The sequence below is a fragment of the Phocoena phocoena genome, chromosome 17 (genome assembly GCF_963924675.1).
Source record: "Phocoena phocoena chromosome 17, mPhoPho1.1, whole genome shotgun sequence".
In the NCBI taxonomy this organism is placed as follows: Eukaryota; Metazoa; Chordata; class Mammalia; order Artiodactyla; family Phocoenidae; genus Phocoena; species Phocoena phocoena.
Window position 1 is genome coordinate 4,207,800 of NC_089235.1, and position 144,179 is coordinate 4,351,978.

Genomic DNA, 144,179 nt, shown 5'->3' on the forward strand with positions numbered 1-144,179 from the left:
CAGACATCCGTATAGTTTTTTGTCGCTGATGAGGCCCCTAAAATCTGACAATCATAGTATGAATTACTACCATTAAATAATGGCTGTACTATGCCTGGTCATTAAAAATGAAACACAGACAACTTGAACTTTGAAATCCTAAATACAGATAGCGCTCGTGAGCATATACTATGAAATTGGACTCATTATTCAGCTAGGTTGGAGACATCCTTTTTTGAGCAGGACACCGACACAGCTTGCTTCTAAATAAAAGGCAGAAAAACAGCTAATGCTTTCTTCACTTATATGTTTACTTCTTTCATTCTCACATTTCAGTAGAGTCACATGAAGTACTGTTTGAATGACGTGTTCGTCAGTTTTCCCTTTTGCTGAAAGCAATGTACATTATCAAAGGAATTCCAATTTAGAACCTATAAGAAAAACATCTTGAATAAGTCATCTGATTCATACTGTGGCGTTAAATCATTGCTTGGATTTACAAAGCAGTGAATAGATTTAATAGGAATGCCACGCATGTTCAACCTGCTGCTATAAAAAATCATTTTCTGGTCACTACGTAATACAGAGTAAAGAGATTTGACTATGCATTGAGGTGGAAACAATAGCAAAACTTAAACTTGCAGAGCTGAACGTATGGTGAGTTTTCTGAGAAGAAACAAGTGGTTTTGAGAGGGTAGAATCTTTGAAAATCTTAATTTCAGTTGGCAGAGAAAACCCAGCGGGTATGTCTGCAACACCCAGCGGAGAGGAGGAAAAGATCCTTGAGTTGATAAACCAGCAAGAAATGCCACCAGAACCTGAGGCCAGAGGAGCTTTTCTTTCTTCAACTGCAAGTGAGAAACAGCTGTTTTTCTTCTTTTTGTTTGTCTGTCTGCACTGCTTTTTTTGTGGCCACCTCAGGGAGAACACCGAATTACTTTTATAATAACATAGGTGACATTATACCACATGAACTTGCTTTTAAGATGTTACCTTGCTTTTTCATGCTTTGGTTTTATATTGCAAAGAATATGTATATTTTAAAATGTGCTTATTTCTTTCTCTTGAATTCAGTGTTCACTCTAGAGCAATACTTGAAAGGAAGGTAGTATTAAATTGTAACATCATATGGGACTATCACTTAAAAATATTTTATGAATATGTTTTATGAATAACAGCAAATTCTCACCAAAGTCTAAGCCACAACAAAAATAACCTCCTCCATTTCCCTGATACAGAAACTGAGGCATGAAGAAAGTACTCTAGGCCACAGAGGTCTGAATTTTTAGTCTGTCTCTTAGTATGTTTGATTATTTTTCTTGCTCTTAAATGTATTAAATTCCATCTGACTGAGAAGTAAAATGAATGCTATCTGACAGATTCTGTGCATCAGAGTCTAGGCATCTTTGGGCAAAATGAAATGTGACCACTGTCTCTGAACCATTTTTTTTTTTTAAACCTATCTTGAGAGACAGATACAATGTCATCTTTAAAAAAAGTGTTTTTTGAAAATCAGTTACTGGTGTGCTCTCTTTTCTCTCAGATAGTAACAGAAAATAGATGTCTCTTGCTGACAACCCAGGGTTACGGTCACATCAACCAGAGGGAAGGGAAGTTAGCCTTTTGATTTTTGTTGCATTGGACTAGGCCCAGTTTTATTTACTTATTTATTTTTGGCTGCGTTGGGTCTTCATAGCTGCACGAGGGCTTTCTCTAGCTGTGGTGAGCGGGGGCTACTCTTTGTTGCAGTGCGTGGGCTTCTCATTGCGGTGGCTTGTCTTGTTGCGGATCACGGGCTCTAGGCGCGTGGGCTTTGTAGTTGTGACACGCAGGCTCAGTAGTTGTGGCTCACGGGCTCTAGAGCACAGGCTCAGTAGTTGTGGCACATGGGCTTAGTTGCTCCGTGGCATGTGGGATCTTCCCGGACCAGGGCTCGAACCCGTGTCCCCTGCATTGGCAGGCGGATTCTTAACCACTGCGCCACCAGGGAAGTCCCAAGGCCCAGTTTTATATTTCTATATTGTGGCATGAATCCATGGAGCAATGTGACAAATCACACTGCATAAGAAACATGTACTTAGTTAAATTTTTCACAGAAGGAGAATTTAATCTTGTGTCAGGAAGTAAGGGCAACTGAATCTGGGAAAACCACCTTAAGTAAAATTTTCCTTGGTTGAAAATAGCATGCTAACTGAAATTTCTAGGAATATTTTTTTTATGAGTAGCAAAATGCTTAACAGAAAATCTTTTATATATTTTATGCAGATTTTTTCTGGCAGAAACATTTAAAAATGTTACCATTGTTAAATTTTTTTTTAAGTTTAAGGTGTACAACATGTTGATTTGATACATTTATATATTGCAATATGATTGCCATTGTAGCATTAGCTAACACCTCTACAGTGTCGTTTATTTACTTCTTCTCTGTGATGGGAATAATTAAGATCTAGTCTATCAGTAAATTTGATGTTTATAATAAAATGTCATTGTCTATAATCACAATAATGTACACGAGATCTCCAGGTCTTATTTGCATGTTTGTACCTTAAGTATTCCTCTTATTATCCCCCTCCTCCCAACCCCTGTCCTTGGTGACCACCATTTTACTTCCTGATTTCACGGGTTCAGCTTTTTTAGCTTCCACATGTAAGTGCCATCATATCTGTCTCTGTCTGACTTACCTTACTCAGCGTAGTGTCCTCAAGGTCCATCGTGTTGCTGCAGATTTCCTTTTTTCTCGTGGCTGAGTAATATTTTATATACATTATTATTTATGTATTGTATATGTTTTTGCTCTCTGTTCATCTGTTTAAGGGCACTTAGATTGTTTCCACATCTTGGTTATTTTGAATAATGCTGCAGTAAACATGTGAGTACATATATCTCTTTAACATCCTGTTTTCATTTCCATTGGGTAAAAAACCAGAAGGGGAATTGCTGGATTGTATGGCAGTTCTATTTTTAACTTCTTGAGAAACCTCCATAGTGTTTTCTATAGTTACTGCACCAATTTACATTCCCACCAACAGTGCACAAGTGTTCCCTTTTCTTTTTTTTTTAACATCTTTATTGGAGTATAATTGCTTTACAATAGTGTAAAGCTTCTGCTGTATAAAAAAGTGAATCAGCTATACATATACATATATAACCATATCCCCTCCCTCTTGCGTCTCCCTCCCACCTTCCCTATCCCACCCCACAAAGCACCAAGCTGATCTCCCTGTGCTATGCGGCTGCTTCCCACTAGCTATGTATTTTACATTTGGTAGTGTATATATGTCCATTACACTCTCTCACTTCGTCCCAGCTTACCCTTCGTCCTCCCCATGTCCTCAAGTCCATTCTCTACATCTGCATCTTTATTCCTTTCCTGCCCCTAGGTTCTTCAGAACCATTTTTTTTTTTTTTTTAGATTCCATATATATGTGTTAGCATACGGTATTTGTTTTGCTCTTTCTGACTTACTTCACTCTGTATGACAGACTCCAGGTCCATCCACCTCACTACAAACAACTCAATTTCGTTTCTTTTTATGGCTGAGAAATATTCCATTGTATATATGAGCCATATCTTCTTTATCCATTCATCTGTCAGTGGACACTTAGGTTGCTTCCATGTCCCGGTTATTGTAAATAGAGCTGCAGTGAACATTGTGGTACATGACTCTGTCTGAATTATGGTTTTCTCAGGGTATATGCCCAGTAGTGGGATTGCTGGGTCATATGGTAGTTCTATTTTTAGTTTTTTAAGGAACCTCCATACTGTTCTCCATAGTGGCTCTATCAATTTACATTCCCACCAACAGTGCAAGAGGGTTTCCTTTTCTCCACACCCTCTCCGGCATTTATTGTTTGTAGATTTTTTGATGATGGCCATTCTGACTGGTGTGAGGAGATACCTCATTATAGTTTTGATTTGTATTTCTCTAATGATTAGTGATGTTGAGCATCATTTCATGTGTTTGTTGGCAATCTGCGTATCTTCTTTGGAGAAATGTCTATTTAGGTCATCTGCCCATTTTTGGATTGGGTTGTTTGTTTTTTTGATATTGAGCTGCATGAGTTGCTTGTATATTGTGGAGATTAATACTCTGTCAGTTGTTCCATTTGCAAATATGTTCTCCCATTCTGAGGGTTGTCTTTTGGTCTTGTTTATGGTTTCCTTTGCTGTGCAAAAGCTTTGAAGTTTCATTAGGTCCCATTTGTTTATTTTTGTTTTTATTTCCATTTCTCTAGGAGGTGGGTCAAAAAGGATCTTGCTGTGTTTATGTCATAGACTGTTCTGCCTATGTTTTTCTCTAAGAGTTTTATAGTGTCTGGCATTATATTTAGGTCTTTAATCAATTTTGAGTTTATTTTTGTGTATGGTGTTAAGGCGTATTCTAATTTCATTCTTTTACATGTAGCTGTCCAGTTTTCCCAGCACCACTTATTGAAGAGGCTGTTTTTTCTCCATTGTCTATTCTTGCCTCCTTTATCAAAGATAAGGTGACCATATGTGCATGGGTTTACCTCTGGGCTTTCTATCCTGTTTCATTGATCTATATTTCTGTTTTTGTGCCAGTACCATACTGTCTTGATGACTGTAGCTTTGTAGTATAATCTGAAGTCCGGGAGCCTGATTCCTCCAGCTCTGTTTTTCTTTCTCAAGATTGCTTTAGCTATTTGGGGTCTTTTGTGTTTCCACACAAATTGTGCAATTTTTGGTTCTAGTTCTGTGAAAAATGCCATTGGTAGTTTGATAGGGATTGCATTGAATCTGTAGATTCCTTTGGGTAGTCTAGTCATTTTCACAATGTTGATTCTTCCAATCCAGGAACATGGTATATCTCTCCATCTGTTTGTATCATCTTTAATTTATTTCATCAGAGTCTTATAGTTTTCTGCATACAGGTCTTTTGTCTCCTTAGGTAGGTTTATTCCTTAGGTAAGTATTTTATTCTTTTTGTTGCAGTGGTAAATGGGAGTGTTTCCTTAATTTCTCTTTCAGACTTTTCATCATTAGTGTATAGGAATGCAAGAGATTTCTGTGCATTAACTTTGTATCCTTCTACTTTTCCAAATTCATTGATTAGCTCTAGTAGTTTTCTGGCAGAATCATGTATAGTATCATGTCATCTATAAACAGTGACAGTTTTACTTCTTCTTTTCTGATTTGGATTCCTTTTATTTCTTTTTCTTCTCTGATTGCTGTGACTAAAACTTCCAAAAATATGTTGAATAATAGTGGTGAGACTGGGCAACCTTGTCTTGTTCCTGATCTTAGTGGAAATGGTTTCAGTTTTTCACCATTGAGAATGATGTTTGCTGTGGGTTTGTCATATATGGCCTTTATTATGTTGAGGTAGGTTCACTCTATGCCCACTTTCTGGAGGATTTTTTATCATAAAAGTGTGTTGAATTTTGTCAAAAGCTTTCTCTGCATCTATTGAGATGATCATATGTTTCTTCTCCTTCAGTTGGTTAATATGGTGTATCATATTGATTGATTTGCGTATATTGAAAAATCCTTGCATTCCTGGGATAAACCCCACTTGATCATCGTGTATGATCCTTTTCATATGCTGTTGGATTCTGTGTGCTAGTATTTTGTTGAGGATTTTTGCATCTATGCTCATCAGTGATATTGTCCAGTAGTGTTCTTTTTTCATGACATCTGTATCTGGTTTTGGTATCAGGGTGATGGTGACCTTGTGAAATGAGTTGGGAGTGTTCCCCCTCTAATGTATTTTGGAAGAGTTTGAGAAGGATAGGTGTTAGCTCTTCTCTAAATGCTTGAATTCACCTGTGAATCCATCTGGTCCTGGGCTTTTGTTTGTCGGAAGGTTTTTTTTTTTTTTTTTTTTTTTGCAGTACATGGGCCTCTCCCTGTTGTGGCCTCTCCCGTTGCAGAGCACAGGCTCCTGAAGCACAGGCTCAGCGGCCATGGCTCACGGGCCTAGCCGCTCTGCGGCATGTGGGATCTTCCCAGACCGGGGCACAAACCTGTGTCCCCTGCATCGGCAGGCGGACTCTCAACCACTGCGCCACCAGGGAAGCCCTGTTGGAAGGTTTTTAATCACAGCTTCAATTTCACTGCTTCTAATTGGTCTGTTTATATTTTCTGTTTCTTCCTGGTTCAGTCTCAGAAGGTTGCACTTTTCTAAGAATTTGTCCATTTCTTCCAGGTTGTCCATTTTAGTGGCATATAGTTGCTGGTAGCAATCTCTCATGATCCTTGTATTTCTGCAGTGTCAGTTGTTACTTCTTTTCCATTTCTAAATTTATTGATTTGCGTCTCCTCCCTTTTTTTCTTGATGAGTCTGGCTAATGGTTTATCAATTTTGTTTATTTTCTCAAAGAACCAGCTTTTAGTTTTATTGATCTTTGCTGTTGTTTCCTTCATTTCTTTTTCATTTATTTCTGATCTGATCTTTATGATTTCTTTCCTTCTGCTAACTTTGGGGTATGTTTTGTTCTTCTTTCTCTAATTGCTTTAGGTGTAAGGTTAGGTTGTTTATTTGTAATGTTTCTTGTTTCTAGAGGTAGGATTGTATTCCTATAAACTTCCCTCTTAGAACTGCTTTTGTTGCATCCCATAGGTTTTGGGTCGTTGTGTTTTCATTATCATTTGTTTCTAGTTACTTTTTGATTTCCTTTTTGATTTCTTCAGTGATCTCTTGGTTATTTAGTAGTGTATTGTTTAGCCTCCCTGTGTCTGTATTTTTTACAGGTTTTTTTTCCTGTAATTGATATCTAGTCTCGTAGCATTGTTGTCAGAAAAGATACTTGATACGATTTCAATTTTCTTAAATTTACCAAGGCTTGATTGGTGACCCAGGATATGATCTATCCTGGAGAATGTTCCATGAGCACTTGAGAAGAAAGTGTATTCTGTTGTTTTTGGATGGAATGTCCTATAAATATCAATTAAGTCCATTTGTTTAATGTATGCTTTAAAGCTTGTGTTTCCTTATTTATTTTCATTTTGGATGAGCTGTCCATTGGTGAAAGTCGGGTGTTAAAGTTCCCTTCTATTATTGTGTTACTGTCGTATTCCCCTCTTATGGCTGTTAGCATTTGCCTTATGTATTGAGGTGTTCCTATGTTGGTGCATAAAAATTTACAATTGTTATATCTTCTTCTTGGATAGATCCGTTGATCATTATGTAGTGTCCTTCTTTGTCTCTTGTAATGTCTATTTTAAAGTCTATTTTGTTTGATATGAGAATTGCTACTCAGCCTTTCTTTTGATTTCCATTTACATGGAGTATCTTTTTCCATCCCCTGACTTTCAGTCTGTATGTGTCCCTAGGTCTGAAGTGGGTCTCTTGTACACAGCATATATACGTGTCTTGTTTTTGTATACATTCAGCCAGTCTGTGTCTTTTGGTTGGAACATTTAATCCATTTACATTTAAGGTAGTTATTGATATGTATGTTCCTATTACCATTTTCTTAATTGTTTTGGGTTTGTTATTGGAAGTCTTTTCATTCTCTTGTGTTTCCTGCCTAGAGAATGTTCCTTTACCCTTTGTTTTAGAGCCAGTTTGGTGGTGCTGAATTCTCTTAACTTTTGCTTGTCTGTAAAGGTTTTAATTTCTCCATTGACTCTTGCTGGGTAGAGTAATCTTGGTTGTAGATTTTCCCCTTTCATCACTTTAAATATGTCCTGCCAGTTCCTTCTGGCTTGCAGAGTTTCTGCTGAATGATCAGCTGTTAACCTTATGGGGATTCCCTTGTATGTTATTTGTTGCTTTTGCCTTACTGCTTTTAATATTTTTCTTTGTATTTATTTTTTGATATTTTATTTATTATGTGTGTTGTCATGTTTCTCCTTGGATTGATCCTGTATAGGACTCTCTGTCCTTCCTCGACTTGATTGACGATTTCCTTTCCCACATTAGGGAAGTTTTCAACTATAATCGCTTCAAATATTTTCTCAGTCCCTTACTTTTTCTCTTCTTCATCTAGGACCTCTATAATTCGAATGTTGGTTCATTTAGTGTTGTCCCAGAGGTCTCTGAGACTGTCCTCAACTCTTTTCATTCTTTTTTCTTTATTCTGCTCTGTGGTAATCATTTCCACTATTTATCTTCCAGGTCACTTATCCGTTCTTCGGCCTCAGTTATTCTGCTATTGATTCCTTCTAGAGAAATTTTAATTTCATTTTTTGTGTTGTTCATCATTGTTTGTTTGCTCTTTAGTTCTTCTAGGTCCTTGTTAAACGTTTCTTGTATTTTCTCCATTCTATTTCCAAGATTTTGGATCATCTTTACTATCATTACTCTGAATTCCTTTTCAGGTCGACTGCCTATTTCCTCTTCATTTGTTTGGTCTGGTAGGTTTTTACCTTGCTCCTTTTTCTGCTGTGTGTTTCTCTGTCTTCTCATTTTGGTTAACTTACTGTGTTTGGGGTCTCCTTTTTGCAGGCTGCAGGTTCGTAGTTCCTGTTGATTTTGGTGTCTGCCCCCAGTGGGTGACGTTGGTTCAGTGGCTTGTGTAGGCTTCCTGGTGGAGAGGACTGGTGCCTGTGTTCTGGTGGGTGGGACTGGATCATGTCTTTCTGGTGGGCAGGGCTGTGTCCGGTGGTGTGTTTTCGGGTGTCTGTGACTTAGTATGATTTAGGCAGCCTCTCTGCTAATGGGTGGGGTTGTGTTCCTCTCTTGCTAGTTGTTTGGCATGGAGCACTAGAGATTGCTGGCCATTGGGTGGGGCTGGGTCTTAGCGCTGAGACGGAGATCTTTGGGAGGGCTCTCACCAATTGATATTATGTGGGGCTGGGAGGTCTGTGGTGATCCAATATCCTGAACTTGGCTCTCCCACCTCAGAGGCTCAGGCCTGACACCCAGCCAGAGCACCAAGACCCTGTCAGCCACACGGCTCAGAAGGAAAGAGAGAAAAAAAAAGAAAGAAAGAAAAAATAAATAAATAAAATAAAAATAAAGTTATTAAAATAGAAAAAAATTATTTAAAATAAAAAATTAATTAAAAAAAGAGAGAAAGAAGAGAGCAACCAAACCAAATCCACCAATGATAACAAGCACTAAAAACTATACTAAAAAACAGAAAAACAAATAAAACAGACAGTGTGAACCCTAGGAGAAATGGCAAAAGCAAAGCTATACAGACAAAATCACACAAAGAAGCCTACACAGACACACTCACAAAAAGAGAAAAAGGGGAACAAAATATATATGTAAAAAAAAAAGGGGGGGCTTCCCTGGTGGTGTAGTGGTTGAGAGTCCATCTGCCGATGCAGGGGACACGGGTTTGTGCCCTGGTCTGGGAAGATCCCACATGCCGCGGAGCAGCTGGGCCCGTGAGCCATGGCTGCTGAGCCTGCACGTCCGGAGCCTGTGCTCCGCAATGGGAGAGGCCACGACAGTGAGAGGCCCACGTACTGCAAAAAAAAAAAAAAAAGGAAGAGAGGCACCAAATCAATAAACAAATCTACCAATGATAATAAGCTCTAAATACTAACATAAGGTAAACATAAAACCAGAAACAAATTAGATGCAGAAAGCAAACCCAAGTCTACAGTTATTCCCAAAGTTCACTGCCTCAATTTTGGGATGATTTGTTGTCTATTCAGGTATTCCACAGATGCAGGTACATCAAGTTGACTGTGGAGATTTAATCTGGTGCTCCTGAGGCTGCTGGGAGAGATTTCCCTTTCTCTTCTTTGTTCGCACAGCTCCTGGGGTTCAGCTTTGGGTTTGGCCCCACCTCTGCCTGTAGGTTGCTGAGGGCATCTGTTCTTCACTCAGACAGGACAGGGTTAAAGGAGCAGCTGATTCGGGGCTCTGGCTCACTCAGGCCAGGGGGAGGGAGGGGTACGGAATGTGGGGCGAGCCTGCAGTGGCAGAGGCCGGCGTGACATTGCACCAGCCTGAGGCGCACCCTGCATTCTCCCAGGGAAGTTGTCCCCGGATCACAGGACCCTGGCAGTGGCGGGCTGCACAGGCTCCTGGGAGGGGAGGTGTGGACAGTGACCTGTGCTTGCACACAGGGTTCTTGGTGGCTGCAGCAGCAGCCTTAGCATTTCATGCCCGTGTCTGTCATCTGCGCTGACAGCTGTGGCTCGCGCCTGTCTGTGGAACTCGTTTATGCAGTGCTCTGAATCCCCTCTCCTCACGTACCCCAAAACAATGGTCTCTTGCCTCTTTGGCAGGTCCAGACCTTTTCCCGGACTCCCTCCTGGCTAGCTGTGGCGCACTAGCCCCCTTCAGGCTGTGGTCACACAGCCAGCCCCAGTTCTCTCCCTGGGATCTGACCTCCGAAGCCTGAGCCTCAGCTCCCAGCCCCCACCTGTCCTGGCAGGTGAGCAGTCAAGCTTCTCAGGCTGGTGAGTGCCGGTCGGCACTGCTCCTCTGTGTGGGAATCTCCCCGCTTTGCCCTCTGCACCCCTGTGGCTGTGCTCTCCTTCATGGCTCCGAAGCCTCCCCCCGCCCAACCCCCATCTTCGCCAGTGAAGGGGCATCCTAATGTGTGGAAACCTTTCCCCCTTCACAGCTCCTTTCCCGAGGGGCAGGTCCCATCCCTATTTTTGTCTCTGTTTTTTCTTTTGCCCTACCCAGGTACGCAAGGAGTTTCTTGCCTTTTGGGAGGTTTGAGGTCTTCTGCCAGTGTTCAGTAGGTGTTCTGTAGGAGTTGTTCCACATGTAGATGTATCTCTGATGTATTTGTGGGGAGGAAGGTGATCTCCACGTCTTACTTCTCTGCCATCTTGAAAGTCCCTCCTCAGGTGTTCCCTTTCTGCTACATCCTCACCAGCGCTTGTTGTCTCTTGTCTCTTTGATAACACCATTCTAACAGGGGTGAGCTGACATCCACCATTCTAACAGGGGTGGGCTGACATCCACCATTCTAACAGGGGTGGGCTGACATCCACCATTCTAACAGGGGTGATCTGACATCCACCATTCTAACAGGGGTGGGCTGACATCCACCATTCTAACAGGGGTGATCTGACATCCACCATTCTAACAGGGGTGGGCTGACACCTCACTGTGGTTTTGTTCTGCAGTCTGCTGCTCATCAGTGATGTTGAGCATCTTTTCAAGTGCCTGTGGGCCTTTTGGTTATCTTCTTTGGAAAATGTCACTTTAGTTCCTGTCCTTTTAAAAATTGAATTATTTGTTTTTTGTTATTGAGTTGTTCTTTATATATTTTGGATAACATTCCCTTATGTGATACCATTGTTAAATTTGCAAGTATTGGAAAGTGTAAGATTTATACTGAGGCAAGGCAGACCAAATCATTTTCAAAAATGATAAAATTAGGCTTCATGATAAATATAGACCTGTGAAAATCATTCTTTCATTTAATAAATCATCAATATGCGTTGCATGCCTACTAAATGTCAGATATAAGGAAATATAGTGATGGGTACAACATCTGACCTCTAGAAGTTCAGTCTAGTGATCCAGATAAGCACTGAACCTTTACACAGAAATATACAGTTAAAAATAGATAAATGAGATGAAGAAAAATATCTAAGGCAAGCTAGACACAAAATAAAATTTGTCATTAATTCATTGTGCAAAGACATAAGTTCTGTATTATAGTTGATGGCAATACAGTAGAAATGAAGAGTGAGCGTAATTTATGAAGCTATTTTTTTTTTTTTTTTTTGGCTGAGTTGGGTCTTAGTTGCTGTGCGTGGACTTTCTCTAGTTGCAGCGAGCAGGGGCTACTCTTTGTTGCGGTGTGCAGGCTTCTCATTGCGGGGGCTTCTCTTGTTGCGTAGCACAGGCTCTAGGCATGCGGGCTTCAGTAGTTGTGGCACACGGGCTCAGTAGTTGTGGTTCACGGGCTCTAGAACGCAGGCTCAGTAGTTGTGGTGCATGGGCTTAGTTGCTTCTAGGCTTGTGAGCTCTTCCCGGACCAGGGCTCTAACTGGCGTCCTCTGCATTGGCAGGCAGATTCTTAACCACTGCACCACCAGGGAAGCCCCTATGAAGCTATTCTAAATGCTGACATGGCACAGACTTTGGATTTGGACATGAAATCCTGAAAATCCAGATGATAAAGCTCTCCTAATACAAATGCCATCTACGAAATGCCCATGACTTGTTTAAACTTTGCCTTCTCTGGTTGCAGTAGAAATGATTTTTATAAGCATCCATGACTTAAGTGGAGAAAACATCTCTTCCCATGTGAACATTACCTAGAAGACTCTCATTCATTGCTGATTAATTAGATCATGACTCTCTTCAGTTGTCTTATTTCTACCTCTACCAAACCATAGTTAAAATTTGTTTCTCAAAAGAATACCTTCCTCTTGCGTTTGCAATTTAGCTGTCGTGCTAGATAGATTTGGGTTACATCAGCCATTCATGTTAAAGTCATGTTAGTTGAAAAATACTTCAGAAGACGTATTTCATACTTTCAAAGACATCAGAGACAGCTGTCACCTCCTGCAGAATGAGATTATGTTTGTCAGTGTACTTTCAGGGTAGGGCAAGGTGTTCATTCATTGTTCAGGGAATTAGGTATTGTAGATAAAATAAACCTGTCCTCTGTATTCAAAATGCTCATTTAGAAAGAAATAAAAATGGGACTGTTCTCATCTACATCAAAGGGAGACAAAGATTTAGAACTTATAGTACCACATATACAGTAAACGGTGCTTTTATAGCGGTAAATAGAGGTGCAGTGCTTGAATTTGCAGTGCTCTCCTGAGGGCTATAGGTTGGGTTATGTTGCTGGTTCTGTTAGGGAAAGTAGAGCTCAAGGAAGAAATCTTGTTCTTTAAAAGAAATTTTTAATTATGGAAAATTTCAAACATAAATAAAAGTAGAGAGAACGGAATAATGAATCCTCAGGTATCCATGGCTCAGTTTCAAAAATTACCAATATCTGCCTAATCTTGTTTGTTTAGGACTATAGATTTTATTCAGAAACACCCTGAAGGGGTCTGTCAGTTCATCCAGAGTCCCCATCAAATATTCTTCCAGCTTAGAATATTTTAAATCTCCAGTCGACAAAATCAAGTGCTTTTTTGTTTCTCAAATGGATAAATTTATGGTCTGAGACTAATGGACTTTGGTTCATTTCCAAAAGATCAGGGCATTGAATTGAATTCATATTTAATTGACAACAGCACAGACTTTGATACATTGTTCTGTATTACAGGTTATACCACGTTCAGTCGTCAATTTTTGTAAGGTGAGTGCACTCTGAAGATGTGCTATGTTCGTGAAAATGCTTTATGTTTGTGAAAATGCTAGAACGGGAAGAAGAGGCTTTGGAGACTAACAACTTGTTTGCAGGTTAAATCACACAAACAAGCTGAACTCAGACACACACGCACACACACACATGCAGACACACACACTTGTGTGTGCACACCTGGAAAGCTAAACCCAAGTAACCACGGTCTGTGGACCCTACCCCAGCGTTTGTTCATCTGTTCGCGGTTCCCGGTCCATCGTTCGTTCGCTGGCCTTCCTGCCCGGGTCTCTCCCTGCTCCATACAGCTTACCCGTTTCAGGCCGATGTTTCTAATACTCTGATCACCTCACCACCAGACTTTAGCAGATGGTGCCCGCACAACTGTGTCCCGACTCCCTCCCCACCTGCCCGCGCCGTCTACCGCCTCACTGTCTCTCCTCTTCTCACGTGACATCTGTGTGATGTCATGGTCAACACATGTCACCACGTGTGGTCCTCCCATCGTGCCTGCTGCTTCAGGCCTTTGTACATGCGGGCCTGCTGTTCCCGCCACCTGGAATGCCCTTCCCCTTCTTCTTTCTGCGAAATTCTGATTCATCGTCATACATCCAGCACGTGATTCCCTCAGGGATGCCCCTCCTGCCTGCCCCTCCACAGTAAATCACTTCGTGCTCTCTGCTACATCTCAGCTTCATAGCATTTCTTTTGTTTTCTATGAGTGCGTCTGCTTGTTGGAAATCAAATACCTATATATCTGCCTTTCCCACTAGGCAATGTGTATCTCCAGGTTGAGATTTTCATTATTTTTCAAAATGTTAATCTCTGTCATTAATATTTAGAGAGCCATGAACCACACACAGTGCCCAGCAAAATAATAGGAACTACATAAAGTTTTCTTGAATGCAGTAAAAATAATCCTTTTTGATGACTAAGATGCTGATTAAATGATTAGCCTCCTACAGCATCTCTTACTGACCTGGACCACTGGTTGCTCTCTGGGACTCACGAACGTGCTGTGGAGTTTTCCTCACTAGAGATCTGACCGCACTCTTGTCTTGGGTCTGGAGAAGTTCCAGGTGGGTTTGCAAGGTTCCTGATGGTGCTTGACTAGAAATAGCGAGCAGAGCAGTCATGTGTGCCCAGCCAGCATTAGGGTGTTGACGGTTAGATTGTGTCAGCAAGTTTCGTTGGACCGATTTTTTGTGATCTTTCCCAGGGCAGCTACCTTTGATACCTCATCCAGTATGGCATGGGGCTCATGCTTGTCTGCCTAGGGTTCACGTTGAGTTCTTTGTTGCTGCCTGTGTAGCTCTGGGCAGACGATTCAACCTCTGAGTTCTGACCTGTCCACCTGTTTAATAGGGCTCCGTGCCTCTTAGGATAGTGTGAGGGATGAGCAAGGTTGACGTGACACTGCACGTTCAGTGTGTAGGACAGTGCTCGGCACGGGGGGGAAAGGCCTCGTGTCCCGGGGAGCCCGTGTCTAGTGGAGCAGACAGCACCCATCTGGCTTGTTTAAGCACTGAGGCTTCGGAGTGTGACACCCCATCGTTTCCTTATTGCATGACTTGGGCGTGTTAGTTAACCTCTGCCTCTTTTTCTCATCTTAAAATGGACATCAGAATTTGACTTACTTCATGGGGTGAGAAATGAGTATGAAGTATTCATCACAGACCCTACTATATAGTAGGAGCTTGATAAATGGTGATTATTATAATTGAAGGGAAAAAAATGCCGGCTGTTATAATGACAGAAATTACCCAGTATAGTAAAGGAGGAGCAACTATTACAAATGAATGCCAGTTCTTTCTTAGGGCTTACAGTTTTTGTGTGTGTGTAGTTTTTATTTTAACATTTCTTCATCAGAGCAGAAAATAGCTAGTTATTTGCTGGGTTTGTTGTCATCCTTGTTGGTGCTGTACTGGTGAGACCCTAGGTGCTACCTAGGGTTGCCTGTAGTTTCAAGGAAGAGTCTTGGCTTCCTTTTAGCCATTTGGCCTGAGGAAATCTGTCTCATTTCCTAAGTCTGCAATATTTCTACCTGAAAGTATCAGTGAAGAGCTGACGTGAGGTTCTTGGGTCAATGCAGACACCAGTGCAGTGTAGCTTGGTACCCAGGATCTCCTTAGATGCGGGTACAGGCTAAAGCGAGTGCAAAGAGGGCAGCAGTTGTAATTCAGGTGTAACTGGGGCCTCGCTTCCTAAGCATCTCCTGCGGATGAGGAGTGGCTGTTTGGTGACTGCCGGCAGCTGCGGCCGCGGCGGGGTGTGCCTATTGTGGAAGCATTTTTTCCCCTACATATCTTATATTAGCCAAGTTGTAGAAGAAAATTGCTTTCTTTAAAAACAGCTCATGTTAAGCCATTGGTTTGAAACTCTCCCCATAAACTGTCAGCCTCAACTCAAATTTTAGCCAGATTATTAGCCATTTAGAGATTGTTCTGATGATGAAAACCCTTCTTTTATATGCTTGCATATACTCTTAGATGTTGCTCTGCTGACCTGTGTGGGTGTGAAATCATTTTCTTGACATCTTCAGAGGCTATTTTTTGAGGTTCTGCCAATGCTTATTTGAATATCTCTCTCCTTAGCATCAGAGAACACTGAGCTGCATTGTTTTGAGAATTTTGAGAATCGCTGGTTGCTTCCTCCAGTTCCTCAGGGCTTTGGACAATTACATTCCACTTTGCTAATTCACCACACTCCCACAGGGTGAAAGCTAAACGGGTCTTTGGTGCATTGTTCAAGGGCAGTTTTTCTCCCTGGGGAATGTTCCTTTGTGTCCTAAGACTAGACAGAGAATAGGGAATGATTGGGGCCAACTCAAGTCACCAGGAAGCCAAGGCTGCTTAGGCTGTAGTACATGGCCATCACTAATACTTACGTAGTTTATAGATTTTCAGACCTGAGCCTGGCATTCTTCTTTTGCAACCATTAGGTTTTCAGTCAAGACTGCAGTCATGAAGGAGCACTTTGGACCAGTTTACAGGCAGTCATACCTTATACAACACGTGCATTTCAAAAGATTATTTGAAGATGATTGTTTAGAATTCAATATGCATGCGTTACGGCTAGATCCCTGGGCAACCCACAAAAGTCTATTACGGAGAGTATACTTCGTGGTGTATGTATTTAATGTGTCAGTAAATCCTGTCAGGGTTTTCCTGGGAAGGTTTACCCAGGGTCCTATCTTGGAGTGGATGGCGTGGATTCTCAGTCTGGATCGCACATTGGAATCATCTGGGGAGCTTTAGAAACCACCGAAGCCTCCTTGTTTTACTTCCAGACGTTCCAATTCTGGGGTGCAGCCTGGGCGCTGAGGTGTTTAGAAGCTTCCCAAATGATTGTAAAGAGCAGCCAAGGTTGAGAATCCCAGTTGTAGCATTCGACTGCAAATCAGGTGAGCTGGATCAGAGCCCTAGCTTTCTATGTATTCACTGTGTGACCTTGAATGTGTCCCTTATTTTCTCCAGGCCAGGATTATGTTTACATATAGAATGGAGGAAATGGTATCTGTTTTTTCCCTGAATTCCAAGGTAGTCTGATGACAAAAAGGGACAATGTATATACATTTAAAAAATCCTATGACATATAGAGAATGTAGTAAATTGGTTAAGAACAGAGGTCTTGGAGGTATAGAGACCAGTTTCGAATCCAGATGGGACACTCATTAGTTCTGTGTGACCTTGAGCACATTGCTTATTCTCACTAATCTTGGATTTCCTTCCTAGTAAAGAGGGGGAGGTGGGTAATAATTCTACTTATTTAAAAGGCTCGTGAGGTTTAAAGACTGTCTGGGAATGTGTGTGATGGGCAGTGCCCCTGGGAGGTGGGTGTCAATTACAGTTGCCGAGGACTCTCTCCTGGCCAGCGGCCCCAGCATATGTTCCTATTGGCTGTGAAGTGAGAGCAGGACTTACCCAGCTCTAAGCTACTACCTCAACTGCAGAGGTTAAGGATGGGTACAAAAGTCCCCAGGAGTTTAGGGCCTTGTGGACCCTTGGCCAGGAACATGGGTATCACCTGGGAGCTCGTGAGACATCCAGGCTCTTGGGTCCCACACCAGACAGACTGAATCAAAATCTGCATTTTAACAGGATCCCCAGGTAATCTGTGTAGACACTAATGGTTTTCTGCATCCCTTACTTTCTTTTAATATTTTTTATTGAAGTATAGTTGATTTACAATATTGTGTTAGTTTCAGGTGTACAGCATAGTAATTCAGTATTTTTGCAGATTATACTCCATTATAGGTCATTATAAGATGATGGGTATAATTCCCTGTTCTATGCAACATATCCTTGTTGATTATCTACTTTCTATATGGTAGTATGTATCTGTTAATCCCTTACCACTAATCTGTCCCTCCTCCTTCCCTCTCCCTTTGGTAACCACTGCTTTGTTTTCTGTCTGTGAGTCGGCTCCTGTCTTGCATATATATTCATTTGTATTATGTTTTAGATTCCACGTATAAGTGATATTGTATGGTATTTGTCTTTCTCTGTATGACTTATTTCACTCATTTAAGTTATTAAGTAATAAGGTGGTGTATTGCCCTTTTGAATCCTCACAGTCCAATGGCCTAGACATATCTTATTATAGTGAAAATGTCTGCTTATAAATCTACCTCCCTCACTAGACTAGAAATTTCTCTGAGTTAGGAACTATGCCATCACCTTCATCTTTGTATACCTGTGGCCTTGCACATTTCCTACATTATATGTTAAATAAACATTAACTTAGTTGAACTGAAAATTGTATGCAACAGACATTATGTCCATTCAACCCATAAAGAAACTGAGCACCAGAGATGTAAAACAAGCTATTTTACCCAGATCACAACGTCCAAGATACCAGCGGAGCCCAAAGTGATTCCAAAGCCAGTTCTCCACCGTGCCAGCTGGATCACAGATAGTCTTGGATCATGTCAGACACTAAGCAGGTGCACATGCTGTGTGTGCAAGTTTGTTTCTCTTCCTTGAACTTTAAGCATCTATGTCTTAGCCTATGAGTCTAACCGAGAGGATTTTCAGAGTAGAAGGAAGTTCTAGACTCACTGGTACTTTTTCTTAAGCTTGTAGAAATAGCTATATTTAACTTTGATGAAAATTGGGTTTTTTTTCTTCTTAAAATAAGAGCCATCTTTCTGTCATTGGAACTGAGCTCAGAAGACGTTGGCTTCCATGAGACTGCGGTAGTCAGAGGACTGAGCATATGCATGCCCGTATCCTGTTCTTTCAGCTGACTCCTGCTGCATATTTTTTTTGTCAAGCCTCATGATATTTCTGTCTCGTATTCTGTGTCTGTGGTGCCCACTGATAGCTTCTCGAGAGGGCTTAATCTGTAGACTCTGAAAGGGTCCCTGAGAGCTATTCAACTACGAGGAACAAAGAATGCATTTCGTTAAGAAGAGAAAGAATTTTTTAACAGGCTTAACTTAAAACAGTCTTCTCATTTTTTCTTTGCATTTCATTCAGGTTGAAATAAGAAGCGTTGGTCAGATATATACGGATAGGACATGATGGAACCGAGTGGAGCTTACAGAGGGTAATGTTTTTTATTTTGTGCTTCCTAGTTATTCCTTTATGAAAAGAAATAAGCAGGATTATTAAAGCAATGAGAAAGATAACATATTTCTCTAGCTGTTGTGCAAAATGTGAACAAAATTTTTTAGATATTACACTTCAAATACATATGGTTCATCTTCGAGAGTTTTTTAAAAGTAGCATTTTAATTGTATTTGCAAAGGCAATGTGCGTTCATGGGAGATCTGAAGGATACAGTGAAGTATAAGAATGAAAGTAAGCAGTTATTCATTGATCATCAGGTGACCACTGGAGTGGTTCTTTTTCTTCAAATCCTTTTTCTATGAGTCTCTCTCACGAACTCTGTCTCCCTAAACACACAGACACACATACACACACACACACACACACACACACACACACACCCCTAAACGTGTAAATGTTACATGTATGGAAGAATATATATTGTCTATGTACACTTACACATATCTTGCCCTTTTATGAATTGAATCATGCTATGTGTGCACTTTGGAATCCTACCTCAACAGTAACAATAATAGCAAAATACCAATAATCATAAGTGTTGGCTGAGTGCTTAGCGTATACCAGCTGCCTTACAAATACTACCATATTTCTGTGGCCTAACAGCTACTCTTTGATCTAGGTGCCATTGATATTCCTATTTTATAGATAAGAAAACTGAGGCTCAATAAAGTTAAATAATTTGAAATAAAGTAGTTTTAACCAAAGTCACTTAAAAATGGTTTTACTGTATTTTGGGCTCTGGGGACTGAGCTCTTAAGCACCATCATGGGCCTCAAGTCTGTTTTCAGAAATAGAGAGCAGTTAAATTCTTAGAAGCCATGAGATTTCTGTATGGAAGCAGTAATTATTGTAGGGTCAGATAACATGGTTTGAATCATAGAACATCTCTGCTTTCTAGCTTTAAATGCCGAGTCTGTCACTGGTCCCTTTACAGGAATGTTATGATACGTTATTTAAAATTTTTTAAGGTTTAAAACTTTGAAAACCACTGACAGAATCTAGAAAATTTATCATTTTTCCATTTAAAAGTTTCTTGGCCTTATCTGTGATTTTTAACCTTGTGTGTTTGGTCATATAATGAAAGTAAATGAGAAAATGTTAAATTTGCTGAAAGTTTATTGTAGCATTTCTTAGCACATAACTAATACTATAATGAAAACTGGCATTCTTACCATATAGGAGCAGGTAAATATGTTCCAGTGAGTTAGGCAAGAAGTATTTTCCGAGCACCTAATATATGACTTGCGTTGTGCTAAATGCTGGTGAGAACGGGAGAAAACCATATGGAGGCTTTAAAGTTTTTCTAGTCAGAAGCTTTGAATGGTTTCAAAGCAGAGACAAAAAGTGACCTTTTAAGAAGAAGATGAGAAACCCATAGAACCTGCAAAATTTAGCAAAATTACCAATTCTGTACTTGTGAATTATTGGGAAAGACAAGTCAGAACATCTCAGAAAAGACCTGCCCGTTTGTCAAGTTGGCCTGTAGTTACTAGCATGACTTGTGCTTTCTCTGGGGCCCTGGAATGAGAAGGGTGTTCAGGGTTACAGCGATATCACTGCGCAATGATCCTCCAGCTGGAGGGGAAAGCATCCCTGGGCAGGGGGCAGGGGCGCTGAGGGGAGGCAGGACTCCAACCCTGGCCAGGCCTCTGCACGCACAAGGTGCTCCCACTAAATAGTTGCATGGTGAAACACTGAGTTTTCATTCCTCTCTTGGAGATCTGCAATGCATGTTGATATGGCTAAGGCTCTGAGAAGCCCTGGGGTAAAAACAATCTCACAGCATTTCCAAACTAAATTCACCATCAGACCATATGTTGCAGGTAGAATCTATTAACATCCCTTGAAATGAATATAGAGTATCATGCATTACTATAGAGGTTTGAGGTATTTGGGGGCCAATCGAGGGAAAACACATGACCACAAGAACAGCAGCAGTAGCACACCCGAGCTTATTGTGTGAGGCCTCGCCAGGTTTGCACATGGGTGTGTCCCTCATAGCAGGAGTCTGTTCCTCAGAAAGGGCAGAGGGCGCAGGAGCTCCCGGGGAGAGGAAGATCTGGGGAGGGGGGTTTATACGTCTAGATGATGTCTCTCAGCAGCACAGTGGGGCGTCTCTGTGTCCCCGAGCTCCAAAGGACAGCAGATTGGGGCCTTATAACTGCAAGGCCCTATTTTCTCAAGGTAAGAGCTGTTGGGTGAGGTTTTTGTGGGGTATGCAAAGCAGGCAGACTGTAAATTGCTACAGATTTGCTTGTTGGAGCTTTTTTTTTTTTTTTTTTATTGTGGAGAAAATCATTTGGGCTGTTTTTTTTTTTTTTTTTTTTTTTTTTTTTTTTTTTTTTTTTTTCTGTACGCGGGCCTCTCACTGTTGTGGCCTCTCCCATTGCGGAGCACAGGCTCCGGACGCGCAGGCTCAGCGGCCATGGCTCACGGGCCCAGCCGCTCTGCGGCATGTGGGATCTTCCCAGACCGGGGCACGAACCCGTGTCCCCTGCATCAGCAGGCGGACTCTCAACCACTGCGCCACCAGGGAAGCCCTGGGCTGTTTTAAAGTTATAAAATTTGAGTTTGCTGCCAGTGGGTTTTTGAGCTAATGGGTCTCTGTCTGCAGTGAAGAAATAATCAACCTATGGGCCAGTATACAGAGGTTACCTTTGACTCATTTATATAACAATTCCACACTGGGAAATGTGACGAGTTTATATGAATCCAATCATAGTTAATAATATGTAGGGGTTTATAATTTATATGATTTGGAAAACGACTAGCTAATGTCTAATCCACTCTTTTGAGCTCTCCAGGCCTATGGAGAGCTCTAGGAGAGGTGATCAAAATGATCCCAAGGGACCATCTTTAACCTGGAAACAGCGCGGTGAATTATTGGGTTGCGGTGGTGTATCCAAGAGAAAATGATGGACTCACCACAGGTCTGGCTTAGCCATTGCAGTGATACAAAATTAGAGTCAACCATGGTTTCTGCTTTCAGCCTGCATGGAGAAAGAAGATCCAGTAGCAAACATGTGCAGAGTAGGGGGCAGTTAGATGCTGAATCGCACGTTCAGGCCCTAGTCGCAGTAGGTTTCCATTAAGAGGTACCCGTGTGCCCTAGAGGAACTGGGAAGGTTTGTGGACAAGGAGGTGTGAACAAGGGCAGAGGAGGGAGACGCCGGGAGAGGAAGGCTGCTCGGAGATGGCCTGCTTCAGTTATCAGTGCTGTACATACGTTATCATGAAATATTATATAATTACGTGCGTAAAATGACTTGTCCCCCCACGAGGGAAAGTGAAGCTGAAGTAGTTTCCTCGTGTCTGAACGGTACTTTAATAGCCTAGAGTTCGTCAGACACAATTTGCTTGAGCTTGTTTAGGTACAGTGGATAAATGCATTGACTTAAGGACCTTCCATCACCACGTCTTGCATTCCTAGAAATGAATCTGTGTCTGTGACCAACATCTTCTGTTGACAATTACCCTCCAGCCATTATATCCTTTCTCAGTATTTCACAGCTACACGGGAAGTTCATGTCTGTGCAATAACAAGCTTTAGTCATCTCTGTGCCTTGCCCAGAGGAGCAATGCAGTGATGTTTACATCTTCTACATATTTTTCTTAATCAATATTTCCCTTTTCTTCCAGGACACCCCCCCGCACCGCGGCTTTTTTTTTTTTTTTTAACTAGGACTAGCATAGTCCTACTTAAATTAGCTCTACATTTTAGGACAGAGCAGGACCAAGATAATTTCCCTTTTATATTTCAATATGCCTGGGTGGGAGGAAGAGAGCAACAGATCTCTCCGTTCTGGACTTCGTTGCTCAAGTTAATGGTAGCGCAGCCGCATAAAGTTGTGTATAATTGCACTCACACTCCAAGTACTCCAACAGGTTGTGCTGGAGCCCCCGTGATGTAGAAGGGGTTCTGCCAGGAGTTCGAGCGTGCTGGCATGACTAAGACACAGCTCTTGTCTTCGATGAGTTCGTCCCACAGTTAATCCGACTATAAGCCAGGTCGTGGTTTAGTTCTCCTCAGAGTTTTAGTTTTCGTAGTCATATATCCAAGGCAATGCCTGTCTCACTACATCTTTCTTCCAAAAGATTTATTGAAGGAGCTAATTGATTTCTGCCATTCTCTCAAGTTCTGAGCAGAAATGGTGGGTAACCTGACTGAGGTGTTATAACCTCCGTGTTGAATTCTGATGTGTTAACTCAGGCCTTGTAAGTAGTACTTTGTGGCTGTTCCAGTGAGCTATTTGGGGACATGTATGTACTCGGTTGAACTTTCTTAAAGTAGTCCAGGAATTTGAGGTTTCTAAGAAAGCAGGAGTGAGTTTTTATGGTAATATTTTCTTGTAAAACAACTAATTTTTGCTGCTGTAAATCAGTAGGGGGAGCCCAGCTGATGAACTTTAGTTTCTACTGAAGCCATTCCTAAAATTCTTTCTATTCATTCAGAAAATTAAAACAAATGCTGAAGATTTCATATGATAAAGACACTGCTGTTCCTTAAGCGTTTTATTTAGTTGTTTGTTTTAAACGGGAAATGAATGTATGTTTCCATGAAAAAATATTTTTGGAAACTCACCCTTTTATTCCTCACACCTATCCCAACAGAAGATGGCTTTGAACCTTAATATCTCTGTATTTTTTTTTCTCAGCCATACTGACTTTTTGTAGTACTCACATCTGGCAACTTTGTCTCAGAGCTAAAGCAACAGTCAGGGCTTCTGGTTTTTTCAGTAGAGAAGTATACTGAGGATGCTCTGGTCTGAGAGCCAAAAGAAAATACTGTTTCCAAAAAAAGAACGGTGGGTTCTATATAGATCAAAGGCTACCTTTTGTGGACTGAGAAAATCTGTAAAGTCTGCCATTATTGGGGTATGTGCTGTGAGGGTTTTTCCCCCACTGATAACGATGAACTGTTTACAGCCAACAGTTTCTTGCGATGAGCAACGAGAACACTTACCGGACATCACCGTCTGGGGGAACCAGTGCTTCCGACACGTGTTTGTTGGAATTATTCCTAGTATCCCAAGCTGAAATGGGTGAAAACATGCTCCTTTGCTTAGCATTTAGATTTTCAGGAGGGAACACCTGCCCCATTTCGTGACGCTCTGGCAGTGTGGGATCTAGTGGTAGATTTTTATGTCATTCAGAGTTTGAGAGTTTTCCTTGATCATACTTTAGGTACCGCTTTGGAGGTCTGACTTGCTATTTCAATCACAGTAATAACACATTGATACAATTGTGCTAGCTAGCTTCCAAAATACTGATATAAATTATTAATCCAAGGCACTGAATTGATTCCAGGTAACCGATAGCTTGGAGCCCAAATAAAATGGCTCTAACTGAACACTGTCATATAGTAATTAACTTTGAATATTGAACAAAGGAGGGGGGCAGTCCAAGATGGGGCACAGGAAGATCCTAGACTCACCTCCTCTCACAGACACACCACATCTCCAGCTGCCTTTCAGAGGAACAATTCCCTCTGAAAGAACCCTGAAAACTAGCTGAACTGCTCCTCCACAGCAAAGGATAAAAGGGCACATCAGGCCGGGTAGGAGAGGCAGAGATGCAGGTAGCCAACAACCCTACCCCCAGCGTGGCATCCCTCGATAGGGATGGACTCACCAGTCCGGAGCTTCTCCCAGAGGAGCTTCTCCTAGACCTGCATGGGAGAGATGAGTCCCCAAGACATCTGGCTTAGGAAACAAACAGGACTGGTTCTCCTTTCAAAGGGCTTACATGTGATCTCTTTTGCCCGGGACCCAGCACAAAAGCAGCAGTTTGAAAAGCACCTAGGCTATATGTGAGGGGGATTCATTTGCTAATCTTAAAGCATCTACTGGAGGGGCAGGGGACGACTGGGACTCTCCAGGGACAGTGGTGCTGATGGACACGGTTTTTGAACTCTCCCTCTACCCTGCTGGCATAGGCAGGAGTGTGCAGACATGGCACCTTCCTGATCCCCTGCTGAGGCCTGCAGGGACAAGTGGTCATGGCACTATCCTGCCGCCTCGAAGAAGCAGGCAAACACGGGGGGTTGTGTCACTCTTCCCACTCGCGGTTGGGGCTGGTGAACACACACACACACACACACACACACATCACAGCATCCTCCTGATTCTTTGCTAAAGTGGATGGGCACCCACAGACTAGGTATTTTCCTGCTGCCTTGCTGAAGCCGGGAGTGTATCCCTCCCCCTGTGCTCTCCAGCTGTCTTGCTGGAGCTGGCAGGTACATGCATTCCACAAGGAGGACAGCCCTTGATTACCTGGCCCTGGCGGCCAAGGGTGTTGCATTCCTGCACTCCACAGGATTGTAACAACTGGAAAGACAGTTCTTGGGAGGCTCCACTCCCAGGGCACTGCCCGGACAGCAGACTGAAACAGCCCCCCAGGTCTTCCTGTGAAAGAGGTCTGTTTACTGGTTCAGGAGCTTCAGCCCGAGGGACAGGCTTCAGGTCTGTGCACATCCAGAGGCTGCAGACGTGCTCTCAGGGAGCATAAGCAGGGAGACACCATCCTTGCTAAGTCCTTTGGCCTCACTACACTGTGACAATACCTCCCAGAAAGGAGCTTGTACACTCAGCCAGGGGATACTTCATGCTCTCCTGGTCTGGAGGCCAGCAGGAGTTATGATCGGGACCCAGTAGGACTAAATATATTTGCATACTTTAAAAGCTGCTGCCTCAGGGTTTGGCTTCCGGTCACCTAAAACTAGGTGCTAAATGAGATCACTCCACCTGGAACACTGACACGTCTTGGCATACCCTCAACAACAGGGACCATGAATAAACCAGGCTACTTAGACAATCACACAGGATTGAGAGACAACCAAGAGCTAGGGCAAGCTTGAACAATAAGGTCGATCACCTACACAAGGCCACTCCTTCAAGACTGGAAAGGTAGCTCTTTCACCTAATACATAGACAAAAACACAGAGAATCAAGCAAAATGAGGAAACAGGAATATGTTCTAAATGAAAGGACAAGATAAAAAGAAGAAGACCTTAATGAAATGGAGATCAGTAACCTACCTAATAAAAAATTCAAAGTAATGGTCAAAAACATGCTCACTGAGCTTGGAAAAAGAATTGATGAACACGGTGAGAGCTTCAATAAAGAGACAGAAAACATAAGAAAGTATCGAACAGAAGTCACAGCGCTTAAGGATACAATAATTGAACTAAAAAATGCATTAAAGGGGTTCAACAGCAGGTTGGATGAGGTAAAAAAATGAATCAGTGAGTTGGCAGACAAAGCAATGAAACTCACTCAAACAGAGAGGCAAAAAGAAAAAAGAATTTTAAGACGTGAAGATAGCTGGATGTATGGGACAACATCAAGCAGGATAGCATTAACATTATAGGGGTCCCAGAAGAAGAGGGAAAAAGGGATAGAATACTTATTTGAAGAAATAGTGGTTGAAAACTACTCTAACTTGGGGAAGGAAACAGACATTCAGGTCCGGGAAGACCGAGAGTTCCAAATAAGATGAACCCAAAGAGATCCACACCAAGATACACTATAATTAAAATGTCAAAAGTTAAAGATAGTGAGAAAATCTTAAAAGCAATGAGAGAAAAACAACTTGTTATGCACAAGGGAAATCCCATAAGGCTCTCAACAGATATTTCAGCAGAAACTTTTTGGGCCAGAAGGGAGTGACATGATATATTCAAAGTGCTGAAAGGAAAAAAACCTTCCAACCAAGAATACTCTATCTGGCAAAGTTATTCAGAATAGAAAGAGAGAGAGAGTTTTCCAGACACAAGAACTAAAGGAGTTCATCACCACTAAACTGGCTTTATAAGAAATGTTAAAGGGATATCTTTAAGCTGAAAACAAATGACACTAGTTAATAACAAGAAAACATATGAAAGTAAAATCTCACTGGTAAAAGTAAATATATAATAAAGACAGTGGGTTAATCACTGATAAAGCTAGTATGAATGTTGAAAGACATAAGTTGTAAAATTAACGAAAACTACAATAATTAAGGGGTATATAAAATTAAAATGTCACATAAAATGTAGAGTGGGGGAGTAAAAATGTAGAGTTTTGAAGTGAGTTCAAATTTCAGTTGCGAACTAGCTTAAAATAGACTATTATATACATAGGATGTTATATGTGAACATCACAGTAACCACAAAGCAAAAACCTATAGGGGAAACACAAAAGAAAATGAGAAAGGAATCTAAATATAATACTAAAGAAAGTCATCCAACCATAAGGAAAGACAAAAAAGAGAGAAAGGAACAAAGAGGAACTACAAAAATAGCCAGAAAACAATTAACAAAATGGCAATAAGTACATACCTATCAATAATTACTTTAAATGTAAATGGACTAAATTCTCTAATCAGAAGACATAGAATGGCTGAAAAGGTAAAAAACCAAGACTCACTTATATGTTGCGTACAAGAGATTCATTTCAGATATTAGGACACACACAGACTGAAAGTGAAGGGATGGAAAAAGACAGTCCACGCAAAAGAGATGAAAAGAAAGCTGAGGTACCTGTATTCATAACAGACAAAACAGACTTTAAAACAAAGATTGTAAGAAAAGACAAGGAAGCGCATTATATAATAATAAAGTGTTCAATTCACCGAGAAGATATAACGCTTGTAAATATATGTCTACCCAAAATAGGAGCACCGAAATATATAAAGCAAATATTAAGACCTGAAGGGAGAAACTGACAGCAGTGCAGTAATAGTAGGGACTTTAACACTCCACGTACACCAGTGGGTAAATCATCCAGGCAGAAAATCAAGAAGGAAAAGTCGGCCTTAAGTGACACATTAGTTCAGATAGACTTTATAAATGTGCACAGAACATTCTACCCAAAATCAGCAGCATACACATTCCTCTCAAGTGCACATGGGACATTCTCTAGGGTAGATCACACGTTAGTCCACAAAACAAGTCTCAATAAATTTAAGAATGAAATCATATCAAGCATTTTTTTCCAACCACAATGGTATGAAGCAAGAAATCTGATAAAGAGACAAAGCCTGGAGAGTTTTGGAGGCTTGGCTGAGTCATGCAGAGTTAGTAGCCTTCAAGGCCAGAGCCCCTCCTCCTGACCCTTGGCCCGGTACTCTCTCCAAGTGTCTGGGCTGTCTCTGTAGCGTGTGCTACATGTGACTTGGATAAATTGGCTCACTTGGCATAGGAAATCTCTGGAAACTTCTTGATTCTTCTGAGCCTTTGAATTGAAATGAGATGTAGGTTTTCGTGTATTTGTTATTATTTTAAAATTAGTACTACTTGATGTGAGCTCAGTCTTGAGATTAGCTAAACTAGGTAAGAGATTGCTTTATTTATTTATTTTTTGAAGTTTTAAGGCATCTTGTAAATATTTCCAGGTCCTTTTCATTTTCAGTTACTTCTTCACTTCAGGATTCTAGAAAGAACCACAAAAGAGAAAGAGCAAATTCTGAAATGCAGTAAGAAAAATGCTTGTTTCTGAGGATTTTCTAGTTCAATGAATAGCAGGCAGCACCACCTTCCTCTTCTCACAAAATCTCCAGTCAAATGTTTAATCTCAAAAGACTCCAGAAGTTTATAGAAACGTTCTAAAAGTTGTGCCAGTTCATTTGAACCAAAGATAAATTCATGCATTTAATAGTTCCTCAGTCAATTGCAATTACCATACTTGATCCTCTTTGTATAGTCCTTGTAACAAATAGAGTATTGGCATAAGGAACAGACCAGAAATAAGGAGACTTAGAAGCAGGCTTTGACTTCGTATCTGATTTGCAACAATGCTTGGAGTGTTCTCTGAGAACATGTTTAAGCCTTACTCTCTTTTCATTTTTCCAACTCCAGAAAGAAAGCACCAATACTGGTATTAGTACTTGCACCTCCGTCCCTATTACCAGATCTTGTAGAACACCATAAACACTTTAAGTGCCCAACAAATGTGTTGGTGACTAGTTGCCTTTATTATTCATATTTTTTAAGAATCATTGGACAAATTGAATACATGATAAGAGTAGAAGTACTTTTTTGTTTTATATTTACAGCAAAGGTTTGTGATATTTCAGAGTAGGATTCCTCAAAGTATTTTCCTCAACTTTTCTCATCCTAATACATTCTGTATTTTATATCCAGCGTCCAGCAGACAGCTAGCCTCAAGAACGTGTTTGTTGACTTTGACTATGTATCGTTTCTCTTCCAAGAAGAGATAAGATTGAATTTAGGATTACATAATACACGCGAAGAGTGTTTCATAAAACAAAGTAGAATAGAAATATAGGTGGTGGTAATTGGTGTTGGTTAGTAACTGCATTTAGTCTGAGTCCTCACAGGCAGGAAATGAAGATGTGAGCCTGGGCCAGGGAGGAGGCCTTTACATCGTTTTAAACTTTAAGCATCACATACAGTAATAACGTCACCCTTGCCAATAAAATACTAATCATGAAATATCCTCCTATGTCATACATAAAAGAAGAACTTTTTTTTTTTTTTTAAAGCTTTCATTTGTCTTTTTGAAAAAGCTATTTGCTTTTTCGGAGCATTTGCTCATGGTGTAAAAATGCCCATTTATAATTAAAATTAATGATTGAAAGATCAAAAATCTCTCCATAGATCCAGCAAGTCCAGATTAGAGGAATTCTCATACAATGATTTTTTATTGTAGCGTGGCCCATGGATCTGGGTTCCGTCTGTATGAACTCCCAGGTGATTAATTTCCTTGTTTCTCTCCCCTTTGCTTTGTCAGTAGTGAGATACCTTGCTGACGTCCGTACTGGGCAACTGAAGCAAGCAGAAACGGAGGCCGAAGCATCCCTGTGTCTCTGTGGGACACTGTGTCTCAGAGGTAAGACTCTGGTCTAAGACTGCTATACAAATCCAGCATGCCAGTAAAACTTCAAAGAGGACAGGTGTGTCTGCACAGATAACCTTCCCATGTTCTTAGCAATCTCTCCAAAGGTGGCCATATGTGATTGAAAGTTGACAAGGGCTTGACACCCTTCAAGTTTTTGTTTTAGAACATCTTCAGCACAAGTTTTCCTGACCCGACTTCCTAATGTGCTTTGTTTTAGAAGTTTTTCTTGAAAGAAAAATGGGACACACTATACTAGCAATGAATAATAGAACAAAGAAAAAGACATTAAAAATTAGTGAGGGTGTAAGTAAAAGAAAAAAATGAGATTATATCAGGGAAAAATGTATGTGAACATACCCTGTCAGGACTGGGAAGTACAAAGCCTTATTCTAAAAGGTCAAGTCATAGAAGGGCCATTATAGGATATTTCTCAGAATAATGCAACACCCTTTCTTTAAGACATCTTGAACGGAGCCAAATACATTATTCTCACACCTTAAAGCCCTTCATATTCCCTTTTGTCCTTTATATACACATATGAGTCTTTCTCTATAGTTGATGTTTGAGGAGTTGCAGTGATGTATATAATCAACCCAGTTAATTTTTTTTTTTTTTTTTTTTTTGCGGTATGCGGGCCTCTCACTGCCGTGGCCTCTCCCGTTGCGGAGCACAGGCTCCGGACACGCAGACTCAGCGGCCATGGCTCACGGGCCCAGCCGCTCCGCGGCATGTGGGATCCTCCCAGACCGGGGCACGAACCCGGGTCCCCTGCATCGGCAGGCGGACTCTCAACCACCGCGCCACCAGGGAAGCCCAACCCAGTTAATTTTTAATGTTATTTTGTTGTGTATAGAAAAAAACAGTACAATTTGGGGTCTGAGATTAAGAATAGGGATTATCTAAAGCATGAGTACATTTTTAAGAGAGAAGACTCCCGAACTAGTTTGAGAGTGCTGTTTTTCAAACTGTTTTGTACTTGTAGTTTATGGAATATTTTGAAACATCCGAGCTCTTAAAGCTCACCTAAAGCTTCTATTTGTCACTGCTCGTAACACAGCTTTCATCACGATGAGGGAAAACAGCAAAATTATGCCTCGTTTTTGCTGCTACAAGTGAATTATTAATTTTGAGCAGAAACAAAGTTTTAGATGCCATGATATTATTATTATATTACACCAAGTGATCAGTGAAGCTGTCCTGGCTTTCATTCCCAGACGCTTTGACCCTCCCACTTGGTGGTGCTTGGTGAAGGCGCTGTCTCTCCTGGCCGCCTGCTGGTGGCTCGGCCCGCGCGGCATGGTGTGGGATTACCAACTAAGGTTTTGCAAGTGAAACGTCTGCATGGTGAATCGTCTTCAGTTCATCATTGTGTACAGCACCTCCCAGAGAGCGGGAAGGGTGTATTATAGATTGAAAACAGTCTATCTCTCTATATATATATATATACTGGACACGAAGTATAATTGCGACCAGTGTATAAAAAGAGTAAACAGTGCAGGTTTAGTGGCATGTTCTGTAGTTTAGAGTCAGAGATGTAACTGCTTTTCTTCCCTAGTTCATTTTAGAGTTCTCTGTTATCTTCCTCAGTGGATGGAAGGTAATGGAAATGCCACATGGTTTCAAGAGTCTTGCTGCAAGAAACTGTGGCAAGGATCTTGTAGTTAATTGCCAGGATGATTCCACACGAACCGCAGCTCACATCCTTAGCCACATCCTTCCCATTCTGATCATTTGTGACGTCAGGCAGGAACACATAAGGAAAAGGCTATTCATTTTTCTAAACCGAAGGGCCGGCACTGTCCTAATGTCTCTCCATGGGTTTACCTCTTCTGCTCATGTCCTCCCTATTTGCCCCTCAGAGGTGACCCTGTAGCCCTTTCTGTCCATGTCCTTAGGGCCTTGGGCTGGTTGTTGTCGTTTTCTCTACAAAGTGTACAGCTGTGTAATCAACAGGCAGCCGCACACATAATAGACCTAGTTTAATTCTGTCTTCAAAACTAAAGATACTTTAAGAAAAAAGAGGAAACAGGAGAGCTGGTTCAGGCAGTCTTTCTTGACCTTGAGGTATCCCCATTCAGATTTGCTTCGAAGCAGAACGTGAAGACCAGGGTAGTTGATCTGGGAGGGGATCCCAGTGTGACCTGAAGAGAATGGAGAAAAGCCCGAGAAGAGACAGTACTGAGCTGTGGCTGCTGGGACTCCTTGCTAGAGAATTTCAGAGAAACCCTGTGGACACCCCTCAACACTGCCCCACCGGCGAAACCCTCAGGAGAAGAAGCAGTGAGGTGTAGGGGTGTGAGATGGAGAGCTGTCAGCATGCCTGCACTATGGACCCACAAATGGCCCCAAGGACAAGGCTGGGGCCCAGTCGTATCTACCACCACAGGTGACGTGTATCAGGAAATGTCCCTTTTGAAGCACACTGGGGGTGCAGGAGAGTGACAGCGAGACTGTGCAGTGACACCAGGAACACACACAGTCACAATTTGGTGACCAAAATATCCCAGGACTAGTGATGGTTTTGGTTTGGCCTAAACGAGAAGATTTCCATCAACAACGCGGAACCAACAGCGGATGCCAGGTAGAGTGTCTTCAAATATGAAATTGAAATGTACTCTCGTACCCTGCAGGCAGCTGTTTAGACAGCCTGTGCCACAAGAAAATACAAGTGATACTGGGTTTGCACTTTTACCGCAAAGTAGTGAAACCGTAGTTAATATTCAGCTGTCACTTCTGGGAACGTCTCAGACTTAATTCAATTCCTGACCCTTTCCTCAGATGATCTTCAGGTGGTCTGTTCTCGGCAGGAGTCTGTGAGGAAGTGACGCGTGAGTTCTTTCTCTTCCAACCAGCGTAGCACCTACGTTAGGTCCTGCGTCTCTGGAAACCTCAGTGAGTTTTTGACATGATAAAATGAAGGTTCCAAGGTGCTCTTTCACAACAAACCCGACGATGTGCTTCACATTATTTACAGAAGAAGGTGTTCGAGAAGGTTTATTGGGGAGAGAAAGGAGGGAGAGAAGGAAGGAAGGAAGGAAAGAGGGGAGGCAGGGAGAGAAAGGAATTTGTTCCTCTGTGCCTCAAGGAGAATCAGCATTCGTGGAAAGTAAATATGCTGTCAGGCCCCGCGGTCCAGCCTGACCATCTAGCAGACTGCGTCCCGGGGGCAGGAATCTAAGCAAGAGAAGAGTGCCAAACTGGAGGCCTTTGTGTTAGGGTTTGTTTCTTTGTTACACTGGACACGACCACAGTGGAGGAAATAAAACTCCAGGAGAGAAAAAAGCATAGCCAGAAATACATCTTTAGTAGATAAAAAAGTGGTTTGCTTATCTTTCTTTCCTTACCATCCCGTCGGATGCTAACTGTGGTAGCATCTCTGCCGAAGTATTGTGCTGCTCTCGGCACCCCTCGGGCTGTTATTATTGCTCCCATTCGTCTTGTGCTGGACTCACGCTATCTCTGTGGGGTTTTCTCTGCCTCCGGCACCGGGTGGATACGTTTCCAGTGGAAGCAGTGTCGCCTGGAAAACTGCAGAAGGCGCTGTGGCGCTGTGAGGCCAGTGACAAGTCTCAGGGCTGCTGCTGCAAGTTGGTGGGGGCCAGGGAGCCAGGGCTGCGTCCGCGTCCACCTTCTCCTGTGAAAGGTAGTGCTGTCCCCGTGCCGCCTCAGAAGATGGAACTGCAGTGTGTGTGAGTGCGTGCGTGTGTTTAGGTGCATGGATTTGTGTCATTTCCTCAGTATTCCACATCACGCAGCACTCATCAAGTGTTTCAGTAAGTAATCTATTGCTATGCATTGTAAGGAAATCTTATCTTGTAATTTCTTATTATTTCAACTCGCTCTAAGTCACAAAAGGACCAAAAGTTTCACACTGGAAATTACTGCCTACAACGTGAGAATATTTGTTTAAATATTGGTCCCTTTACATTACTAAAATGGTAGCGTTCTAACAATTTCATATCGAATTAAGCAAGGAGACTTTTAGAGGGAACTCTCAGAACATGAGAAAGACAAAGATGGAAACCTAGATAACTCGGGCTTTCCCGCAGGCCTCATAAGGAACAGACCGCAAGCACCTCCCTCCATTTCTGATCTGACCCTACAGCCTTGAGGTTAAGCTTTGCTCTCTAGATCCCTTCCTTTCTCAAGAAAACCCAGCTTCAGCTGGCCAGGGCCAGGAGGGGACCCAGACCCAAGACAGGACAGGTTTCTCCATGAAAACCCAATCTACTGTGGACATGGAGTGAGAATCCTGGAGCTCTATTCTGAAATTGTGGACCCTCAGTGTTGGGGGCAGCCTTATCTTTCCAGATAAAGACAGATTATCTTTCCAAATAGATAATCAACCAGGAAATGAGGCACAGGAAAATTCAAGGGGGCAGATTTGGAGATGCCAAAGCCACTACAACTTTAATTACTAAGCAAAAAGCGGGTAAAAAACAATGAGTCAGTTCAACTAAAAATACTCACCATATACCACCAAAAACTACAAACACAGAGGTGATTGGCGGGGCTGCAGTGAATGGAGCAGCGAATGGCGCAGTGGGAACCAGGGCAGGCTCGCCCGCCTGTTCCTCGCCTGGCCGGCGTTAATTGCCGTCGGTCGCTTTCTCAGAGTTCCTGCTGAATTCATCCCGCTTCCTCCGTTGCCACTTCCTTCACCCTAATCAGCGTCCTCTGTCTCAGCCTGGGTCTGAGCCGTCCTCTGATCGTCCCGGTTCTTTCTGCGCCCCTCGACTCCGCTCATGGCCTCCACGCCGACTGTACTCTGTTGCTTGTCGTACTGATCTTCATTCGGACTCAAGCTTGTCTTTTCCTCTTTCATTCTTCCTTTGCTCTATTATGACTTTCATTCTCTAGCATTATATTGTATAGTTTTGCCCTAAATTTTTTCAAGAAAAAGCGTGGGGGGAGATCCTGTTCCTAAAGCAGTGTTTTAATTACATCATCCTCCTGTTCAAAAATCTGTATTAATCCCCATTGCCTACCAAAACCAAAACCAGACCTCATGATCTTTCCATTCAAGGCTTTATACCAACTGACTCCATTCCTTTCCCCTCCAGTCTGTTGCTGGAATTGTCCTCTTGCAGGATCTCAGTGAAGTCGGACCACCTGACTTCACCTCTTTGCTTCTGTCCCGCGGAGCCCGCTGTTCTTCACTCGGGTCGCCCTTCCTTGCTCTGCTCCGAGTGTCCTGACCCCGCCCACCCTTCAGTTCCCACTCAGAGTCCGCCCGCTCGCATGAGCGAATTGGCCCGATTAGCAAGTGTCTCTCTCCTCCCGTGCTTACTCAGAGCTCAGCGCAGACGCCCCCGGTTGCTGAGTGGCAAGTGCGCTGAAGAGGCTTCAGCATCACAGCCCAGCCCACTCCCACCCCAGCACCGGGCCTCCTGGGGGCTGGGGGCAGCTGCATTTATTCCCCGCGGCAGAGGAGCTAGGGAGTGATTCATCTAGGCTTTTCTTTTCAGGTTCCTAGGTTCTGACAAACGTTATCACATTAACTCAGCTGATTTATTTAGTTTTGTATTTGTTTTTGTTTGTTTTTTTTTTTTTTGCGGTACGCGGGCCTCCCACTGTTGTGGCCTCTCCCGTTGCGGAGCACAGGCTCCGGACGCGCAGGCTCAGCGGCCAAGGCTCACGGGCACAGCCGCTCCGCGGCATGTGGGATCCTCCCGGACCGGGGCACCAACCCGCGTCCCCTGCATCGGCAGGCGGACTCCCAACCACTGCGCCACCAGGGAAGCCCTATATTTGTTTTTAATTTTTATTGAAATACAGTTGATTTATAATGTTGTGTTAGTTTCAGGCTTACAGAAAGTGATTCAGTTATACATATATATAAATATATATTCTTCTTTTACATTCTCTTCCATTATAGGTTATTACAATTTATTGAGTAGAGTTCCCTGTGCTGTACAGTAGGTCCTTATTGGTTATCTATTTTATATATAGCAGTGTGTATAATTTAATTCCAAACTCCTAATTTATCCCTCCTCCCCCCCTCCCCTTTGGTAACTATGAGTTTGTTTTCTGTGTCTGTGAGTCTGTTTCTCTTTTGTGCGTAAGTTCATCTGTATCACTTTTTCAGATTCCACACGTGAGCGATATCATGTGCTATTTGTCTTTCTCTGGTTTACTTCACTTCGCGTGATAATCCCTAGGTCCATCCACGTTACAGCTGATTTCTTTCCAACGTGAAATCTCCCGGAGATAGTTTGGATTCGGTCATCACACTGCCGTGCCTGCACCACCGCCAGCCCCTCCCGCTCCCATCACCTCCTGCATCCCCTCAGCGCGTGTCTGTACTGTGCCAGCATGGCCTCGACTAGAAGGAAGACACCGAAGTAATAGCTTAACTTAGTTTCAATGGGTTGTAGCTGAAACAATTTTAATTATAAAATACGTTAAGCGACCAAATGTCATATAACAGGTACGCACTGTCCTGGCGTAACAAACGCTGCTCTGATGTTCTGCCCGTCGCGGTAGGTCCCGAAGAAACGGCAGCCGGTGCCCACTCACACAGCACCTGATGAAGAGAGTGAGCTGCAGCCCCCCTTCCCTCCCACCTGCAGACGCGGAGACAAGGCAGGTCCCACTTGCTTAGAGAAGCAGAAGAGCAGCGGCACCAGGGATAGCTCTCAGGCTGAGCCGACCCCTTCTACAACAGCAGCGGACTGCCCGGACCCTCTCGCGGTCGCCTCTGTGCCCCCAGAGCCTTCTCTCTGCGCGTGAAAGGTCCAGGACAGCTTCCCCCGAGGCAGGTGCCAGCCTAGAAGGCTGCGCCGACGGCTGAGGAGACGGGCGCTGGGGCGGGACCTGGACCACCTGCCTCCTGTCACACCTCGGGCGGCGGGGGGACGGAGGGGCCAAGCTGGGCTGCGGGGTGCGCTCGTTGTGGGAATGAGATCTGGGGCGCGGGCAGGAGAGGCGCACATCAGCGGGGGAAAGGAAAGGCAATCTCAGTCGTGCTCCCGGAAGCTTCCGCACGGACAAGAATGTACAGCACAGCTGAACTGAGGCAGAGAGAAAGCCCACTAACGTTTCGTTCCTTTCCTAACTTAAGGGGGGAAGAGGCTTGGCTGAAATACAAGGCCCGGTGACCGGGCGAGGACTCTTGTGCACCGCAGACGCCTCCTGCGAGGATTCGCATCTCCTCTTCAATTGAACACCCACGTCCTATGGCTTTATTTCTGTACCTGAAGATTTTATTTTTCTGCCTTTTCTGCAAAAATAGAGTAGACGGCACTGAATTTCTACCATTTACACATAAGATTTAGCTATTTGAGGTTTGGAGCAAGCAAAATTTGCATTTGCATGGGGCAGACATTCAACTGACTATGAATTGAAGTAAATACTCTTATTTACTCTTTGTATTAGTTGCCTATGAATGCTGTAACAAAACACTATACTATATAGTGGCTTAAAGCAGCAGAACTGTGTCCTCTGACAGTTCTGGAGGCCAGGAGGCTGAAATCCAGGTAGGCCCGGCCCTGAAGTCTCTGGGGTGCTCCCTTCTAGCGCCGCTGCTGGTTGGGTGCGGCCCGCAGTCCTTGGTGCTCCTGGGCTTGCAGCTGCCTCGCTCCAGCCTCTGCCTCTGTCGCCACAGCCTCTCCTCCTATTCTGAGGAGGACCCAGAGCTGAGGGCTGACCCTGCTCCAGTCTGACCTCATCCGAATCAGTTACATCTACAAAGAGCCGTTTCCACATGTGGCCGCGTTCTGAGGTTCTGAGCGCACGTGGATCTGGGGGGCACTGTTTAACCCAGTGCACTATTTGAGTGGACCCCCCAGTGTATTACCCACTGCACGTTTATTAGCATTAAATTAGGTATCTCTAGACTTTTCTGTTTGTCATCAAACTTGTGGTATTGTGTACTCGTGCCTGTGTATGTGTGTGTGTGTGTGTGTGTGTGTAGACCTTTAATGAAATCATTTAAGAGAAGTTAGTATCTACCTTTAAACAGCAACAATCTCATTTATGACCTAGAAGAGTCTAGATTCGCACACAGTTAGCAGCAAAGTTCTTCAGCTTCAGGACGAGGCAGCTTCCCAGCGTCGCCTTCCATTCCTCCCGACTGGTCTGGGAAGTGGCACTGACGTGAGTGGGTGCGAGCAGGTTATCTGAAATAAGGGCCTACTGTGGGCAGCTCTAAATGGGAGGAGACTTATGGATGAAGGAACTGAAAAGTTAAATACAGATAAATGATACCTAAAACAGCTGCCTGGCTGGACTTGTCAGGGCACAGCAGAACGACCAGCTTTGTCTTCACAAAACCAAATCATGGTCAGATACGTGGGGTGACCCCAAGGCGTTTTGCCCTAAGGAGGGAGGACGGGCAGCTGCACAGTTGTCCCCAGGGCTGAGGTTGCAGTCAACACTTGTAAAGTGTTCTAGCCTCGCTGCTAGTCAGGAGGCTTTTTTTTTTTTTTTTTGAGGAAGGTTGAGATCACCTTCCGTAGAAGGTGTCCTCTACGGACCACATAGACCACCAGCAAGTCCTGGATGCTTTCCGAAGGTGAATGCCACCCCCGCTCCAGGCCACGCCCCCTCAGTGCCTTCTTACTAATGTTGGAAAGAGGGTCTGTTGAGCCATTAAGAGGACTCACCTCCCCGCAGGCCGGCGAGGCAAGCGTTCGAGCAGAGGCGGGTAGGACGGCCTCCCCCCGGCCCCCTCGGGATGCCTCTCTGTCCTGGAGGCGGCCTCGGCCACACCCTGGGGTCGCTGCCAGGCCAAGAGGCCGCAGACTCGGTTCCTCTGTGCTCCCGGGCGGTCCCAGTGCCCTTCTCCCAACCTGCGCTCACCCCGCTGCTGCTCGGCCCCGGTGCCCGGAGCCTAGCGCGCCCTTACGGTGAATTTACTGTGAATTACCAAAAGGGATGTCCCTTCTGCCTGGAGCCTTCCCTGCAGCCTCGGGTTGGGCCAAGTGCCGCTTCCCGGTAAGCTTTTCCCAAAGCACATAACCCTAACCCGGTGCTTCCTATTCCTGTTTCTGTGTTTCTGTATAGCCTGCCTCTTCCAACTCACGGAAGACTTTCCTTAATGTCAGGTCCGTTGCTCTCCGTTTTTACTTACAGCCCCACCACGTTCCCTGGAGTAGAACAGGTTAAAATTGCCATGTTCAACGGAACCGAAGGGCGTGTGTTCTTGAAGACACCTTAAACCCTAAGGGAAATCACATGAAAGAAGGGATTGGAAATTAGGACATGGAATCTGAAAGGTTTAAATACGTCTTAATCTCACTAAGAGGCGTAGACAAAATTATCACTGAATATTCATTTGTAAGTATTAATGCAGTACCAAAGAGTGACTCTTGGAATTAGCACAGGAGTTAAGAAGTCTGCTGTGCCACTGGTTTAGATATTTAGGCAAAACACACTTTGTTAGAGCTACTCCAAGATATCTCAGTCTGGAAAAACTGAAGTTTATATATTTGTTTACTTTCAAAATAGTTCAGCCCATGTACAAGTGGTTTTATTTTCCCTTTCTGGGAAAGAGGGGGAAATGATAAATTACATAGATAAGAAAGGATGTTGAAATTTTGATAAAGTACAGAAATACAAAATACTATGTTTATAGGGCAGAGAGAATAATAAAAATTATCATGAGACAGCGAGCAGTCATGTAACTTCACTGATTTTTTCTCCTGACAGAGGCCACTTTAATCATTTCTTGCTATTCTGGGCATGTTATTTGTGCTGCTTCAGGCTTCTGTGCTCTTCTTTGTCAGTTTGAGCCATTCCTTGGTACGAACGTGACAAGTGGTGGTGGTGGAAGCTGACAGAATGAGGTGCAGGGCTGCGTCTTGCTCATTTTGGGGATGGGGGTGGAGACACAGAGCCTTCTTACAAGCATTTAGGTTTCTCCTGCTGTTTGCAGGGTGAGTGAGTGGTTGCCATACCTGAAACGTATCTCAGACAAAATCTAATCTCTACCACCTTCTTATACCCCCTCTCCACCGAAAACAACCCACGTGTCTTAGGGCCACATCACACAAACACATTCCATGGCTGTCTACTTTAATCATGGAAGACTAGAGAAGTTTCGTTCGTCTCTGTATTTGTGTTTCCCAGCTGTCCCAGTGGAAGGGAGCTCCCTGGTGGCCTGGGGGTATTGAGGTGAGCTTTCGCCGCGGCTGCATAATGTCTCTGGTGTTCTTGGGCACGCGAGCTCCTGAGGTTGGCGTTTTGATTCCATTCCTTTAATGGCACCACGCCTCCGTCCAGGCTCACTGCTCTCATACTCCCACCTGTTCACTGGCTTTGGGGGGATGTTCACATCCTGATGTCAACCGTGGTTCACAGCCCTCGACCGCTGGCCTTGGCTAGGTCACTCAGCTTCTTTTGCAGCACGTGATGGGGTAGAAATTGAAGGATGGGCGCAGACACGTGCGTAGGCAGGTAGATAGAGGCACATGCAGAAGAAACTACGTGTGCCCTACAAATGACTCTCATCGAAAGTAGCTAAAATCTATCCTGTTCTATTAGAAATGGTCCATGAGGAAAGATCTGATGGCAGTGTAAAACTAATTTTTTAAAAAATCCCATAGAAATGATGGCCACTGAAGGGAATTAAGAGTTAACAGTTTTGATGATTTCAAGTGTATAAGAATCTAATCCTGGAGCCATCTAGAGGGAGTTATTTTTAGTAGATATCTAGTGCTCAGAGGTCTCTGTGGCTTTCAGGGCCAGAGCATTGCTTTAGTCCAGTACTTTCTGAAAGAAGAGAAATCAGAGAAGAGACATTCCATAGGTAGACTGAACAAAAGACAAGACTAGAGTATGATTTTTTAAATGTTAATTGGTCAGTCAATAAACCCTGGTTTGGTTGCAAGGATGAGAAATTCATTAAAGCTAATTTTAGAAATGGCCATTTTGAACGTGACTGTCATGGAATCCAGCTTTAAGAAATAAAGGTCAGGGTTTCCCTGGTGGCACAGTGGTTAAGAACCTGCCTGCCAATGCAGGGGACACAGGTTGAATCCCTCGCCCAGGAAGATCCCATATGCTGTGGAGCAGCTAAGCCCGCGCGCCACAACTACTGAGCCTGCGCTCTAGAGCCCGTGCTCTGCAACAAGAGAAGCCACTGCAATGAGAAGCCCGTGCACCTCAATGAAGAGTAGCCCCTGCTCGCCTCAACTAGAGAAAGCCCATGCACAGCAACGAAGACCCACCACAGCCAAAAATAAATAAATAAATTAAAAGAAATAAAGCTCAACTTTGTAAACTAGAAAGTCACAAGTCAGCCAGTCACTCTCTGAATTTTCAAAGTGTCTCTTCGTTGAAAATCTCCATTCTTCTCTCTGGAGATCAGCTTCTTCTGGAAGGTTCTTCTCACCCATCTCTTTGGCTTGCAGCAGGCTCGGGTTCCGGAGTACCAGCTGGCCTTACCAGTACCAGTACCGTGAAGCCTCCTTGGGCAGCATTCTCGGATCACAGTTGCTGTATCTTTTAGGTCAAAATATTAAGAGAGAACATCTGATTAACTAATCTCCAGTCGGCTAGGATGGAAGGCAGGTCCTCTGGTACAAACCTTGCTCTCCAAGGCTTACTTCTTTCTGGAACATCTAAAAAGGGGATGGGGGATGGGGGATGACAGTCGCCTGAATTACATTTGCTGTGACACCAACTATGTACAAGGTACTGTGTTTGGCAATGAGAGAATATAATAGTAATGATATTTCTTGACCATTTATCACATGTCAGATAGCAGGTGTCCAATGAGAAATTTAAATATGTATGTTTAATCCTGCATCCTTATGCTGTAGGTATGATTATTACCTATACTTTACAAATGAGGAAACTTGAGGCTTAGAGAGGTTAAGAACATGGGCCGGGCAGTCTGACTCCACGCCATTCCCGAGCCTATGTTCTTACATACAAAGGTGACCTCCTTTGTTCTGGCCTGTGAAGGAAGCTATGCAGCCAGTCATCTCGCTGCAAAGATGGACGCATAAACCAAAACAAAACAAGATGGCATAATTAGGGGCTAAATCAATGCATAAAATAATGCTGTGTTATTAGATTCTAGAGGGGGGAGAGAAAGGACACTGAGCTGAGAGGTCAGAAGGAAATGAGGTCTCTCCTCGCCTTTGAAGGGTGCAGGGAAGAGCGGTCCTGACAGCTGAGTAGAATGTGTGAGCTCACAGATCTCCTGTCAACCCCGCCTGTTAGCATCCTCTAGTGATTTCCAGGCCGGCGTGGTTGAATTAGTCCCACAGCTCGGCCTCTGAACTCCTTGGCGTTCTCGCCCCCCTCCAGTGACCCCCGTGGACCCCCGACTGCTCCACTGCACCCCTGCCTTGTCTTGCCCGCAGCCTCCTGTGCCTCGGCCCTGCAGCATCTGCTCTCCGTGCCTTCACCTGTGCTCTCCCTCCCTGCCGTGCCCTCCTGACCTCTGGCTTCCTGTCAAGCACCTGTTCACCGTCCAGATTCCAGCTGCATCGGCACCTCTTCGTTGGAATGTGTCTGTTCTTCCCCACTCTGGGCATTCGGAGGTGGCCAGTCCCCTTTCCTGCTCCTGTAACACCTGGAAGCATTTCTTACATCACGTATGACGCTTTGCACAGTCACACCTTTGCCCGTTCATCTCTCCTCTTATACTGAGCTTGTCTCTCTTGTTCTTGCATCTTCAGCACTTAGCAGAGGGCCTGGCGCACACAAGGGTCTTCCTGAATGTCTGTTGCCTGGGTGGATGGATGGAAGGCGTGTGGGATAACCGTAACTGTGGTTACCGTGGGATAATGGTAACATTCAGGTACCACTTAGTAGGACAGGCAGTGTTTCCACAAGGCTGTCCCTTTCAGCTTCATCACAGCTCTGAGGCAGGGAATCTAGTCAAGGAAACTGAGCTTCCAGAGGGTAGCGTTACCAGGCCGGGAAGTGCTGAAGCCGGGTTTTCTGAGCTAGGCCGCCTTCTGCACAAGTTGCTTCTAACGTGGAAGTTGGTTTGTTTAGAGGGAAGCTGCCAGGATGTGCTGTTACTCCCCGAAAGCACATTTCCCAAAGTGGGAATATTTGCCCTGAATTTTAAAGTAATGTGATTCTTCTTGGAGATGCCAAGGAAAAGCTACTAAAGGAAGCTATGTGAAAGCAAGATAGAGTCGCCATGTAGGATGTACTGAAATGGTGGCACCTTCCTTTCTGTGCCAGATTCCTTGAGACCAAGGGGTGGCCCCTCTCCGCCCGAGTCCGGGGTCAGACTCAGAGTCTCAGGCCCGCCCTCGGCCTCATCACAGCCCCGTCATGAACAGTGACCCGCCGGGGGCCCGGCTGCATTTATCAGTGTTAGTGCTTGAGGACGGAGAGGCGGATGGTCGGTCTGCAGGTCTAGCAGTTCAGACGTTTCATTCGTCAAGCCACAGTTATGGTATCACTTTCCCACAGTGATGAGTACACAGTAGATTGGATTGTGTTTGACTTTCTAAAAAGATACTCGATAATTACCTTTTAACTTTCAAAATTAATGCAGAATCAAACTTATTGTAAAAAGAGAGAAAAACAAAAATTGATTTTCTCTCCTGTTTTCTTCTCTCTCTCTATCTTTTTTTTTCTTTTCCTCAGACGGCTTCCCTTTGTGTCTCAGGGCATAATTCATTCAGAAATCGAACTTTATCTACAAGGTGAGGATTAATGACAGCTTCAATAGAAGAAAGTACAACATGATTTTGGTACAACTGACAGCCGGGACATCCCCAGGTGCCCCCAGGATGTCCCTTTAGGTAGCTTACCCTTCACATCAGATTTCCAGCTATTCCTCATGGTGAAAATAGAAGCATGCGTAAAGTGTGTCTTGGCAATGCAAATGCCCTCCTGTAAGTTAAAAATCAACCCACGGATTTGCTCCCATTTAAGAGTTAAAGTCACACTTTTTTTTCCTCCCACTTATAATGTCATCAGACAGATCTATCATTAACTGCACTTTGCTTTTATTTTTTCAGAAATGCAAATAAATCATCAAGCTAAAATACAAGAGGAAGCAAATGGTAAGTGTTATTGCCACCCTTTGTCTTTTTAATTATCTGAAATAAGTTATTTCTGTTTTAAGATTACCCGCCTTGTACAATTTTTACTATATTCTTATTGGGTTTAAACTATTGATTAAAAATACTTAAAATGAATCTAGAAACATTTATTAAACTATAGCTTGATTTATAAAGAAACGAGCATAAGTAACTTTAGCCACAAAAGCTTTTTCCCTTCAATAATTTAAATGTATGGGGGAAATAATTATTTTTCAAAGGATTAATTTCTATTAATATACTTTTTTTAACCACTAACTTTGCATATTGGTTTCTCAGTTTTATTTTTAAGTCCTTTGAGATTAGCTTTTGCTATTAGATCCTCTTAAAATCAACTTGCAACTGTGGTATTAATATGTTTACACTTTAAAGCTGATCTGAGTGAGGTAAATATGGATTCCTAATATGCATGTCAAGTCAACAAACGTCTGTGCTTTCAACAATGTTTGTACTGTGTGTGGGAATTTGAAACCAGGCTAGGTTTAGTGCTAGCATTATTATATTCGTAAAGTCCCTTACCAACTAGAATGGTTGCTGAGATAAGGATGTCCAAGCTGATGATTAGCATTTGCATTTATTGATGTTAGAAATTGCATTTCGGCTTAGATTTTACTTTATGTTTTTTAGTTATTTATAGAAAAAAGGCTGTGCATGTGTTAATATGGACAGAATTTTATTAATGTTCTGGAATCACTTAGTAACTTTAAGGGATCTCAAAAGGTCTGTGTCTTACAATAAGCCCTTAAGTAATAGAGCTTGAAATGGCATTCTAAGTGGAAAATTATCCATTAATTCCAGAACTTGGCAGGGCATATATGAATAACAGAGGCTAATAGTTTTAAACTGACGATTCTAATTAAGGATGGAAGTGTTGAAATTCCTTTGTTAATAATATTAGCCATGTAGTCGATATAAGTGTTACAGAATATAGTGAAGTTACATTATACAGCAGAGGTGTTTACCTAGGAGTTTGGTAGATATAGTTTATCAGTGTAATTTTGGTTAAAATAAACTATTATAAGGTGGTTTTTCTGGTTATTATTTCTGTGGTTTTAGTTTTTTCTTATGGCCTCACTAAAATGTCTTCTTTTTTTAACATCTTTATAGGAGTATAATTGCTTTACAATGGTGTGTTAGTTTCTGCTTTATAACAAAGTGAACCAGCTATACGTATCCATATATCCCCGTATCTCCTCCCTCTTACGTCTCCCTCCCACCCTCCCTATCCCACCCCTCTAGGTGGTCACAAAGCACCGAGCTGATCTCCCTGTGCTATGTGACTGCTTCCCACTAGCTATCTATTTTACGTTTGGTAGTGTATATATAAGTCCATGCCACTCTCTCACCTCGTCCCAGCTTACCCTTCCCCCTCCCCGTGTCCCCAAGTCCACTCTCTACGTCTACGTCTTTATTCCTGTCCTGCCCCTAGGTTCTTCAGAACCTTTTTTTTTTTTTTTTTTAGAATCCATATATATGTGTTAGCATACGGTATTTGTTTTTCTCTTTCTGACTTACTTCACTCTGTATGACAGACTCTAGGTCTGTCTTTGTTTTTACAGTACTAATGTGGATTAATCACAGACCTTAGTTCGTGAGACAGTATCATTTGTCTGTGAATGATCCCCTTTTATTTCATTTTTAAATTCTGAAGAATATGATCTTTAATATGTCTTGGGATATTGTTACCGAAAGTGGGGTCCCTGCTCTGTTTCAATATGATTCTAGAAATACATTGATAGTCTTATAGTTAGGTGAATAAGCTAGTTTATGGTGTGGCAAGAACCTTGAGAAGTTAGGAAGTCTAACCTGATGAGGCAGGGTTCCCTTGTGGTTCAGTCCTGAGGAGCAACCGTGAGTCTTAGATTTTGAAAGTGTATGAAGCACATTTACATAATTCATCCCTTTTTATGTTGCTGCATAAAATATGCTATTTCAGTGTAATGGTAGAAGGAAAGGAAAAGGAAGGAATCAGCTGAGCTAATTTCATTTTGGGGTGATTAATAATAAGTACAGTTAGGTACCATCACTAACCCTGTGCCATGTTTAATGAACTCCCACAATTACCTAAGACATATTTTCCAAAGCTTGACACCGTATAAACATAAGTATAATTCTCTAGGTAGAATCACTGCCCGAGTAAAACTGCATTTCTGAGTTAGACTGGACTTGGTCATGAGATAATATTTTTAACGTACATTGCTGGATTGAATTTTCTAACTTGTCAGTGCCTTCTGTGTAACGCTCTTATAGCTAGCCACTATACTAAACCCTCTTATTAATGCCAGTAAGTTTATATTAATCCTATAATAATAAGTACATTTAAATTCTAATTCTAATAAATTTTCACAAGATACTTTTGAACGATCTGGGAAAACAGCCATATCACATGTGAATGGTCATGCACCTTTTCTTGTCCTAAGATGCTGTCTAGGTCCCTGGTACAATGTGGAGAAGCAGTAATGGGAACATTAGTAGTGAACACATACAGGATTTGCCATGTCGGTGCTGAGTGTTTTAGATATACTCATTTATGTAATCCTCACAATAACCCATGAGGTAGATAGTATCACTGCTCCATTTTACAGGTGATGAAACTAAAGGACAGAGAAGCTTTTTGTTTGTTTGATTTTTTTTAGCTTGCCTGAAGTCACACAGGTGGCAAATAGCAGATTTAGAATCTGAATCCAGATGGTTTTGACTCCATAGCCTGTACTGTTCTTGCTTTAAAGGAACGCCTTCTAACTTCCCACGGACATTAAGAATGCGTGTGTTTATGTGTCTGTATATATCATCTATATCTTTGGATTTACTTTGTTGTGTTATTTTTCTAACTTATTAGGCCATATTTTTGGTTTTTTAGCTTTCAACCTCATTCCGGGCCCAAGTGAAAGTATGTTTTTAACTGTCGGGGAGATTATTATCGTTATTGTTATTATCCTTATTAATCTCTTTTCCACCTAGGACCTTTGTGGAGACAAATTGTGTTTCTGCTAAACCCCCTTTGCTGACAGTTATTTGCTGGCCCACCTCTCACCAAGGCTGCAGCCCCTTTGGGCTCACTTCTAAAGTTGCCAGGCTGGCCTGCTCCCACCCACTCGGGAGCCCAGCCCGGGGCCTCAGCACCTCCACAACAGGTCAGCCGGGCTTTCTTTTTTTAAATTTTATTTATTTTATTATTTATTTGGTTGTGCCGGCTCCTTAGTTGCGGCATGTGGGCTCCTTAGTTGCGGCATGCCTGTGGGATCTAGTTCCCTGACCAGAGATTGAACCCGGGCCCCCTGCACTGGGAGCACGGAGTCTTACCCACCGCGCCACCAGGGAAGTCCCTGGCCGTCTTGATTTCAACTGTGCTCACCCCTTGGTTTCTGCCGATGGCCCCTTTTATCGTTATTGTTATTTGGCACTGGGGATTTTTTCTTAACTTCCTTGGGAATGAAATAATGAACTAAAAAGTTTGGGGTTTTGAGTTTTTGTGTGTGTGTGTTTTTGCCATTAATTTGGAATCTAATGGTGTTATAGTGCAGGGCGGGGGTGGGGGTGGGTGAGGGGATGGTGGTGGTGGTAAAAATCTCATCCCAGGAAACTGGCTCAGAAGTATTAGAAACTGGTCTTAAGTCAAGCAGTTAGTGAAAGAAAGAACTCAGTGCTTAACCATTATACTAAACTGCTTCACTGGAAATGGCTCTGCTTCCTGCACGCCCTCAAGGGTTTCTGACTTGAGGGACCGTACCATTCTTGGAGCACTTACTCATTTGTTTACAGGCAATGCCGACTCTTTGTAGCATGATGGTTAGCAACTTGGCGGATTATCTGTGGTAAATAGATTAAAATACTTCCTGTCTTCGTGATTGTACTCTCCATATATGCTCACTGGCCTCACAGCCCACGTGGCATCTGCTCTGGGGAAGAAACTGAAGTTTAATTATTAGCCTCAGCTGAGCATAATTAAGAACATAAACCATCCTATGAAATCCTCCTGCATCCCGAATTTAATGTCGATGGCTTGGGATTGCCCCCAGCTCCCGTCACTTACGGCACAGTTTTCAGTGGCCGTGTGGACAGTAACGAGCTCCTGCGTCAGAACCTTCTGCCCGTGCCAGTCTGGCTTCCTGGAGAGGAGGACACAGCGGGGGTGCCTGGGAACCGGTGGGGGGGTGCGGTTAGGGGCCAGCGTCGCAGAGAAGTGCCCTCAGTGTGTGCAGTGGACGTGCCAGCGAAGCCGCCTCTGGGCTTGCCTCACCGGCCCTGACACACACAGCCTGCAACCGGGTCATCAAACTCCAGGGACTAATGGGCAGGAGGGGGCCGTGTGTGAAGAGGTGTGGAACCCGAGGAGGAAGGTGAACCTACCGCGCTGTCCTCAGCAGAGGCTAGATGTTTGCTGGGACTTGCTGTTCGGTGCCCGGAACCTTCGGCGTGGGTCTAAGGAAGAGCTAAGTGAGCAGCCACGAAGAGGACACAGGGCTTCCCAGGCCCCTGCTTGGCTTTCGCCTCATTTTCTCCTGCCATTAAATAGCCAGTGTTTGGCTAGTCATTCATGTGCCATTGATTCTAGAATATTTGTCCACGCCTTTCCCTCACTGAGACAAAAACCCCGTAATTCAACACAGTAATTGGAGTGGATTTGACGTTAGCACAGAAATCCTGTGATCTCAGCATCTTCAGGATATCCAATGCAGACACATTGCCACAAAGAGCCTACTTTCAACCAGCTTGTGTTTAGAGATAATTCACAGAGAGCATAGTACGCTTTGGGGTGAAATAAATCAATCAAGTGGTTCTTACTTAATCTGAGGCAAGGTTTCTCAACGTTGAGACTGTTGACATTTGGGGCTGGATAATTCTTTGTTGTGGAGACTGTCAAATATATCACAGGATGTTTAGCTGCATCCCTGGCCTCTACCCACTCCATGCTAATAACGTTCAACCCCAGTTGTGACCATAAAAAATGTCTCCAGGCATCACCAGCTGTCCCCTGGAAGCAAAATCAGCCCCCTGTTGGGATCCACTGAACTAGAGAATAGTGGTTCTGTTGGAAAAGGGGGCTGAGGGGTGTCGGAAGGGGGCAGACTGCATCTGCTACAAATGTTTGCAGTTATAACGTTTCCTGTCCCATATACTCTTCCAGAACCTTGCCGATTCCTCATCAGAAGGTGGAGTCACCTGGACAAACTTTTAAGACTCCCTCAGCTAAGCGTGTGGGGCAGAAGTTACGCTGTGTGACATTTCTGCTGTACACTGCAGGTCCTGAAAGGCGATGTCGCTTCTGCCTGGCTCTGCCTCTCTCTCTGGGGCTGTTTGGAACCCAGCCCTCATGCTACGGGGAGGCCTAGACCACATGGAGAGGTCTGCTTGCGGAGACACAGAGGCTGTTGCCCTGAGCCCTGGCGGAGCTTCCAGTCAGGTAAGAGCCATCCTGGAAGCAGATCCCCCCGCCCGCAATGGAGCCGTCCCAGCTGACACCGTGTGGAGCAGGGAAGAGCCTTCGCTGCCGAGCCTGCCCCAAACTGCGGACACATTGGCAAGAGCAGCGATCGTTGTTGTCTTACGGCATCAAGTTTAGGGTGGTTTGCTTCACAGCAGTCGATGACCACAGCAGCAGAACTGGCAGAGGGTAGCTCACGGAGAGGTGCGTACCTCAGTCAAGACTTGACTTCTACGTAGAATGAAGGTCATGGCTTGCTGTTCCAGTGACTGGTGTACAGCGATGTGCTTCTGAAGGTAGGTTTGGACCTAGTAAACTGCCCGGCGATCAGAACACAAAGTACTTGAGAATTGTTAGCAAATAGCCACAGGGAGGCCTCTAGGTCAGCCAAAGTGAGGTGGTGGTGAGCAGAGGTGGAGAGGCACGGGGAGAATTAGCAGCGAGTGTGAGTCTGAGGGGGATTTTGTGATAGGACGCCTCTGACGAGAAGCTGGAATCCAGGCTGAGGCTGGTCACAGGGAACCTGGGCACCTGACAGGAACTTGCCGTTTAACTGTGATGCCGTCTTCCCTGCCAAGGGTCAAGGTTTGAAGTGGAGCTGAATATACCCCCCAGAGGGGCAGGGGGTTCGTGGTAAACTGCCCTAGAGAACAGTCATTCTACCTGAATAGTGACATGTAACGGGTTCCAGCGTGCGGAGAGGCTACTGACCATCTTGGTTAATAGCGTGATTCTAATCGTCATGGCACCACTTACTCCCTGCATGGCTTGGGTAAATCACTGTATTTCCCTGTGTCTCAGTTCCTTCTTTTAACACGAAGACAATCATAGAAACGATCAGGCTGCCGTGAAGATTAGGTAAAATTATATCTGTAAAGCGCTTACACAGACCCTGGTGCATCTCATGTGCGCAGTAGATGCTCATTTTTAATCTCCTTTCCCTGGTGATGAGATGTGTCATGGGTCTTGAGCATCTGACAGCAGCCCCACTGGGCCAGCATCTGGGCTGGAGAGGGGAGCAGGCTGCATCGCTGTCCGCGGTCTCTGGCGCTGCTTCCCCACTTAGAACTGGGGTGTCCTTCACCACAGCAATACACACTGAACAGGACCTGAGAGACGACAAGAGATTCCCCCTAATCCGACATCAGTATGAAATAGATAATAGATTCATTGCTGATAGTGTTCTATGGTTGTTTTCCGGACTTAAAGTGGAGAATATTAAGCATTGTTTGAAACCATTTTATTCTCGGAAGCATAACCGTTTCTAATTCAGAATCAAATGTTTCCCAACTCCTGTGGTAGTCAGCATGTAATTTCCCTATGGCTTTACGTGTATAATAGGATTAATAATATTTGTCTCTTGGAAGAATAAAAATATTTGTAAAGTACTTAAAAATTTCCAAAAAATCTCATGATCCTCTTATGAGGTTGTATTTTGAAGGACTTGTGAGTTTATATACATAGAACTGTTTGGAGATAAAATTATCAAAATTAGAATAAAGTAATAATTGTTTTATTTACAATGTCTTTGCCAATCTTATTGAAATGTATTTACTTACCCTTCAAAATTTGGGTCATACGAGGTCAATATTGTTTCTATTATCTTTGTGCTAATAACAAGACCAATTATGAGGTAAATAACAATGTCCTTGTCCTTTGTACAAAAAATAACACTAATGACATATCATCAGAAAGACTTGTTCTTTGTTAATTGAGAAATATTTTTATATTGTGCTGAAACATTCCTAATAATACCTTGAATGCCCTTCCTCACCCATGAGGTCTTTACTTTTCAAAATACTTCTTAACAGATCCCTAGATGTTGTATGCATCTTTTACTCATTCTTTGTCTGAGAGGCTACTGTGTGCTGGTGTTGTGCTAGGCGTTGGGGACACAGGGACATTTAAGATAGAAACGTGCCCTTCAGGGGGTGGGAGGCATGGAGAGGTGGCGTTAATTTACTTGTCTAAGGGCTGAAGTGTGCCCGGGTCCAGGAGAGCAGGGACAGGCTTCATTCTCGTGAGTGGGAAGGGCGTCTGGAAACGCTCCTTAGAGGGGGTGACCTTGAGCTGAGCCCGGGGTCAAAGGTGTTCACGGGGGCGTGTGGGGGGCGTGTGGGGGGGAGGAGAAGAGGTAGGGGAGGGACATCCTGGCTGAGCCTGGAGGTGGGAAGGGGCCCTCTGGATGGCTGGAGGGTGGAGCAAAGCAAAGCCGTCCTGTGAAGGGGCCTCGGGGGTCGGAGGCTGCTTTCGGGGGTGCTGCGGCTCGGCGGGTGTCAGTATCACCAGCAGAGTTGACTTAAGCATTTCACAGGCTTGCCGATCTGTAAGTAAGGTTAAAATGCCGCCGTGGAAGTAAAGATGGGGAAAGGCCCCTCTCAAGGAGCCACGGGACGGTGGGTGGAAGGAATTCTTGGATTCACCACGTGGCGTCTGGGGGACGCTCCCCTGGGGGCTTCGGGGTGGAGGCGGATCTGTTTAACTTCAGGGCCTGCAGTTCTCTTTCTCTTCCATCTCCCCTGAGCCGAGGCTCCCCTTCACCTAGCAGGCGCTGCGCAAGCGTCTCTGCGGCGGCGTGGTACCCGTCTTCATAGGCTGGCCCCACCTTCCCTTCCCGTAACCAGGCCCGCGGAGGTGCATCTGAACAGGTGCACTGGGTTTTGTTACCTTCACTGCGTCTCCCTGTGATGCTTGGGTACGTGTCAGGGGCATGCGCTGCTGTGTGTGTGTCATCAGGCAAAGTGTGCCAGTCCCACAGTGTTTATTGTGCTTTGTGGAACAGCAGGCAGCTTGAAGACTTTTCCCTCGGTATGTGAACAAGCAAGTACGTGGTAAGAGCTTAATTTCCATGCATCCTCCCTACGTTTCTTTGAGTATTCATTCAGTGGAGAGTTGCCAAGTAACTGAAACCGTGTCTAGACACAGAAGTTTCTATACTCAACCACAGGGACAATTTTCTGAGCCACCAAGTCAAGTCCATGCACCCCTGTAACAGAATGCACAGAATAAGGTAAAGATGAAGTGCTCAGATCTAAGAAAGGGCTTTGAACTCCACCAGCTACAGGGACTTTGTTCACCAAAGTAACTCGCTCATGCCTTCCTGAAGATAAACCTCCAATTAGTAAGAAAATTTGGAGAGGAAAAAGTTAACAGCAGGCCTGCAATCTGTTTTGTTTTTTCCCCTTTACCTGGGAAATGAAAGGGATGCCTCAGTCAAATTCCTTGCATACATGCTAACAATCAGACCTCCTGGAAAAAAACACAAACGGTATCTGTAAGTAAAAAGATAATTGAGAGCTCCTGCCTGTGAAATTGGTCTCAACAGCTGCTCCAGTTTTTTCTGCCCAAGAAACCACCCCAAAACTTAGTGGCTCGAAACAGTGATTTATTGTTATCTTTCCGTAGATTGATGTGGCTCAGCTAGGTGGGTTTGCCTGGGTGGACCTCCTGTGATTTCAGCCCGCTAGTTCTGCAGCGTGCTTATCTGAAAGGCCGGCGTGGGTGCTCGCCTGGAGTTACCTACCTGCCTGAAGCCTCGCTGTGTGCCTCCGGGGGCCACGAGAGAGTGTTCTGACAGACCCAGGCTGACTTGGACTCGCAAGTCCCAGAATGTCACTTTTGCTGCGTTGTATTGGCCAAGGGCAGCCCAGACTCACGGGGAGGGAAAGAGACTCCACCGCTTTACAGAGCAGTAGGGTGGTCACGTTGCAGAAGAGCAGGTGGGTTGGGAGTTACCAGCGAGGAGCTCTCTAAATCATGCAGTATGACACAGCAGGATACGCCTGGTTTGTCCAGGCTGCCTGTTGTAAATAAACCTGGTGGTTGTGGATTGGGGCATGCTTGGAAACTGTTGCGTGAGCTGGGAAATCGATGGGGCGTGATGGCTCTGCATTGCCTCCTTTATATCCCACACGTTCAGTCTGAACCAGCACATGTTCTGCTGCGGGCTGGAGAGGACCTGTTTGAGTTGCATTGGTCACCTAGGGCAGGCGTCAGCGAACTTTTATGATCAGGAGCTGACTAGGATGCATCTTAGGCTTTGCAAGCCGTGTGGTCTCTGTGGCAGCTACTCAGCCCTGCCATGTAGCACAAGAGCTCCCACGGACAATCCACACACAAACGAGGGTGCTGGCGCCAGAGACACTTTAATGACAAAAACAGGCGGCAGGTTGGATTTGGCCAGTGAGCCATAATTTGCCAACCCTGGTCTATGATCTTTCCAAAGGAAGAGCACTTAGCTTGTGGTTTGCTAGTGAATCACTGGTAAGCTTGGTATTAGGTGAGATCTATAAACTCTGTTGAGTCCGATTTCCTGATTTGACTCACGTGGTCCCTTAGAGCCTCTTGAATGTCCATCACAAGGCTTGTACGTAATATGGACACTTAATATCTGTAAACCAGCTGGTTAGCAAGTATTATGGAATTCCCATTGTTGGCATAGCTTTGTATCCTGAAGTTCAGGATTTTCTAGTTCAATTGTATATGTACTTATTGCCCTTAGGTGCATAGGAATGTCAAACGACAGAGCCTATACTTTTCATTGTTAAAGTGGAAGTTCCCGTTAAACCTTACTTCCTTATTGACAAGAAATCCAAACTTACTACGGGCTATTTAGAGATCATAAAGTATATCTAGACTTCTTTAAAAATATTTTTGACACAAAAGGAAAATAAGCCTACTAGGACGAAGTCTCCAAGAATTTTTTTCTTTTTTCTGTAGCAGGATTTAGTGTCTTCCCCAAGTTAAGGTCAAAAGCCAACAAAAAGAGAATAAAATGGGACAGTCTGAGGTAGATTATCAACAATGGCATTTTTTAAGCCTTTCAAAACACTGGTAAACATAAGAAATACTTAGACTTCAATTACATGAAATTCTGTTTCTTCCTTTGGGAGTTTTGAGTTAATAGAAATGATTTCTAAAGGGGTTAACAGATGACAGTATTTTTGGGTATGATTCCTTGGTTGAATAGATAGCAGCTACAAGGAAAGAAAAAAGAAAGAAAAACTTGTATAGACAGAATATCTGAACTCATGTTCTTTTGATTTTTTTGGTGAAAAAGTTTCACAAATTACAGAAAAAAACTTGTAACTGTGACACATATTATAAGCAATACAAAAATTATGAACATATTTTTAACTGATAAAAATCAACTGTTTCTCAGGACAGTAGAACTTTTAAATACAGACTCAGAGTGTTCCTCTATGTTATTTTCTACGAATGTTCCTATTTTGTATTTTAGATACTGAGACATTCTTAGAGAAGTTAAGCGATCATATTTTAAAAGTATATTATAGAAATATTGGAAAATACTTACTTTCCTCCAGTGGTAGAAAAGAAAATTATGCCCAGGAAAACTTGAAAATCAACAAAAATCATCACATTAGATATTTCATTAGTAACCCCATCTTTAAAGCTCATGTCCTGGTGACATGCTAATTCCAAAAGGGAAGAACACAAGAGTATTATATAAATCCATGGATCATTGTTGTTTGCCTCTGTTTTAGTAAACAAGACATCCAAGCTGATGTGCAAACTCATTCCTGACCTTCTCCCCATGAAAGCATGATGCCAGGTCCCAGGGCAGGCTCAGGTGGCAGGGAAGGAGATGAGGATGAGATGGGAAAGATCTAGAAAAAGGAAAGAGAGTCTTTAACTTCTTGAATTATTCATCAGAACCCAGGTGGAAAGCTTTCTGTAAGAATCGATATCGTGATAGGATTCTCAGTGGAATTATAGTTTGAAATTTGCATGTTTCCTATTTTCCTATGTGAATAACCGTTCCTCAAAGCATACGTGCCACAGGGTAGAAGGGGCGGAGGGGTCCTTTCTCAGGTCTGTACTCCTGGGCCATCTTGGCACCAAGCCTTAAGCTCCGCCTTCATTATCAACTCTAACATTACACAAAATTTACTTGACACAAGTTGTGTTAAAGCAATCAGATATATCAGTGATCTTTGTGGACACATTGGGGAGGGGAGAGTAGCATTATGTATTGAAAGGAAGATAACGTCTTGGAGACGTTGCTGAGAACTCAGGTGTCCGGGTTGGTGGTGGGTCTTAATCACATTTTGAAAATGTAAAAAATACTCACAAGGTGGTGTGTGTTCATGGAGCCTTTGGAAATAACTATAAAGACGTCTTTAAATTGTCCCTGCAATCCAGGGATGACCCATGATGAGTAGACTGTGTGCCCTGCATAGATTTCCAGCCGACAGGACCTCATCCTCTGTTACGCCTGACTGCCTGGTGCGCCTCAGCGTCAGAGGGTTTACTGCTGCGGGGTTGATGGTATAGTTTTCCAAAGTGCACCAAATGATCAAATAAATACCATCTCAATTCGTCTTTCCAGCTAAACAATCGTAGAAAAAGCTGCAGATCTTTTAAAAACATGTTTTCTGTCATTCTCTGCTCGCTCAGCCTTCCTGTGTTCCCAGCACCACCAGGGCAGGGAGCTCAGCCATCCATTCTGCTTACATGATATGTTGTCTTTCATTATTTCAAGTCCCTCTTTTCTTCATCCTCCGTCTCCCAAACCCAACTTCCTTTGCTGGGTCCTACATACAACATTCCAACCCTTAGGGGACTCCAGTATTTTTCCTTGAAAAAATTTTTAGCTCTTTTTGCTTTGTTTTTAGGTCTTCTGCATCGTCTCCATGATTCTGCTCGGATCTCTAAAGTGTGTCACCAGCCCCGGCTTGAAAGGGTGACTCCTAGTGCAGATAACGCCGTCATGTTAGGCTGTCAGCATGTCTGTCACCCATTCCCACCCGCACATCTGACAGTGACGCCTAAATGGATTCCTAAATCCGCCAGCCAGACACCTAGTGCTAAATGCCCCCAAGTGTCTGTTGTCGTGAAAAGCCCACTGCTTATTTGCTTTGCAATTAAAATGCTATGAGATTGCCAAAACGTTTCTACATGCTCCCTTCCGAAAGGGAGTCCATGATTAGCAATGAGTTTAATACTTCTTAAGTTCACAAATTACTCATTTCATAGCTAAGTAGATTACGCAGAATTCCTCATTTCCTAATATCAATGTGGTTTTCCTCCACAATTCCATATTGATTTCCTTTCTCCTTTGCAGAAGGAGATTGGAAGGTGACTGTTGTCACTGGGGATCTTGAGAATGCCGGCACCACGGCAACAGTATCCCTTTATGTCTATGGAGAAACGAGATGTTCGGGTCCTATTATTTTGGGATCTGGGAAACACCAGCTGTTTAACCCCAACCATGCAGATATATTCAAGGTAAAATTGATATAACTTTCTAACTAAGACATATTACAATACACATTCTCAAGATAGAATAGAGAAAAGTTTTGTTTGTTTGCTTTGGTATTGCGTTTGCATTACATTTTCTCGGTAAACATGAAATCTTTTATCCTGAGGGAGCTGGGAAACAAGAATAATGACGGGAATATAAGACTTTTGTTTCTCCCTCGCTTTCTGTTTGTATAAAGCCAAAAAGTATGTGAACTTTAGAAAGTTAAAGAATTAGAGTGAAAACATTTACTCCTAATCTTGCCATCAAGTCAGATGTTTCCATTTGGAATATCCGTTTTGGTCCTTTTTCTGTATCCGTGGAGTACGATGCTATGCTGGAAAGGTGGTCCAGCCTCCACCAAAGGTGGTCCAGGCTAAAACACGGTCTGAGGGATCAGATGGCCAAGATTCAAATGCTGACCCTACCTCTTACTAGCATGCTGACCTCTGCAAGTTACTTAACTGCTGTGTGCCTGAATGTCACTTACCTCGAAGGGTTACCATGAGGATTAAATGCACTAATCCACGGAAAGTGTTTAGAGCAGTATCTGAAATGCTCAATACATGCTTGCTATTAATATTGTAGCACATAAGCAAATTTGTAGCCCTTTATTTAAACAAGGAGCTAGTCTTCCCAGTTATAATTTTTATTGATTAAACATTATGTATATGAAATTTACCACTGCATTTACCAAAGGTAGATGAGCACTTCGCTACTGTTGGACATTTAAATGGCTTCTAGGTTTTAGCTATTATAAATAATGCTGTAACAGAGACATTTTTTACCTTAGTTTCTTCTTTTTTCTTACCAGAGCTGTCTTATTTCCTTATGACACTTTCTGAGAAATGGGATTCTCTTGATCCATTCTGACAAAGGACTTTGTAAAAGTGTCTAATTTATAGCACGGTGCCCAGCAAGACATAGTAATTGGTAAATTTTAATTGTTATTAAATCATTACTACACACCCCAAATCATGGTGTTTATTTCTGCCATATGTAGTGTTTAATATCTTTCTTTTTTTTTGCCCTGCAGTAAAACTGATGATATATTAAAAAAATCTTTTTAACTTTTTATTTTATATTGGATTATAGTTGATTTACAATGTTGTGTTAGTTTCAGTTGTACAGAAAAGTGATTCAGTTATACATATACATGTATCTATTCTTTTTCAAATTTTTTTCCCATTTAGCTTGTTACATAATATTGAGCAGAGTTCCCTGTGCTATACAGTATGTCCTTGTTGGTTATCCATTTTAAATATGGCCGTGTGTACATGTCAATCCCAAACTCCCTAACTATCCCTCCCTCCCCCACCCTTCCTCCCTATAACCATAAGTTCATTTCCTAAGTCTGTGAATCATTTAATTAAAATTTCTCAGCACCTTGTTGCAAGCTACCGTATGTGACTGTGGATCTATGTAAGTTATCTTCACTTCTTACCATTTTGTTAAAATAGCTTTGTGAAGATGAGTTCACATACCATAACATTCACTTGTTTAAAGTGTACAATTTTTGGTGTTTAATATATTCTCAAAGTTGTACAACCATCACCACGCTCTAATTTGAGAACATTTTCATAACCCTCCCCCCAAAATCCATATGCAACCCCCTATTCTCCAGTCTTTGGAAATCAGTAATTTATTTTCTATCTCCACAGATTGGCCTGTTCTAGATAGTTCACATAAATGGAATCATACAACATGGAGTCTTTTGTGTATAGCTTTCTAAAATTTAGCATAATGTTTTAAGGTTAATCCATGTTGTAACAGGTATCAGTATTTCATATTTTATGGTTAATATTTAATTGTGTGGATAGACCACATTTTATTCAGCCGTTTATCAATTGATAGGCATTTGGGTTGTTTCTGTTTTCCAGCTATGAATAGAAATAATCATTAGGTATAATGCTGCTATGAACATCCATGCTTGTGTGTGTCATCGTTTCTCTTGGGTAGACACCTAGCAGTAACATTACTGTATCACGTAGTAACTCTATGTTTAACATTTTGAGGAGCTGCCAAATTGTTTTCCGAAGCGGCTGAAGCGTTTTTACATTCTCACCAGCAACGTCTGCGGACTGTTATTTCTCTGCCTTCTCACAGAAATTTATTATTGTCTGTTCTTTGATCCTAGTCGTCCTAGTAGGTGTGACATGATGTCTCATTGTGGTTTTGAGATGCGTTTCCCTAATGACTAATAATGCTGAGCATCTTTTCATGCGCTGGTTGGACATTTGTGTATCTTCACTGGAGAAATGTCTATTCAAATTCTTTGCTCATTTTTAATTGGATTATTTATCTTTTTACTAAAGAATTTGAGTTCTTTATGTATTCTGGATATGAGTTTCTTATCACATATGTGACTTATAAATGTTTTTTCCCATTTTATGAGTTGTCTTTTAACTTTCTCCATGGTATGGGTTTGAATTACTTCTGGTGTCCTTTCAATTCAACCTAAAGGATTCCCTTTAGTTTCTGTTGTAAGGCTGTTCCGCTAGTGATGAATTCTCGGAATGTCTTAATTAGCATGTAGAATTCCTGGTTGACAGTTTTTCTTTTGTCGTTTGAAGATGTCATCCTACTGCTCTCTTATGTTTTCTAAGTCAGCTGTTACTTTTATTGAGGATCCCTTGTATGTGATGAGTTGTTTTCTTTTACTGCTTCCGGTGTTCTCCCCTTATTTTTGGTTTTCAGTAGTCTGTGTTGTGTCTGGAAGTACACAGGCTTCCTGTTGGTTTTCACAGCTACTGTGATTGCAAGGTGGCTGATTTTTAAGGGTATTGTGGAACTGGTGAGAGAAAAATGGAAGTAGATCAAGTAACAGTGCACAAACCCTTCTGTTCTTACCAAGGTTTAGAGTTTTCATTGAATAAGTACTCCTCAGATCATTGCGAGTCTTTGGTTAATTTCCAGAGTTCTTGAACTTTTGATTTCAATCATTTTTGCTATCGCATTTTTGGAGGAGTGGTTACATGGAGGGACTCAATATGTCATTCCAGAAGTCATGCTCTCCCCTTTATCATATTTTGTTCTATTAAACTTCTGTTCCTCTATGAAATCTTCTATTTACGGCTGTGATTTCTGTAATCCGCTGCAGACGAATAAGAAGCGACCCGATGTAAATGTGACTTTGCGCCTATAATATGTCATGTGACCAAATCCATGAAATTTCAGAGCTACCAGCCAAGTAGTGTTGAAACACTGACTATCTCATTACTGTCAGAAGAGTGAAAATTTCCCTTTTGTGTAACCGGTTCATGTTGTACGTGGCAGTGGGGGCAACTGTAATGTTCCCCTGATCCAATCATAGGTCTTGGAGGGAGCCTTGATTGTAGGATGGTACAGAGAGTGGAGAAAGATTCTTCCTTCAAAAAAAGGCTTGCAAAATAATGTCAGGCTTGGCAGCAGTTTTGACAGCTACCCTCCGTAGACTACAGAGTCAACCCTAGAGGAGCACCTGAAATGTCACTGAGAGACAGGCTGGGAAAAAAATGAGACATCTTTAGAAAAATGACCAAGACAAAATCAGAGCAAGAGTCCATTAGAGCAGAAGGTTCAAAGAGAGCAGGCAGAGAAGAGCTCCTAGACTGTAGGGCCTGGGCCTCGCTCAGCTGCTAACTCCTGAATCTTATCCGTTGACTGACATAGACGAGACACTCCTGAATATTCACGTTGAAAGCATGAAAGCTTAATGACAGTGACTTGGCTGAAGTCTGTTGAATATTTGCTCATTGCTCTTGGGGCGCTCGTTGTTAAATTTCCCTTGTGGTCCTTCTCACTTTGAGGGCATCATAAAGGAATCCCATGTATCTTATATGGTTATTATTTGCTTATAAACCTGCCCAGAGATTCAGCTGAGCTTTTCATTGCATTTTTGCAAATTGAAACACTAAATAGTACTCTCTCTCTCTTGCTTGGGAAAAGTTAGTGGCTAAGCCCTTCACTCCTAGAAGGCAGTTTCCTGCTTCCCGTTTACTGCAGTATGAAGGCAATTCGTTTTGTAGACGAATAGGCTTAATATTTATTAAGCGCTTGCATAGTCATTTGAATATCGCTTGTGTTCCTAGAATAGGGTGTGCATCATACATTTTTTGCCCTTTCAAGAACAATTTATACCAGCAGGAATTAGAAGACCTCTATTTGAGTTCCAACTGTGACCTTTACTGTCTAGGAAATGTGGACAAACCACTTAATGTTTCTAAGCTTTAATTTCCTCCCTTGTAAAATGGGTACAATAATACCTTATAATGCTACTGTACAGATTGAAAGAGCTCACAATTAAAGCACTTTATATAAAGCATGAAACGTTCTTGTCTTTATATTCCTGAGGCGGATTCTTAAAATCCTGCCCACAGACTGGGGTAGTCTTCCTGATGGGGTGGGATTTAAGATAATTTTTCAGATGAATGAGGGCAGGAAGGCAGCTTGGCAGATGGCTGGTGGGTGGCTATTGCTGGGATGGGGGTCTGTGCAGAAACACGAGTGGAGGCTACAGGCAGGAGGAAGCGCAGAGGGAGCCCAGACTAGGCTGGTGGCCTGGAGAACGGCGGTGAGCGTGCATGTTAAGAGCAGGAACATTTCTCTTGGGCCTCTTCATTGTCTACAGGTTAGATGTCTATGCGGATCTACAAATTCTTAGCCATTAGCTAAATGGGAGCCAGCATGTCATTCTGATTTTGGCAAAGCTCTGTGTGGCTTTCTTCTTTATATTTCTCTTTTCTGTTCTCTCCTCTTCCCCTCCATCCTCCGTCTTCGTCTTCTTCTTCTCCTTCTATTTATTTATGTGTTTGTTTATTTATCTTTTGGCGGACCTGAAACTTGGAATTTGGTGACGTTTCGCACTGACTGCACCGGGCACGTAGGAATTGCAGCGCTAAGCGATGCCCCGCTGACACGACTGACTCTCCTGTGGATGTCAGATCCTAGGGACAATTTACCTTGAGTTTGTCCCTCAGTCACAGAAGTTGAAGTATTTTTGAATGACATCTGCATCTCGACCACCAAATTTTCACATGTGAACTGTTACCGAGAAAAGCTGGTAGAGCCGGTCTGCTTAAATGCAGAGTAAACTTCAGAAACCGAAATCCCAACACAGAATAAATTACAAAAAGAAGGTAGCCACTTTTCAGAGGGAATACATTTTCTCATTTCATGGCTACATATTAAACAAAAAGATAATGGGCCGCAGATAGTAATCAGGTTTTATTTATTGGAGGAATGCCAAAAAAGAGTGGCTCGACCCTCTCCTTAATTAGGCCAAAAACCTTTGTGGGGAGAAGAGAAAAAGGGCGTTTAGTGAAGTCTGCTCTGAGATAGATGTTAGATGTTTGGTAAAGCTGAGACACGAGAGAAAAAATCATCTTTCTCTAACCCCTCCCTGGTGACCTGGTGAAATGGTGCCTTTTCAATGACCAGCACCTCGATGTGTGGTCTTCATCACATCCTCATCTGCCTTTCAGGATGGTGTTCCATCAGCCGACCTTATTCTTCTTGCCTTTTCAGGATGCTTCTAGTTAACCTCTGCTTTCATTCTACCAACATGCTACGCTCCCCTGTTCTCAAAATGACCCTTGTTCTGCTCTGAAACGACCGACCGTTCTCCTCCCCTTCTTTGCAAAACCTTTTGAAATACTAATCTACCCTTCTTGCTTTGTCTCCTTCTCTTCCCATTCTCTCCTAAGTCTTTGCTGTTTGGGATTTTCTCCCATCATTCTATTTCAGCCATGTTTTCTAAGATCAGCAGTGAAATACTAATTTTCCCAGTAGTTGTGATCCTGGGTTGCTGGTCAAAGAATTGTGATAGGTGTGGGTGTCAGGATCAGATCTCCTAGATTCACATTTGAGCCACTTGACCAGCTGTGTATTTGTGAGCAGCTATTTAAAATTTTATCCTTTGTAAAATGGGCAAAAGTAATTGCACCTATCTAAGAGTTGTGAGGATTGTACGGAATATATAAAACCGATGTAAAAGGTTTAGCACAGAGTAAACATTCAGAAATTTAAAAATATTTTTGTTGCATTTGGAAAGCAAATGAACAAGAGTTACAAGAAAGGAGAGGTGACTGTTATGGGCGTATCCCCCCAAAAGATGTTGACATCTTAACACTTGGTATCTGTGAATGTGACCTTATTTGGAAATAGGGTCTTTGCAGATGTGATTAAGATGTAAATTAACAAGAGGTCATACTGGAAATAAGGCAGGCCCTTGATCCAATACAACTGGTGTCCTAATACGAGAGAAGAGTGACACACAGGGAGACGCCTGTGAGGACAGAGACAGAGATTGGAAGAAGGCTGCCACGACCAGCAGCTAGAAAGAGGCAGGAAGGACTCCGTCCAAAGTCTCAGACGGAGCACAGCCTTGCCGACAACTGGATTCAGACTTCCAGCCTCCATGACGGTGAGAGAACACGTTTCTATTGTTTTAGCCACCCAGCCTGTGGTGCTTTGCTATGGCAGCCCCAGGAAAATAAAACAGTGACCAGCAACCAGGTGCTTTACAGGAACGGGGCATGAAAATGGAAAGAAAAAGGATGAATTTGCCAGCAAGGAGGCTGTTACCGAGAGAGCTGATAGGGAAGTAAAGAGTCTGTCATGGTGTGAAGAGAAATGGTGGCTATAGATGTGGAACCTTTCCCCTTACGCTTATTAGTTGGAGAGATTCAGGAGATTAGACGGAGGCATGACAGGGTAAAGAGTAGGACTTTGACAGAAAAAGGAGGTTGTCCACTTTTCAGTGGGAGGACAAGGTGTCAGGGGAGAGACATTTTTTTACATCGAATTGCTGAAGAGAGCTGCTGCAAGTCTTAGAGCTAGACCCCTTGAAGGACAGAGTGACCCAGTGATTTAAAAGCCACCAAAAGCACGGCTGGAAGAATAGGTTTCATAAACGGGAAGGGCACCTCTTTAGAAGCATTGAGACTAGAAATTAGGATAAGAAGTAGATGTAATGACAAATGTTAAGATGGAAATAAAGTGTAATTAGTCAGGCTATAACACTTGTTTTGAAAATGTGAATTTGTTCCAACATGATTGATATATTAAGGAACAATTTGAGCATAGCTATAGTTTCACATGTGCTAATTATGCATAAGATACCCACAGGGAAGGCAGAAAACTCCACCCAACTGAACCAGGTCACAAAGGAGTATAGAAACTACACACACACACACACACACACACACACACACACACCCGCATCTCAGGCATCTACCTCTATCTCAGTTCACTGTCTGTCACATCTGTCCATATCTGGTGTTAAAAATTTCCTTCCAATTTCTGATAACACTCCTTCCACCGCTTGACTATAACTCACAAGCTGCATTTCTTTCCATACACCTTCCCCGAGTAAATTTCATGTTTTTTCAAGGTAAAGTGCAACATCTATTGTAGTCCTTACATAGTTCTTAACCATTAACATGTATGAAACTGACTACCACTTTGATTAGGTATCTATCCTTTTTTTTTTTTTTTTTTTTTTTTGCGGTACGCGGGCCTCTCACTGTTGTGGCCTCTCCCGTTGCGGAGCACAGGCTCCCGACGCGCAGGCTCAGCGGCCATGGCTCACGGGCCCAGCCGCTCGGCGGCGTGTGGGATCTTCCCGGACCGGGGCACGAACCCGTGTCGCCCGCATCGGCAGGCGGACTCTCAACCACTGCGCCAACAGGGAAGCCCCAAAAGTTTTTTTTAAATGATGGACCTAGATGAAATGGAGCAATTCAATGAAAGACACAATTTGCCAAAACTCACAAACACTAAAAAGAAATAGACAATCTGAATTGCTTATATCTATTATAGAAATTTAATCAATAATTAATACCTTTTCAAAACAGAAAGCACCAGGTGCAGATAGGTTCACTGATGAATTCTATCAAACATTTAAGGAAAAAATTATACCAGTTCTCTACAATCTCTTTCAAGAATAGAAGTAGAGGAAATATTTCCTAGCATTACCCTAATACTAAAACCAGACAAGGACTTCACAAGAAAAGAAAACTATAGATCAATACCTCTGATGAACAAAGATGAAAAAATCCTCAACAAAATATTAGCAGATTGAATTTAACAATCTATAAAGTCATTTTTCACCACAACCAAGTGAGATTTATCCCAGGTATGCAAGGCTGGTTCAACATTCAAAAACCAATGAATGTGATCCATCACATCAACAAACTAAAAAGGAAAAATCACTTGACCACACCAACAGATTCAGAAAGAGCATTACACAAAATGTAACATGTATTCACGATAAAAATTCTCAGTAAACTAGGAATAGAGGGGAACCTCCTCAACTTGATAAAGAATATCTACAAAAACTACAGCTGACAGCGTACTTAATGATGAGAAACTTGAAACTTTCCCACTAAGATCAGGTACAAGACAAGGATGTCCCCTATCATCACTGCTTTACAAAATTATACTAGAAGTCCTAGCTAATGCATTAAAACAAGAAAAAGAAGAAAAATGATATATTGATTGGAAAGGATGAAATAAAACTGTCTTTGTTCACAGATGACATGATCGCTTATATAGAAAATTTGTAATAATCAGCAAAAAAAAAAAAAAAAAAAGACCTCCTGGAACTAATGTATGAGTGTGATAAAGCAAAGTTACAGGAAACAAGTTTAATATACAAAGTCAATTGACACAATACCATTTATACTAGCACCCCCCCAAATGAAATACTTAAATATAAATTTAACAAACTAGGTATAAGAACTATATGAGGAAACTACAAAAATGATGAATGAAATCAAAGAACTAAATAAATGGAGAGATGTTCCATGTTCATGGACAGAAAGACTCAATATTCTTAAGATGTCAGTTCTTCCCAGCTCGATCTGTAGGTTCAGTGCAATTCCAATAAAAATCCCAGAAAGTTATTTTGTAGGTATTGACAAACTGATTCTAAAGTTTATAGGGAGGGGAAAAAACCCAGAATAGCCAACACAATATCGAAGAAGAAGAACAAAGTTGTAGAACTAACACTACCAGATTTCAAGACTCACTATAAAGCTATGGTAATTAAGACAATGTGGTATGTCTATGGTGGAAGAGTAGACAAATAGACAAATGGAACAGAATAGAAAGCCTAGAAATAGAACAATGTACAGTCAACTGATCCTGGACAAAGGAAATACAGTGGAGCAAAGAGAGACTTTAAATAAATAGTGCTGGAACAGCTGACATCCAACATGCAAAAAATTGAATCCAGACACACACCTTACACCCTTCACAAAAATGAACTCAAGATCATAGCTCTAAATGTAAAACACAAAAACATACAACTCCTAGAAGATAACATAGGAGAAAACCTAGATGACTTTGGGTATGGTGATGATTTTTTAGATGCAACATCAGAGGCATAATCTGTGAAAGAAATAATTGGTAAACTAGACTTCATTAAAATTTAAAACATGTGCTCTGTGGAAAACTGTCAAGAGAATGAGAAGACAAGACAAAGACTGGGAGAAAATATTTCAAATGGAAACATATCTGATAGAGGACTCTTCTTCAAAATATGTGAAGAACTCTTAAAACTCAAAAATAGGAAAACAAACAACCGGTTAAAAATAGGCAGAAGGCCTTCACAGATACTTCACCAAAGAAGACATACAGAAGACAAAAAAGCATATGAAAAGATGCTCGACATCATGTGTCATCAAAGAAATGCAAATTAAAATAATGAAATCCCACTACACACCTATTAAAATGGCCCAATTTTTTTTTTTTTTTTTTTTTTTTGCGGTACGTGGGCCTCTCACTGTTGTGGCCTCTCCCATTGCGGAGCACAGGCTCCGGATGCGCAGCCTCAGCGGCCATGGCTCACGGGCCCAGCCGCTCCGCGGCACGTGGAATCTTTCCGGATCGGGGCACGAACCCGTGTCCCCTGCCTCGGCAGGCGGACTCTCAACCACTGCGCTAACAGGGAAGCCCCTAAAATGGCCCGAATTTGAAACACTGAGAACACCAGATGCTGGTGAAGATGTGGAGCAACAGGAATTATTCACTGCTGGTGAGAAGACAAAATGGTGCAGCCGCTTTAGAAGACAGTTCAGCAGTTTCTTACAAAACGAAACGTACTCTTACCACACACCCCAGAATTTTCACTATTTGGTACTTACCCAAAGGAGTTGAAAACTTACATTTATACAAAAACTTGCACAGAAATGTTTATAGCAACTCTATTCATAATTTCCAGAATTTGGAAGCAACCTAAATGCCCTTCAGTAGGTGAATGAATAAATAAACGGCAGCCCATCTAGACAATGGAATATCATTCAGTGCTAAAAAGAAACGAGCTGTCAAGCCATGAAAAGACACGGAGGAGTCGTAAATGCTTATCACTGAGCGGAAGAAGCAAATACGAAAAGCCTACAGAGTCTGTTTCATTCCACCTATATGACATTCTAGAAGAGGCAAAACTATGGAGACAATAAAAAGAAAACCAGTGGTTGCCAGAGGTTGTGTGGTGAGGAGGGTTGTATAGGCAAAGGATTTTAGGGCAGTGAAAATCCTCTGTGTGATGCCATAATGATGGATACATGTTATACATTTGTCCAAACCCACAGCATATGCAACATGAAGAGTGAGCCGTAATGTAAATGGTGGACTTTGGGTGATTGTCATGAGCCAATGTAGGTTCACCATTTGCAATAAATGTACCATCTGGTGGCAGACATTGATCATGGGGGAAGCTCTGCATTTGTGGGTGCAGCAGGTATATGGAAAATCTCTGTCCACCCCCTCAATTTTCTGTGAACCTCAAACTGCTCTGAAAAAATGAAGTCAAAAGAAAAAAGGAAAACCAAGAAAAAAACCCCAGTGACCTCTTTCCTACCCATGACTTGAGTCATCTTATGCTGAGTGGCTTTACCTATTGTATGTTATACCCTGTGAAGCTGTGTCAAGTTAATTGAACTTGTTTTAAAAAGCCGCTGAGTTTATACAACTGGAAAATACAATCAACCCGGTCAGACCCTCAGTGTTCTGTCAGTACATTAGTTATGACCCCTCTGGCAATGACACCAGGTGCATGCTCATGTAGTGGAAATGTTTTTCATTTTCCTAGATTTTTTTCCATGTCTGCAGGTGCCACAGAAGGCAAATGAACATTGTCAATGATTTCTAGGCTGTTAGAGAATCCAGCCATTACATAGGGTACCTGAAACTGTGAATGATGGATCCTATGGTACCTCGTGTTTCCCAGCAGCCTCCAGGATATATGCTAAGTGCTAAAAGGCAAACACTAATTCTTTTGAGTGGAGACCACCCTGCTCTAGTATAGAATGGTTGTATCCACTACAGAAATTGACGAACGTAGTGAACAGTACTGTCTTTGTTTTGTTTCTTTTGTCTTAACATAGCATCAATTGGGGAGCTTAAAGATGGACATCTTCTCAGTGTAAAATCATAGACATTTACCTTAGGTTTGGCTGATTAAATAATACTAAAAACCATCTCTCTTTACAAGATCTCCTTGGTTACATATCAGCCAAGAAGTATAACTGCTCTTTGGCAAGCAGCACGGCTCTGGCTTTTAGGCTTAAAATTTCAAACGCAGTTCTCATTTTTTAACCCCTATGTTTGTTTCCTGAGCAAAATTCCTAAAGTTCTACATCTTGCTGTATATGAATATATGTGCTCTAAGAGCTCATAACTTATATAATCAGGCTTACACTTCATTTGGTAATAGTTTTGAAGGTGTAGTTGGAATACTAGCCATCATAGATACTTAAGGAAGGGCTCATGTATTCCCCCTCCATTTCCTTTCCTGTATTTCTACTAAAAATATTCCTTGTTTTTAAAAAATTGTTGCCAGTAATGGATGAGGAAGACCATTTAGTATCTCAAGGGGAGACGGATAGTAGTTCTCGTTCTCAGACAACACTGTTGTTAAGGTTACTGAATGCTGTGTGGAACCCAAAATAAACTGGGACACATCAATTTGTTACTTTGTCTTTAAAGACTGATTTGCCACAAAATTAGGCTTTTGAGAGAAAACTAATCCACACAAGCAGGTTCTCAATGGCAGAGATGTCTCATTCTTGTTTGCCTGATAGAGTATCAAAATTAATATTTATGGACCACCTGCAAAGGGCCAGGTTTGTGTGGAGTATTCTACATACGACATTTAAATTAAAATTTCTCCACCTGCCAGAATGCAGGCTACAAAATAACAGGTCACTTGAAAAGAGCAATGGGCACAGACTTTTGTGAGTCTAGGTATGCAAACTATATCAGCCTTTCATTATATCACGTTGTCCATACGTTCAGAGACTGAGGTACTCTAACAGATTTCAAAGAACAGGGCAGGGGGTATCACTCATCCTTCAAAGAGAAAACTCTTCTAAATTGGGAATAATATTTTCCTCTTTTTAGTCGGAAGTAATCATGGTAGTTACTGGTTAGAGACTTCCCTCACTAAAATGTGCCACAACCTAGGCCATCATATCACTAATCCATTCATTCCTTCGACTGCACGGGTATAAATTATGACATATTGAATATGTTTTAAATCATGGGGATGTGATGTACAGCAGGGAGACTATACTTAATAATACTGTATTGTATATTTCAAAGTTGCTAAGGGAATAAATCGTAAAATTTTTCAACACAAAAAATCTGTAATTATGTATGGTGACAAATAACTAGACTTATTGTGTTGGTCATTTTGCAGTATATACAAATATCAAATGATTATGTTGTACACCTGAAACTCATATAATGTTATATGTCAGTTATACCTCAATTAAAACCAGTTAACCATCATAGCCATGAAACTTCCTCATCAAGCAAATGAAGAGGAGGTTATGGGATGCAGAGTTCACTGAGGTACAATAAAGCTCTCTCTTGTCCCAGAATCAGGAGTAGCGAAATGTTTGCCACTTGGTGACCCCTCAGTAAGTGCATGGAGGTTTACGCCATCCCATTAACTAGGCTGCCCTCCCCGCACAGCTGTCCACAGGGTGGTCTTAGGATGCCTGGTGTGAATGGTCAGAGATGGCCTTGCTTCTAGGTCTTGTCCAGCGTCCCTCGGCTGTCAGTAGTGTGAAGGTGGACATGTCTGCATCCCCTCACATCCTGCACAGATTTGCCATCAGCCTAAGCTTTGGATGGCTTTGATTTAATACTGAGGTTCGTAACTTGTGGGAGGGTCACAGTCCTGATCTTCTGAGATCACTTGATTATATCACGGATTAAGACACCTGATTGGTCACTATAGAGCATGCCTGCAGCTTTCATAAATCTTCTTAATGAATCAAGGAGATGTGAGCAAGGCTCTCTTTCCTATTCTTTATTTTTCATTTGTATTCATTCTTTTACCATTTCTTTCTTAAAACTCTTACAAGGGTCTGGTGCACAGTTGTTGACGTACATTTGTTGAGCTCTCTGAAAAGTCGGTCGTTGCGTTACCAGGAGACCCTTGATGGCCACGCTCCATTCAACCTAGATCAACTTCACAGAGTCCAGCAAAGCTTCAAGTCCTTTCTGTGCCAATATGATCCATCCCGTTGCATAAATAATGAATAAATCTCATTTTATAATGCTAATGAAGAATATGAGCTCTCCAGGAAGCGAAAAGCTTGAGTTCTAGCAAATATTTGAATAGCTTTTAATTTATCCAAGTGATTTCGCTCTGCCCTTCAACCTTTGTTACTTAAGACATTACCCACATCTTCCTGTGTTTATTTCTAAACTCTGGGCAATGACATTTGCTTCCTTCACTGCCTTTCCCAGGAAAGAATGTGGGTCTATACAAGATCGAATGTGCTCTTATTAACTTGGAGATAGTTCTAAAGTTTAGAAGTACGGACGGCTGGTTAACACCTTATGCGATCATAAATAAGCAGCTCATCTTTCTCATACCTTGTCTGTCTTCACTCTGCAATGCAGAACTTGCATCAGGACCAGTGGGAGTTATGTTTCTGCTTCCAAAAGAAGCCTAATTCTCACAGGACATCGAAATAGCCTGCTCAGATAGTATTAGCAACGGGGATTCAGGGGAAGAGATGCAGTCTGCAGCTGGCATTTGAAAGATGTAAAAGACAGGTTCATGCAGTATGTAAGTAGTTGGTGACTGTGTTGTTCAGAGAAGCCTTAAATTCAAACATATTCTCTGTATTTATTTCAACCTTATGCCAGGAAGACAGGCTGTATATAAAGATGACTGTTTCTTTTACAGCCATTGTACTGTAAAAGAAATAAAAATCTATTTTGTTTGGTGACTTTGCTAAGGGAAAAAACAACAGCACTCTCTCCTAGAGCAAACTGTGCAAAATCTACTTTGATACTGAGAACTGCACGCCTCACATTTTCAGTGACACTTGCCATCGTTAGGTGGATGCTGGAAATTAAGTAGCAACTTCAGCTCTATTACTTCAGGTGGGATTAAGACCGTCACTTGTGATGCAGTGTGAGAGTGAGAGCATTTTCCCCTGAATGGCAGCGTGAACGGGGGTGCTGAAACACGCTTGACAGCATTCTAGTTGGCAAACGCTAGCATTTTAATAAGTCAGTACTGCCGAGAGTTCGATGTAAGAGCTTATCTGAAAGTGAAATAAACTGATGTAAGCTCAGACCAGTGAACACTGTCACCATCCTCAACAAAGTGTACATGCGAGTTTGGAGCTCATATATGAGTAACCTTTCAAAATAATGCACACGTCTGGTCATATGCTCTAGTGAATGCCATGAAAATCCCTGCCGTGGTTTTTGGAGAGAAATAAACATAATTTATATTTGGCATCAGCATGAACTGGTAATTATCTTGGGATAAAAAATACTAAGCAGTATTTTAAAATCACTTGCGTGCTGGAGAGCTCTGCTTCCCATAAAGCAATCAGTGAGAGGAGATGGAAACTAAGGTGATTATTTAGATCTCAGCATAAAGATTTTTAGGAGAGGTGTTTTCTGAACATTTGAAATACTTAGTCCTGTTTGGGAGCAATTGTTTCCTTACAGCTAGTCGCTGATCACTTTTTAAATACATTTTTAAAAGCTCTGCGATTCTATCTTTTGCCTTTGGCCGTTATTTATTATTATTATTATTAAATCTGATTGTCCAAGTGTTGTTCCTGGAGAATATTCAAATCCCCTTCAAAGGCATGGAGCCTCTTAAAACTAAACATATATTGAATTATTTTTTCCCTTCTGTTGGAAAACAGTTGGAAATAAGTTCACTGTTAACGATTGTTCCCAAGTAAGTCCCACCAAGACCCCTGTGTTTCTTTCCCAGAGAGATAAACTTCACATTATTGCAACACATGACACATGTAATGCTTGCACAGTTCCTGTGGAGAATCCCTGTTCAAACGCTGTCCTGATTACTGTTTTATGTTGCTTCTGGAGAGGAAAGAAGGGCCTGCCCAACATGACGTAGAAGATTCACACTGCGTGTCACCACTGCCCATCACAGAGAAGGGCGTGGAAGGTGGCACCAACTCCCTCCCCAGCTTTAAAGCAGGACCTGTTATCTGGCCAAATCTTTATTTCTGCCACTCTCGATGATAAGAGGTTCAAATCTGTGCAAATGCATTGGAAAAAAGGATGCAAAACACATGTGGAGAGCCAAATCCAGGGTGGTTCTCTTTGTCCGTTTGGGCTGTTATAGCAAAGCTCCGCAGACTGGGTGGCTTATAAACCACAGAAATTAACTTCTCATGATTCTGAAGCCTGGAAGCCTGAGACAAGGGTGCCAGCATGGCCGGGCTCTGGAGAGAGCCCTCTTCCAGGTTGCTGGCTTCCAGCTTCCCACTGTATCTTCACGTGGCCCAAAGAGGACAAGAGAACTCTCTGGGGAATCTCCTATAAGGGCACTAATTCCACTCCTGAGGCCTCCACCCTCATGACCTTATGACCTCCCACTGTCCCCACAGTGCCATTACGCTGGAGGGGTAGGTTTTCAACATGTGAATTTAAGGGGACATACAGTGGTCATCTTTGAATGCTGTGAAAAGTGGTTTTGTGTAGAGGGTGAAGAGATAGCAGAATAAACCCTGCAGAATGGTCTCTTGGTCCCTTGCTACCGTGAGATGCCCTCCTCCTTGCTTATTTTGAAAGAGCCAAAGTAAGTCCAGACTTAGAGCAGGAGAAGCCCCTCATTTTGACAAGCACGTCGTGTGAGGGTCCATCCGTTTTGCTTTGTGTGACATGCATTGTGCAGCTTTCCTTGTAATTGTTGCTGCTTGCACCTAAGCCAGACTTGTCCTTATTATAGGGCTCCCTGCCAGGATCACCCCCAAACCCACCTTCAGCATATTCTCATCAGCGCTATTTGCAATTTTAATAATAAAACATGACATTCCTTGAACCCTAGACGCACTTAAGTCAACATTTTGTGTTTCTCCACAGCCCTTCCTGCAGCATCACCTCCTGCCACACACAGGCCCTCAAATATCTGTGAAGTGGGTAAACCTGAGACTGCCAGTGAGTTTAAACACATATTTCAAAATATAGATTTCCTTATGGGTGGAATCCACAGATTCAAAAGGTTGTGGTAGGGAACCCTAAAGTTTCCAGGTTTTAACTGATTCCAGTTTAGGGCTTGATCTTGATGGTTTTCATGGAATCCAGGATTGTACAGATAAGTCCAAGTGGGTTGCCCACTGACAACTTGCTTCCTCTCTTCCTGGTACCCAGTGAGGTTGGGGACAGAGCTCGGTCATAATAGAATCAAAGCATTTTATAGAAAAAAGTACTTGTGGAGTCAGTTTAAGGAACAGTCTGTATCCTGTTCTCTAAAACTGGTCTGTAAATTACAGAGTGGCACAACTGTGTGATAGTGAGACCAAGAGAGGAACTTACAGAAGTCATCAACACCACAAGAAACATGGACATTTATAAGACTTTTGTTCCCTTATAAAATGCACATATTGGCTCCAATCATATGATAATACACAGATTAATGTTCAAAACATCTCATCAGGACTTCCCTAGTGGCGCAGTGGTTAAGAATCCGCCTGCCAATGCAGGTGACACGGATTAGAGCCCTGGTCTGGGAAGATCCCACAGGCCTCGGAGCAACTAAGCCCGTGTGCCACAACTACTGAGCCCGTGTGCCACAACTACTGAGCCCACATGCCGCAACTACTGAAGCCCACTTGCCTAGAGCCCGAGCTCCGCAACAAGAGAAGCCACCGCAATGAGAAGCCTGCGCACTGCAATGAAGAGCAGCCCCCGCTCGCCACAACTAGAGGAAGCCCACGCGCAGCAATGAAGACCCAACGCAGCCAAAAATAAATAAATTTAGAAAACAAACAAGCAAACAAAAAAAGTGTCATCCTCGGGACTGGCTTCTCAATAATCAACCTTAGAAACATCTATACGGTTATTAGGTCTTCACTTCCATGTGTTTTCCTTTGTCTCATAAATACGTGTTAATTTTTGTCTCAAGCATAAACGTAGGTTGTAGACTCTTTTACATGAGTCCAATTCTCCCTCTCTTCCTCCCTCCCTCTCTTTTTTATATCTACCTATCTATCTATCCATCCATCTAGCATTTTTCTATTGAATTAGAAAGTAAGGGACGTAGGGATGCTATTCTCGATAACCCTCCAAAGAGTCAAGCTATAGTTATTTCAGTTTCTTAAATGCCTGTGGTAACTCATTCTTACTAATCCATCTGGCCACCAGATTTCATTGGTGTCAGCACTTCTGTGCCACAGTCAAAATTTAGTTTTTAGCTCTTGTTTTCTGTGAGAATCATTTTGTGGGTAATGGTGAGGGGGTGTTGAGGGGAAACCCAGTCCAACTTGATGGCTTGCGGGCCAGGAAAATGAGTCACGTTTCAAGCATGAAAGCGAAGCCTTAGGCACTGAACTCTAGTTACTCCTAAATTGTCTCTAGCAGTGCCCCGAGTCTACTAACAGGAGGCCTCAAACAAATATCTACGTGGTTCCCGTGAAATATTTTTCATTCTCCTTTAGCCAGACTCAGAGACTGAGTTCACTGACAGCAACCTCCAGACCCGAGGGCTGTCTCACTGTTTGAGGGTCTGAGTTTCGTGAACAGCCCTCCCGGACACGCCGGGGTGCATCCGCCCAGTGGTACCCTGCACCCTTTTCTCTGCAGCCTTCTCTGCCTTCAACACCCCAGCAAGCCGACAGGAGGCTTCTGCTGCCCTAATTCAGTCAGTTCTGTGTGTCGCCGTGCCTGTGCTTTACTATTTAAATGTGCCTCAATGTAGTGTCAGCATTTGCAGAAATGGTTCACCTTTGCCCCGAATGGGAATAGAAATGAGGTGCCCCGTAAGCCAGGCCTCTGCACGCAGAGCCCGGGAATGGTGGACGGATGCTGTCAGCCCGCTTACACTTAGAGCAAAATGGAAACCTTCCCCACTCAGCAGATGCAGAGGACATTTTAACTGAATCGGCCTTAATATTGTTTAAGCGTTTGCTCTTGCAAACGAAATATTACATAATTCCCTAGAGAATATTGTCGAAACTGGGGAGCTGGTCCTCGCAGTACAGTCACGCCTACACACTCACACATGACATTCATTTGATGGCACAGCTGTGTCTACACAAGGGTGATTGTGTAGACGGGAAGGGGTGGGAAGGGAGAAACTATTTGATTTACGCGTGAAACACCGATTTGTGATTGTCGTTACCGTTTTGTTTTCCTCCGTGGACCGGACCGGGTTCACCTCCTGGGTTAAATCTTACGACTGTTTCTGTGTGCCCTGGGGTGGAAAGGCCTTGCACTATGGGATCCAGTCATGTTGAATTAAAGTCCTTGCTCAGAAACTTAGGGCCCAGGGGGCTTTGGGCACATGACACAACCTCTCTGAAGCTCCCTTTCCTCTTTTGCAAAATGGAGAGAATTACGTGTCTCTCAGGGTCGCTGCAAAGATTTGAAGTAACAGGAAAGCGTTTTGCCGCGACTCTCCTTCTCTCAGCAAACCTCAGGCCTTGGCCTTGTCACTGTTGTTACGGCACCAGAAAAACGTCTAGGATCTTGACTTGGTTTTTGTTGTGAGATTGGGTTCGTTCTGACTGAAAAACCCCAAATTCTTATTGTAATTCTGAAAATGAATGGACTTATGAAAGCCTCCAAGATGCTCACGGAGCACAAGAAGGGAGAGAACCTTAAAGTGACATCAGCCTGGAAGGAATGAGCCCACGAAGGACTCAAGAGTGAAAACTAAACAGAACCCAAACAAACAAAACTCAAAGTCTCTCAGAGTCACTGCTGTGTCCCTGGAGGTGTTTCTGATGAGGCACTGGATCGGACGGGGTGGATGTAGTTTCTCTGACCGTCGAGAACAAGGCACGTGACCGGTGATCATTAGAACATACAAAGCCTGGTGTACTTTCTCAGAGTTCACCCAGCAAATTCTGCAGTGGATAGGCCCTGTAATGGGCCTCTGCATATCGGTGGGAGGGCACTAGACATGGAGTTTAGTTTCCCAATTTGCCCCGTGAAGCAAGGGCCCTGGTTATTGTGTCTTCAGAGCTCTCTCTCAGGTGTGCTGGTTACTCAGTACTCTTTTGTTTGGTAGAATTTTGACTTTGTTAAGCTGACTTTTGATCCTGCTAAAAGTCCTTCAGCTATTTTTTTCTTTCTCTCTCTTTGGAGAAGTTGGCCATTGATCATAAAATGATAGCGCCCATGGGTCCATGGAAAACAGTAGAAATTCTGCCTTAAAAAGATCCTCAGCATATGGTCTAGCATTTCTTTCACAGTTTGGGTGATCTGACTGACACACACAGCTCTCCTCTCCTCTGGCTCCACCACCACAGATTTCTATCCTTTGTGACTGGATTATTCTTTTAAAAGTCAGGCAGGTGGTTTATGGAAGAACTACTTTCAAAATATTTTGTGACATGTTTGTTGAATGACTCTTAAGGCTTAGAATGCTTGTCTAATTCTCCAGTTAAAACCAAGCTTTAAAACTCTTTCTTCAAGATGTGGTATATTGTATGCAATGGAATATTACTCAGCCATAAAAAAGAACAAAGTAGTGCCATTTGCAGCAACATGGATGGACCTAGAGATTATCATACTAAGTTAAGTAAGCCAGACAGAGAAAGACAAATATCATATGATATCACTTATATGTGGAATCTAAAAAAAATTATACAAATGAACTTATTTACAAAACAAAAAAAGGCCTACAGACATAGAAAAACAAATGTATGGTTACTAAAGGGGAAAGGAGGTGGGGGAGGGATAAATTAGGAGTTTGGGATTAGCAGATGCAAACTATTATATATAATGGATAAACAACAAGGTCCTACTGTATAGCACAGGGGACTATATTCAATATCCTGTAATAAACCAAAATGGAAAAGAATATGAAAAAGAATATATATGTGTGTATATATACATATATATATATACATATATATATATATATATATATATAAAACTGAATCATTTTGCTGTACACCAGAAACTAACACAACATTGTAAACCAACTATAATTCGATAAAAGAAATTTTTAAAAGTCCTCTCTTCTTCAAAGGGGAGTGAGGAAAATTTTGGAGGTGACAGGTTTATTACCTTGATTTTGGTAGTGGTTTCGTGGGTATATGCATATGTGGCTCATCAGACTGTGTATCTTAAATGTGTACAGTTTTGCATGTCAATTATATCTCACTAAAGCTATTAAAAATAAATTAATTTGAAACTCTCTTCTTGAACCTTTATTAAATGAAATAAAGCAATAACATAGTGACCATTACTTAATATTTGCCCTAACTCAAGGAGAAGGTACAGTTTTAATATTCTAGCCTATGAGTACATCCAATACTGATTTTTTATATTCCAGACAATGTAGTTTGATAATAATATTCCTAACATGCGATGTGAGTATTGAGGTAGATTAGCAAGGAAGTCTAGGATTTTCTTCATGGTCTGGGGTGCTTCATTTGTAGCTCAGACAGATGGGTTATACAGCATTGTAAACTGCTTTTCAGTCCTTAATTCTCGGAGCACTTTTATGACAACAAAATTATATGTGTGTGTGTGTGTGTGTGTGTGTGTGTGTGTGTGTGTGTGAGAGAGAGAGAGAGAGAGAGAGAGAGAGAATGAAGAAGACCAGGTCTAATATTGTAAATTTTAAAAATAGATGCCTGCCTTGAAGTTCTGTTTGCAAATGTTAATAATTTTCAGAAAGATAGTTCATATTTGGTTCAGTTATAGCTAATTTTTAAAATGGGGATTAACTTATGTCTAGATGTGAACATTTTGCCTTTGCTTCTAGTGATGTTATTTCTTCAGGAATTTTAATACAACTTGAATATAAACCTGTAGCATACTCATATATCCCAATGTGACCGTAACACTATCTGGGTGTTACAGAGCTCTTGTCTACCAGCTCTGTCATGACTACTGGGTCTCAACTCTGTCTTTCACAGATGTAAATGTGAATCTTTGGGAGATTTGGCTTATAAGGAAAGGTAGATTCTTAAAAATAAAAACCTTACTCTCTAATTATAAACAATCCCAATGAGAGAAAGGGGGAAATTATATAATAAAGTGATTACACAGAGATTTCTTTGATGAACTAAAATTTTGAAAGCTATGTTCTAAAATGCATATAGGGACAAAATTAAGACCACATTAAAAACAAATAGCAGGAACTTTCATGAAAGATCTCTGTAAGGTAAAGCTTGGTGCACCTGGAGACATGGAAAAGGTCAGTGGTCCTTTAAAGCGAATAAGAAGGGATGAGGGATGTGAAATGGTGAATGTGAACGAAAGCCAGGGAAGAAGTAGAACTACTGAACTCTGACAGGACTTCCTCAGTGAGGAAAATTTCTAACCTGGAAATATAAGGCAAATTAGGTGGAATTTCAGCCCAAGAAATTGAGGGTGTAGTCAGATAAAGTACGTGGCATAGATGTACTTCCAAATACATGCAGAATCCTTCTTCTTCCCTCCGCGTCCGTTTGCAACATCCTAGTCAAGGTCACCACGTTCTGTCACGCGGATTCACACCTTAGTCCCTTATTTAATCCCCCCACCCGGCTTTCACTTTACTGCCCTGCAATCCTCCTTTTGCAGAGCAGTCAGGGGAATCTTTTAAAAACATAAACAGGTCACGCTATCTCCTGCTTACAGTCCCATCCCTGACGGACGCTACATGTCCACCTCGCTGTCCTCCACCCATTCTGGCTTCTCCTGGCCGAACAGCCCAGGGAACATCTTTTTGCTCCACACTTGAACCAACCAAACTCATTCCCATGTTTGGACTTTTCAAAGATTATGGTAGCTGTTCCCTCTGCTGGCAGTGCTCTCTCCGTTAATAGCCACCAGCTGAATAGCTTTTCGTCATTCAGACCTCGGCCTAAACGTCACCTCCTCTGAGAGGCCCTCCCTGGACATCCCATGTAGAATGGCAGCCCATTCAGTCTGTGTAGAGAACTGAGCACGTCATTGCTTTTCTCCCATGTGTGTTTATTCTGTCTCTCACCCCATTAGGAGGGATGTGCCAGGAGAGTAAGTACCCTGTCTATCTGATTCCTTGCTCTCTCTCCCCAGTGGCTAGGGCGGTGCCTGGTATCTGATGGCTCTCCATAAAAGTTTCTGCATGCGTGACAGAAAGCATGAATAATTAAGAGCTGAGGGAATTCAGAGACCAAGGACATCAGTGCAGGTTAGGGTTGGTGTCTTGGGGATGGTTTGGAAGAGGTGGAATCGGGCTGGAACTTTGTCTGGGGCCTGGAAAGGTGGAGGAAAGGCCTGGGCACACACTGTGGGTGGGGAGATTAGTAGGAGGGAAGATATTAATGGCGAAGGCCCACAGCCTTCGGGAGCTGGTGAGGAACTTGTGTGGCGGGAATGGCAGAGAATGAGACTGGACAGAGTGGGATCTGAGTAAAGGCAGGGGTATTTGAAAACTACAGAGCAGCTTGGTGACTTGGTGGAGACTAGAATGTGTGTTTTTATGTGTGCAAAATAAAACTATGTTTAATACACAGGAAATTATGTCACAATTAATTTTCTAAACAATTTCTTCACTTATACACAAAATAATTTTTGTTAAATGACTCTGGAACACCTCATTACTCTATCTGTTAGTTCTACCGATGTTGACACAGACATAAAGTAAAACATTTTTCTTTAAAAATAATATGCGCTCTTCATTTTAATTTATTAGACTTGGCTCGTAGCTTTACAAAATCCCACTTACAGAGAAAGTCATAATTAATATATGGCCTATTTCATTTTATTTTCAGAAAAGAGCTATGTAAGCCATTTCATAATTGGGAAATGTGACATTTCCTAATAGAGCTTATTTTTCCTATTATAAAACTTGACCTGGGCTTCCCTGGTGGGGCAGTGGTTGAGAGTCCGCCTGCCAATGCAGGGGACATGGGTTCGTGTCCCGGTCCGGGAAGATCCCACATGCCGCGGAGCGGCTGGGCCCGTGAGCCGTGGCCGCTGAGCCTGCGCATCCGGAGCCTGTGCTCCGCAACGGGAGAGGTCACAGCAGTGAGAGGCCCGCGTACCGCAAAAAAACCCAAAAAACAAAAAAAAAACTTGACCAACTTAAATGCTCACAACCAGAGTTTGTCTATAAAATAAGAAAAAAACCAAAAACATACAAAAAAACCTCTCAATCCTTTTTAACACTGCAAAGTTGGGCTATGTTAACAACACCACTGAGCTCACACCAAGGTCGTCTTCAGCTGCCTTGGTTAAGAGTAAATTTGACTGACAGTTTTGAACCAAATGTGCTGGAGGCCTGTGTTGTGAGTTTGTGTGCTTCCTATATAACCTTGGACTAGCTGCTTTAGCTCAATTTTCTCAACTGTGAGATGGATTCAATGAACAGTGTATTTGCAAAGATGCAAACTGTGGCTGAAATCAGCCTTATGCTAATGATGGCCTGTCCTGACAGATTTCCTGTCCTCTAACTTCCACCAGCCCTGAGAAATGCTATTTTGTAAAAATCCATCAGATTTGCTTAGGTTGAGACTTTTTGTTCAGAACAGCATTGATCTCCCAATGAACACATGCAGATGGAGTAAGGGTGAAAATGTCAACATGGAAAAGTAAGGCTAACCACAGCCGTCTTGATGCAGAAGGACATCTAAGTGGCACTGAGGCAGGAAGTGGGGCTCAGCTTTATGTAAGGAGGGCACCTGCCTCAAGAAAGGTGGTGAGGTGTGTGCCGGGAGCATCCCCGCCTGCTCCTCTGAGCTCCTCCGGGCCCACGCCTGCTGGAGAAGCCGGCCACCTGTCCTTGCCCTGTGGAGCTACTGTGAGAGGTGGATTACGATTTGCTCTGCTTTTTCTTCAAGCAGGAGCACCCTTCCTGCCAGGATCTCAGAACAAGGCAGATACTTCAAACCTCAGAAACCAGGGACCCAAAAGTGGGAGGAAACTGGTGGTGACAGAGTGTACTTGTAAAGTGGCGTCTTCAGGAGCGAAGCCCTGGAGATGGGGCAGAAGGGACTCGGGGAGCAGTTTTATTACAGTGTATTACAGAGAGGGGGCAGGGCGGGGGCGTGAGGATGGGGAGAGGTGAGACCACCGCGGGGCCCAGACAAGTTTAGGACAGCGGTGTCCTAACCAGAGAGCAAGAAGCCTTGGTCCCCAGGACCCCGTGAAGGGGACCCATAAGGAGAGAGTGTCCTGAGACAAGTAGCAAGCTGAGGGGTAAAGCTGGAAGTGGCTTAGAAACAAAAAGGCAACAGCAGAATGGAAATTCATGCTTATATCTGGGAGTGAGAAGTAGCAGAGCCAAGATTGAATCAGCGATGTAGGACATGCCAGAAACGATCTCCCGGGACAGAAAGAGAGAGAGAGAAATAAAGTTAAGGCATGGGTGGGGAACAAAAAGTAAATCAAGGTGTTTTGGAAAAAGAAACAAAAATTTATAATGATAGCCATAAAAAACAGAGCGGAACACAACTTCTAGAGTTATAGAAAGACTATCACATATCAACGAAAGGGCCCATCAAGTTCTACACACAGCTGGTGGAAAGAGGCCCATGTCCAGATACACAGTGGCAGCTGTTGGGAGTGCTAAGGATAACCCAATAGGTGTTTGTTAAAAACAAAAAAAAAGATCCTGCTAAACCATATGAATAATTCACATACACATTTACACCAATTTCAATGGGCTTATATTGTCTGAAAGAAATGATCATACTTACGGGTTTGAGTCCATGTTCTGCTTTTGTGGGCAATGATGGCCAATTCAGTACTTTCTAAAACTCTGCCTTCTGATCTGTAGAAAGAGGTACAAATATAATCCCTTATATTGGTTGTGAACATCCAACTATCCGTATAGGTGGCTTCAGTGGTTGATGCAATCTCATATACTATGCAAAGTAGAGAAAGCAACTTAATGTGATAAACTGGAGAAATTAGTGTAAACTCATGACCTTAGAAAGGTGCAGATTTTTTCAATCTGTCACCAGTAATTGTCCCAACAGCAGCAGCACTTTCACCCCCCCGCCATGTGTCCCTAGTGCCCATGTTTTGTACGTAGTGTTGCAGACCACGAAAAAGAATCAGGATACCTGGGTGGGAAATTGATTCCATGTCTCCCAGCGGGAAAAACAGAATTGGTCTGGAATATCATTTTGTTGTCTGGAATCAGTAATAGCTTCAAAAATGTCAAGGGCAGTGCTGAAGCACAGAAGGAGAAATTCAAAGGGGTTTGCATTTGCTAAGCTGGAAGTGTTATCTTCGTAATCATGATGATAATCGTAATAGTTAATTGGAATAAGTGGAGACTGTGAAAAGCCAAGCATTAGTAATTGCATTCAAAAGAGAAAAGTGAAAATGAAATGTACAAAATGTAGTTGTAATACAAAGAAGGGTATATATAATAGTATATGTTTAATTATTTATTGATTTTAATTAATAAAGGAGTGTTAATAAATGGGATTCCTGTAAAGCCCTGTGCCACTTGAAATTTTAATAAATTCACTTCTATAAAAGATGTAAACAGTCTGCAAAATGCAATGGAAAAATTACCCACAGAGTAGAATATTTGATTGTGTAAATCGTATCTTTCAACCTATCCACCGTGATTTTGGATAATTTTTATTACCTGGAATATAAAAGAAAGAAATTAGAAAAAATGAATCGTTAGCAATCTAATTTAAATGATGAGTGATTTCCATCTCTCTTACATTTTGCAAATTGTTTATATCCTCCATAGATGAAAATGTATTAAAATTAAAAACTATACATTTACTTTATGGATAGCTTGAATATATGAGTGTTTTGTTTCTTATTTTAATTATGTATTCAAATATCTTGAAAGTACCATCGTAACAATGTCTGCTTCAAAATATTTGTGCTTATCAGACTTTAGTGAGAAAGTGTCTTTCCAAAATGCTTACTGATGACCTGTAGCCAGTTTTAGATGAGAACAGCTAAGTTTAAAAAACAAGAAAGCTTTCCTTAATGCTTTAGCCTTTATCCCAATACCCGTATTCAAGGGGAAAATGTGGGCTTCAGAGAGAGACAGATCCTTTCATTAGGGAGACAGCTGAAGCTCAGAGAAGCAGAGTCTGGCCTCAAATCCTGGTCTCAATCTGGGGCAGATTACACAGGTTTTCTGAGTCTCAGTTACTTTGTCTGTGAAATGGGGCTGATACCTATACTAGAGTGATCTCTGTGACATTGGCCATCCCACCCATGGCACATTTGCGAGAGAAGAAGGGCTCCATTAATCATTACGCCCAGACAACAGATGTCAGTTGGGACCATTCCAGACAAACTGGGGAGTGGTCACTGCGTGGGGCTTCCATCAGGAGGAGTGAGAGAGTGTGACCGCAGTGCTGTCACCTGGGTGGCACTCAGCACTAAATTGATTCCTTGGTCCTCTGCCTGAGACTTGTCTCTCTGTCCTGCTTCCTTCCTACTGCTTGGCTGGTGTCATTTCTATGTGTGTGGGAAGGAAAGAAAAAAACACAGAGAATTGTGAGTTATTTAAGTAATCCAGGAAAAAGCAGGTATTACACCAAGGCTATACCAAGGCAAAGAAGGATGGCCTTGGCCCTGGACACCCCCAACAGTCGACTTAAGGGGGGGTCACAATCTGCTCTAAAATGGTGAATTAGCTAGATGCCCAGATGAGAGCTAACTATGCAAACAAAAATCTCTCATCTCCTTGGAGATGAGACCTCTCAATGGCCTTACTAGTCATAACGAAATGCTGGTAAGTACATGTTTAAGAAAAAAAACAAAAAACTTTTATTTTAAAATAATTATAGATTCACAGGAAGTTGCAAAGATAGTAGAGATCTGATATACTCTCCACCCAGTTTCCTCCAATGGGTTCATCTTACATAGTTACAGTTCAGTATCAAATCAAGACTTTGACATTGGTAGGTATCATTACATGTCATTCTGTCAGGTGCATAGATTCATGTAACCACCACCACAAACAAAATACGGAGCTATTTCACCCCCCAAAGATTGCCCTTGAGCTATCCATTCAAGGTCACAGCCCCACGCCCACTCACGCACCACCACCATCCCCAGCCAACACTATTCTGTTTTAAATCTCTATAATTTTGTTGTTTTGAGAATGTTACGTAATTGGAATTATACAGCATGTGAATTTTGAGATTAGCTTTTTTTTTCATTTATTATAAGCCCCTGAGAGCTATCTAAATTGTTTCATGTATTAATAGTTTATTCCTTTTTATGGCTGAGTTGTGGTCCGTGGTATGGACATACCATATTCACTCCTTGAGGGACATTTTGGTTGTTACCAGTTTGGAACTCTGATAAATAAAGATGTTAGACCATTTTGTACAGGTTTTTGTGTGGACATAAGTTTTCATGCATCTGGGTAAATGCCAGGGGTGCAATTGCTAAGTGGTATGGTAGTATGTTTAGCTTTTTAAAGGAAGTGCCAAACTGTTTTCTAGATTGACTACCATTTTACACTCCCACCAACAATGTATGAAATGTATGAGATCCAGTTTTTTTGCATCCTTGCAAGCATTTGGTATTGTCATTAATTTTTATTTTAGCTGTCCTAGTAAGTGTATAGTGGTATCTCACTGTGTCCTTAATTTGTATTTCCTTAATACAAAACATATTTTCATGAGCTTATTTGCCATTAATGTATCCTCTTTGGTAAAATGTTTCTTCATATCATTTGCCCATTTCTAATTGAAGTGTTTGTTTTTTTAATGTGTTTTGAGAAGTTTGTTTTTTATATATATGTGTTTATGTCTATTGGTCCTCATTTTTTTCCTTATTGCAGTCACTCTTTATAGATATTGGCAACTCTGTAAGACATTAAGGGCCTGGGTATTGAAAGTTGGACATTAAATATGTATTGTGTATGGGTATGAGTCCTCTGTCAGATATGCGTTTTGCAAATATTTTCTATCAGTTTGTAGCTTGCCTTTTCATCTTTTAAAAGAGTTTTTACAGAGCCAAAATGTTTAATTTTGAGGAAATCCAACTTATCATTTTTTCTTTTATGGGTTGTATTGTTTGAGTCACGTCTAAGAGCTTGGATCTGTATGCATTTTATTTCCTTTTCTTGAGTTATTGCACTGGTTAGAACTTTCAGCACTACATAGTAAAAGAACATAGAAAACACTTGCTGTGTTCCCTTCTTGGGGGAAAAGCGTTCAGTCTTTACCACTGAGTATAGCATTAGCTGCAGGATTTGTTTCTTTGTTTTGTAAATGCTCTTCCTATTTTTCTCAGAGTTTTTATCATGAGTGAGTGTTGAGTCGTATGGTAATGGTTTGTTTAAATTCATGAGGAACTGCCAAATTTTCCACAGTGCCTGCACCTTATTGTTATTTTAACAATTTAAAAATATATTCTGGATACTACAATCTTGTCAGATATACGATTTGCAAGTATTACTTTATTCCTCTTTCCTACCTTCTTAGGGAGTTAAACAAATTTTTTAACTATTCAATTCATCTTCTCTTTTGGTGTTTTACTTATGCCTCTTGCCTCTTTTTATTTTTTGATGGTTTATGTATGCATTATAATATATGTTCTTAACATATACATGTCATATACTAAGCTTTAAAAAGTACCATTCCAGGGAATTCCTGGTCCAGTGGTTAGGACTCCACACTTTCATGCCGAGTGCACAGGTTCAATCCCTGGTCAGGGAACTAAGGTCCCACAAGCCATGTGGTGCAGCCAAAAAAAAGAAGAAAAGAAAAGAAAAGAAAAGAAGAAAAAAAAGTACCATTCCATTTATGCCCCTTCCATTCTTTGTACAATTATTGTCATATATCCTATTTCTATATACATTATAAACCCCCCAAAACATTGTTACATTTGCTTTAAATAGTCAACTTATTTGTATAAAATTTAATAAGATAGAAAAAATTATCTTTTATATATACTTGCATATTTACAAATTCCATGCTATTCCTTTCTTACTGTAAATTTACATGTTCATCTAATATCATTCCTCTTAAGCCCAGAGAATTTCCCTTTGCATTTCTTATAGTACAGATTGGCTGGCTATGAATCTTATTAGCTTTTGTCTGAATGAAAATATATTCATATGTCTTCATTTTTGCTAGATATAAAATTCTAGGTTGACAGCTTTTAATTTTACTTAGCCATTTATACACATTTAAATACATTGTTCCATTGTATTTTGTATTTCTAAAGAGAAGTTAGCCATCACCCTTATTTTTTTGCCCTATATATAGTCTTTTTTTTAAACTGCTTTTTAGAATTTTTCTTTCCTTTTCATCAGTTGGACATGATTTGCTTCTTTATGTATATCTTGCTTGAGGTGCACTATGATTTCTGAATCTATGGGATTTTGATCAAATTTGGAAAAATTTTAATAAATATTTCCTTAAATATTTTCCCTGCCCCATTCTCTCTCCTTTCTTTCCAGAACTCCAGTTACATATATGCTACTTTACTTGATAGTGTCTCACAGGTGACTGAGGCTTTGTTAAAATTTTTTATTCAGTTTTTTCCTATTGTGTACTTCAGTGTGGATAAATTCTATTAATTTGTCTTCAGTTTTATTGATTCTTTTTTATATCTAAACCGTTATTAATCCCATTCAATTAATTTTTATTTCATTTGCATTTTTTAGACTTGAGATTTCCATTTGTTTTTTTTTTCATATTTCCAGCTATCTCCTGAAAATTCCTATCTCTTTACCCATTATGTTTACATTTTCCTGTAGATTCTTTGGTGCATTTATTACAGCCGTTTTAAAGTTCTTTTCTCCTAATTTCAACCTCTGAGTTGTTTGTGGGTCTATTTTTATTAACTGATTTTTCTATTGACTAGGCTCACATTTTACAGTTTCTTCATGTCTGTTGAGTTTTGATTGCATACTAGAACTTGAGGATAATAGTGTAGAGACTCTGGATTCTGTTATATACCTCTGAAGAATATTGAGTTTTGTTAAATTACTGGTGGATCACCTTGAGCTTGTAGAGGTTTGTTTTTATGCCTTGTTTGGGCAGGTATATCTCAGTTTTATCCTTAGCCTCGGGAGAATCTCTCTAGTAAAGAGATGTAGTCTTCATTTCTAATGCATGGCACTTTCAGGGGTTCACTGGAAAGCCCTAGGTGTTCACCATGCTCTTATGACTTGCTGGGGCTCAGACTCTAAAGTCTCTCCCTGTGGCCGGCAGCAGCTGAAATTGCCACTCTTCTTTCAGCTTTCTGACTGTTATTTTCTCTCCAGGCTCCTTGGAGCCTTGGCAGTACATGCATAGTGCAGTGTTTGGTCTAGAATTTGATTGGAATTTGTATGCATATTTGGGAATCACCTATTTTGTTTCCACCCTACTAGGACTTCCCCTCCCAATTTCCAGCTACACTGGCAGTCCCAAATTCAATCTGCTCACTCTTCAACAGATTATTCTATGGCTTTCTCCTTGAGTTCTACCCTCTTTATGCCTTATAGACTTGGAAATGACCTCAGGGGAAAAGCCATGCTAATCTAGATTTTGCCCACTTTCAAGGGTAAGGTCTTTTTTTTGCCATGATTTCAAGGTCAAATCCCCTCTTTTTCTGGCTACTTTGGTTGTTTCCCAGGGCTTTTAGACAGTTATTTTATCCAGAGTTTGTCATGGTTATTGCTAGAGGACTAGGTCAATACAAGCTACTCTGTCATTAATTAAACTGGAATTGGAATTGATCACAATCTGTTTATATTTGTCCAAGATATATCAAGATTTATGAGAAAATCCGAAAAAAATACCTCTGCTATGTTAGAATAAATCAAAGATTCATACTACGGGACATTGGTTTTATCCTTTATCATACCACTCCTTATAAAGATATCAGGTTTTGTTTCCCAGTGCATTCACTATCAAAAATTTAGATGACATAATATGGTAAAAGCCATGTTATCATTCATTTGGACAGCATTAATTGGATTACAAATTTTTACTGAGTTTAATAAAAGGCAACAAACATGTCAAAGTATGACTAAGAATTGTTACTGGGGCTCAGATACCTACCACAAGTATGTCATAACAAGTCATTATAACTTTCCATATTATCATCAAATTTTTTCATCCACCAAAATATTTATAGAAATCAAAGAGAATGAAGGAAACACATGAAAATAAAAAATAATTAAATTATTTATTCAGAAAATGTTTATAACCACTTATTCCATGCCAAGTGCTGTGTAAATACTAAGGATACAGAAAAGAAGACAGAACTCAGGTCCTCAGAGAGTTCAGAGTCCAGTGGGGGGGATAGCAAAGTAAGTCAACAACCGGAAGAGACCAAAGATTGAAGTTTGTCAAGGTTTATGAAGAAACTGAGAGTACGGTGTGTAATGTACCCAGAATTAGTTTAGGGCTAGTGGCTCCCAAATCTTTAGAGACATCACTGGGTAATCAGGTGTGTGAGAAGCTGTCCTCTCTGAAAGTTAAGATCAGACTCAGGGACTGGGGACTGGGAATGGGGGAAAACCTAGTAGAATCTGAGATCACTAGGTTCCTTAAGCTTTTAAGATTGGTGAGAGAAGAGCTTTTGAACTTAACTTAGAATAATACATAAGGCATTCTTCAATTCAGAGACTCCTGTCTAGTTTCAGAAGGAGGTCTGAACATTCTAGGACCTAAATGTTTCCCCTTTAAAATCTAAATATCACTTATTAAGCTGTGAAAAGTTTCTTTTACACTTCTTTGAAGAGGAATGACATGGTTGGTGGATTGAAAAGGCCAGGGGGGCAGGACCCCTAGGAAAGTGCATACCAATGGCGGCCTATGAAAAATGAGGAAGGAGTATTCTGCTTCCTGTCCTTTGAAGGGTACCCTGGAGCTGATTTACATCAAGAATGTTTACCCAGGATGTGTGTAGGAGAAAAGCATCTTGTTTTCATTTCCATGTTGTATGATATAACAAAGTGTCTATGCTTAGAGTTGCTCTGTGGTTTTTGTGAGGGCTTTTTTGGAGGTGTTGCTTCCTCTAAAAAATTCACCCTAATACTTTTAAGTGTTTCTAACGTATTAGAACTCAAGTTTCCAGTCTACACGTCCACATTCCTGTCCTGAGCTTTCAAGCCATAATATTCATTTGAAGGGCAATAAATATGTAAAATGAGCCATCCTCTATGAATTGAGAAATTGAGTTAAGATGAAACACCCCAGATGGGATTTTAGTGATCACAAAGTTAATTTATGTTCCATTATGTTTTTCCAAAACGTGAAAGCCTTCTTAAACAAGAATACAGGCTTTGCACAACATGCAATTGGCTTCTAGAATAGATTTTAAGTTTTAAAAAATAACTTATTTACTGTTCATTGAGAAAATACTGAAGTTCTGCATGAAGAGATTTAGTGTCTCCAAATTAGAAAAATCCAAGTGAGCATCACATGTGCAAAAATGGCTGGATTAAGAGCTACATCTGAAAGTTGATACCTGAAGAGGGAATATTTTTTCCATAAACCTTTTGTGTGACTATTCCTGGATCCACTAGGCATGTTGTTTTCTTTGAAAATATAGGCTATTCCTTCATAATTCTGTATCTGACCATTCTCTCATATGCTATGCAACTTTTAGTGTAAAAGGCCTCCTCTTTGAAAATGTAAGATATGCATTGTATTATGGAAGTTGAAAAAGGAATGTATTTTATTCAAGTTGATTTTTCAACTTTGAGAATCTTTTCTGCTATTTTTTGCATGGACATTTCCATTTTTGTTCACAAATGAAAACATCCTTTCTTGTGATAACCCTGAGATTCTTTCTTGAGTAGCCCTCAAATTATTGCCTAATTTTCCCAGCTTTTTCAATCCCATGAGCTCCAAGAATAGGATCATGGTGGTCCGAACCCAAGATGTCAGTTCAAACCCTCCTGCTTATTCTTTAGAGACCTCTTCAAACCTCTCAACCCTGCTGTCTGTCCCTAGACCTGTATGGGTTGACACTCTACGAATTACAAAGCATTTTCACAAGATTATCTATTTTGGTCCTTTTTACAAATAGGAACTTGATGGTCAGGGATGTTGGTGGCATGAGAAGACTCAGCCTCCAGCCTGTTTTCCCCTGACAAGCTCCATGCTTCTCCTCTCGGGCTCTGCTTCCCAGAACTGGACTCTAATCCTACACGGCAGAGACAACCCTCCTTGGAGCCCCTGGTGATGCTGCTGGCTGGCAAGCACACCAGATAGACAGGACTGATCTCCTTTGGTTTATCTCCTCCTCCCATCTGAATGCCCAGCGCAGGGCTGGAGGGTCAAAGGCACTGGAAAAACTGCTTGTAGAATTAAAGCAAATGGTGTTTAGTTTTCTTCTCCCCATTGTATTCGTCACTGAATTCCTTCTAATCCCCCTTTACTACTAATAATAATTATTATTTTTCTTAGACCACCAGTGTTCATTGAGAATATAATATGTGTTAATTTGTCCAGTTTTTGCTAATTAATCTGTCACTTACTCTCATAACCTCCCAACAAAGTGATTCTTAATACTCCATTTTGTAGACGAGGAAACTGAAGTTCAGAGAGAAGACGTAGCTTGCCCCCAAATCCCAGTGTCAGAAGGTCGTACTGCCTGCTTTGCACATGGTGCGTCCGATCCAAAGCTGGGGCCCTCGGGTCTCATGCTAGACGCTGCCTCGGCCCCCCGCCCCCTCCCCCAAGTAGAGGCCACCATGCCTGCTCCAGATTCATTTCTCAGCAGCAGCATCTACCTTTGTGAAGTACCTGTTCGTATCTGAAAGCATACTAGATTCTGTTCAAATAGAATACAACTTAGAATTTTAAAATTTCAGGAACAATGACCATTTCTACCCTGCTTGGTTTTGCTTGTGCCGTTTCCTGTCTCCTGCCCTCCTTCATGGACTTGCTTATTGCTCAAAGTCCAGGGCCCTCCCTGCCTGTCCGCCGTGCACTGCATCACCCCATCACACTCTTCTTGTGCCTCTGCTTTGCTTACGTCTCTCTTTGAATGCAGTGAATTAGTGTCTCACATCTCTGTCTTCAAACGTGGGTTGTGAGAGCCCTGTTTTTTTTCATGTGTATATACTTGCTTAGGGCAGTGTTAGTATGTAATAAGAACTTCTTAAATGTTTAAATGGTTTAATCTACTTGGTGCACATTTAAAATGTTCGTGGAGTAGTGTATATAATAAACAGAATTATCAAAAAATGTGGGTATACAGAGTGCTTTATTTTTGTCCTTAAATTCAGTGTATACTTAACCCTTTTTTTTTCTTTAACATCTTCATTGGAGTATAATTGCTTTACAATGGTGTGTCAGTTTCTGCTGTATAACAAAGTGAATCAGCTATACATATACATACATCCCCATATCTCCTCCCTCTTGCATCTCCCTCCCACCCTCCCTATCCCACCCCTCTAGCTGGTCACAAAGCGCCGAGCTGATCTCCCTGTGCTATGCGGCTGCTTCCCACTAGCTATCTATTTTACATTTGGCATCCTTTTTTTTTTGTTAATAATTCCAAGTACCCAAATCAGACATTCTCAGACAGCAATTTTTAAAAATGTTCTGGCTATGTAGTGGGAGTTCACTGATATTATTGCAATTTTCAAAATGTGACATTAGAGCGATGGGAATGGACTATATGTGCACTTCTCTTCTGCCTTTCTCTCTCTGACCCTGTATCTCAGTCCCGAAAACCGTTTTATTTTTATCTGGGACTATCTTATTATTTTATTAGATTATTTTATTCTTCAGATCTAACTACTGAAATAACTAGTGTATATCAATAATTTCAAAAAAAACATTTACTTTGCAAAATAGTAGTTGCTAAAAAGTGATATAATGAAAGCTAGTTGGATTTAATCTGTTGGTTTGTTTGTGGTCAATGGATTCTTGTTTCACCATGTGAAACAGTATTTCATGGTGTCACAAGTTACTAGTTCTCTCGGAAATCAGTAAAGAGTATGTGGGGCAAAAGTAGCCACTGAGTCCGAAATTGGATATGAACTTGCAATTTGAAAAATCAGATTGGAGATGTAGGGAGTTTCATTTACTTTTCTTCTTTTGTGCTGCAGATTAAAGATATTGGTGAAACGTATAAAACACGTATTGGAATGACAACAGCGGAAAAGATCCCAGGTGGGATCTGGAAGAAATTAGCCTTGAAAATATAGACACATGTGAGCTGTTGTGTCTACCTGTTGATTCCTGGATAGCTGAGAATGAAAATGGTGCAATACATGGAAGGAAATGCCCATTGTGAGAACTAACAAAGCACCCTTGCCAGGTGTAGAATTTCATTTCCTTTGTGATGTGTATTAAAAATTTAAATAACTGAGATTAGTTGGGACACAAGTCAGCAATCTTCTTCTGTAGCTGGCCAAACACTAAATATTATGCTTTGGGGGGCCATGAAGTCTCTCAAAACTACTCAACTTTGCCAGTTAGTGAGACACTGCTATAGATAATACATAAACTAATGGAATGGCTGTGTTCCAATAAAACTTTATTTGTGGACACTGAATTTGGAATTTTATATAATACTATTTGTCAAGGAATAGTATTCTGCTTTTGATTTTTTTGTTTTATTGACCATTAAGAAACAGTAACAAGCACTTGTAGCTCCTGGATTATGTGGACACAGGTGCTGGCAGATTTGGCCCAGAGGCCGTAGTTTGCCCCTGCCTGACTTAGAGCATTAGGGCTTTGGGATTGACACTTGTCTGGCTGCTCAGAAGGGAAAATGTCCACAGAAAGAGGTATGCATGTCGTCAGCTCATCTTTCTGTGAACTCTTTTGCTAGCCATTTAAATGTGACTTTCTTCTTGGCTATACCATGTTACCAAATGTTAGCAATCATGAACTTAGAAGCACCTGAATTCACTTACTAAGTTTTTGTTTTTATTTTTGCCCAAAAGTGAACTCATACATGGCCTTACTTTTCTCTCTGTCCATTTCCTGTGTCTCTGATAACCACCCTGTTATTGCCGCCACACTGTAGTAAAATTGTTCCCTCAGTGGATACCGATGGCCTCTTCGTTTAAATGCCCCTGTGTGTACGTGTTTGCGTGCATGCACACGTTTTCTCTGTGTCCCAGACCCCTCGTGTGAAGAGGCAGAGATTTCTGGAGCCTCTGGAAGCAGACGCACTGGGTGAGTCTGGGCGTGGCCATGTGTTTATAGCCTCGTCACCCTGGGCAACCTTCTTAGCCTCCCTTGGCCAACATTGCCTTATGTATAAAACGGGGATAAAGATAGTGTCTGTGTCATAGGATTGCTTTGAGTCTGAGCTAATGCACTTAGTCTTTAGGATAATGTACTTCGGGTACTTAGCTCCTGGCACATCGTAATCACGCAATAAACACTCGCTATTACCGTCACTACCATTAAATCTCTCTCCAGCCCTGACTTCCATCATGTGATACCACCCTAGCTCTGTTTCCTCTGATCTTTTTCTGTTTCTATCACCGGCCCCACCTGGTCCTTGTCCCTTGAACACGCAGGTTGAGCTGCTGCGTTCCTCCGTGCCTGCTGGGCCTCTCCCCAGCTTCTGAGGGGTTCACACTGCACAGAGGAGAGCCAACTTCCACCCTCAGCTCTGTCCTCTCTCCTACCCAGAGCCCCAGCATCCCATTAAGTGACTCAATGTCTCATCATTTTTAATACCCACTCATGGTCTATTCATTCAACCATTCCACACGCAAAGGTAAGCACATGTACCAACAGGTATTAGGTGCCTAGTGTGTGCCAGGAGTAGTGAGCACCGTGCAGACAGGGCTCCTGATCCCACATTTGCTCAGTTTTCACGGCTCTCGTTAGCATCTTCAGACTAACGACCCCCCTCCTCTCCCCTCCCATCAGTTGCTTGTTTTCTGCTTCCCTCAGAAGGCTTGGCTCCGAGGATCACGGGTGCTTGGAAGCCATCACATTCCCCTCCACCTCAGCCTGTTTCCTCTACATGTACGTGGGGAGTCTACCCTCCCCATGGGCTTCCTGTGAAGTAGCTGCATCTCCCGCAGGACCTCTACGTGTTAGCATGATGCATGGGCCGTGTGCCATAGAAATACTTGGTTAATTCAGATAAGGTGAGAAAGATTTAGGATAAGACCAGGTTAATGAATGGAGAAATGTTTTACAATAGTAATTCTTTTTTTTTTTTTTTTTTTTTTTTTTGCGGTACGCGGGCCTCTCACTGCTGTGGCCTCTCCCGTTGCGGAGCACGGGCTCCGGACGCGCAGGCTCAGCGGCCATGGCTCACGGGCCCAGCCGCTCCGCGGCATGTGGGATCTTCCCGGACCGGGGCACGAACCCGTGTCCCCTGCATCGGCAGGTGGACTCCCAACCACTGCGCCACCAAGGAAGCCCAATAGTAATTCTTTTTGTATATATTTTGACAGTTTGCAAAAGTGCTTTTTCATATAAAATCTCATTCAATACATACAGCTCCAGATCCTAATGGCTTTAGTTGTTCACAGTCATGTGAGGATAGCAGTGGTGTCCAGGGATGTCCAGAAGCCTGAAGTGGAAATGACGGAAGGCTCCTAAGAAATGTAGAATCCTGGTGTTCACCCTTCATCACCCTAGGACCTATCTAAACTATTCACCCAGTTGCTAACATTCGTCAAGAATCCATTCTGCTTTTTAAAAGCGATGTATAGAAGAATTTTGAAATCCATAGTAGCAATAAGAAAGAGAAGAAATCTTATTGGTTTGTTTTATTTGTTATTTCTCAATCTGCAGTGTTTTAAAAGGCTGCATTATTTTAAAATGAACTTTATTTAAACTCTATTAGGCAACTATTTTGTATTTTTTCCAGTTGCGTCCTAGTTGACATATTTGCACAATTTTTACGTGTAGAAAATTGTGGAAGGCAGTTGTATGGGTTTTTAAAAATATCCAGGATACAAAAGAAACGTCACTGTGCTTTACATGAACTATTGATTTTGGGTTCATTTAACTTGAGCAGGAGTAAAGGCTCGGCATGCCTCCCCTGCATCTTTCTGTTCATCCGTTCCCCAGACTAGCTAATGAAACTTCTCCATTAGTGTTTCCCATTTAGAGCGGTAATTTCTTAGCTGAAACACACCAACCATTTCTTAAGACATTTTCTCCTACAAAATAATATAAGGTAATACATGGTACCTTGCTCTGATCTCAGCCAGACTTCTCATTTTTCTCCGGTTCTGACAAATCAGTCCAGGTTCCCCTTTCCCAGACTGAGTATTTGTTCATTTAGGAGAAAATCATTAAAATAAGAAAGTGAGAAAATAATGACACCTCAATGTTGAGGCATTAAGTAGGGATCAAAATGTCCTGGTGAGCACGGAGCAGTCTGGGGTGCTGAGTCTCCCCTTTGGAAAATCATGTTGGTGCCACGGAGAGGTTCATTTGCTCTTCCTGTGACATCACGGGAAGACACAGCAGATCCAAACCACTGAGTTGCTGCTTCTCCGGTTTGGATTTGGAAGGAGGAGTAAGGAGGGGTTGACCTTCAGTATTTTAAAATTGTTCGTCTGTCAAAACATTTTGAAGCTGGCTTCGGGAAGAACACAAAGGGGGATATGGAGGAATTTTTGTTTTAATTAAGCTATTAACACATCGGGTTGCTAGGCTGCATAGAGTCCTAGGGACCCACTGGAGGTTAATATACATATTTTTAATTTGGTAGCACAAAATAGTGCTTTCCCTTGCATTTGGCCCTTACACTCCGAGCCAATTAATATTGTGACTTTGCCTCATTTGCTGGAATGTTTTCAAAAAGAAAAGGATTCTGAGACGATTAGACTCTAAATCATCACCCTTTGGGGGCCTGAGCTAGGTTGCTGATGGGATCAGTGATCTCCTCCTGGACGTGAGCCCTGGCGAGTGGAACTCCTTCACGCATGCGGCTTCCACACCTTCCTGCTAGGTGTTCCCGTCTGTGGTTCGTGGGGAAAGGCCCTGGGAGCTGCCGTTGGCCCTCAGTTGGTTGTCCTGCAGGATCTGAAGTCAGTGGCCTGGCAGGGATGCCCGGAGCTGATAAGGTTGCCGGCTCAGCTCTCAGCAGCCTGCTCACGTTCTGGCTCCGGGCTTTCTCCACAGGAGATGGATGGTAACGGCAGATGAGCTTTGGGGCCACATCTGGGGCTGAAGAAACGTTTGATGCTAGGTCTTGGCAAGTGTACACGAGGTGTGCTTAGTGGTTTCCTTCAAATCAAGAAATAACTGTGAGAGAATGTAAGAAAGTACCACCGTAATAATGTGTCTGCTTCAAAATATTTGTGTTTATCAGACTTTAAGTAGTGAGAAAGTGCCTTTCCAAAATGCTTACTGACAACCTATAGCCAGTTTTAGATGAGAACGGCTGAGCTAAGATAAGTTTAAAAAATAAGCAAGCTTTCCTTAATGCTTTAGCCCTTATCCCAATACCCGTATTCAAGGGGAAAATGTGGGCTTCAGAGAGAGACAGATCCTTTCATTAGGGAGACAGCTGAAGCTCAGAGAAGCAGAGTCTGGCCTCAAATCCTGGTCTCAATCTGGGGCAGATTACACAGGTTTTCTGAGTCTCAGTTACTTTGTCTGTGAAATGGGGCTGATACCTATACTAGAGTGATCTCTGTGACATTGGCCATCCCACCCATGGCACATTTGCGAGAGAAGAAGGGCTCCATTAATCATTACGCCCAGACAACAGATGTCCGTTGGGACCATTCCAGACAAACCGGGGAGTGGTCACTGCGTGGGGCTTCCATCACGAGGAGTGAGAGAGTGTGACCGCAGTGCTGTCACCTGGGTGGCACTCAGCACTAAATTGATTCCTTGGTCCTCTGCCCGAGACTTATCTCTTGTACTGCTTCCTTCCTACTGCTTGGCTGGTGTCATGATGGGAGGACAAACACAAAGAACAGCTCGGGTAGAGGGCAGGCTCTTCTCAGCCCCACAGCCAGAGGGGCCCTCTGAGAATGTCAATCAGATTCTGGCACTCTTTTGCTTACGATGCCCCAAACGTTTCCTAACTTGCTGAGAGTAAAAGCCCAAGTCATCACCACCTCATACCAGTCCTTCCCTGGCTCCCCCAGATCCAGCCTCAGCGCTTCCCGATGTCGCCAGGCAAGCTGTCCCTCTGTCCCCAGGCCTCAGCCCTTCTGCTACATCCGCTGTCCCCTGCCTCCCCGGCCTCTGCACGGACAGTTCCTTCACCCTCCATCAGGTCTTTGGTCCAGGGGCCTTCTCAGTTAGAAAATCCATCCCTCCCTTACCCTGGCATTTCTTTTCTTTCTACAGCTCAAAGGTACTTCTTTTTCAGCAGTAAGAGAAATAATTTCAACTATGGGGATTCAGCCCCGAACCGCCAACATACATGGTCTCGGACCACAAACCTTCAGTGCAGATGGAGGTGTCTGCATGTGCTCGATGCTGAATCTCGTTTACCATCTGTGTCTGAGCTCTGATTCTTCTGGGCAGTTTGTATCAACACGATCACGCCATGATGAGTGCTGAGAAAGCTTAATTCTTGGTGACCTGCAAGAAAGCACTGAACAGTCCATTAGTTCTATCCAATTAGAGATTCAGCCGAGGGGTTCGTCTTAGTGACGCTGAGTTGTGCTGCCTGCGTAGGCTTCCTGGTGCCGGGGGTTACACTCCCCAGGCGGTGCCAGCAGGCTCAGGGCTCACCGGGCCCCCTCCCCCTGCACCCCTCCCCATGCCCCTGTGCAGAGGGGCGGGCCCCACAAGATCCTGCAAGGGCAATGTTACGCAGTGTTACCTGGGAATATTTGAGCATTGTGGCTGAAAAGATGGTACTGGGGAAGTTCCCCAAACATAAACAACTACATCTCTTTTTCCGGATTGAGAAAGTGTTCAGACAAAAACCCCCAAAGCTGACATTTGCTAAACACATTGTGTGCACTTTGACAGGAAGATGAGGACTCACCTGTAAGGTTCATGGCCCTTTAGCCTTTTCCTTAGGCTCTGGGATTTCTTGTTTATGTCACCCAAGGTTGGTAGGGCCTGAAATGTGTCAAGAGTTTGTCTCCCAGGATGGAAGAAAGGGCACTGAGAGGTCATGTCCCCAGATCACCTGCCGGCTGGAGAGATTTGGGAGACGGGCTGGCCCAGAGATTCTTTGGTACCCCATCTCTAAATTGGGGAGCTAAGTATTTAGAAGGGCCTGGGTGGAGAATCTTTCAGTTAGGGCCCTACTTAGGATTTAAGGTCCCATGAGTTTCACTGGAGTATCAGTGAGTTTGCCCCCAACTCAGGGCGTGTGTGTGTGTGTGTGTGTCTGTGTGTGTGTGTCTGTGTCTGCCCACAGACATTTGCACAGAGGCATGTCTCTCTAGGGGAGGTCCCACAGGTCATTTCCCAATGAAAATTTGAACAGTATACCCCCAGTGGAGAATGGAAATCTGCAACATTAAGGACACAGCAGGAAGAATGATATTTTTATGTGACTCTATCATTTATTTGATAAACGGAGAATTTTGTTGCAGCAGATTGAGAACTCTTGGAGTTTTAGACCAACAGGGAATGAATTACACCAATGGGCCATCTGCATAAAGAAGATGAGGAGGCCTTTGCTATGCGCTCACTCGGCAGGAGCGTGGGGGGTTTGACGATGCTAGTTCTCTGACCCCCTTTGTTCCTCAGTCACTGGGGGGTGCGGGTGCTCCTTGGAGAGGGTCAGAGTCTGGGAAACCAAACCCTGTTGTCCACTCCTACTGGCACATATAGATCTAAGATTAAGAGGCAAAGCCAAAGAGCGCAAAGCCAGGTGGACCCTGAAATAAACTGAGGAATAAGAGCAAAGTTGGGTGCAAAAGGAGCCAAAAAGGTAGGCTCTGTTTAAGGCACAGATCTGCGTGAAGAGCAGCCACAGCACTTTCTAGATGATTCACACTTGAGCAGTGCTTTGGGCAACCAGCAGGAGCAGGGCACAACACTTACTGATGGATGGGTGGATGGATGGATGGGTGGATGGATGGATGGGTGGATGGATGGATGGGTGGATGGATGGATGGGTGGATGGATGGGTGGATGGATGGGTGGATGGATGGATGGGTGGATGGGTGGATGGGTGGATGGGTGGATGGGTGGATGGTTGGACTACTAGGCGTTCATTTATTCGGTAGTATTCAGTATTTACATGTGCCGGGAGCGAGGGGTTCAAAACTAAGGAAGACGTGAGCCCTGCACTTATGACACATGTGGTTTAGGGGAGGGAGTTCAAGAGACCCTGGACACGGATAACTCACTTGTGCAGGAGGATGGCCCACGTGAGGTGGACAATGTTTTGGCTGATAGACAATCTGTGAACGCATCCACTGTTTGACATATCATCAATAATTTCAGGTGATTTTCCTAACAGAATTACTAGATATTCTTTCATTATTTATTCAAAATCATCCTAAATTGAGAAGATTGCTTCTCTTTAGGGCATTTCTCTTGAAATAGCTGCCTAGATCTGGGAGGAATATTTCCTGGTTCAACTAATTTTTATGACACTCTGATACCATAAATGGCAGATCATGGAGTAAGGCAGCCGCCTGTTCCTTTCCGTATTTACTTATGGGGCTGACTTTATTTGGCCATCGGTACTTCTTTAGAGTTGTTCAATCTTGACATCTTGGATGGGTTAGAGGTGGTCCTTTCCTCCTGAAACATACCATGGCCCTTAATGATCCTGAATGAGCCTGATGGCAAAGGACTCAATTCAGTTCCACAAATAAACTCCTGGTGTCTAGATGTTTAAAACTCTCCATTCCAGATAGATTTGTGAAGAGGCTGCCCCTCATCACCACATAGCTGATACCTTGGGTGATCAAGGGATCACCACCAAGGGAATGAAAAACGTCTTGGCGTGATAGGATATTTAGAGGTGCTCCTTCAAATGGAGTTGAGATTAAAATCACAGAACATCACCAAATATATTATATTTTATATATTATATATAAAATATATTATTTATAATTATAAAAATATATAATTATATTATAAAATTATAAAAATATATAAAATTATAAAAAATATAATTATATATAATATAATATATTTATATATTATATATAAAATATATATTTGTATATTATATATAAAATATAATATATTTAATAAACAGTTAATTGGATTCAATGTCTTTATAGGCTCATTCAAAAATCAGGCAGGTGTCATGTCTGAGAATATTTCTAGATATCATCCTGGCTATTACTATATCTGCATTGTTTCTATCATGTGATGGGTTTGAGTCTTCACAATCATAACTTTGAGGACTGCAAAAGCATAATCTTTTTTGTTCTCTATAACTGATTAAAATCACACCCCTCATGAGGAAACTTTTTAAGGTGATGGAAATGTTCTCTGTCTTGATTATGGTGATAATTAAAGGACTTGTGCATATTTGTCAAAACTCATCAAACCATATACCTTAAAAGAGTGAATTTTACTACATGTGAATAGTATTTCTTGACTTACAAATATTCCAAGCCCCTCTTTCCACTGATGATGGAAATCTTAATCCTTTTAATTCAAAATAAACAGTAAATTCCAACAAAGAGCTTAGTTTCTCTTGGGTGAAAACTGGTCAGTTTAGGATTCTTCTCTTTCTGCTCCCTCTTACTCCAAGTGGACATGTCAGTTCCTGGAACTCACCCTCAGATGTGGCGAGGACCCCTGTGTGAGCACCACCCTGTGTTCTTGGCCATCCCTGAGGTGTCTCTTTCTACTTCCTCTTTGGGTCATGCTTCCTCCCTCTTAACTTGTGCTGAAGGGAACGTGTCCCATCGTGCCTTTGGTTTCCCACTTGTAAACATCCAGTGAAAAATCCTATTATAGCTTTCTCCCCAGCCATGTGACATTTTTAATATAGCCTTGTGACTAAAGAATTCTGTATGGCCCCATGAAGAGCAAATATATATAATGTAAATATAAATATAGATAGATAGATGGATTTTTAACTCTTTGTATGCAGTAAGCAGAAGCAGAAGAATCCAAGATTCCTTGTAAGGAAAATCATAAGGATATTATTTATGGCGATAGTAAGGCTTGGAGTTGAGGCTGGTAAGTCATCAGGGTGAGCTGTGACAGGGCGAGAGAGAGTCATGGACATATACACACTACCAAACGTAAGGTCGATAGCTAGTGGGAAGCAGCCGCATGGCACAGGGAGATCAGCTCCCTGCTTTGTGACCGCCTGGAGGGGTGGGATAGGGAGGGTGGGAGGGAGGGAGACGCAAGAGGGAAGAGATACGGGAACATATGTATATGTATAACTGATTCACTTTGTTGTGAAGCAGAAACTAACACACCATTGTAAAGCAATTATACCCCAATAAAGACGTTAAAAAACAAAAAAAACAAAAAAACGCTTGGCACAGACTCTGCCCTAAAATGATGTTTGAAAAAAAAAAAAAAAAAACGGGGAAATTTGAAAGATTTTTGTGTCCCTCATGAGATGGTGTTAAATCTTATTACGTAGGCCAAAGGTTTATAAAGCCCAAAGAATGCTGAGCTTTGCAATGATACATATACTGTGCATTCCTTGGGAGATGGGGACATTGTCGAAATGACGATAAATACGGTAAATATAAGGACGAGAGTGTTCAAGATGGTGACATTACAAACACAAGTGAAAGAATGCCCCCCCAAACAGTGAAAACAAACAGCTATTAAAGGAAGTGGATGACAATTGGGGCAAATGGAAGACAAGAATTTTCTTCTGTGCTGATGGCGGATGGGAAAGGCTTTCCGAACAGCTGAATCTACTGACTAATTGTCGGAAAGAAAAAGTCAACATCAGCTACGGTGAAAAGAACTTTTAAAAAATATTGGCAGAAATGCCCAACATAGACGGATAACCTGAATCAGCAAGTTAACTTTTTCAAATACTTTTAGCTAAGGGGGTGATAGATACAACTACTTAAAATAACTACTTAAAGTCCAGTGCTTCAAGAATGGTATTTGTAGTCAGAAATACCTGCCTTTGAATATGTTCAGGTAAAATGGTCTCTTCCATTCTGTATAACATTGACACCTGGAGACCCATCCTTATAGCTTTCAAGTATTCGAGCTAATTGCAGGTTCTCTTCTAACTCACATTTTGGCCTTATCACTGGGATCCCTCAGGAGTTCACCCTTGTGTGTGGGGTGTCCCTCTCCTAAAGATAATTTGCCAACCTCTACATTTTTACAACAGAATGCGTGTCGTTAAGCTAGAACATACAACCCTGCCGTTAAACCAACAACGTCGAGCCCTGACTTTCATGCCCAAGGACAGACACTGAACAAAGGATTCCTGACCTTTACTTGCTGTTTTAGCACATGGTATTTTAAGGTGTGTCTAAGCAACGTGGTAACTCTAAAAGTTCCCTTTGCATTGTTAGATAAGGAAGAATTTTATATTGCCTTAAGGATCATGAAAAAGTCTGGAGTTTTTAGAATCTATTGTGATGCATTTAGCATTTTTAAATCTACATGCTTTCATTACAGAAGCAAATGCTTCGTGAATCGTGTTATCTAATACCGGTAAAGGAGAATTACTGTTACAGATTCCAGCAAAACATGTGTTTCTCGAAGCAGGATCATATGTTTTCTTTCAACTTAACAATATAAACTATGGGACTCTTCTTGATGTAATTTGAGAATAAAATTTAGTGCTCATCTTTGATAATCACTTTGTTCTAAAATTTCTGGTACATTTATTTCTCTTCCTTTGAATTTAGACGATAAGTTTTGTTTTTTTTCGGTGCGTGTATATTAAATTTAATTTATAGCAGCTTCTGGAAGCACAGAGTTGAGAAGCATTGAAGGTGCGTGCAGGTAGCAGCCAAGGTACAGGATGTGGTCATTGCCCTGTACGATGATTGAGGGACGGCTGTGTTGTTTGTGCTGCAAATATATGTCTCGGTTCTAAATAATTTTTGATATGCATGTTTTAAACCTTTAACTGTTCATTCATTTTTGTCATATGTATTTTAATTTTTTAAAGGTCTTTATTATTTTTAGAAATTTTTACTGAGGTATAGTTGATTTACAATGTTGTGTTAGGTTCAGGTGTACAGCAAAGTGAATCAGTTATACATAGATGTGTATCCACTCTTTTTAAGATTCTTTTCCCATACAGTTTATTACAGAGTACTGAGTTTCCTGTGCTGTACAGTAGGTCTTCATTAGTTATCTATTTTATATATAATATCTTTATTTTTTTTTTAAGTTGTAAACAAGTTCACTCTTTGCCTTAAATGAAAATATTCTGGGTAAACAGAAACAGTGTTTCTCGTCCGCACACTTGTCTTATGAAGAATTCTACCATGAGTTTTAGCTTAATTCAGTTCATGCAGCTACACAGGTTGTAAGACCAGATCATCTTAATAGGTAGTTTTTAAGGTTTCTGTGATTGTCCTGAATTCATCAGTGTTCTAATTTTCTGTTTGAGCTCAGCTGGGTTTCACTCTGGGGCATTTTAGAATACGTGAGACAGCACAAAGAAACTGATTTATCTTCTCTGCTTACGCCATTTCCCAGTATACCACGTTTGTCTTCTTAAAGGTCAGGTGTGATGGAAACAGACAATGTTTCTCGCTTACTTTGTTTTCTTACTTGTTGGATTTTCATGTCTGAGGTCTTCGGAAAATGTTAATGTGAATTTCTATGAATGCAGCTGTTCAATTGCACTGAGGATGATTTAAAAAGAGTTCTAGGATCCTGGAATAAAAGGTACTCATTGTATCCAAGGTATTATCCATATTAGTAGTACCAGCAAGAGCGATCTCTTTCCTAAATTAGTGACTTCTACCAGTGTCTCAGAAGTTGCTTTAATTCTAAGGTCAAATATAGTGGATCATCATTTGCTGGTCCCTCACTGAGCTCTTTTTTAAAAACCATATTTAAATTTGCATCTCTCTAGGATCTTTGTATTTTTTCCCTCTCAAGGCTATTAAAAATCTCCGTTATTGGAATAGTCATCTCCATGAAGTAGCAGCATGAGTGACCAGCTGTGATTAGAACAGCCAAACTTCAGGGGAGGAAATTACCACTTTTATCTAATTAAGAGAGAGAAGAGGTTTTTTTTAAATACAATTTCTCATAATAACTGTGAAAGTGTAGTGGTTAATGAAAGTGCGTAATTGCTAACAATAATTATTTTGAAACAGTAGTTCTGGGAATAGCTGAGAGTCTGTATGAATGGGTTAAACATGAAATAGTCAAGAGTGTGTTTGAATAGGGGTGCACATAAGAAAAAGGGCCAAGGCCAAGTACCATGGAAAAACTCACATCAACTAGATTAAAGAATGGTCTGATTCCCTTCCAGGGTATCTAACTACATTCAAAGAGAAAATAAATATGAGAAAGATAATACCAGATTTCTGACATTTCAGTGGTGGTTTATGATATCTACGTGTACACTGGCAGGAGGCCAGGTGCCGAGTCAGAGTCTAACATGTTTATCAACCTCATCGGCACCAGAGGAGATTCAGGGAATCGAAGCCTTCATCAATCCAAAAATAACAAAGTCAAGTTTGGGCTTGGACAGGTAATAAAAAGATCCTTCTCAATTCGTGCCCACAAGTCTTTCTCTAATTTCTCTAACCAAAAAGACACTCAAACAGAAAATTCCTGAGATGCTCATTTGATACCAGCTAGGAAGTACAGTAGGTGTGGTCATTTCTTGGTATGCATCTTGTCCTCAAGTTGAGTTGAAGTGGGACTTAGCCAAGAACAATGCCACCGTGAGTAAGTCCCAGTTTCCTCTTCTGTTAAAAACAAGTACCCTCACCCCCCACCAACAGAAGAAAAAAACCCCAAGATTCTACCTCCAGATAGGACAGACAGTATAGCTTGTAACAAAATGACCATCCTGCTGACAACTAGAAAGGTTTGTCTTTTTTCGTTGGTTTTGAAGGCACTGAAGAGCTGCCAAGGCAGTTAGGGCTTGAGGGTCCACGATCTTCGATAGGAAGGAAGTCCAGAGGAGAACCTGATACTCAGCAGAGCTTTCTGTTCTGTTGTTCGTTAAGTGGAAGCTTAGATCAGAAAGTGGCATCAGAGAGCCTGAGATGCTGTGCAGGGATTTAGGAGGCTCCTGGGGCAGGGATGCAGCCCAGCAGTGAAGACAGACCCTCATGAAGCCCCACCGGAAAAGAGGGACCTTTGTGTGGGTTCTCCCCGGGGCAGGTCCTGCAGGTCATTAAAGGGGGAAGTGACCCCAGGAAGCAGCAGTGAAGGAAGGTGGAAGAGAGAAAGAGAGAGGCAGAGCCGATCTGAATATGTATCCCAGAGGTCACTGCTGTAGGCAGCAGGCACTGGATCCCTGTGACCTCAGCTGGCAGCCTGGGAACCCACAGCCCTGGTGCCAAAGCAGCCTTAGGGGAGGGAGCTCAGGTCCTCGGGCCACGCAGACAACTCTACCGCTGCCACCACGCTCACTCCACCCATGAGCCCATTTCACACAGGAACTTCGGGGCCACAGCAAGGCTCTACATGGAAAACTACAGAATGTTATTGGAAAAATGTAAAAAGACACAAATTAATAGAGATATAGGGACTTCCCTGGCGGTCCAGTGGTTAAGAATCCAATGCAGGGGACGCAGGTTTGATCCCTGGTCGGGGAACTAAGATCCCACATGCCGCGGGGCAACCAAGCCCACGTGCCGCAGCTACGGAGCTCACATGCTCTGGAGCCCATGCGCCACCACTAGAGAAGCCCAGGCACTGCAACTAAAAAAATAAATTAAAAAAAATATACTATGTTCCTGGATTGGAGGACTCAATATTATAAAATTCTCACTTCTCTCCTAATTGATCTGCAGTTTCAGTGCAATATCAGTCAACATTCCAGAAGTGTTTTTTAATGGAAATTGACACTGTCATTCTAAAATATGTGAGGAAATGCAAAGAGTCAAACACACCCCAAACAATCCTGAAGATCATTAATCTTGAGAAAAACAAAACCGGAGAACTCACACTGTCACATATCAAGATTTAAAGTTAATGCAATTAAAACAGCATTAATTGGTACAAGACAAATAGAGCAGAGAAACATGCAAAAGCCAGAAGAATATCTACATATCCTTATGTCCAGCATCAAGGAAACAATAGTCTTTTAGTGAATTCAGAGAGTAAACTGGGTATCATAGAAAAAAAAAATCATGAGCCCTATTTTATACTAAACCTAAAAACCAGTTCCATACAAATTTAGGTCTAAGTGTGAAAGATAAAACAATAAAATATCTAGAACATAGGAGAAACTCTTCATGACCCTGGGAATAGATTAGGATTTAACTTTTTTTTAATTGGGCTAAAGTATACATAACATGCATTTTGCCATTTTAACCATAGTTAACTGTACAATTTAGTGGCATTAAGTCCACTCACACACTGCTGTGCAACCGTCACCACCACCATCTCCGGAGCTCCTTCCGCTTGCAGAACGGAAACTCCGGAGCCAGGGCTCCTTCCGCTTGCAGAACGGAAACTCCGGAGCCAGGGCTCCTTCCGCTTGCAGAACGGAAACTCCGGAGCCATTGAATAATGATGCCCGTTCTCCTCTCTCTGTTCCCTAACCCCAGACCCTGGCTACACCTCTCCACTTTCTCTCCCTATGAATGAGAGTCCCTCAGGCACCTCATCTAAGTGGAATCATACAGCATTTGGTTTTTTTTTGTGGCTGGCTTATTTCACTTAGAACCGTATCTTCAAGATTCCTCTGTGTTGTAGCAGGTGTGAGAATTTACTTTTTATTTTTTTAAAGGCTGACTCGTATTCCATTGAACATATATACATTTTGTTTACCCATTCACCCATCAAAGAATTCATGCGCCTTTTGGGCACCGTAAATAATGCTATGAACATGGGTGTACAAATATAGACTAAGATTTTAAAGACAAAACAGAGAAAGCACTACAGAGAAAGGGGGAAATGTAAATTACACCATTTTAATATTAAAGACTTTTGTTCCTCAAGACGCCATTAAGACAAGTCAGAAAGTGCGAGAAGATATTGTAAAATAAATACAGGCTAAGGACTTGTTTCCAGACCATGTATAGAATGCCCTCAAATCAACAAGAAAAAGAGAACCCAGTTTAAAAGATAAGCATGACACTTGACTATGTCCTTTGTAAAAGAGATTTGTCCAACTAGCCAGCAAATGTGAAAAATATATCCAACTTTGTTAGTAACCATGGAAATACACTGGAAACCACAATGAAGTGTCTGTGCGCCATCAGACGGCTTAAACTTAGAAAGAATCACAGCATCAAGTATTGACGAGCCTCTGGAGCACCTGGGCCTCTGACACAGACACGGAGCCCACAGAGCATGTGTCAGCATCAGCATTTTGGAAAACTGAGACTATCTACCAAAGCTCTGTAACCCAGCAGTTCCCCAACAGAAACGTACAGACGTGCGCGTGAAAAGACACGTACAAGAGCCTTCTGAGCAGGGGGTTATTTGTAATATCCCAAACCTAGAAACTGTTGTCCACAAGTAATATAGATAAATAACTTGGACTAATCTTCAGCAATGAAAATGAACAAAATGCTGTTAAACAAAACAATATGGACGAATTTCCCAAAGGTTGAGTGAGACAAGCCAAGCAGAAAGTGAGCACACTGTATACTTCTGCTTGTGGTCCCAGACCTGGCAAAACTGATTAAAAGCATAAAAAGTCAGGTTACTGGTTCCACTTGGGGAGCTAATGACTGGATGGGCCATCGTGGGGGTGAGTCTTGGGTGAGGCTGACGTTTTATTATCTGCGTGGACGTGCGTGCGTTGAGTGTGTTGTGCACTTAGAATGTGTGCACTTTATATCTAGTTAACAAATAGTCTGTTTAAAAACTTTATATGTATACATACATACACATATTTCAGTACGTAGTTCATTTGGAACTGAAAGTCACCGAGAGGCAAACAGCAGTGGTGGAAAAGCAGACCGCTGGGGTCTGAGTCCTGGTTCGGTCAGCTACTAGATGGTGTCCTTGGGTGAGGAATTTAATTCTGTGTGTCTCACTCCCTTCAACTGTAAAATGAGAAAATAAGTAGTGCTTACCTCATGGCTTTTTCTAAGAATTAAATGAGTTACTATATAAAAAACCCTTAGAAGGGTTTGTACCTTGTAAGAGCTGTAAGAACCATTATTACCCCTAGCAGTAGTAGACAAAATAAACGCTATGATTAAAATTTATAAATCTTTTTCTGGCAGACCGTATGATTGAGGAAGGCAAGAATTACATGTTACATGCTTGTGCGTGTCCCACAAGGCATAGGATAGGACGTTGAACGTAAAATAGTAAGTGGGTAATTTTTATGGTAATAGTAATAATATAGTAGTATTATATAGCAATATAGTAATGTACTAATATAATACTAATAGCAATGCTATTTTTTTCTAGAGAAAGGAAATGTCCTAATGGTCACTGAGTTCATTTGTTAACGTACACGTTGATATTTTTTAACATTGAGGCAGCGTCTCTTGGAAAATTGAAGAAAGTCCTGATTAGTCATGATGTGACAGGTCCAGGTAAGGTTTTCTTAGTAAGAAGTTTGTTCTTCAGATTAATTAAAAGTAGCATAAAAGGTAGATGAAAGGAAAGATGAATGTATAGCTCATGGAAAATTGAGATGAGAAAATAATTTTAAGAAATTATGGCTAGATGAAGTTTTGTTGGATTAGACTTACTACATGACTTTAAAAGCTCACTGCTATGTTATTATGAAGGACATTTCCTAGGAATACAGAAGCTTTATTGTGTGTGTGTGTGTGTGTGTGTGTGTGTGTGTGTGTCTGTGTCTGTGTCTGTGTGTGTGTTTAAAATCTCCAGACCCACTAGGCAGTTTTCAAAATTGCATCTATCAAGTTTCCCTGCAGGTGCGTTTCCCCTGGCTCCTGTCCTCCACGCCCTGCAACAAACTAGAAACTTAGGAATCATCCTTGATTATCCCATTCTCTCTCTGTCTTCTACCCGTTCCACAACTGTTGACTAGGTCTTGTCAACTCTACCTCATTAATATCTTCTTTATCTTTATCTTTATTAATATCGTCTTTATCTCCCTTAGAGCTATTGAATTCAAACTTAAATTTATTTGACTCTGGAATCTGCATTATTTATTGCTAAAATGCAACTACGTATTTTAACTCATATCACGGTACCTAAACCGTTTATTACATTTATTTCCAGACGCCTTTTCTCCTTCTACTAGATTTTGAATGTTTTGAGGTCTGGTATTATATAGTATTCATCTCTGTTCTCCCAGTGCCTAATTCAGTGCTTAATAGTGTAGAAATTTAATGAATGGCAATGTATTGAATGAATGGATTTAAATCAGTGAAATGATTTTGAGTAAAGCTCTTCAAAAGGAATGAGGAGAGCTTAAAATGACTTTTGCAAGAAAGAAGTGTGTGTATTTTGGGCCAAACCGAGGAGAAAGGAAGAAGAAAAGGGAAGGTCAAGTGTATAGAAAGAAAACAGACACGTGATAAAGGAGATGAAGATCACATGAAGGAAATTATTAGAAGGAAGCAGAAATAAGGAATTGAAGAGAGGGAAGAAAGACACGCTATGCCGGCCCCCACACATGGCGTCCCTGCAGAGAGGCGTGGCCTCTGCCTGATCTCCACGAGGGATGGAAACTTCCACCATTTCCTGTTTTTATCCTAAGTCCCCCGACAAACAAGGGCTGGATTTGCAGAGCAGCTGTAGATGGGTCAGAACAGGGCCGTTAGCAGAAATCCCTGGCTTAACCAGGCTCTAGGTTTAAAAAATTATTTTGAGACTCCTCTTGGTGATGAGGGAAGCCAACAGTGTTGGAAGATCTAAGCCCAAAGACTGCAGGAGGTACCGTGGAGTTGCTGTGAGAACAGGACCTTTTCTGGATGAAAGGAAGAAGAGGAAAGTTACACGAAGGGGTGGGGTTTTGAAGGGTCAGGTGTTATTACCACGGTTGGTTGATACAAAGAATAAAAATGGCCAAGGGAAAATTAAAGGAACATTGTGATTTGAAATATATTTAAGAAGCTAAATTACTCATATAGAAAAAGCTTTAGATGGAGGAACCAACAGACTTCTAAATATTGATTTTTTTTCCGGTGGAACACTGATTAAAAACCTGTGCAGGTATGGAAAGACTTCAGCTAAACTCTCAGGACCCTTTTTTAACTTCCCACTTTAAAAGGAGAAGCTGCTAACAACGTTATTCTTTTAGCTCGGACACAGTTGTATCTGTGGGTATCTCACCTCAAATAGAATAAATAGAAAACTTCAGTAAAGAGCCCTATGTTTACAGTATACTTTGTAAACCTTCAGAATAGGAATTATTTGGGTACCTTAAAACAAACAAACTAGACTCCTGGGCCCACCGCAGAGATTCTGATTTAGTAGGGATTGAGTCATCAGAAATAAGCTTTTTTTTTTTTTTTTTTTCTTTTTGCAAGCATCTTAGGGGATTCTGAGTCACGCGGTCTCAGACCACTGGTTCAAAAAGCTCTGCTTTCTGATGTAAGAGTTCTTTGCTGAGCTCCTACTTTGTTGCCAGAACTTGTCAGAGGCTGGGCATTCAAATATGGACAGGGTGCAGGTGGTCTCTGCCCTCACCGTCCGGGCTGGGTCGGGGCAGACACATAAGAAATAAGCAGGTAAAGTATGGCACCTCGTCTGAAAGTGACCCTTAGAGTGGCCAGGGGACCTAGCCTTGTCCAGAAGAACACGAAGATTCCCCGGGAAAAGATGAAAAATGACAGGTAGGCCAGGAGTGAGGGCTGGCTTTGGTGAGACACTTGGGGATTTTTATGGGCTCTCCTGACTGATGGGGTCGGGGTACTTGACACTCAGGTGAGGAAAGCTGAAAGCAATTACTATAACATGATTTTAAAATTCTTTGACTAAACTATCCTTCCTGCATTCTGCACACTCTTTTCACTAAAAGAAAAAAAAATTACCATGATAGAATATCTAGGCTATGTGCTTCTTTCTTTTCCTTTTCAAAATTTGTCTTATATATAAAGTCTGAGATAAACCATCACCCAATCTGAGCCTAGAACATTGCTGTACCTGTACTCACCTCTCCTATTCTGTCCCCCAAAGCTGTCATCCTAAATTTTCTTTTATCATTTCTTGATTTGTTTAATCCTTGCTTAAAAAAAAAGTCTTTACTAATTATGTAGGTATCCCTAAAAATACTTTTGATAGTTTTTGTGCTTTGTAAAAATTGTGAATTGTGAGAAATTATTGTACATAATTAATTTATCCATCTCTTGTTAATGGATAATTGTGCTGTCTCCAGTTGAACTGTTACATACACACTGGAGTGAATATTCTCATATGTGTCCCCAACTGCATAGAAGCCAGAGTTCCCTAGGGAGGAGGTTCCCAAATGGGGGTGATGTGGCATCCCCCAGGGACACTTGGCAATGTCTGAAGGTTGTTTTTTCTTGTCACACCGGGGACGGAGTGCTACCAGCATCTGGTGGGCAGAGGCCTGGGACGCTGCTAAACATCCTACAATGCACAGGACGGTCCCACAACCAAGAATTATCAGGCCCCAAATGTCAGTATGCTGAGGCTGAGAAACCCTGCTCTAGGGTAAATCCATAGAGGCCAACCGCAGGATCAAAGCATAGGATCGTGTTCAGCTTTATAAGATAACCTGGTATTTTCAAAAGGGATTGTACTGTTTTACTGTTACCTAGAGTGTATATGAATTTATATGACATCGTATTCTCATAAACACCTAGTACACTTGACTTTCGCCTTTATTAGATGGGTCTAAGATGGTATCCCATCGTGGTCTTACTTTGCATTTCCCTGATTTCTAAGAGTGAGCATTCTTTCATTTTTCTTGTCTGTTGAATTTCGTCTTCGGTGGAGATGCATGTTCTTGTCCATAAGATTTAGGGTAAAGGCAAAGGTCATCTGAGAAAAAGTACTCTTAAAGGGGTTTTAAAAAGATAGAAGTTTATTTCACACTCAGGTAACAGTCCCAGCGTGAGCAGCTGTGAGGACTCTGCTTCCCCGCCAGCCCTCAGGGGCCAGGGTCCTCTCAGCTTGTTAGTGTACCACCAGCTCCGCGCCAGTCTCCTCTGAGTGGTCAGAGCTGGTCACGGCATGTGGGAAAGAGGGCAAGTCCCCGGCAACAATGTCTTTTAGGCAAGTGAAGTGGCAACTGCCCACACTACTCCTGGTCACATGTCACTACTGAGAAACTAGTCATCCTGTTATCTATAGCTGCAAAGACTCCTGGGAAATGTGGGCTGGAGCCTTGCAGGGGTTGAAGGAGTGGTGGCACAGCTAGCAGTTACCCCTGCAGTGTCTTGTCTGGTTGGCGGTATATTTGGATGAACTGAAATTCTTAATTTTAATGGGGTTGAATTTAACAATATGGTATGTTTTTCTGATGATCAACACGTTTCCTATCTTAAGGAAGTCCTTTCTCTACCCCTAAGATATTCCATAGAGATAGATAGATAGATAGATAGATAGATGGATGTAGATATGGGTAGATAGATATTCATATAAGTGTGTATGTTCATACACACACACACACATATATATATAAAGCCTTGTCTAAGATTTAGGTATCTACTCCAGCTGTAGTTGATTTCCGTGTCTGACAGGAGGCTAGACTCCACTTTCCCTCTTTTCCCACTGCTTATCACAGGTTCCATCTTTTCCTGAGGGCTCGACAAAGTCTGCCCACCTCCATCACATACAGGCAGTCTTTGCTTTGCACGGCTTCTGTCTGCACTCATTCCAGTTACAGTGATTTAGTTAAATAATAGAAATCCCCGGACAACACGCTTCAAACTTCAGTTACCACGGTTTGATCATGGTAACTGCATAAAGTCCAAATTTCACTGCTAGCTCTTCAGCCCACGGATCGCCACCTAAGTCCCAGACGCACATCCTGAGCAGCGACCAATCACTGCGTTTCTCCCAGAGTCTGACAGTGACGCGTCACTGCCCGTCTGTCACACGGTTCAGGCACAGACAGCAAAGCACGTAGTTGTAGTTGTAGCTGTATCGACTCCTTGTCTCCCAGCGACAAACTCAACTGACACTTTACAAAAATGTGTGATTCAAAGATGAAAGCACATCAAAGAAACCAAAAGGGATAATGCTGGAAGTGAAGCTCGAATCAGACATAATGGAGTTACAGAAGCAACATCCGACTCTGGGAATGTTGACACTGTCACCATTTGTGAGACTTTAGATAATAGCCAGCAGAATTTAGTGAAAGGAACTTGTGACCATAAATGAGGAAAGTGGTTGTGACAGAAGGATGAACACGTCCCAGAGAAGGTGATGTTGGTAAAAAAACGTCACATTAAAGGAACTCTTGGCGATATTTTATGGGATGAAAATCACAGAGGATAAAATGAAGCTGAGGGAACCTCAGAAAGCAGGTGGCCAATTTGCTAAGGCAGAAAAATGATGCCTACTCTTTACGGTGAGTTGTATGCTGAGAAGGCAAGCACCAAATTACTCTTGATAAGGTTTATTTTTTTAAAACAAAGACGTACACCTTTTAATTCTCAATGTTTCTAATGTATTAAATTACACTGTATTAAATTACACTGTTCTAAATATGGTGTTGATTTTTTTCATCTTATACATTTATAACTAACAGTAAGAGACTTTTTGATGTCTTTCGATATCACGCATGGTCTCAGCATGTGGTCTTTTCATGGTTCTGCCCTATTGCTCAGAGCAAGTTGTGTAAACGTGTAGGTCAATTCCAAGTCCTTTTTTTCTATTCTATCAGTCAGTTTATCTATGCCAGCACCAATTCTGTGTTGTCTTACTTAGTGTAGATTTATAATACATTTTGATACCTGGTAGGATGACTCTCCTACCTTACTGTAGTCCTGGAGTGCCCGAGACAGCCTTGGGCTGTGCTCATCCACATACATCTCACCATGCACTTGTCAACTTTCTTGTAAAACCCTATGGTGAATTTGATGTAATTACATTGGAGTTTTGGACCTGACATCTCTATAATTTCTTTATACTCATGAATATAGGCTCACTCTCTATTTGTTTATGTCTTCCTTACTGTCACTCCTGAAATTTAGGTAATCTTTCTACAAATTATACTACATCTGTCTTTAGATTTACCCTACATTCTTTTTTGTTTTGTTTTGCGGTTATGCGGGCCTCTCACCGTTGTGGCCTCTCCCGTTGCGGAGCACAGGCTCCGGAAGTGCAGGCTCAGCGGCCATGGCTCACGGGACCAGCCGCTCTGCGGCATGTGGGATCTTCCCGGACCGGGGCACGAACCCGTGTCCCCTGCATCGGCAGGTGGACTCTCAACCACTGCGCCAGCAGGGAAGCCCTACCCTACATTCTTAAGTTTTTATTACGCTTCTTGCCTGTTCCTTTCTGGTCAATAGAAATGTCATGGGTTTTTATATATTTATTATATATCTAACCATCTTCCTCATCTCTGTTGATTCCACTATTTTCTGTAACTTCTTGGGGTTTTAAATTTAGAAAGTCACATTATCCATGAATAATCACCATTCTGTTTCTTCTTTTCCAACAAATTACTTTTCATTCTCCTTTCTTCCTTCCTTCTTTCCTTCCTTTTTTCTTTTTTTCCCTTTATTTAATTGCATTGACAAATGCAATAATCAGTGATAATTTCTAAATTTTTACCGTTAAGACTGTGACTTTACATTACTATTTAAACATATCAGTCTTCTATAAATAACGTACTGAAATGCATTTATGTGAGTTTATTTTGCTGTGTTTCGCTTTTAAATACTTTTTAAAGAATTTAACAGAGAGTTTGTGCCCCTGGCAGAGAACCCTCCCTCTTCTTCTGCTTCCCCTGCTCTGAGTAGTCAGGTAGCTCGCTGAGGCTTGCATTTCTCTGCTGCTATAACTTGGATGTGCATAGTTTTGTACGCAAATTGCCTGACAAGTGTATTTTAACAGGAAATTAGGAGATTCTATGAATAAAATCACAGTACTAGTATATTTTATGCTAAGAGTCAAAGTGATCTCCTTTGTCAACTTACACAGGTAAACAGTTGGTTTCTTGAGAGGATTGTTGTTAAATCTGAAAAGGAAGATGGCAATCAAGAAGTGCTGTTCCCGTGCAAAAGGTGTGCTGTCACTGCCCATTTCTTCCAGCTGTGTCACCAGCCTGCCCCCTCCATCCGTCTGGCCACCTCCTCCCCTCCTTTAAAACCCAAGCTGAAGGCCTTCTCTCCCCAGGAAGCTGCTCTTTATCCACACTAGTAATTACTAAATGTTGTAACATTTAGTATTTTTCTTTTCTGGAATACGCATGCTGAAATGGAAAGGACGCTGAATTAGGTCTTAGAAAACAGGCTTTTGATTCTGTTTCTCAAACAGGTGCTCTGTTTCCCGCTAGTTCTGCAAACGTGGGTATTGCTGTCAACGTCTCTGAGGTTCAATTTCCTCATATTTAGAGTGGGAATAGTACCTGTTCCTCCTGGTTCATTTGAATCAGTTAAAATCAAATGAAGGCGTATGTATGAACTGTGAACTCTAAAGCATTATTCTAATATGGTGTAGATATAATGTAGCTTAAGAGAATTAAGTTGCAAGGGCAGCTCTGGAATTCATTGACCTTTCATAGGAGTATCACTTAAACTCTCTGGTCCTCAGTTTCAGACTCTTTATGGTAAGAATGATTAACTAAGACCTACCTACTTTATAGGGTTGTTATGAACAACATCCTAAAACAAAGTGCGCTATAAATAGAAATCATATAACGAGTTTCCTGTTGTTATTAATCTGTAGAATATGTTGGTTCATTCATTCAGTCATGGTACAAATAGTAATTTACCATGAACCAGAGTAGGAAGTAGAGTAGATAAGGAGATTCAGGGATAAAGTAATATGGTCCCTGACTGCAAGGACTCAGTAGACGCCCACGTGAAAACAAATGTTCACGACCTAAGGGCCATGATAGAGACATGTGTGAGAGCCCAAGTGCCAAGGTGGATGTCTAGGTGATTACATGTTCCCTGAATCTAGAGAACACATGCACTGCATTGTGTTTATTCATTTATTCATCCGTTGACTCAAGCACAAACTGCATGCCTCCTAGGTGTCAGGCACCATACCAAGTCCTGGATATCTAGGGATAAAAAATGAAGCGCCCCTGTCTTCAAGGAGCTTCCACTTGTTGATGAGGTAGGGGAGGAGGGATGCGTGCTCTGAGTTCAGCAGGTGTTTGGTCATTGCTGACTCCTGAAGAGGACAGTCTTTCGGACATGTGGGGAAGCACTTCGGTTGACTGAGTGGGTTTTACCTTACAATAGTTCCGATTCTGGGAAATATCCATACTTTTGAAACTTGATAAGGAGTTGCATTCTTACTTGTATGAACAAGATGTATAACACTTCTCTGGTCTTCTGTTTGTTTTCTTACTACACATCCATTTGAAATGTATGTGCATCATAGGAATTATTGCCATTTTATAACCTTCAAGTTCGAGGAAGAGACCTTATATTTTTAGTTTTTGGAAGAACTCTTTATTTCTTAATGGGGTAAGATTGAAGTTTTTCAGAACTGGCTTTGAATTACAGCTCTTTCACGGACTAGCTCTGGGAGCCTCTGTTTATTCTTATGTAAAATAGCAATAATGACACCTATTTTGCAAAGTTGTTTGAGGATTTCACACAATATACATAAATTACCTGAAAAAGTGTCTTGCAGTGATTAGAAGCTCCACAGTGACAAATGTTACTGCAATAGAAGCAATTTTAGATTAAATAAATCTTTAAATACAATGCCATACATGCAAAGGAGGTAGAAACTTTTATTTCTAAATTATATGTCAAGTATTCAGAACTCTCCAAATAATTAACTTTCATTTTTAAAAATCTAGATCTGTACAGTCCGATACAGTAGCAATTGCTACATGTGACTAATACATGTAAATTAATGAAAATCAAATCAAATCAAAAGTCAGTTCCTGGGTAGAACAAGATACAGTTCCAGGGCTCGATAGCTGCAGACGGTTAGTAGCTACTATATGGGGCAGCTTATACACACCATTTGGTTCTATATCACATCTAGATATTTGGTATCGTATGAAGCTATGCTTAATATTATCCAACATATTTTTATTGCTTTTAATACAATGGTAAACATGGAATAACCTAAAGAGTAAATAAAAGATTATTGCTCTTATAAATGTGTCACATTTAAAAGATCAAGAGTCATCCAGAGCAGGTGCTAATAGTCATATTCTCTTCAGAGCTAAAATCAATGTTATTGGCAAATGCAAATGAGTAGAAGTCAAGATGGAAGTCACTTATTTCTCCAGGGTCTGTCAACATTTTGGAATAACTACAAACAAGGAAACTGTATTTGTAAGGAGTAGAACGATACAAATGAAAATAGTCACGTGTTTTACTGTGTTATACTAGATCATATGAAATACTACATACGGCATATCACTGCACCGTTATTATTAACTGACCTCTAGCAGTACTGGCAGAGTTTGCCTAGCTCATTCTCCTTGAAGGCCCAGGGTTACATAAGTAAGAAAAGGGGAATTTTCTTGCTACCCCATTAGAGGTGGAAGAACCGTATTTAACATTTAGTCTCCTGCCTTGCTTGACAGATGAGAAAACTGACTCCTAAGGAGATTAAATGCCCTGCACAAATCACAGACAAGCCATTCAGTGCAGGGCCTCCTGGTCCCTTGGACACTGTGGAATTTTAAGTTAGTGTCTATCAACCTACTGTTTGCATTTTATCACCATGATTTTGTGAATTATCCACTAAGGAAGATCCCTGCAAAAATTACTGAGTTCAGGAATTTGATTACTGATTTGTCAGAAAACTCTACTGAGATTGTGGAGAGTTTAGAAGACAGGTTTTGGAAATTCCCTGGTGGTCCAGTGGTTAGGATTCAGAGCTTTCACTGACAGAGCCCCCGGTTCAATCCCTGGTCCGGGAACTAAGATCCCGCAAGCCACGCGGCACAGCCAAAAAAAAAAAAAAAAAAATAGAAGACAGCGTTCACTAGTTTCCTCAGCATAACTTAGCCATTTAAACTCAAGTCCCCTTCTACTAATAAGAAAAGAAAAAGTACCTGAGAAAGAAGTTATTTAGAACTTTATTGTAGAGTTAAAATAAGAGGGAGTCCACTCTGCTGTTGGACCCACTAAGATTTATTTACGCCTCTCCTCCTGTGTGGCTGGGAGAAAATCAGAGGCGTGCCCCCAGCTGGTGCTTACTGCTCTCTGACCCTGGAATAGGCTCCCCGGTGAAGCAAGGCTACACACAATCTCATCTGATCCTCACAGACGACCTCTGCATGGGCTCTGTGATAACTGTATTCCACAGATGAGGGAGCTGAGACACAGAGGTCAAGTTTCTTACTTAAATATGATTGGTTGAGTCAGGGTTCCGGTCAAGATACATCGAAATCTAGAATTGCACTGCCCCACACGGGAGCTAGGTGTCTGTTGAACTCTTGAGCTATGCCTATTCCAAATCAAGGTGTGATGTAGGTGTAAGGTCCATACCAGCTGTCAAAGATGTAGAATAAATAAGAATGTAATTGTATAAAGCCATTCAGGCTGCTGTAACAAAACACTATAGTCTAGTGGCTTATAAACAACGGAAATTTATTTCTAACAATTCTGGAGGCTGGAGGTCCAAGATCAGGGTGCCAGCATTGTCAGGTTCTGATGAAGGCCCTCTTCCAAGCTGTGCTGCAAACTGCCAACTTCTTGCTGTGTCCTCCCAGAGGAGGGAGGAGGGAGCTCTCTGGAGCCTTGCTCAAAGGCACTAATCCCATCCAAAAGGGCTCCACCCTCCAGACTTTAAACACCTCCCAAAGGATTACAACATAAAAATTGGGGGGAGACACAAATATTCAGACCATCACAATAATATATCTTAGTAATTTTTATATTGATTACATGTTGAAATGATCATCTGAATTTATTAAAATGAAAATATTAATTTCACCTTTTTCCTTTTTTTTTTTTTTAAACATCTTTATTGGGGTATAATTGCTTTACAATGGTGTGTTCACCTTTTTCCTTTTATTACATACATGACTCTTGTTATATTTCTCTTGAAGAGTCCTGTTCTAGCGTCTGAGGGTTTAGCCACTGTATACACCTACCAATCACGTGAAAGGAGAGAGACAAAGGCTTCCACTGTGGAAACTGCAAATGAGAAAGTTTTACTGATTTTAAGATATATTAGAATATTTATAATGTTACCATAGAATGTTTCTGAAAACTGGCGCGAAAGGATGACTCAATGTAACCTTCGGCTTGAGTGCAGGACAGTTTCACTGCAGTTGCCTCCTAGAGGACGTTTGGTGTGGTTTGAAATCTTAAATGCTTTAAAAAATTTCTGAGCTTCTCCCTGAAGGCCTCCTTAAACCGCTTCTGTATTTTCTTTTCCGTTCTAAGCCATGTGCCTTCTTTACATCCTCCCTCATGTTACTTACCTTCCGCCTCCCCTGGCAAGTGGTTGTACCAGTACCAGGATGATGGCAGGGCTGAGCGGGAGCTGCTCGCGGAAGGCAGCTGCGGGGCAGGAGGGACTGGATGCCGGCCTCCTGAGAGGGCCCACCTGGGTCTTCCGCTGTGCCTTTAACAGGCTATTTACCTGATGGTCACAGTGTGTCCGCCCTTTCCTCGTGCTGGGGCGAATCCCCGGAAGCGTCGCTTGTGTCGGACACATTCATTGCTTTTGGGAGAAGTACCAGCCAGTGATGGACGGAGATCAGCCCGCGATAACTGGGTACACAAATTGTTTCCTCTTCTTCCCACTTCCTCTTCCAGAAAATCCGACACCTGCTGGGTTTACTGGAATGTTTAGGTGGCCTTAGTGGAAAGTCACTGAAGAGGTACATAATGCTTGATGGCAGTAAGATGCTTTTATACAACCTATGTTAATTTTAAAGTGGAAGTCGTATTCTTGGAGAGCAGTCTGTCTCTCTTAGTGTTGGTGGTGATGTACAGAGTAAAATGTGAAAAGAAAACAGTTGATTGGTTACCATTCCCTCTGCACTTCACACCCACCCTCGTCCACTCGGTCTCTTGGGAGCTGGACGCTGCGGCTGCAGCGGTGAGCAGCTGGGCTTCCTGCAGGGCACACGTCTTCCATCCGCTGGTCAGTTTTCTCAGCGAGTCTCGCATACTTGTCAGCTCGGTGCTTCTTCCAACCCGTCCAGTGGCTCAGCGAGGAGCGCCATGGCTTTGACATCAGAGACCTGGGTTGGCATCTCGATGCTGCCACCGCGAGGTGGATGCTCTCATCCTCCACATTTGGCCGGTGAGGAAGCAGAGACTGGGAGAGGCTTGCCCATGCTCATGGGGTGAAATAAATAGGACAGCAGAACCTGCACCCGGCGGTTCCACTGCAGAGCCCGCATCACTCCGTGTGTTTTCAGGTGTCCCAGGAGATCACCCAGCTGATCCTGCACGTGACCTTCCTGTTCTTGTCACATGCAGGTACCACCTGGACCACTTATACGCAACATATTTTTTCCTTTAAACTGTCTTTAAATTAGGTTATTTGAGGGTGGAGGGAGCTTTGCCTCATTTTAAACCATATTCATAATATCCATGCAATCACTGATGTCATTACATTTATTTCCTAAAACATATTAAATGAATCTGTGTCTAACAAAAATCGTAGTTTAGGTATATGCTACCTACAATTATCTTATAAACAACCGGTGTGTCTGACATACAGTGATCCACAGATAATGTTTCAACAGATAGAAGCTGTTGTCATCACGGTTTACCTTTCACTGCTCCATGACTGAGGACTAACCTAGTCCTAAGAAATGGTACATTTCACATCTGAGTTTGAACACACGTCAATAGTAGAGCTTCAGTGATTTGAAGTTTAAAACGGTTTTTTCCCTAAAGTGGCCAGCAGACCGTGTTAAGGGTTAGCACAGCCAGTGTGTCTCGCGCTGGCTGTAGGAGACCCTGGTGGACCGCCTCTAGCCTCTGCTGTTGCTGCTGCAGGGTGCCCCGCACAAGGCAGGTACTGAGGAAACACACCCGTGTATTAAGCAGGAGTTTGTTAAGTGTCTCCTGTGTCCCAGACACAGAGTCAGGCACTGGGGTAAATGGCAAACAGCTCAGTGGTTCTCCCCACCCGCCGAGGGACTTCTGTGCTAGTGGGGGACCCAGTGAGTAAAGCGTGGCTACACACAGGTGGGCACCCCTCCTGCTAGATCCTGAGCCCTTTGGAGTCGGGACCCTTTTATGCTCCTCTGCGTGTTTTGTCCTGGCACGCGGCCTGACTCACAGTAAGAACTCTGGGTCTATTAAATGCACGAATCGTCTCTGCGCTACAATTCAGCACACCTTTTAAGAGATTAGAATATTAAATTATACCTGATTCAGCTCGTATCTTTATGGAATTAGTACTCACAAATAATCACGCTCAATTCCTCTGCTTTTACAAACTTTCCTACAGCAATGTATTTCAATTCCGAATGTAATCCCGCCCCTTTACTCCCACCACACAGATGGGAGCCGGACGCTTCCCACTTCTATCCGGCGGCAGAGTCACAATCCTCTCCTGGGGGAGGAGGTGGTGTAAACACTGATCTCACCCATTTATTGTTGATTCTTCTTTATTTGTTTATTGTAGCAGATTCTGGCACTATCTCAGTCTAACCCCCATATATATCGACTATACCCTGAAAACTGGGTAAAGTGCAGAGAAGCCATATTTATTTCTGGGTTTGCTGAGAAGGCAAAAATGAACAGAGTATGTGGTACAAAGAAGGCAAATAGATTCTTTTTTTTATATAAATTTATTTTATGTATTTAGTTTTGGTTGTGTTCGTCTTCGTTGCTGCATGCAGGCTTTCTCTAGTTGCGACAAGCAGGGGCTACTCTTCATTGCGGTGCGTGAGCTTCTCATTGCGGTGGCTTCTCTTGTTGTGGAGCACGGACTCTAGGCATGTGGGCTTCAGTAGTTGTGGCTCGTGGGCTCAGTAGTTGTGGCGCATGGAGTTGCTCCACGGCATGTGGGATCTTCCTGGACCAGGGCTCGAACCCTTGTCCCCTGAACTGGCAGGTGGGTTCTTAACCACTGTGCCACCAGGGAAGCCCAGAAGACAAATAGATTCTTTGTTTTTTAAAGATGAATATTTTCATTTTAATTAAAACAAAAATTAAACAATGAAGACATATATTGGGACTTCACTCATTCACCAATTATGCAAGAAAAGTTTTGGTTAAATAAGATAATAATTTTTGAATCCAGAAGAAATATTTCCTCAAGTTCTGGTGCTATTCCCATTGTAATGGCTATAGACACAGTACACTTTTAAGTTTGGTCACCATTATTAACATTTTCTACATCACTTTATGTCTAGACAATCAACAAAACAATAAATCAAGACCCGATTTGCATTTGCCAATTTCTGTGGTGGAAATACTCCCACTGTGGTTGATTTCAATCTCACTGTTGGGAAGAGATGCACATCATTACAGTTGTCTCCCAGTATCCACAGGGGATGGGATCCAGGACCCACTGCAGAAACTAAAAATCCATGGATGCTCAAGTTCCTTACACAGAATGACATTGTATTTGCATATAACCTACCCACATCCTCCCATATACTTTATTTTTATTTTTGTAAACATCTTTATTGGAGTATAATTGCTTTCCATTGTTGTGTTAGTTTCTGCTGTATAAGGTCAAGTGGAAAGAATTGTCCTTTTCTTGTGGAGAGAATCATGTAAACTCCTAATCCAGAAACTGCCGTGTGTGTCCCTGGGAAACGCTGGGGCTGGGAGACAAGTGCAAAAACAAGGGCTAAAAACACAATGTGGCTTGTTTCACGGAGCGCCATGATTGCCTAGCACAGCCCTGGCGGCTTCTGTTTGCCTGTGTCTGGGGCAAAGTCAAGAGGGTGTGAAGAGACTTTCATCTGAGGAGCTGAATCCTCTATTTTCACCAGCAAACTACAGTCATGGTGCAATGATGGTGCTGGTGTCCTGCTGGTTCTGCAGGGTTCTCATACACACACTGCTCAGGCAGGTGTGGGCAAATACCGGTGATGCATTTGTTGTACCAAAGGCTGATACAACTTCTCTGTGGCTTTAGGCAGTGCGGTGTCTTGGAGAGCTAAGCTGATCGCTCTTTAATAGGGAGGAGGGGCTTTCTAGAAAGCCCACCAGAGTTAGGCTTACCCTACGGTTATGAGGGCTTGTAATACTTCTGAATAGTTCACATTTCCAATTACTTTTAGAGGCAAAGAACCTCTGCAAAGTAGACCCTCCTCATGCTCATGTTTTGGAAAATGGAGGTTCATTTCAATTCCTTCAGGCAGTGGAACAGAATATACGAAACAAAGGCTCTCAAGTTCAGAAATTAATCTTGATTCTCTACCACAAAAGGTCTGAAGTTCTGGGAAGGTAACAGCAGCTTCCCTGGGCTGTTTCCACGCCTCTGTGACAGTAACTGGAGAGAGAACCAATTAAACCGATTACGAAGTTTATAAATATGCAAGATCGGGATCCTGAGGTCAACATTAGTCTTTGCAAGCTCAGCCATGCCAATGGATTGGAATGTTGCACGCACACCATTCTCCAGCTCTGTCCCCGTGCGGCTTTGTGTGCGTGGAAGGTCCTTGCCTCGTTGCCTGGAAAATGGGCTTTCACGTTCTGAGACAAGCTTGAAATGCTCAGCTCCAGTCAGAGTTATGTCACCCCATCCTCTGTGTTTCCATACCACTGTGCTTCCTCTCTAGTGGCAACTGTCATTTCCACAGTGGGCGTGGATCTTAGTTTATATACTCAAAACTGTGGCAGATGTTACACTTTTTATCTTCTGTGCTCCGACTTAATGTCTGGCTCTAAGTCTCCATCCCGCGGCCTGGTAGACAATTTCTTTTTAAGCATAGTCGTGGCACGTCCTCTTACCCAAGGAGAATCTGACAGGCTGACGCTCTGTTTGGAAAGGAAGGAAAACGGTCCTCCTCCCCCGTCTCTCATTGTCTCTGCTGAAGCAGGTTCGCTCTGCTTCCTGGCCACTCTCAAAATGCCAGGAGTTTTGGCAAGGCTGGTACCCTGAGTGCCTTGGGCCCCTCCTTTCCAGGCTGCTATGCAGCCTCTCCTGGGAAGTTTGCCCCCCCTCGGGATCTCTCCTTACACGAAGATGACAAATCCAGTAGGGATCCCACTGCTCTGGGGACTGCAGACCTGTTTCCTCCTGGTAGAGAAAAATCTCTTCTCCTTACCCTGTTGCTTCTCAAAAACGCTCTCCCTTCTCCTCCATCAGCACAAACCCTTATACATTTTGGCTTTCACGGATGACAGACAGGACTTTGTTCCCAATATGAACTTGATGATGGCAGAGAAAAGAATCTTTCCCCTCTGTTCTTACTCAAATTAACAAAGGGACTGAAATGTACAATCTCAATTTCAGTGACTGTGTGAGGCAGTGGGAATCTGCAGACTCCCAGATACATGACATGGTCTGTCAAAAACAGCTGAAACAGACACTTGAGGGACCAAGCAGGGGCAGATCTTAGAAAGTGCCAAGGTAAGCCCACTTCCAAAGGGTACATACCCTCCCGGGAAGTAAAGAAGCTGTATTTTTTATTCCTAACAGCTGGAGCAGGCATCTGTGTGGAGCCTAGTGGGGAAGGGGAGGGCCAAGATCAGGCAGAAGCTGTGCAGAGGAAGATTGGGTAGGGAATGCTCCTCTCATTAAGCCTCACGGAATCCCCACAAATAATTTGCTAAGGAAAATGGACGGTGCCCGGTAAAATCAAAGCTCAGCTCTGAATAAAAAGAAAGAAGCACTGACGAGTATTAGGAGACATAGAACTACAAAGGCTTCGGATATTAGAGTTGTCCACAGAGTATAAAAACATCTATAGTACATTTGAAAAAAAAAAAAAAGCAACTGGTGTGAAAATATCTGTTTAAGTGGAAAACTATAAAATTAATCTAGCATACTGAAAAAACCAACTAAATAGTGTTTGTAGAAAATTTTAAATGGAATGCTTACAATTTAAATCTAGGTGTGTGAGTTTAACAGAAAATGAAGCTCAGTTAAAAAGAGAATTTGTTAACGGAAGTTAACAAGAATTTTCGAGAATGTAGCAGAGAAAGACTAAAGAGAAGATATGTGTGAATGAGAGGCGAAGAGGCTTTGAGAATAAAATGGTAAGTTCTATTACGTCTAATCAAATTCCTAGAGAAAACACAAAGAATGTTAGAGGACAATATTTGAAGAGATAATGGTGGGGAAGTTTCCAGAAAAGTTGAAAGATACCATTTCCAACAGGCCAATGAATCTTAAACAGGATATGTGAAAGGAAACCCACATCTTAGCGCCAACGCGGTATATACTGCCTGATACCCAAACCGTGCAGAACAATGAACAAGCAGCCTGAGAGGAAAGTTACTTTACTTTCAAAGAAACAGGACGTAAAGTCGCAGACGGTGTTTCAGGAGCAACAAAGCGGCCAGAGAATGGAGGGACAGCTTGGGAATTCTGAAAAGTTGTGAGGAGGACCTAGAATTCTCTAGCCAGGGGGAGTGAGGCCAAAATGAAGATATTCTCTAGCACAAAAGATACACGCACAAAAATTCTAAGAGTTTGCCACTAGACCTTCACTAAGGGAAATTCTAAAGCAGGTGCTTCAGGTAGAAGGAAAGTGATTGCAGGTGGAAAGACTGAGACTTCAGAGGAATGATGATCAGAGAAAGCGGCAAATAAGTAGGAAGACCTAAAATAACATCAACTGCAGGCATGTGATAGTACTGGGTTAAAATAACATGAGATAGAATTAAAATAGGAAACAAGAAATACCATGTAAATCTATAAGTTGGGAGGGGGAAGTAAAGCACTCTTTTCAAAGCCCTTGCTTTATCTAGAAGGAGGATAAAGGTATTAGATTAAATACGTGTGTCTGAATTTCTAGTGTAACCACCGAAAGGAAAAAAACAGGATAAAATTTGCAAACGTGTGTATGTGCGATTAAAAGATTTAATATACCAGGAGGAGATTATAATTTTAAATTAATATGTCACTAATAATATAGCAAAAGTAAACATAAGCACAAATAAGAGTAGATGGATATATAATAACATTGGGAGATTTTAACACATACTTATTCTGTTGGTAATTGAGAGAATAAATAGCAAAAAGAAAAAAGACACTGAAGATTTAAGTAACATGATTAACAAAGGACTAATAGACAAATATAAAACACTGCATCCAACACATGCCAAATGCAACTTTCTTCAGATAGCCATGGGCCATCACAAATATGGAGCATGGGTTGGGCCATAAAGCAGCAACAAAAATGAATGAACTACAGACACATCGATGACATGGATGAATTTCATAAACACGATGTTGGGCAAAATAAGAAATACGAATATAACTCTATATAAATTCCAAAAGCAGGTAAAACATTTTGTATATAATGTTTAATTCTATATATGGGTTGAACTATTTGGGTTTTTTTTTTAATTTAATTTTATTTATTTTCTTATACAGAAGGTCTTTATTAGTCATCCATTTTATACACATCAGTGTATACACGTCAATCCCAATCTCCCAATTCATCCCACCACCCCCCTCACCACCACCCCGACTTTTCCCCCTTGGTGTCCATATATTTGTTCTCTACATCTGTGTCTCTATTTCTGCCCTGCAAACCGGTCCATCTGTACCATTTTTCTAGATTCCACACATATGCGTTAATATACGATATTTGTTTTTCTCTTTCTGACTTACTTCACTCTGTATGACAGTCTCCAGATCTATCCACGTCTCTACAAATGACCCAGTTTCATTCCTTTTTACGGCTGAGTAATATTCCATTGTATATATGTACCACATCTTCTTTATCCATTCAGCTGTCGATGGACACTTAGGTTCCTTCCATGTCCTGGCTATTGTAAATATAGCTGCAATGAACATTGGGGTGCATGTGTCTTTTTGAATTATGGTTTTCTCTGGGTATGTGCCCAGTGGTGGGATTGCTGGGTCATATGGTAATTCTATTTTTAGTTTTTTAAGGAACCTCCATACTGTTCTCCATAGTGGCTGAATCAATTTCCATTCCCACCAAGAGTGCAAGGGGGTTCCCTTTTCTCCACACCCTCTCCAGCATTTGTTGCTTGTAGATTTTCTGATGATGCCCATTCTAACTGGTGTGAGGTGATACCATTTTTAGGTGTACAATTCCGTGGCATTAAGAACATTCACAGTGTTGTCTAACCATCACCACTATCCATTTCCAGAACTTCTTCATCATTCCAAACAGAAACTCTGTACCCATTAAATAATTATCTCCCCATCTCCCTCTCCCCCGAGCTCCTGGTAATCTCTACCCTGTTTTCAGTCTCTATGAATTTGCTTCTTCCAGACATCCAAGAGATTAGTTAAAAGTTTTAAAAAGAGGTTACCAGTGGCAGGGCAGAGATGGGGTTGTGGAATGTGGAAGATGGAGGTGGGAATGAGTCTTTTCATGCCACTTGTTTGAATCACTGAATTTGTAGTCTGTTGAAAAAATTAAGAATAGATGAATAATTGAATGAATGATTGAAAGTAAATGGGGGCTATCTTAGTTACCTGCATATGTAAGGGATACATTCCTGGAGGAGCCCCAGTCTTTCTCCCCAGGATTCTAGGGTCAGAGATTTGCCTTCCCTGACTCCTGCTTGGGAGGGGGAAGGGAGAAGAGTAAAGGAGAGAAGACCACTTCGGACACAGCAGTCCACTGCCCCCACTGGACAGTGAATTCCTGGAGAGCAGGAATTTTCATCTTATTTATCTTGTATCCTCCCCCTGGATCAGTGCAGGCACAAAAAACTGTTATGTTTCCCTAATGGAAATTAAATATATACTTAAGGAATAATGGGGATAGTTGGGAGGCTGAGAAAATGGAAATAATTTAAGAAATTCATCTTGTTTTCTTCCCCCAGCAGTTACTGTGATTCTGTTTTCGCCCAGTAAGATGTTCTTAGAAAAAGAGATCTGAGAAGTCTCTTGTTTTGCCACATGTCGTTGTCAGTTAGTGCAACTAAAAATGTATCCTGAAGTGACAGTCCCAGAAGTTGTGGGTCAGAGTGCAATGATTTCCTCAGAATGTTCTGAAATGCTTTAAAATGGGTGATGAAACTTAATGTGCTATCTTTCCGGAGGCATTTGGCTAATAGAATCCATGAAAATGCAATCCCACTCCTTGAAATTACACTCGTGTTAGTAATATTGCATACCCTGTGGAGAAGAAAAGACTCAAGGTGAGCTCAAAAGGGTTTAATTTTGTAAATTTTCTGTCCCCGAAGTTGTTTTACCACCAATCCGCCCATTGTCATAACTTTTGTGACTCTCTAGTTTATTTCACTGCTAATATGCTTAGTGATTACTGGCTTTTTAAATTTTAACAATAAAGCTGGTGGTTGTTGAGGAGAGGTCAAAGTGAAGCATGACACAGTCGCCTGAAGGTTTCAGGCACACTGAAATTGTCAGTAGATTGCCCAGCACGTAAAAATGTCCTTCCCCCTCCCCCTTTTTTTGGAGTTTAGCAGACTGAAGGGAGACGTATTAAGTTAAATTCCAGGAGCCCTTCCTTAGTACTTACTGTGTTTGGGCCGCCCGGCACCCATCTTCCATTTCTAAGAACACCCCACTTTCCTTTTGAGGAGTCAGCTTTTCCTAAGGACTGTGTTCCTTGTTCCTCTGTCCTTTCCTCGGCTAGAGACGGGCTTGTGACCCAAGCAAAGCTAATACTCGGACTTTGAGTTGTGAATGGCAGAGACCAAAAAATGTTGGCATTTCATCCCGAGCCAGCAAGGGGCCCCGGGACTTCTGCCCTTGGTCCAGGGAGCTGCCTGGGTCCCTCCCTCGGCCCCCAGGCTGGTTCCCCACCCAGGAGCTGAAGCTGAATCTGGCCTCTGTACCCTGACACTGAATTAAATCTTGGAGACAGAGTTTTGGGTGAAGTAGAAAAGAATAGCTTTATTGTCTTGCCAGGCAAAGAGGGCCACAGCGGGTTAGTGCCCTCAAAACTGTGTCTCCCAACCTGGAGGGGGTCGTGAGGAGTTTTATAGTCATGAGTGAAAGAGGGCGTGGTCAGCTCGTGGACGTTCTTCTGATTGGTTGGGGGTGAGGTCATCGGAGCCGGCATCATCAAGCTTCTGGTTCCAGAGAGTCCGGGGTCTATGTGCTTGTGGGCAGTATACTGTTAACCGTTAACTTCTCCCACCTGGTGTGGGTTTCAGTATCTGCAACACAGCTGAAAGGTACTGTGTGTATCCCTCGAGGGGGGCCCGGGACCCTGCCCCCAGGCTGCACCATTGTTTCCTGACTGCTCCTCCCTTGTCTCCGCATCCCCTCTCTTCCCTGATTAGCATCTATTTGAACCTCCTCCTTGGACCTCGGGGAAGGTCACGGAGGCTGAATGAAGCCTATTTCCTGTAATCGAGAAACGGGGGACACAGAAAGGCTTTTGTGTCCGGGAGCCCCCCCAGGGTCCTGCTCGGTATCAGAGCCCGTCCTTCAAATACACTCCCATAACCACTGAAGTCATCAGTGTCAGTCCATCTCGTCTGCAGCCCAAGTGTTCTAACAAGTTCAAGCTCTCTCCTCAGGCAGCTTTCGTCCGCCCTTCCTGTCCTGTCTGCCTGGAGATCTTTCCTGCTTCCAGCCCTCTCTCACAGCAGGACAATTGCTCCGCCACTCCCACCGCAGCCCCTACTTCTTTAACTTCAGGCTGTAGTGAGTAGCCGCTGGCAGAGATACCCCTGTGGAACGGAGCTCTTGAACAGTGGGAATAATGGGTTTTGCTTGTTATTTTATGTTTCTTTGATGATGGTGTGCACGTAAACAGAGACCATCCTAATGAGAAGCGCAAAGGCTGTTTGCTCAGGGCTTGCTGTAGCAAGAAGCTCCACCACCCTCGCTTGCCCTGGGCAGAGACTCAAGGGCCTGATGAGAAGTGGAAAGCTTGAGAGTGGAAGGAAGGGAAGGCTTCAGGTGGCCGCGACTGGAGGCTGCTGGAGGGCCTGGGTGGAAGCTGCCTTCCCTGGCAGTGCTTGGGGTGTGTATTTGGCTTTTGCTGGTGGATCCTAAGTTGTGAGAAGGGACAGAAGCCAGGGAAGCCAGCAGTTATTCATCAAGTCCTGGCCGTCTGGGGCCATTGCTACTGACTGGGCTGGTGGCAGCAGACGTGTGAGTTTTATGTCATTGTCAGTCTGCCTGCTGTCTGCTTATTCAGTCTCTCAATTAGCACTTGAGTTTGTGGTGTAGGTTTTATTTAGATTTCGGACACATTCTCTTTGCTTTTATTTCCATTCCAATGCAAAGGAATAAAATTCTCTGCCCAACGCCACCTCTTGAAACCCAGAAGTTCTGGTTTCTAACCACAGGGTATTTTTTGTTTTGATTTAATACATTTAATACATGAAGATTATCTTTTAGTTTCTCTTTGTAGTTTCTAAGTGCAGGTGGTCAGGGCCTGCTTGTGAAGAGATTTTAAAATGCATTTTCAATCACATCTTCTGTCTCTGAATACATTTTTTTAAAAGTCTGCAAGGAAGCCCAAGTAAGAGTTTTCTTCCGTCTGACTCTGTTCAGGGTATTATTCCCAAATGTCATTGTACATCAGAACAAGCTGGGGATATTATTTAAAATGCAGACCCCTGGGCCCCCCGCGGGCTTCATGCACCGGACTTTCGGGAGGGTGGGGTCCAGAGCATTTTTTATTGGTTCACTTGTTTGAGTACAAGAGGCGCCCAGAGTGACTCTCACGCCATCTGGTGGATGCTGGTCCTTGTGTTGGCATTTGGCAACATTTTTTGGCCATGACAGGCAGCTTGCGGGATCTTAGTTCCCATACCAGGGATTGAACCTGGGCCCTGGGCAGTGGAAGTGCCACATCCTAACCACTGGACCGCTCGGGAATCCCCTTGGCAACCGTTGAATTAGGAATCCCACTGCTTCATGGTGGTGAGACTGAGGCTGTCCCATCATTTATCCTCTTCATAAATCTTGCCTTTGACAACGTATCCACATTTACATTTGTGTTTCTGAGGTTTAGAAATTGTGCAGCCTGGGGAATTGCTGATTTACCACTGTTGTATCTTTTTCACTACGCAGGCAGTGGGGACCTTTAAGGCAGGCCATGTTGGGCGGACTGGGTTCCTTTTGGCTTTAAACACCCTGCCAAATTTCCTGAACGCAGAACAATTGTGAAGAACCAGTCTTCCCAACGTTACAAAGTTCAGGAAATAGCAGAGTTGTGGAACCTAAGCAGGAATCTATGTAACATGTCACAGGTAGTTTAAGGAAAGGAGCAGCCCTGTCGATTTAACCAAAGTGCCTAAAATAGCTCTTGCTCTAAATTCTTTGAAGCCCGGCTGTTCAAAGAGACAGAAAAAGTTCCACCTTGTGTCAGGTGCTGAGCTCTCAGGAGGCGACACCCAGGCAGGCAGAGCTCTGACTACAGGGCTTGGGGTTGAGAAGCCCTTTGTAGAGATGCAGGATTCTCGACCAGAAGTGACATAGGCTCCGTCAGCCTGAACTTCTTATTAATCATAGACTCAAATAACAGGCATGGAGCTGGTCACTTGTTCTTTATAAATTGGGGTGGACTCAGTCACTTCTTGGCATTTAAGTTACGGTTCACCAGGCCCTGTATTCCCTGAATTGTCTCAGTTAGTACGTAATCCGAGAGACATGTACTGATGCCTACAGGAAAGACCTGGGCACTGAGGCGGAGGGAGGAGGTACTACCTCGGGCAGTCACAAACCTGAGCCTCAAAGCCAGGCCTTTGCCTCCAGAGCCCGAGCTCTCGATCACTCCACTGCCCAGAGGCACGTGGCATCCCATGGGACACAGACCCAACTGCCTAATCTTTTATTGGAGGGTCTACAGGAAAATAACTGCACAGCATGGGAGCTGTAAGCTTCCGTTTTATTTGGGGATTTACTGAGGACTGCAGCCCGGGAGATACCCTCTTCGATAGCTCTGAGGATCTGCTCCGGAAAGGTGGGAGCGTGGGCGAGGTCAGTGTGTATATGACTTTGGTCAAAGTGTACACGCCTCTCAGCAGAAGGTTGCTGCTAGTCAGAGGGAACAGATAGCTTACTTAATGGTTTTAGTGCTTTTCTAAGTATGGGAAGATGCAAGAATCTAGGTTCATAAAAAATTTCTCCTGAAATATTTCCAACTGTCTAAGGACCTGGCCTGTCTGTTTTCCCAGAGCACAAGGTGCCTCGCCCTGATCTTCACCCTGAATTCCTTGCAGGGTGTGTTGAGGGTCACCAACCACAGTGGCTAATGACTTGATTCTTGTGGAACTGGATGGTGGGCAACATTCTTTATTTTGCAAGATTGATTTGTTTTCAGTTTGAGACTATTATTAATAAAGCTGCTATTAACATGTGTGCACAGGTCTTTGCACATCTGCTTTCATTCCTCGTGGATATGTCTAGGGGTGGGACTGCTTGGCCATATGACAAATGTATGTTTAACTTACGAGAAACTGTCAAACACGTGTACCACAATGTTCATTGCAGCGCTATTTACAATTGCCAGGACATGGAAGCAACCTAAGTGTCCATCGACAGATGAATGGATAAAGAAGATGTGGCACATATATACAATGGAATATTACTCAGCCATAAAAAGAAACAAAATTGAGTTATTTGTAGTGAGGTGGATGGACCTAGAGTCTGTCATACAGAGTGAAGTAACTCAGAAAGAGCAAAACAAATACCGTATGCTAACACATATATATGGAATCTAAAAAAAAGGTTCTGAAGAACCTAGGGGAAGGACAGGAATTAAGACACAGAGAATGGACTTGAGGACACGGGGAGGGGGAAGGGGAAGCTGGGACGAAGTGCAAGAGTGGCATGGACATATACACACTACCAAATGTAAAATAGATAGCTAGTGGGAAGCAACCGCATAGCACAGGGAGATCAGCTCGGTGCTTTGTGACCACCTAGAGGGGTGGGATAGGGAGGGTGGGAGGGAGACGCAAGAGGGAGGGGATATATGTACACGTATAATTGATTCACTTTGTTATACAGCAGAAACTAACACACCATTGTAAAGCAATTATACTCCAATAAAGACGTAAAAAAGAAAAAAAGCACCTGTCAAACGGTTTCCGGATGTGGCTGTTCCATTTTGCATTCCCACCATCCGTGTACAAGAGTTCAAACTGCTCCACCTTCTCGTCAACACTTTGTACGGTCAGTTTTAAAATTTTAGCTATTCTAGTATCTAATCAGGTTTTAATTTGCATTTTCCTAATGGTTAATAATATTAAACATCTCTTCAGGTGTTTATTTTTCACCAAGTCTCTTCTTTGGTGGGGAGTCTGTTCAAATATTTCCATTTTTTCATTGGGTTAACAGTCATTTAAAACACCTTTCCTCATTTTCCCAAATTGATCAAGAACTGGTTGTACTTATCTATCTCCAGGAGATATTTTGTTAGCCTTTCCACATAGGGTGGAAAATAGGGATGCGTCCTAGAGCCTGCCTTATGGGAACAGCTCTAGCCTTCCGTCTGTCAGTCTCCACTCTCATGGCTCAGCAAGGAGACAGGCAGTGATGGATTATTTACACAGCAAGCTCAGGAAGGGCTGCACTGGACCGGTGGCCCATGGTGCATCCTAGGATTATACCTCCTGCTGGCACCACGGCAAAGTCATGTCTTCCATCCAGTCTCATCAAGTGTGAAGTTCGTATTTTGATGCCCATCTGATGCCTGTCTTCTCCTCCATTTATTTGGAACCCACTGGGGAGAGGGTGTTACTGGATCCTGATAATCTCAATACACGTTTTGGAACACATGTACTCTTAATGGAGTGTCTGCCTCCCTCCCTCCCTTCCATTCCGTCAATATTTACCAAGTACTTACCATGCTCCAGGTATTGAGGCTTTAGAGATTTCTAAGTTTATTAAGCCTGACCTTGGCAGATTGAAGTATACTCATATGGGGAAAAGGAAGGAAATATCTGTATTACTATTTCTTCAGAGCATCTTTCTTTATCTGTGTCACGTCTATTTCCCTTACTCTGCCTGTGAGTAAAAAGAGATTTTCAACCTTTCATCTCTTTAATGTTTTGTCTTTGTTACTTTTCAAAATGTACCCTTCACAAAAAGCAACCAGAAATATTGAATGTAGGAATAATTTAATCTAGAATATTTTACCTGCGATACAGGTTCATGTTTGCAAACATTATCACCATTAGGTTTTAAGGTCTTATAGAAGCCACAATTTTCTACTTAGTTGGCAGTAGCTAGCCCCTTACTGGCACTGAGGTAATGCATGCTTTGTAAACAAATGAGTTTTGAAATATCTTCCGCAATTAGAAGTTAAAAAGCTTAAAAATTAAATAGTTAAAAGATTGCATTTTGAACTTAAAAGGGTAATTTGAAGTCCATTGATATTTTTGGTGTGACATTTCTCAGCTTCAACGTTTTTTTTCAAGTTCATAAGCCCTCTTAAAGATTAGAAGGATGATAAATCATTAAGCCTCAAAGCCCTTGATGTTGACAAATATTCGACAACATTTATACGTGTTGGGCAGAGATGGATGGTAGGAGTTACAACAGTTGAAAACTCTGCAGAAGCTCAGCGTGGGAAGAGCACACAGGTGGTTAATGGCTCAAGAGGAAGAAGCCATAACCTCCCCCTTTTCACCAGTCACCCCAGGACAAAGTGTTCTTCCTGCGGCTACCAGCGAAGCCCTCGGAAGTCACTGAGAGATGCGCTTTGTATAGTAAGTTGTGGAATCCGACAGAATGACAGAGACCGTCTGTAAGAGAGGATTTGCTGTGCCTTGAGTGCAGGCGGTTGGCGTGTCTCATGCGGATTTAAAACTAACCCTTATCAGGATTGTGCACGTGCGTGTGTTTTAACTCCCAGCACGTCTGATGGGCTATTTACAGAGGAGGTGCTTAGCACCACAGCACTTAGTGTCCCTGCTCTGGGATCATCCACCTGGAACTGTACTCATGGACCGTCCCAGAGCAGCCCCTTCTCTCTCATCAGATCTAAGCTGTGGTGTCACCAGCACAGGTGGCTTCGCTGGCCACTTCCAGGTACCCCGTTCCTCCCATGCCCCACTCACTTCTTATCCCATTTCCCCACCGTATGTCTTTGTAGAACTTCACATCCTCCAAGAGAGTACATGTTGATGGCCTATTTGTTTATTGGCTCTCTCCCACTGTAACACGGGCTCTTAGAAGAGCAGCCCTTTTGTTCTCTTGATCGCAGAATCCTGGGGGCCTGTGGTGTCTGGCACACAGTAGGATCCCACAACTCTTTGATGAAGGATCGAATACTAGGTTACTAGCCCTAAGAACTAATCAGACCAGATAGCTGCCCCTTTTCCAACTAGGGTATCTTTATCTTTAAATGTGGATATCTTTAAACTGAGCCTAAGATTTTATGAAAAAAGAAGAATGAGGCTAAATCTTTGCATGGTCACAAGTAGAAAGTAACAGACTCTGGTAGGGCTGTGATCCTAAAACCTCTGCTAGGCCACGCCTGCCATGGCTGACCACCAGTTCTTGGTGAAACAGAGGACCAATGACAGAACTGTCTCTGCATGTAGAACCTGGGTCTTTTCCATCGTGGCCAGAGAAGGCTTTCCTCTTCTAAGGTGAATGTCCATGGCTGACAGTGAGGGATGGCTCCAGGAAGGTGGCCTGAGCCCAGGGTGGTGTGTCACAGAGAAGCCACTCTTGTCCAGCTGTTACGGGCACCCCTCCTGCTTCCCCCCCGCATCCCGACCATTCAGACCCCAGAGAGTAACTGGGGCGGCAGGACAAGTTCCTCCCTCAGGGCGCTGAAAGTCTCCTAAATGCCTGTGGGTTATTTCATGGTCTGTTTGTCATACAAAAATATGAAGTCTGAGAGTTTCATGAAACAGAATGGACAGAAAACATGATTAGATTCCCCCAGCCTCACAGCTTCCTGATCAGAAGTGTCTATTTCAGTTCATACCCGTGAGGTATCCTTCAGGGAGACAGTTCTGCAAACTGTGACCATTCATTTTACTTTCGGCTTCATGAGGGTGTATTTACTTCACATTTGTACTTGGGTAGGTAACTCACTGGCCACTTGGAAATAGAATTCCGTGATTCTCGTTGGTCAAGATCCATGGGGAGAAGGTACACTTCATCCTTCTTTACATACGATCTTGCTGGAACATTAGTATTCTCGAAGAGATTATTCTTTTTTAAATTTGAAGTGTTACTCTCTGAATGGATTGTGACGTTCTATCAATTTTTAAATACTATACAATAATCGGAACAGCAGGGTGTAGCGTTAGAAAGTTGATGTTTCATGGAAAACATCCTAGTTAGAAAGAATTGACTGCATAGGCTACGTTGTCGCTAGTCTTTTTTGCTGCCTTTATCAGTAAAGACTTTACGGGAATTAGAACATTCATTACTTAAGAAAACTGGCAGCATTCCACATATCATGGTTTTTAATTGGGGGAGGGTAACTATGTCATGATCAACTCAGTTGGGTAGTAAATCAAATCATTGGCACGATAAAATAGAATATAACCCTAAGACAGTAGAGATTGGAAGAAGGGGTAAATTGGATAAAATTTCTGGAAGCTCAATAGTGAAATAAAAGTTTGATGTGTTCTGAGTGGTAGGAAGAATGTAGCAAAGTAATGAAATAGCAACTAGGTAGAGGCCAACATTCTGATGAATTTAACTAAAATAGTCAAGCATTTTAAAAAATCTGTTTCTTGAAGAACATCTTAAAATTAGTGAGTAGGAGGGAAGTTTGGTTGCAAATGTATCTCCGTTGTGTATGGATGCAGTGAAAATCACCAAGTAAGTGAAAATCACCATGACTTTGAGAAGCTGAGTTTTTTAAAAAAGTCTTTTTGACAGCAATCCAAACCATCGACTACAACAAAATATTCTTTTAAATGGCTTCCAGGTATTTTCCTATGTTTGTGTAAATGCATGTGGGAAAAATGTACCTATGAAGACATTGCTGTTCAAAGTCCCTTTTGCTAGTAAGAACCGGAAGCCAGGGGATGTTTGTTAGGGTGCAAGACGTTCTCCCCAATGAGTAGGCTGATGTGCAAGATTCTTTATCTTCCCAAACCAAGAGATTTCAAATACATTTTTTTCTAAAAGATTCAGTGTTATATTGAGACTTAGATTGAGAGATGCGTCTAATGCTGTGAAAAGCATGGACTTTAATGGTTCCGTGGAGGGTATGCTGTTAGGGGAAGAATGTATGGTTCCCGTGAAGCCATGTTTGCCTTTAATTAAGAACCAAGGTCATGGTAGGGAAGACAGAGCGTTCACTCTTCGAAAATCTTCCCAGCTGCCTTACTCCATTTATACTTATGTACAAGCTTGCAAAGTCACTTTTTCTATTCGCAGTCTATGTTAGAAAAGCTACTTTGTCATTTTTGTATGTTCTCCTTAAATTTCCAAAACACTCTGAAGGTTTTTGAGTGATGGAATCCCTATTAACAAAGCATATGATCTCCAATCACAGAAAAGTGATCAGATGTCTAGTTAGAATTCCCCTCACACTGCACGAACTCCAGAAATCCTCTGTCAATATACACTGGCCCAGCCTTCTTGGTACCCAGGGCAGGTTGGCCAGGCAGAGTGAAGCCGTGCACAAACCTACCGCATTCTTTCTTAGGGAATTATCATTCTTCCTAAAACTTACAAAGATGGTGATAAGAAAACGACCTTCTGATTTCAGCTCTTAACTTGTTGGCCAAGTGTGTTGGGTAAAAGACATTTTATCAAGACTGCTCTTTTCCGCTATAACATGTGAATAATATTGTCCACCTCTCTGGACTTACGGCAAGGATGAAATGAGGTAATGGATGTAAAATTGCTCTAAAATTATGAAAATCATGACCCTGATAGTAACTATAACATGGTTCATTACAATTCTTGATCTTGCCATGCGAACAGGTGCATCTCCCACTGGGCAGAACTAGTGATGCCTTGGCTGACAAGTGGGGGCTTCAGTAACTGTTTCCCTTTGGAGTGCAAGCTATTCACATTTGTTTTCCTTTCAGCTTTACTCTTGATTGCAAACCCTTTTGTAACATCAGAGAGTAGGGATGCACCCTGGGTAGCCTAAATTGAAGTGGCTTATGGGGATGGGAACTCTGAGAACAAATTTTCTAGACTTATGATCAGTATTATGTTATGTTACACCCACGATGGGGTCACCATGGGCAAGATGGAGGAAGATGAAGCTCTCTGTGTCCTAGGGATGCCCAAGCTTTTATTTTTGTAAAATAATGAGCTAAAAGGGAGATATCCAACTGTATATATAATACATATAAATGTTTAATTGATCAGAACGCTATGATTAACAGTAACCTGTTAATTATTCAATGTACGGATTGTAGGCAGACACTAAAGTGTTCAATAAATATTTTTAGCAGGATAACTCTAAAGTAGTCCTGGAAATTTCAGCGACAGAATCGCTGGTCTTGAAATTGCAGGGGTCAGGGAGGGTTTTAGAGTGTATTTCACATGTGATTCCAAACCTACATCACAGACGACCAATTCAAGAGAGGACGCTTTTTACTGGAGCTGGTTGTTACTAAAACAGTCCGGTCGTAGCCACATTGCGAGAATCCTAGGAGACGTGTGGCTGGAGACCCTTTGTCTTCCCGCTGAGCATGCTGACACTGAACCACAAGCAGTGTAAGTAATGATAGTTCAGAGACATTTGGAGTCTGTGCTCCAGAGGCAGCAAAAGTAATTGAACCACTTACAAAAATCTGTGACCCTTCCTGGAAGTTGTGATGTCGTCTCTGCTAACCAGCTCTGCAATTTCTTGAAATCCACGACAGCACCAGTACATACCCGTAAAGGGGAACTCAGGCAACGTGTGGTGGCTTTGTGCTCAGTGCGTGTGTCCAGCTGGAGTCTGAAGCCCTGGACTGTCTTTGAGACGAGTTCAGCCCCGCCTTGGTTTCTTTGCTGCAAGATAGGATTCAAAGTCCAGATGGCGAGAAACTAAATCTCGTGAACCACTTAATGTCTGACAAATTGGCGTTCTCCGAGTTTTAATTAAAAAAAGAAAGTCCTCAATTGGATAAAATAGTTAAATACGTCTCTTCAACAAGTTTCCACAATCTGTCTAAAACTACATCCACCCCGAGGGGAAACCGCCGTCCTCTGTGTGACTTCCTTCAAGTGTCACATAAACCAACACTAGTTAATGACACAAAGACAAAGAAAAGGACCGAATGGCTGTGTTTTTAGCGTCGTGCAGACGTGCAGAGGCCAGGCCCGAGCTCCTAATGGCCAGCTCCATGGAAGCCAGACACGTGATCTTCTCTTTGACTTGAAATGATTCGCCTACCTTATCCTGTTTATTTTTTCATTGCTGGTGTCCTGGGGCAAGTGGACATTTTTGGGTGAGTCATCTTTTATAATACCCCAGATTTTACAAAAAATTTTAGTGGCATTTAGTTGAAACAGTTCAAAATAACGTTATCTAGTTATACTCGTCCTCACAAATAAATATTAACTAACCTAAGCCCTCTCGTCTGACAACTCGCGGCTGGGAGTTTTCTAATAGTGGTTAATGGTACTGTGTGGGCGCATCGATCTTCACCGCAAACGCCCCGCACCACACTCAGATGCAAGTTGCCTTCAGATCATTCTGTGCGTGAAAACACGTACCATGCAGACCTTTGCCCTCTTGTCTTGCTAGCCTAACATATGTTTTTTTTGTGTGTGGTACGCGGGCCTCTCACTGCTGTGGCCTCTCCCGTTGCGGAGCACAGGCTCCGGACGCGCAGGCTCCGGACGCGCAGGCTCAGCGGCCACGGCTCACGGGCCCAGGCGCTCCGCGGCATGGGGACCTTCCCAGACCGGGGCACGAACCCGTGTCCCCTGCATCGGCAGGTGGACTCTCAACCACTGCGCCACCAGGGCAGCCTCTAACATATGTTTTTTAAGGCTAGCTAGACGCTAACTCAGTGAAGAGAGGAATTACGTTACAATAACTCAAATCAGATTCAATCAGCTACTGATATGAACTATAACTTTATAAAGGCTGCAACTGACAGGTTGACTCACTGGTGGGCTGGGGGGGTCAGATAGACCAGGTGCAAATATTAATTCTCCTACTTGTAAGTGAGCCCCAATTTCCTCATTTGGAAGATGCGCTTAATAATGCCTAGTTTACAGGGTGATTGTGAGGACCCAGTGAGGGCTGCTTGTTCCTATTTAGCACAATGTCTGTTACACGGGATGGTCTTCCCACAGCTGGAGCTGTTCATGTAGAGTCTCTGCAGCACCGTTAACGTGTCTGCTTTCTTTCACACTCTGTCGCAGACTGCCTCCTGCATGCGGTACACCCGCCCGGGTTTGGGTCAGCTGTCAGGTCTCACCAGCCCTCCCAGTCTTTCCAAATAGAAAAGGAACATACGGATCACGAGGTGAACTTTGACAGTGGCTGCTGGTTCCCTCTTAAGAGAAAGACAGGCAACCGGGCAAAGAATTCTCTGCAGAGAGAAAGGACCAAAACATTTGTATCAGGTAAAAATGATGCTGAAGACAGAACAGTGTCAACTAGGCTTTGAGAACAAGCCAACGGAGCTTCACATTTTAGTACTTTTCCCTCCTCTTGCTAACTGCTTATGTGATGTTTTCATGATCACTTTGAACATGTGTGTTTGTGTGATTGATTGAGGTGCACAGAGTGTAGGGTGCCCATGGGTCCCTTGGGGGTGGTTGATCAGAGAGGCGTCCCTGATGGAGTCTGCAAAGCACTTAGTAGGATCCACGTCCAACTGCTGATTCCTGAGCCCTGGATGCTGTGTGCCCAGCCTCTCCCCAGCCCTCCGTCATGCAGAGCACCTCAGTACTCTGGACGGGATGAAAAAGCAGTGGACCTCTTCAGCAGCAGCACGCATGGCCAGAGAAGTCTGGCCCTCACCTCACTCACATGCTCTCACTTTCCCCCGTGAGAACATTTGCAGGCTGGGTCGGGGGCTGTCTCTTGGCACTGAACTGACTGCCTTGGGGAAGGGGTGATGCAGATAGAGTGACACGGTTGCTCTTACCCTCTTCATTGCATCCAATGTCAGATTTTTTTTTTTTATTTCAATGATGTACTAGAAGTTCGCTGGACTCCCTGACTCACACAGTTACTCTCATCTGTGAGTGATAGTCAGGATTGGTGTTCTTTGGAGGGAAGACAGTGAAAACTCTTCACTGTCTTGCTGACATCCCTCCTGGGTTTTGCGTAAGCCTTGACAGTTGAATGTTAGCACAATCTTTCTCTCTCTCTCTGCTCCCTATAAATGGGATATTATTTGCATAAAAATCAGGGCTTTCTACCTGCTCTGTATATATCCAGACCTGGGCTTTCCAACACAGCAGCCGCTAGCCATACGTGGCTCTTTACATTTAAATTAACTAGACTTAAAAATTCAGTCCTTCATTGCACTGGCCACAGTTCCAGCGCTCAATAACCACCTAGCACAGATATATAACATTTCTCTGTCACTGCAGAAAGTTCTATTGGGGGTACTGCTCTAGAGTCATACTTAATTCTTTGGATGAACAAATGCTTGGCATTGGAGAGAACGCAGAGAATGAGAGCCCTCTCAAACTGGCTGGGAAGAGTCCGTTGGTAAATACCCAGGAATTTGGCAAGCCAGTTGATAAACTATTGGTATCTTGAAATTGGCCATAGTGGAAGCATTACACCATGGAAAAAGTCTCAAATCAGAGCTTTCTTTTCTTCCCTTTTCTCTTTTCTCCTCTTTTCTCCTCCTCTCCTCTCTTCCTCTCCTCTCCTCTCTTCCCTCCCTTCCTTGCTTCCTTTCCTCCCTCCCTCCCTTCATCCTTTCTCCCTTTCTCTCCTTCTCTTTTTCTTTCTTTCCTTCCTTCCTTCCAGCTAGTTTACTAGCAACCTACTGCCTGACATGGCTTGCGTCAGATCTTGACTAGAGAGGAGAGACCCAGATAGTTGATCCCCTCACTACGGAGCTGCTTAGGCGATGCCATTATCACACCAGAAGCCCCAGCCACTGTGGACTCTTCCCTCCTGCCACATGCGATCTGCAGTTATTCTGCCTCTACGATGTCTTCCCAGCATCCCACCCCCTGCTGCCACCTTGGAGCAGACTGGCACACCACTCACCCAAACTGCCCTGGTAGTTCCCAGCTAGCCATGCTGCCTCTCCATTTGATCCCTTTCCTTCTTTGGCTGCGAGATTCTGTTCTAAATGTCATCACTGATCACGTGGCTACCCGTTAGGTAGAAAATAAGATCGAACTTCATGTGACTTTCCGGGCTCTCATTTTCCTGCCATCTCATTCCTCTGACACCCCTCACCCACCGTTCCCCTCTCTGACAGACTTTCTTCCTCTGTCTCGGCACCCTCACTTCACATTCAGTATGCGTTCAACGGATTCACATTTGCTCATCTCTGTGTTTTAAATCGTTTAGTCCCCCAAGTCCCAATATTCCCATCACTACTCAAATTCTGTTTCTTCCCTTTGTGGCTCTGCTCAGAATGTGCTCTCCATATAGATTCATTTTTGTCTTTCTTTCCCGACCCTATGTCACACTTTTTGCACTCAGCTCAAGCACCTTCTCTTTAGAAAGCCATCACTAACAGCCCTTCCACTTGGGACTGGGTAAGATGACTCTCAGGTGGCTCCCAAAACGTACCTGCAAGTATCTGTATCACGTCCCTTCCCAAACGGCACGGTCGCTGTTACTATGTGTCTGTCCCCTCACCCCACTCCTGACACCAGGCTGAGTCCTGACATGCTGTAGACAATCAGTGCATACTTGGTGCATGAATCAGTGAGCAGAGTCCAGGTCCTTTGGAAAGCTTTGCCAGATTTTCCCAGGCAGATCTGATGCCCCCTCTATCCTGACCTATCAAATCTTGCCCTGCAGTATATGTTCTGCACTCTGAGGATTGGTATCCTTCTGTAACTGTAGCCTCAGCTTCAGTCTGCAGAGTCATTTGAAAGTTTTCTTAAAAAAACACATTTGCTCACTTCTATTGATATGCATAAAACAGGGGTGGTAGAAAGGAATATTTCATGATCACTAAGGTTATTCAGTTTTAGTTCTGCCCATAATGACCCCATGCCTGGATGCAGCCGGCCACTCTGTGGGCTCCCACGTCACCAAGGATGCATTGGAAAAAGACCGTTTCTAACCAGCCAGTCATTTTCCTCCTTCCGACTCCAAATTACTTCTCCTCTATCAAGTCCTAGCACTGTGCCTCACTCTTGAGCTGTTCTGAAAAAAAGATGTTTTCAAACCAATATAATTTTTTGCTTATGTACATTCCTCACAAAGGAAATCTCATATATTGAACAGACTCCCTCCTGAGAAACCCAAGAATGAGACATCCAGGACCCCCGTCCCTTAGGCACTCATGGGGGCATTTCTGGAGCTCACAGGCCCCTTCAGCCAGGTCCACAGCTCTGGAAAACTTGGTATAAAAGGACCTGGGTTCCTGAACCCAGCCTGCCGAGGTACCCTGCTGACCACTGTTCCCCTGTCTACCTGACAGATCACAAGTCATACAAGGTGTTGAAACTAACAGATACCAGAAGAAACTAACCAACTTAAAGGAGACACATTTCACTCAGTTCAAAAGCTATAAATAGTACAACTTATATATATATATAGTCTTCTACTCAGGAAATCTCTAAGTACTTTTAGTCGTTGACTGTAGCCCTAAAAATGTACGGGTTGGTGCTTTTTAATGTTCTTTTCATAGTTTCAACTAATGGCATGTTTAATAGCATATTAATAATGTTTGTACCTACTCTTGTACCAAAGCTAGAAAAATGAAGTTTGCTATTAACACTGAAAATTTTTCTTCCCTTTTATGCGCCGTGTCCACTTTACGACTTATAGAAAATCAAAGCATTATCTTCTTGTGTAGATGCACCTCCTCCTTGGTACCTCGCCTCTTCAGTAGGTGCGTTAATTCCCAGATTTCACCTGCCCTCCTGCTAGGGAGCATCTTTTTTATCCTAACTTTGTCAAAACGATGCAAGATTGCCTTTTATTTCATTAGCATTATCTCCTTTTGGCATTTTGGAAGTATTTTAAATAATGACTGTGTAAAATGTCACAATATTTGGAATTGAGCCCTTTCATTATATCATTCAATATGAAAAGCTGATGAACAGGGCAGCAAGAAGACATCTAAAGATAAATATCTTGGGGCTTCCCTGGTGGCGCAGCGGTTGAGGGTCCGCCTGCCGATGCAGGGGACGCGGGTTCGTGCCCCGGTCTGGGAGGATACCACATGCCGCGGAGCCGCTGGGCCCGTGAGCCATGGCCGCTGAGCCTGCGCGTCCGGAGCCTGTGCTCTGCAACGGGAGAGGCCACAACGGTGAGAGGCCCGCGTACCGCAAAATAAATAAATAAATAAAATAAATAAAAATAAATAAATAACTACCTTGGAGACATGTCTCCTGTCACCTGGTGGTCTTAGGCCCCCCCCTCCCCAGCAGGCTGGCTGCCCCAACAAACCATCTCTCATAGCCAATTTCACACTTGTTTTGTCTTCAACCTTTGTTTTGACTGCTTTGGTTAAAAATCACTTTGTGATCTTTACTAATCT

General features: G+C 42.4%; 1 pseudogene; it reads left to right on the top strand.

Moving 5' to 3' along the window:
- Positions 1–23,617: 23,617 nt before the first annotated feature.
- On the top strand, positions 23,618–114,807 carry LOC136137337 (lipoxygenase homology domain-containing protein 1-like; annotated as a pseudogene).
- The last annotated feature ends 29,372 nt before the right edge of the window (positions 114,808–144,179 follow it).